General features: G+C 42.5%; 1 protein-coding gene and 1 pseudogene across 2 annotated transcripts; both read right to left on the bottom strand.

Annotated features, from left to right (window-relative positions):
* Positions 1 to 22,408: 22,408 nt before the first annotated feature.
* Positions 22,409 to 119,248, bottom strand: FUT8 (fucosyltransferase 8). 2 transcript variants are annotated; one of them, XM_066630697.1, is made up of 10 exons: positions 119,006 to 119,248; positions 84,590 to 85,001; positions 72,340 to 72,455; positions 72,064 to 72,226; positions 66,762 to 66,876; positions 60,251 to 60,488; positions 31,589 to 31,835; positions 30,126 to 30,302; positions 28,749 to 28,899; positions 22,409 to 23,618 (listed from the first exon to the last, which is right to left on the bottom strand). In XM_066630697.1, the coding sequence occupies exons 2-10, from the start codon at positions 84,790 to 84,792 to the stop codon at positions 23,301 to 23,303; spliced, it is 1,728 nt and encodes a 575-aa protein (XP_066486794.1). In that variant the 5' UTR covers positions 84,793 to 85,001; positions 119,006 to 119,248; the 3' UTR covers positions 22,409 to 23,300. The 2 variants fall into 2 exon arrangements, with proteins under 2 accessions (XP_066486794.1, XP_066486786.1); XM_066630689.1 differs by having other exon boundaries at positions 72,064 to 72,229.
* On the bottom strand, positions 113,621 to 113,740 carry LOC136637559 (5S ribosomal RNA; annotated as a pseudogene).
* Positions 119,249 to 144,179: the final 24,931 nt, after the last annotated feature.

Raw genomic sequence — 144,179 nt, forward strand, 5'->3', positions numbered from 1 at the left:
AGGCAAACTGTCCTAAACTTTGGATGATAGTTTAGGATAGAAAAATTAAAGTCCAATAAAAAACATTCAGCTGAATAGATCCCATTGTGGCTGTCCTGTTGCTTGTAGCTCTCCAATCAACCATTTTCCTGTTATTTTATAGGCTAGGGATCCTCCACTGTTGGCAGATGGCCTGTCTGGACAGGGTGCAATTTTTCTTCTCCTCCTGCCTCCCTGTCATCTCCACCTGGGGTAATGGCTCAGCAGTACTAATTAATTGAAAACATTGCATCAATACACATGAATTAGAACCTGATCCAATCCTTCCCCCTCTTCCCCCCCCCCCCCGCCTGTGCTGCTGTGTGAAAAATGAGTCAGGGAAGCAGATCAGGAAGTTTTGGAGGAGAAAGGAGAATTATTTCACCTTATCCCTCTTATAAGCCTCCTGCTCCACTCTATAGCTGGTGCAAGTCTGAGAAGACAAAAGGGAAGGTAGGCTTGTAAAAGGATCTGGAGCATGCCATTACACCACCACCTTTCTTCTCCTTGCCTGCCCAGATTCACCCCCTTCCCTACCCCGTCCCTGACCTCCCCAGTCTGCCACTGCCTTACCTGGTCCATCAGGTGCAACAGGAATTAGCAACAGACATAGAGTGCTGCCACTTCTTGCGGTGGCAGCCCCAAAATGGCCAACAGGGTTATGTAGACAATAGGAAGACACCTGAGCACTGACCAGTGGCTATTTTGAGGAACAATTCAAGCCTCACTTCACCGTCTCTCTTAAGCAACAAACACAGAACTTTCCACATTACTCATGAAAAACCAGTTCAGGAGTAGTGCCAGCTCTTCTTATGGCACCTATGTAATGTGATGCATCTTCAGAGAAAGCTTCAAGGCCGTATATGTCTAAATCCAACTGATTAAAAGCAACAAAAAATGTATGTTCCTCAGACACACTCAGCAAGCAGTTCAGAGTGTGAATAATTTATATCTTCAGAAGAATCAAACTGTACAGTCTTACTGGGCATGGACCACATCTCTCTCTCTCTCTCTCTCTCTCACACACACACACACACACACACACACACACACACACACCTAGCATCTCTGGGACAAGATTAAACTCACAGTGATTGTAAAATATCCATAGTTAGGGGGTTTTGACATATGGTACAATCAGTCATCTGAATTCTCCAGTAGTACAGACCCAAAAGAACTGTACCCCATGATCCCTTCACATCACCTCTAGGCTTAGGTTTATTCTATTGGTCACTGAATCAGAATAAACTTTTTATTGAAGCAGCATAATACAAGACTGCAACAACATAAGAATGCAGCTATTTTGTTTGTTAATCCAAAGTAGAACATTGTATTTTATTAGGGCCTTTCACACATGACCATCATAACAAGAACAGTAACATCTAGGATATACAGTATCCATAACTTCATGTGATTAGAATTGCCAGTGACCAAATTGGGGGGGGGGGGTGAAATGTGAGGGATCAAGTTCAGGTTTCAAGTTCAAGTTTCAAGATTGCTAAAACTAATAATGAATCTCCGTTACAGTAATTTCTTGTTCGTCAAACTAAACAATGAGGACAGCTAATTCAAAAAATGCCAGGTGGAAGAGCATTTTGAGTTACATTGTGAGTATTGGTTGACCAGGTTAAGCAGTGAATGGAGGTTACTCTTGCAAGCAACATCAGGTAGCTGCTAGGCACTGACAGCATCTAAAGGACATGTAGCCTAATGTTACTTACTAGGAGTGTGCTGCTACTTACCTTCATTCCATGCTCAACCTGCATATTGATAAATAAAGTCGATATTACAAACACACCATGAGTTTCCTGGGACGTTTCCTCCAAAGGAAGCCTGAACCTGAGTAACTATGTACCCCCTGAAACGTTTCACCACCCAAAGAAGTAGGATATGCACATGCACATTATAACACAGAAAGACGGTGCACCAGGTGACACTAGGCTAGTACACCCCAACACTTTGCTTTATGATATACATACTGCAGAACATACATTGTGAGACAACAGCTGGTACATGCTAAATCAGTGGTTCTCAAACTGCAACACTTCACCTGAGTGCTGGGCAAACTCTGGTTCTCCCAGGTGCCACCATCTTGGACTGCATTGAGAATCATGTGATATCTCACACGATCCAAGATGGCTGTGCCCAGGAGACCTGGGAAAAAGAGGCTACCACAAAAGAAGGGCACCGTGATCGTGGTATATTTGGGAACCATTGTGCTATAAACCTTAACATGCACCTATTTCTACTACAATGGGTGAGGTATGGGGTGGGCAGAAACTAATCTATTTCAGTAGTTAGAGACTGTCAGTGCAAGATGTTGTGTACATGTTTCTGTGACAAACAGACAACATACATTTCTGTTGTACCTCAAGCGATCACTTGACATTACCACAGGCCTTTGCATACATAAGAAGGAAAACATTGCAGGCCAATTTTGCATTATTCCAAGAGGAAGACAAGGTTTCCTTTAAAAGAAACTTGTACCCTAAGTCTGCAAAACACCATTGCATTCTATCTCCTCACCCCTTTAGGTTTAAAAGCCTATCCTTTCCTTCTCTAAAGCAAAGAGAACAGCTAACAGGAGTTGAGATAACTGTGATGAATGTATTGGGTTTGCTCTTTTCTAGTGTGAACTGGGCAAAGCCAATTAAAGATTTATTCCTCTAGAAGTCGCAGGAAGAAACAAGAGCCAATAATTATCTGGAAAAGGGATACTGTAGGGCAGGGACTTGTGTGGTAATTCTCTTCAGAGTCTCTGCTGGATGGCTTTTGTGATGGATTTTCTTTGACAATCGGAGTATTCATGATAGCCATATTTGGTACTTAGAATCAGTGGCATCACTAGGAGGTATGGACCACACCAGGTGACACCAGTACTGGTCAACTTTTTTAAAATCTTGGTATTTTTGAATAATACCATCATGTTATATATCAATTGATGTGTAATTTCATGCAGAATGCAGTGAAACAAACCACACTGAAATATCTGTATTCTATCAAAAGTTATAGCCAAAAACCCAGCAGAGAGTAGGGCAATAGTACATCACCATGCCCTCTGCCTGGGGCATTGCCCTGCCCACTGCATGGGAGGAGGTCCATCATAGGGGTGACATGCTCGTCTCCCACATCAGGTGTCACAAACCCTAGTGATACCTCTGCTTGGAATGAACTGTACCCCTTTTGGCTAGATTGGTTGAATGCGATTTGCTAAAGGAGGTCTCAAGTTCTTTCTGAGGTGCATAAAAGGAAAGGTTAACATAATGTGCTATGTTACCATCAGGCATCTCAAATATGAGAAAACCATTTAGGAGATTTTTCTGTTCTATTAGGTCAAATGTTGAGGGTATATGAAACAGGATGTGGGTAGGCTATTACTCCCACGGCAGGATGCATAAACATAGTGGTAACTCAATTAGTCATTTTCTGAAAGAAGTGCTCTGCCCCCACCCACACCTCCACCCTCCCATCCACTTTGCACAGCACTGTTGTGTGAGAACATGTGGCCTGCTCATTTGCCTAGCCCTAAAGAAAGTCCATTTATGCACTAGGGAAATTATGGGTGCACATCTGTATACCATGTTAACCCACTGCTCCCTAGACCATGATAGTCATGCTCGATCCTTTTAGAGACTTCCTGTAGATTGCATGTGATGTAGACTACAAGTCGTACTTGCAACCAAACAAAAGGGGGGGGCAAGCTTTAAAGCCCACATTTTTACATCTTGTGCACATGTCTGTGATCACAATTTTTCACAATATGTGACTCACCCCTCCAAATTGCCAATGAAACATGTGGAGAAAATGTTTGGATTTTCTTTTTTGCATTCAGTTGTACAGGTTGAGCAGTTCTTAGGCTAGTATAACAGGAGCCACAAGCAGAATCCTCCCACTAAAATATTTTAGAATGGCGCCATTAGAAGTGTTGGTACATCTAACACACGTTACAATGAAAAATAATTTGTATTGTTTCTGAAGCTGTCCCAAAATTCAGACCCTGTTGTGTTCCCAGTGACATGATACAGGACCCACTATATATTTCATCTCTGGGTCAGTCTGCCCCTTGCGTTTTCCACTTTTAGGGGTTGTCCTAGCCTGCCTTCACACATGCCTAGTAGAAGCAACCTTCATAATCTGATCTCAGAAAGGAAAACATGCCTCCAAAATAACAATATTGTCTAATTATTAAACAGTTTTTCTCAAACTGTGGGTCAGGACCAACTAGGTGGGTCGCGAACCAATTTCAGGTGGGTTCCAATTCATTTCAATGTGTGTTTTATTTTTAATATATTAATGTACCATGGTGTGGGGCTGCATGTGGGGAAAAGTTACAGATTTGTACTTTCAACAGACTACGATGTATATGCTTTCAACAATAATAGTCAATGAGGCATACTCCCAGGTAAGTGTGGATAGGATTGCAGCCTTTGGGATGTTTGGAGAACGTTTCTCAAATAGATCAACAACTGCTTGGGAGGGTTTTGGAGAATTCTTCATTTTAAATAAATTTTTAAACTTATTGTAAACTTTTAATTTACTTAATTGATTTGATTTCATTTTTTTCATATGGGGATGTTAAAAATTTTCCTCCTTGATGGTGTCACTTCCAGCCATGACATCACTTCTAGGTTAATGACATCACTTCCAGTGGATCCTGACAGACTGTCATTCTAAAAGTGGGTCCTGGTGCTAAAAGGTTGAGAAACCACTGCTCTAAAGTTCATGTCATCTTTGTTCATACACTGAACTTAGTCATGTAAGTGCACTTGGGATAACCCAGGGGTGTCAAACATAAGGTGCGGGGGCCGGATGCGGCCCGTGGAAGCTTTTTATCTGGCCCTCAGGCTGTTAGCTACTGAGCAGTGCTGAGGTGTTACTGCTGCAAGAGCAGCCCACATGAAAATTGGACTCTATTATATCTTGAAATATGATCAAGATTTGTGTATTTTCTCTTCTGTGATTTGCAGCTAATGAGTTCCTAAGTGAGAAAAAGTGCTTATTTTTGGTTATGAACTGTTTAATGACATCACTTCCTGCCTAATGGCATCACTTCTGGCCCTTCACAGGCATCATAAATACTGTTTGGCCCTCGATATGAAACAAGTTTGACGCCCCTGGGATAACCAATAAACCTTGTGTGAATGAAACACAGTGTACACTAGACTTCTTTATGCCATCTGTTATGCTGCAATCCCTTAGTCTCTTGTCATGACTCAGCTCAACAAAACCTCTCCTGAACAACTCTTACTATTAATTATTAATTATTATTAACAGTATTTATATACCACTTTTCAACTAAAAGTTCACAAAGCGGTTTACAGAGAGAAATCAAATAACTAAATGGCTCCCTGTCCCAAAGGGGCTCACAATCTAAAAAGATGCAAAAAGAATACCAGCAGACAGCCACTAAAACAGACACTGCTGGGGTGAGATGGGCCAGTTACTCTCCCCCTGCTAAAAAAAGGAGCACCCACTTGAAAAAGTGCCTCTTACCCAATTAGCAGGGGTTAATCCATAAACTCTTTGCTCATACAACCTTGTTTGCTGAAAGCAAATCTGCTTCTGCTTTGTACTTTCCCCAAGCTACTGTCAATGCTAAACTTGTTATCTATTTTGGAGAAGGAAGAAGAATTCATTTTTTTTTCCCCCATTCAGCTTTGTATATAAAGCTAAGCAAATGTGTGGTGGTTCAGTGAGGTTTGTGGCAATCAAGATCTCGTTGATCTTGAGAACATGTTCTTGGTTCAAGAACTGGGTATGTTCTACTCTCAAACACCCTTGCCTCATGCACAGACTAGCCATGCCGAGTGTACCAATTACAGCTGAAATATGTGAAGGCACTTGCTAACGTAGCCAACATTTTCCATGAAAGAAAACTGACCAGAACTGTAAATGTGGGCCTGACTGCATAGGAAGCCGACAACAGGGAGCAGAAACCAACAGTACAGTATGCTTTAGGTGAAGGCTGTACCTCTGAGCAGCTGGGTTGTTACATTCTGAATGTTGCATTGCCCTGAGATCATCAACACTATTCCCAAACTGATATAATTGCTATAGCTTCTGACAGGTTGTACATAAAAGAAAGTAAGGAAGGGGCAGACATCTGAATGCTACATTTCTAGTGATGAATTCAGATGGTTGCTTGGAGTATGTTCACATGGAAAGAACGTGGAGGGATCGTGGGGTGTTGTGAGCAGAGCTACATTTCGGGATGCTGTAGCTCTATCCGTGCCTGAGGCTTGAAACTTGTATCTATGGAAGCTGAGGCTGTATCCGTGGACGTCCTAATTGCTCACCCCAACAACGCAATTCTTACGAACTCCCTTTGATTCCTGGGGACAGCGGCGTCTCTAGGGATTGCGTCACCCAGTGTGGGAGGCCAGCATGTCACCTCGTCCCATGCAGTGGGCAGAGAAACGCCCCAGGCCATGGGTTGGTGATACCCCATTGCTCCAGCCCCTCTGGTTTTTTGGCTATAACTCTTAATAGAATAGAGATGTTTCAGTGCAGTTTGTTTCATTGCATTCCACATGAAATTTTGCATCTGATGATATATAACATGATTGTATTATTTAAAAAAAAAAACAAGATTCTAAAAATTTTGGCTAGTAGTGGTATCACCCCCCTCTCCCCGTGCACATCACCTAGTGACGCCACTGCCTGGGGAGGACACTTTTCGGAACTGCATCCAACATGTATTTCAGATAACAAAAAAGAACGACCCTATATGTAATTTACCACAACTGCCTTTCACATGGGGAAATGCTGGAATCTTCAAGCAACTGGAAAAACAGGCTTGTGCCAGCCTGCTGTTGCCAACAGCTGAACTAGATACTAATAAGAGAGTGAAGTGAAGTGTGGGGCTCTCACCCACCCACCCCCTTTTTGCCTCTGCACTCAGCTGAAAGAAATTCATTCGCCAAACCGCAGTGCAAGACAACAAGTGGAAAGAACAAGGGACTGGACAGAGAGGAGGTGGCTCTTCAATGAATATGTTCCGGTCAAAATCAGAAGATGAAGTAAAGGAAAAGGAGGGAGAGGACAGAGCAATCACCGAGAGGCCTCTTTGCCGCTCAAAACACGCACACGGTACAATATTTTGTCAGCTCTAATCACTGGCATGTTCAAAAGTATGGAGGGAGATTAAAAAACATTCAAGTGTAAAAGGGAAAAGAACAAAATAGACGAGGAGAAGTTATGCGCACAAGACAGAGGTTTCCGGTGCATTAGGCAGGGTCAAAGACAATCTGACATAAGCACTTTCCAAGGTGCATCCATTAGAACAGGTATTTTCAAATGCACCCTAATGGAAATGACATGAAGCCTTTCACTATTTCACCGACCTCAACTCTAGCAATTTCCCATTGGCTTTGGGATAAACCCAGCAGTTGAGGCTCTCAGAGAAGAGTAGCTCTGCGTCAGGTGCTGGCAGTGTTTGTGTTTATGGCTCTCTCTCTCCACACTCCACTGAGCATTTGTGTTTTGGAAGGACAGAGGTTTGATATGCCCGGGGGAGAGATCTCCGGGAAGCCATCATTTTGTACTCAAGAGCCATTAAAGCTACTTTTTCGAACTATAGTATGCAGCAAATCTTACTCCGCTGCAGGAAATTAGCATGCCCTGCCAAATGAAAATTTCATTATATTTGCAATACGGAGCTCAAGCAGATTATCTTTGAAAAGATAATCAAACAAATAATGCACACTGTTAGAGATGAACCCCCTCCTCCATCCTGGGAATTTTAGCAAGTGATCCAGGCTCAAGGCTGAACTGAAAATTTGGCACCAACTTCCTATTTGAAAGGACTTTTGGGTTTCCACAGGTCCTCTCTTGCATCAAGGATCCTACCATAGAATCACAAATACCTCTCAACTGTTCAGAGGGCTGGTACTCCTGCTCTGGACAACCAATGTTTTTGATCATATCAGCATTCAAAGCTTTTCTACGCTAAGGGGATCTGTGGTGTAGCACTCCCTTAGGCCACTATCAGATGGCCTATCAGAAAGATCTTTAGTTAAGAACTAAGCTAATTCCAGAGCCCAAGAGTATTGGAGAGCATACACCAACAACATTCATTCAAGAGCTGAGTTATTCCACCTGCTCTTTGGTGTGAGGCTAATTGTCAGCCAGCGTGGGAAGCAACTGGGGGCCAGAAGTGATACCAGATCATGAAAGATCCATCTGAAATGTTGTGCAGTTCTTGAAAGATAGAACCTTTCTGTTATTGTAAAAATCCCCTTGGGGGTTTAGAGTCAGCCTGCCTATGTGAACCACCTTGAATAAAATCAGAGGAGTAATCCGATGACCAGAAAAGCGGTATATAAATACAAGTACTATTATTAATTATTAATTATTATTATTATTATATAATATTATTATTATTGGCCGGATCCCAAAGGATCTCCTCTATGGAGAACTCGTGCAAGGAAAGCGCCCTACAGGTAGACCACACCTGCGATACAAGGACATCTGCAAGAGGGATCTGAAGGCCTTAGGGATGGACCTCAACAAGTGGGAAACCCTGGCCTCTGAGCGGCCCGCTTGGAGGCAGGCTGTGCAGCATGGCCTTTCCCAGTTTGAAGAGACACTTTGCCAACAGTCTGAGGCTAAGAGGCAAAGAAGGAAGGCCCATAGCCAGGGAGACAGACCAGGGACAGACTGCACTTGCTCCCGGTGTGGAAGGGATTGTCACTCCCGGATTGGCCTTTTCAGCCACACTAGACGCTGTGCCAGAACCACCTTTCAGAGCGCGATACCATAGTCTTTCGAGACTGAAGGTTGCCAATACTATATTATTATTATTATTATTATTATTATTATTATTATTATTATTATTATTAATCAACAGAAAAGCAATATGTATTTGCTAGTGACAAGGAATCAAAAGAATAAGATGAAATAGGATGGAGAAAATGGGTGGAATAATATTGGGGGGGCAAAAGAACACAAGATACCTTCATGAATCTCCTCCCTAAACAGTTGCAAATGTAACCTTTTGCTGGTTAGTGAGCATGAAGTTTGGAAAAAAAAAAATCTTCTGAGTTTCTCCAGATCTTTGGGTGTGCTATTGTTTATAAAAGTATCTGAAATTATTCATTTGTGTGCAGCAGATAATTGAGTCATTAGCTGTTGAAATGGATTAAGATCTCATCTCTTCAAATGCAAGTTGCCAACTGCTAACCCCTGCTGAATGCAATCTACTGCTTCTGTTCTTTGCAGGTTTCAAGTTTACACTTCAGATTGCTCTTTTGGGCATTGCTTTTGTAATAGCTGCTTATGGGTGTATTTATTGTATAAATGGTTCGACCATTATCAGCAAGTACCTCATCTTGATAAGTGGATATGGACAGATATTCTGGTTTAGGGATGACTTGGGAAACACAAATCAGCAGAGCAGCTCTTCTTATGGCCAATTCACAGAAGATACTCAGCAGCTTTGCTTAAGTTATGGCCAGAGCTGTCTGGTGTATTCCCCCAACACCATATTTTTCATTTGTTTGCAAACTTAATAATGTTTTACAATTATCCTTGAAATATAGAGGGGATTGGGCATGTTAGTTGTGTTTAGATGCAAAAATGTAAGGACAGAATGTTTCTGGTGGGCTTCTCTAAAGAAGGACCACTATTGATCAATCTCTGTTCTTCCCAGGGCTTTTGAAGTAGACAATGGGCTGAACTAGACAATGTGCAGTTTGCTTGACTGGGCCCCACTGACTTGTTTGACTCCTCAAACTTTCAACAGCATGCATGAAAGAGAGGGGAGAGAGTGATCTGGATTGGTACAATGGCAGGCGGACTTTTACCTTTCATCCTTGCCATAATCCTGATCTACTATTTGGCCTGGGAGAAAAGGACCAATTGGCACCAATGATATCATTCCCCCTGAAGACAAATTGCCACTGCAGGGGGATCTGATTGGATCTTGACTATGATGGAGGGGAGTTATATTTAATATTTGATTGTGATTGTAATTGCATGTTAGTGAACATTTTATTCATTTGAAAAATTTATATCCTGCCCTTCCCATGCCGAAGCAAATGCCCAAAGCAGCTTACAAAGTTTCATACTAACCACCTTGGTATTCCAAATGCCAAATACCTAAAATCCCAAAAACCAAACCAGATATCAAACCAAATACTCAATGTCAATGCCCAGAGAGCAATGTTTTAAGTCAGTATGTGAGGAAATTTTTTCAGCTTTTCCCTTTTACATGTAACATCGCTAAAGAGATGCTTTTGTAGGAGGTTGCAAAACACATCCCTTCGTATTGGTGATATAATATTAGAAACACTGCTAATTCTACAGACCATATCTGATAAAGAATTCTCCATAAATCAGATTTGTCTGTGGAAGTTCAGGTTAGGTTATCCTTCACATCACTTCTCCTGGTTATGGTTGTTCTGACCACAGTAAACGGCAAAGGTAATGTTTGATATAGATGCTGCAGAATACAGTAGTAGTAGTAGTTGGCAACCTTCAGCCTCGAAAGACTATGGTATTGCGCTCTGAAAGGTGGTTCTGGAACAGCGTCTAGTGTGGCTGAAAAGGCCAATTCGGGAGTGAAAATCCCTTCCACACTGGGAGCAAGTGCAGTCTGTCCCTGGTCTGTCTCCCTGGCTATGGGCCTTCCTTCTTTGCCTCTTAGCCTCAGACTGTTGGCCAAGTCTGCAGAATACAGATGGGGCTAGAAAGCAGGAAAGGAAAGCTAAGTGATGAATTTGGGGACCTAGAACCATCTTAATTCTTTTCCTGTGGAAAACACTTTGACGGGGTTTTTTTTGAGGGTTTTTTTAATGTTCTTTTTTTAAGAACATAAGAACATAAGAACAGCCTCACTGGATCAGGCCATAGGCCCATCTAGTCCAGCTTTCTGTATCTCACAGCAGCCCACTAAATGCCCCAGGGAGCACACCAGACACAACCTTCCTACTGGTGCCCTCCCCTGCATCTGGCATTCTGACATAGCCCATTTCTAAAATCAGGAGGTTGCACATACACATCATGGCTTGTAACCCTTAATGGATCTTTCCTCCAGAAACTTGTCCAGTCCCCTTTTAAAGGCAATAGTATGAATCCTGACCCACTGGGGTGGAAGCTAGATCTACCCCTAACCCCGATGACTCAGAAATTTTGCCAGTCATCAGCCTGTCTTTGTCCTTTAGTGCCGTTTCAATTGAACCTTCTTGTAGCTACCTAAATGCACTCTTTCACATATGGTGCCTACCTATCTTCAGGCAATCCAGTCCTGTCCCTGGTGGCTCCACTGGGTGCAGCAGTGCCAAAATGGCTACCACTGCACTGCTGTACATTATTCCCCTTTCCCTGGGAGACCCCCAGGCCCCACAATGGGGCTTCTCAAGTCGGTGCAGCCTATTTTGCTGGCACAGACTTGAGAGCCTCCGTGTTGGGCTTTGCAGACCGACATGGAGGACAGAGTATGGCACAGCAGAGCTCCACTGGTCCCACTCCCTCCTGCCTCAGTTCCTCCCCTGCCCTGCCCTCCCCACACTCCTTTCTGCCCACTCTCTGCCTTCCTTGGTCCCAAACATTCTCACCACCAGCCAGCACTGCAATAGCACTAGCCAGCCCTCGTGGCAATGAGCACTGACTGGCACTAGGCCAGCGCCACTGGCTCCTCTTCTCCCAGTGTCACAGATGTGCCTTACAGCACCTTTGTGACACTCAGTGCCAGTGCTAGAGCTCAGCACTAGCACTGAGAACCTATAGGATTGGGCTCTGAGTCACAGAAGGATATGGTGAAGAGGTTTGGATCCATTGGTGCCCCAGCATGAGTAGAAGGCACATGCACCCATGCAAAAGAAAATTCTCGATTTCTACCCATTTCCCCCCACTAAATGCAAACTCTAAGTTGTGTTGAAAATATTGTGTGGCACTGAGAGATATAAGAGACTATAACAAGGAAGATGTGCCCATGCAAGGAATTCTGCTTACCCTATAAGATCTGTGGATCTAATCCAGAATGTTGGGGACAGGTTATTGTATCTAAAGAATCCTTGGACCATCCGCTTGGCTCCTTTAATTTAATTCCTGAGGAGTTGATCTAAACAACTGATTGATCTCCTAGTGCTAACAGCCAGGATTTGACATTCACCCATCACTGGGAAACATTCTTAGGGCACAATCCTAACCAGGTCTACTCAGAAGTAAGTCCTATTTTGTTCAGTGGGGCTTACTCTCAGGAAAGTGTGGTTAGGATTGCAGCCTTCATAGCAGTAATAATATGCTCTCATAACATCAGGCATTCCCTGCCCATTTTTTGTGCTGCCAATTGTAAAAAATGGAAAAAAATTCAATTAGTTGTGAATCATTTGCTCTGAGCAAAACAATATGCTGAGCACTTTTACTGCCATGAGGGGAGAACAGAACAAAGAACGTTCTCTGTTGGATCTTATCGTTAAAGACCTGTTGATGATACAAAAGACTTCACAGGTCCTCTTCCCCAAATAGACATAGTGATATCTGAATGCTTGGCTCGAGTCTAGATGTTTTTATTCATATTCTTTCCTGCTGGTACTGAACTTCTAGAGATATGTTCAATGATGCTCCATTGATTATGCATATGATTTGTAAGATTCCATCCTTGGTACCAACTGTGGTGTCTGCAAATTGAATGTGAGAGGACTCCAGAGGGTGCATGGTAACAAATGGATGGTAAAGTCAAAATCTCTACCATACATGCAATATACTGTGAGGCAGTGCACCTAATTCTGGTGATGTCAATGGTCACAAATCTTAATCCTCCTTGTGCATTTCAGTTCCTTCAAACCCAGTCCATGTACCTAAGCTAAATAAATATTCTGCTGTATAGTTTTATACAAATAGCACTAAAGGTTCATTCTGAGCAATGCATCTTTTTTCTGACATTGTGCCTTTGCCAGATTCTCATTGATAGCTAATTCCATAATTCCTTTACATTGGAAGCCTGCTAAAGCCTGAATATCTTCCAAAAATAAGACTTTTTACTGGATTTTTAAGTTCAACCTTAAGCTAATGGAAGGCTGGGGTTTTTTTTTTGTATTTTGTTAGTTTATATTTTAACATGAAATAACTAATAGAATTCTTAACTGCATTGTTAGCTACCCATAGTAAGAACATAAAAAGAGCCCTGCTGGATCAGGCTAAAGGCTCAGCCAGTTCAGCTTCCTGTATCTCACAGTGGCCCACCAAATGCTTCAGAGAGCACACAACAAAACACCTGTGTCCTGGTGCGCTTCCCTGCATCTGCCACTCTGAGGTAGCCTACTTCTAAAACCAGGAGATTGTGCATACCTATTATAACTTGTAACTCATGATGGACATTTTCTCCAGAAATTTGTCCAATTCCCTCTTGCTTCATCTAGGCAAGATGCCATCACTACTTCCTGTGGCAAGGAGTTTCACAGACTAATTACATGCTGGGTAAAGAAATATTTTCTTTTGTCTGTCCTAACTCTCCCAACACTTAATTTTAGTGAATGTCCACTGGTTCTGGTGTTACATGAGAGGGAAAAGAGCATCTCTCTATCTACTCTCTCCATCCCCTGTGCAATTTTGTATGTCTCAAACATGTCCACCTTCAGGTACCTCTTTTCTAGACTGAAGAGCCCTAAGCGCTGTAGCCTTCAGTCTTTAACCAGAAGACAGAATGGTTATACAGCAGCAGGTCTCTATTTTATGGGGTTGATCTTTCATACAATATATGTTTTAGCTTGCATCTACCATTGTTGGCAAGCCAGACCACGGATAAATAAATTCCCTAAGCCATCCATTTGTTGCTTTCCTTTTTTAGCTTATGCTATCAGTGACAGGCTTAATGAATTCGGTCTTCAGCAATACTTGCCCTCAGGGATATTTGGACAGCCACAAGAGATGGCAAAGAGGGGTGGTAGATCTTGATGATAGCAGGATAAAATAGATATAAAAGGAGGTATTGTGAACTGGCGACTCCAAAGATGAACTTAGGAAGTCTTCAGATGTGAGCCAATAAGCAATAGATAAAATGGCAAAGCACATAAATGCACACTATAGAGCATGTCATAAATCCCTTATTTAAAACAAAACGTAACATTAGAAGCAGGCTGGAAAAGCCCATATGTCTTCAATCCAGCTACACAGCTGCTCATGTTCCGTTGAAATCGACAGGGCTGTTGGTCACGACAAATTTGTCCAATCAGTTTCAATGAGACCTCAACACAATTGTTCAGATGTCCATCTGTAACTGGGCTATGATCACATTTTTTTGCATGTTTTCTTTTAGCTTCATACTTTGATGGTTGGCAACCTTCAGTCTCAAAAGACTATGGTAGAAGCCTACAGCACCCGGTATTCCCCGGCGGTCTCCCATCCAAGTACTAACCAGGCCTGACCCTGCTTAGCTTCTGAAATCAGACGAGATCGGGCATGTGCAGGGTAACAGTTGCATTATTAATAGAGGTGTTTGAAAACTGTATTATTTATATACTCAGAAGTAAACCCACTGTATTCAGTTAGGCTGCAATCCTATCTTACTCACTGGAAACAAACACGTTCAAGTATTAATAATCACTACCTATTCCTAAAAAAAAAAAAAATGAATAGGATTGGGCAGAAATTACTGACAATGGTCCTCTGTTTTGCTAATTAGATTCGTAATTCTTTCAGCAGATTTCAAAATATTAATTTGCTTTTGGACACCCTTTTTCCTTTGTTATCTCTGGAAAGCACAACAAATGATTAGTTGGGAAAGCAAAATAATTGAGGTCAGGTAGTGATGACTGTAGTGTCCCCTCTTTAGCCACTCGTTCCTCCGATTGATAGCTTGTATGCTATCTTCCCCACACTAGAGGCTGGAAAACATGGCACCACTCTCCCACACTGGGGAAGATAGAAAGAACTTTGACTATTTCCATCTGGTCGGCAGTTCCTTTGGAACCATTTGACAGTCTGTGCCATGGCCAAGTTACAGCCAGATTGGACATTGGTAGACTTGGAGAGATTTGACACAAACATGCTGGAAGAGCTCAATTTCACAGCACGTATAAGCACCAATTAAAATTCCATTGATAACGGTTGGCATTTACAAATTGGGGAAGTAATGAAGTGAATGCTTATAGCTTTGATAAACTAAGACGGATGATAAGACCCATTTCAGCTAGCTGAAAGGTTCAGAAAGCCTGCTTATATACACAACACACAACACACAACACACACACAAGAGAGTTTTTGCCAAAATATGCTCCCCTCTGGATTAAAAACAAACAAACAAGCATTTTCCATATATCAAATTGAACATGAAAGATTAATGAGAGGAGCTATTCTGAATTGAAACCAGATCCATGCATCCCAGATATGCCAACTTACTCCAGTTTTAGTTTCTTATGACAACTATGACTTTAACTGCCCAATCCTATCCCCTGCCACATTATATTATGCAGCCATGCCAATGGAGGCTGCACTATAGAGGGTGGCAGTGGGAAGGAGTAATCAGACAGCTTGCCTGAGTCAAGTAAAAATAGGCTGCCCAATCACCTATGGGTCTCCTTGGACCCATAATAGCCATTTTGCTTGCAAGGAGAGAAAGGGACAGGGGGTTTCAAAAAGGGAGGATAGGATCCTGGTGCAAGTGGCCACCACCAGGACCCACCCAATCCTGCCCCCTCTCCACCCCAAACCCCCCCCATCTTCCCTTTCCCTGCCCATGTCATACCTCCACTGTCAACTTACTGGCACTGACAGAGGCCGCTGGAGCCGCTGAGCAAGGTCTGCTACTGCCCATTTGCAACAGAAGCCCACCAGAAAACACCCTGCCCTGCAGGGGTGCAAGTTCCAGTAGCACAGAGCAGCCATAGGCCTGGGGCTTTAGTTTCATAAAAACAGTAAAACAAAATTCAACAAGTCTTTCCATCAGTCACTGATTGGCTGTGCAAGCCTATACATACATTTTTACTCATAAGTCTCGTTTTGATTGGTGAGGCCAAGACAGCGTACATTGGAGTGCAGCCCAAGTGTAACTTTGCCATGAGTCATACTGAGTTTTAATATTTGGGAAGAAATTTTAGATGAGTATAGTAGATGTGCGTGCCAAAGAAAATGGCTGAACAGTTTGGAGCTGAATGTGCCATGAAGACAATCGGTTTGAAATTCTCCCGCTGCAAGTAAATTGGACATCTAGGGACAAAGATTGCTCTTTGGGCTTCAGAAAAGTCTTGAATGTACCATGAACACTCAATTGTACCATGAACAAGCCATCTGCCCAGAGATGAAGAAAAGGAGGACAATAAGACAAGTTGTGCAGGAGGAAGGACAAAAGACCACGCAGAGGAAGAGAACACTGAATTAGCAGGTTGATGATGGTTAAAAGCAGGGTGTGGTGCAAGGAGCAGCAAAGCAGAGCCAGCAGGAAGGGGTTAAAAAGAAACCACCACCACCAACCCCCATCTTCAGCAAATAGGGCAGATCCCTGACCATGGAACAGAGAAAGCTGTTGCACACACAACAGAAACCCCCCCCCCCCGCCTCAAGGACTGAGCGACAACAGGCCTTGCCGCTCTCTAGCTGTAATCCTATGTGTACAGTCAGACAAACAGAATTAGCAAAACATAGGGATAAATTAGCAAATTAATGTAATTAATCTCATGTTTCCAGTAACCAAATAAGGCTTTTATAAGGACAGCAATGACACATGTCTTGACTCATTCTCAAGCACTGTATGAGACCCACTTCAACAAGAACCCTGGACTGGGCTAGAGCTTGATCACTTTTGGGTCAGTCACAGCAGAGCCTACTGTACCAGATTTCCTGGTAGCATTATTGCTAAAAGAGTTTATTTTTACAACTTCCCAAAACTTTAGACACAATCCCTGCATGAATATTAGATTTATTATTTATAGAGAATATCTGTGGGTTGTTGCTTTTGCTGCTGGTGATCAGTTCTTCACCTTTTCTGGTGGACCATGGAAGTATCCAAGGCAATCTTTTCTTTCCTGAGACCTTGCGGACCACTTCTCAGGGTCTCACGAATCGCCCGTGATGCATGGACCATGGTTTGGGAACCAGTGCCTTAACAGAATGTGGAGGCACTAAGCAGCCATAGCTCAAAGTTCTCCCCATAAATATATGCAAGCAGTTTGCTAAAATCCCCTCCGGCTTCAAAAGATGGCTTCAACTGCAAGTCAAGTGAACAACTGCGTTCAGGCATGATATCTAGAAATTCCACTGTTTCCAAACACTCACTTCTCTGGATTTGGGACCATTATCATCAGCTAGGAAAAATATGCCTGACAAAGTGAGGCATATTTTGTTAAGTGAGGAATGGAACTGTCTGAAGAGCTGCAGAGGGAAGGAGAGAGAAGAAGAATATCCTCACATTTTCCTGCATTTCAATTTTTTTGGGCAGTTGCAAGGACCGGTTCCTGGGCTTGCCTCTTGCCCCTGGCAGAGGGATGCTCATGGAACCCTTATAGCAGGCAGTGTGGATCCGGGCCTGTTGGAAGTTCATCATGACCGACAGTTTGAAATTCTACATTGCTTCTCATGCACAGTTTTCCAGCTTTCTAGCATTGCAATGCACAAAATACTTCCAGCACAGCCACCATCAACTTGCTCTTGACTATCTACAGTGACAGCAGCCTAACTGATAAAAGTAGAGAACAAGAAAACTGCAAATTATATATTTTCATTTTGAAATTAAATACCAGGAGGGAAACTGAGCCCGGTTATATTTGTTCATTGGCAAACTATATGAAGAAACACTAAGCTGCTATGCACTTTTGCAGCCAACTAACCAAGAGACAGTTGCCATGTTCAGCAGTTACGGCAATGCTTGGAGGGATAGGGGTCGTCCACCATCATCTTTGATGGGAAGAGGGTATGTAAATAATTTCTCATGCCAATGGTTTACTTGCATGATAGAATGTCATGAAATCATACATCACAGCTCATCTTCTGTGGGGGAAAAAAAAACACTTTACTCCTTAGTGGTTCAAGTTCACAAAGATTTAATTTTCCCAGGCTTCTTAACTGTTCCCAACTACAGTCTTGGTGCCAGACAGTGACAAAGATAGACAATCCCTCCCATATGGGGGAAAAAATCCCCTCCCTCCAGCCATTGCCATAACACAGCGATTCTCAAGCTCCTTACCTTCGCAACCCATCTCATGGTCCATGGAGGGTCCTGGGCCCATCGCAACCATGAAGCTGCAGGGCAATATGACGTGTGACCTGGTAGTCACTTCAGGGGTGCACTGGTGCACTACCCGCATCATTGGTCGCACCACACACCGCAGTTCTCAAATTGTGTATTTCATCCCATTGATGGGCCACAACCTGCTTTTTGGATCAGGAAGGTGCAAGGTGATCCAGCACACAACATGGCTCAGCCAATGAAGTAGATCACACATCGGTGCAACCCAGGAGTGCCTTCAGGGTTGTGTGCCATAATGCCCTGCAGCTTCCCAGTCATGGCAGGCCCATGACCCATCAAAAATGTGGTCGCGATCCACAGTTTGAAACATGCTGCTTAGCAGGCACTATGGAAGATGAAGAGAAACCTCCCTTCCAAGCCATTGCCACCAAGCAGAAACAGTAGCCAGCAGGTATGGCAGTTTGAGGGATCATAGTAATTGAGAATTATTGCCAGCCCCCATCTGAACCTAGCATGCACAAGCCCATCACTATTTTAATATTGCAGAAGAAGTTAAGAAGCAGTGATTGAGATTTATTATTATACAGGTATTTATATACCGCCTTTCTTTGGTCATCAGATTTCTCCTCAGACTTTAATCCAAGGCGGTTTACATAGGCAGGCTGTTCTAAACCCCCGTAGGGATTTTTACAATTGAATAGTTCTAGTCTTTCATAGAACTCCTCCTTCCAGCTGGATTCCTTCCCGGTCTGGTCTCTCTCTGGCCCTTCGCCTCCCACGCTCCACTTGACAGCAACTCCTCTCTGCCACCGAGGGTCATCTCATCAGTGTATCAGCGTGTCGTCAGTTCTCGGGTACTTCCGGTTGTTTCGAACTGGCAGCCTCAGACCTTCAGGCATACAAGGCGACAGCTCTACCAGCTGAGCCAGACCTCCTGCCCAGATGAGATCTGGTGACCTCTCAGGTCATGCTACTTGCTACTAGGTGACACCCCACAGCTGTGGAAGAGTTTGGCATCAGATGTACTACTAACATCTCAAATATTCATTGAACTCAAAAGAAAGGGACCTCTTTTTTGCTTTTGTAAGATTATGAAACTGAGGCTGCAATCCTAACCACACTTTCCTGAGAGTAAGTACCATTGAACAAAATAGGACTTACTTCTGAGTAGACCAGGTTAAGACTGTGCCCTGAATGTATTATGACAGTATTTTAATGTAATCTAGTCCAGTGGTCTTCAACCTTTTTCATGTCACAATCCCAATCAATCAATAAAAATATGGGATTTACTGCTGATCCCGCCACTGGGACTCGATCCGCCCACCCCATCTGCTCTGTTTCCCCCACCTCTTGAGTGTTCACAACAACCCTGTGAGATAGCAGCCTGGGCTGCTATAGAGAATTCGGTTTTGATAAGGTAGTGCTATTACTGGATTTGATCCAAGTCCTCTCTTCCATAGCCGTTGAAAGGTTGTCATGACTTCCCCAAATGAGGCTTCATAACTCCGATTGCGTTGTGATTCACAGGCTGAAGGACACTGAAATAGTCCCAAATAAGAGTCATTTTCACAAGATTGTGAGCTAAAAAGTTTGATTAGGTCATACTTAATTTCCATAGAATTCCATTGTATAAAGAGCTTTACCATTTTCATGTCATATTCTCACTACAGTGGATTTGGTTGAAAATAGCCCAAGGTCATTCAGTGAGTTGAATGGGTGGGCAAACTTCTTCCCCCATGAAACCCAACAGTATTACAAGCAGAAATAACATGGAATGCTGTAACTGTGGCCTTGCATATCCTATAGTAGAACTGAGAATTTCCATAGCAGCTTAGGGCCAGATTACTAGGTTCACTACAAGTCTGGATGGCATTTAGCAGGGTGATCTGTGTGCAAGCTGCTACATGATATTACTTTAAAAGTCTGCTATATGCACATTTGTTACCATTTTTTTCATTTTTGAGAGTCTTTATAAAAGCAAAACCAGATGGATAAAATTTATATGTAATGCATAAGATTTTTGAGTAATTCAGCAGTAGAAACTAAATGCCAAACCTCATGCCACCCTTACAGATATATTTTCATTAAAGTTTCAGTTGTAAATCTAATTTCATTTGTAAACCTTTTAGCACAAATGTTCAAGGTTTAAATGAAAGGACAATGAAATAGATCATAAGGGGCAAAAGTAATACTGTTCTCTGCATTCCTTACCAGCTGATCATTACTGGAACAGAATCCATTTTCTGTTCGCTCTGCAGAGACGTGCTGTTTTTCAGTGGAGTGGAGCTAAATAATTCATATATTTTTTCAAAAAAATGTTGCCACTTTATCTGAGTAGGAGAGTGGCTATGAGCTCCCAGGCATGTATTAAAGTGAGCCAAAAAGAGATTTCTCACAACTGTTGGATACTTAAGAAAAAGCAGACAAAACTGCCATTTTTATTTTTCTTCCTGTTAGTCTGGTGAAGAAATTTTATATTTTCTTTTTTAAAGCAAGGAAATAGACTCCATTTGTCTGTCTGCTCCAGGACATGTGAATGCAGTGAGCTGTGCTGTGAAAGAAAATGGAGCCATGGAGCAAAGTCAGCTCAGTATAGCCCGAGTAGATTCAAAACTGAAACTTTTTGAGTTAGGAGACTGGAACAATTGCAGTCAAAAAGTGACTGGAAATGGTTCTACCTGAAATGGTTCTACAGTTCCTAGTGAATGCATCTTTCTGCTGAAAAAGGAGTGGAGTTTGAGACCGCTTCACATATTACATAAGTTGCAGGTACACCATCGTGCACTCTGTAAAATCCGAGAATGTCTTTCCCCCCTCACTGATCTCATGCTGTGGGGATACAGCTTCCAGCAATGCATTTCCACCTTTCATTTTAACAGGTATCACAGGAACATATAACATACGTAACATGACTGCAGCATGCACAAACAACCCTAAGAACATACAGCACAAGTTCTAGAATAAACACTGTGCCTTTAAGTCATCAACCTTTCCATTTCAGTTATGATTGGATTAACTCAGGGAAAGCTTCATTACAGCATTTCACACCACAAGTCCATCAGGGATGCTTGAACTGATGATTGTGTAGGAGTTCCTTGGTCTCTGGCAGTTAAATTGGTGTAATGATAGGTAAAATCTATTTTATATCCCATAAAAGTATGACTTGAAAGAAAAACATATAGCTAAAGGGGGGAAGCCAAAGAATCAACATTTAAAATATAATTATTCACCCAACATCATCCAAAGAGAGGAACCTTTACAAAAACAGACCAATGCTTTTACACTTTGTTTTTTTACTCAACGTCTACACTAAAAGGCATCTTGTAGTTACCCAGACTGACTGATACAAATGCTGTAGTATCTATTACAGTAGTACTGTCTACTACTAGGATACTACTGTAGTAGACAAGGCAAAATCCTGTGTATGCACTGGCACAGACACACATACACACTCTTATGGGAACAGCTGATGTTGCAAACTGCTCATGTCTTCATGTCAATGTGAGAACAGACTGTTTCCTTTCTCCCTACTTCTGCTATTTGCACAGTAAATTCAAGCATGATCCATGCTTACACCATCTGGGATAGCTGTCTTGGGAATCAGCCAGCCTTGTCATGTCGCCACTTTAATATGAATCCTCATTCAGAGTTTAGTTGAGCAGCTGTGGGAAAGTCAATTGCAACAGTCATGACCAGGAACGGGCAATTTGTGTGGCTCAGCCACATCTTGGGCAAATAAACCTGAGGATATATGAGGATGTACATACAGCATTGCTGAACTGGCATCAGAATTGACAAACACCTAACACCAGTCCTACATTAGCTATGCCTCTTTTTCCAATTATGCACCCACCATGTAATTCTAGGTGCTATAAACTCCATCATTTCCCCAAATGTGTTTATCAAGCAGTTCAGTATGTCAAATTCACTCATGAGAAACAATTTTTATCATGCACTCTAAACCCTTCTTAAGTGAAGAGAAATCAGAACGATCTCACTTTAACGCCATAAACTCTACCATGATGTTCCTATGGCATCATTTTATTCTCAAATGGAACATGAAAAACCTAACACAATGGCACTTAAGTTTCAGCTTTATTCAACTGTAAAAACAAATTCCCGAATGGGCAGCCTAATCCTAATAAAGCAGCCCATAAAGTGTGCTCCAGCATTGCTCGCTGCTGGAGTGCTCAAGGAAAGGCTGAGCCTTCCTGGGTGCCTCACTGGACATCGCCCTAGCCTGTTTTTTGGATTAGTAAGGAATCAGAAAAATGGTCAGTAAATTTCCCTGTGACACAAAGATGCTAAAATGCCTGCGGTTTGTCAAATTTACTCTCAGAGAACATCGGCAAGTGAATAAATAAATGCTGTAGAAAGATAAACAATTGATACTTCCTGATTTTAAAAAATCAAAATTACTTGGTAGAAATGCAGCAATTTTTTTTAATTTATTTTTTTGTTATCAAAGACAATGTCCAGAAACAGTACTAAAGAATCAGTTCATGGCATTGTTTTACAAAAGTTCCTACCAGACAACTATTTTATTGTTGGATGTACTCTTTATTAATGGTGAGATGAACTAATCAATGGAATTGCTAACAAAACTCTTGTAAAGAAAGGTCCTGATTTTTGAATCTATTGTTTGGAGCAAGATTGGTGGACACGACAACATCAGTTAAAGTCAAGAACGACTCTTACCCATCAATGGAATTAGGCATGGCTCTTCTAAAAGGTCACTAGATCTTCCAAAGAGAGGCACCATATTTTAAACTCTGCACATACAAAATATGCTCATGTCACTCGAATTACACAATGCAGCAGTGTTAAAAGTCTTATTATAGTCTATTAATGGCAAAAAACTGAGCCCAAAGCTCATATATGACTCATGGGGGGACACACAGTCTCAGAGAGTCAGACAGTTAAAAAAACCCATTCTCTGTTGCCTGTGTATTAGTGTGCATGGGTGTGACCGCATGTAACAAAAAAGTCCAAACAGTGGCCCATCCAACTGTTCCAAGCTGTGTCTCCAGGCTCCGTGAAAAAGGCTTCTATTTTAACTGTGTGTTAAAATACAATTTCACATCCCACAAGAACCAACTGTTGGTATGGTTTGTTGAAAGAACCTCAAAGTGACAGTTGCCGAGAGTCATCCTGCTTGCCTTTATTTGTCGGCCTCGGGATATGTGGGATACTTGACTGTCTCAATCTTCTCCTTTACTTTGTAGGAGGGGTATAAGCCTGTTTTTCCTAATTTTCTGTTGATGCCTTTTGAGTAACCATCCCAGTGGTTTCCAGCAACACCAATGACATCTCCAGGTTCCATTGGGATTTCATCAGCAGTTCGAGGATGGTGAGCATAAATGGCAATCTGGTTGTGGGCATTTTGTCCCCCAAAATAATAGATATCATCTAAAGAGTGAAAGAAGGCTGATGCATCTGGATGCAACGTCTGCATGATTTCATAGGCAACTCGACAAACCTAGGAAGAGTACAAAAAAGCAGTAATTAGTACACAGGAATGTTTAGATGGTGATTTACTACTATTACATCGCTAGATAGGTAGCTAAATAAATGGTCCCCTGTCCAAAAGGGCTCTCAGTGTAAAAAAAGATGCAGAACAAATACCAGCAAACAGTCACTGGAAAAGACACTGTGCTGAGGGTGAACAGAGACAGTTGCTCCTTCCTTGCTAAATATAAGAGGAGCACCACTTTAAAAAGTACCCCTTTGCCCAGTTAGCAAAGGATCTAAACCAACACATTTCTCCTATCTCAGAAATACTTTAGTGGACTTTACCTCTCACAATTCTTAAAGCAAACAAACAATGTTGACCCCTTTATTACATTCTGAACAGCAGTAAGGACCCAATCCTATCCAACTTTCCAGTGTCAATGCAGCTGCAATGTAGCCCTGAGGCAAGGGAATGCAGAGGTAAGGCTTCCATGACTCCCCCCCCCCCCACACACACACACACATGCCTCAGGAGGCAGCACATGCCCCACTGGCACAGCTGCTGCAGCAATTGTTGGCTAGGATTGGGCTCTAAATCTTTACACATTTCAGTTAAGGGGAAAAACCGAGAATTCTACTTAAGGGCATTTATCATGTTGGAGAAAGAGGTTATAAAAGATTTTTGCTCATTGTAAGCAATTTGTAAAAAAAAATAAAAATAAAGCACTGCTATTCACAAGATCTATGATTTCTTTGGAGATTATACTTTTCATATGTCTCCTGCAGACTGGAGTTCTACCTTCTAGTCATTATGAATACTTGCAAATACCTGATCTTCTCCTGAAGTTATGCAAGCAAAGACTCATAACCACTTTATCCCTGACAGGTAATACAATAATAAATCCAGATCTGCCAACTTGCCTTCAATAATCTCCCAGTCACCACCATGATTTGCTGGTGGTAAAGGATTCAGGGCTCAGACAGCCCTCAGGGCAAGATACAAAAAGTTGCTATTTCCCCAATTCCCCTCCTCACATTCTGCAAAAGCCCCTTTTGTGGCATAGTTGCACTGAACAACAGCTTAACAGAAAGATATGTTAACCAGTATTGGTTAACTTGCACCAAGACTGGGAGCCAAGTACCAGTTCATATACAGCAGGGGTCTCCAAACCCCAGCCCAGGGGCCAGATGCGGCCCGCGGCAAGCCTCTAACCAGCCCACAGCCAGCCTCTTGTCCCCTGAAAGCCTCTGGCCCACTCAAATGAACACGACCAGAACTGTGCTCTGATTGTGTCTGGAGGGTGTTCTGAGGGCCAGAAAGGTTGAATTAATGAGCCCATTCATTCATTTATTCACTCAACTAAGTCCTATCACTAATTTATTTAAATTTTATATTAAGTTTTTTTTCTGGTCTTCAACACCATGCCAGATATTTGATGCAGCCCTCTGGCCAAAAAGTTTGGAGACCCCTGATATATAGTATGACTTGCATCTCACCAACAGGTGGCAAAACAAAACTTTGTTCTTTCCTTAAACATAAGCTGTTTCCAAGACTTTTTTATTAGTTTCTACAGTAAATCATAACCACTGCTAACTGAAATGGGGAGGCAGTGGCATAGCTAAGGGGGTGCAAGGGGTGGCAGTCGCACTGAGCCACAAGCTTTAGGGGGGGCAACAAGCTGAGCTTGACACTAGTGGCCAAAATGGTGAAAATCTTGGTATGTACGATTAGTACCATCATGTTATATATCATTGGAAAGGTAATTTAATGCAGAATGTAATGAAACAAACAAATGAAATATCTGTTTTCTATCAAATGTTATGGTCAATTAATCAGAAAATGAAAACACAACTTCCTTAAGGAACAAAAAGTGGATTTCTTTAACTCAAAACTGACCTATGAGACTGATTGTTCTGAGAGCCAATGAGATGTTATGATACAGCATAGAACCAATAAGGTGTTAGTATGAGTCAGCTCTCATTTCCATGTACCACAATATAGTTACTCCTGCTAACTTGTAAAGAGGCACTTTTTCAAATGGTGCTCCTCTTATATTTAGCAGGGGGAGGATAACCATCCCTCTTCACCCCAGCACAGTGTCTCAAACCAATATGTTTTATTTCTTTACTTAAGAAAGTACACGTTTTATTTCTTTACTTAATTAAATTTGATTTTGTCATGAAGGAGCGGCTACAGAATCTCCTTTGATCCCAGGCAGATAGCTGCCTTAGCTATGCCACTGGCTGGTGGGAGATGGCAGATCAATTGGGTGGTGAACTGCCGGGGGTAGGAGGCAGGTTTTCCCCCCAATCTGCACTTTTAAAAAAGCCCAGGCATGATGTTACTTCCAGATGTGACATCACTTCTGAGGCAACATTTTGAGCTCTGCACTGGGTTACATGTTCATTAGCTATGCCACTGTGGGGAGGGTTGGCATGTCTCTCCTGTCTCGTCTGCTGCATACAAAGCCTTATTCAATCTTAACTATACTAGTCACTCAGCTTCTGAATGGCCTGGGATCCAACTCTCTGTGACATAAGGAGGCTTTGTTGCAAGTGTGTGCCTACACTTGCAAGTCCACAGATTTAAGTGCAATTTCAACATTTATTATGAAGGTCTCAGGAACTGCTGTGGGCCCAGAAGCACAGTTTCATATGAAGCAGCCTTCCACCTGAATGGGATATTTTTATTTAATTGTTAAAATATGCGTACCCTGTCATTTGGACCCCAAGGTGGCTTACAACTTATCAGTCAAATATACACCAACCAATAAAGGGCCTAATAAATGGGGAAAAATGAAGAGTGCAACCACAGAATATAAAAACCAAGAAAAATCACATCCATGCAAAAACCTGACATCACGAAAAAGCGTTGGATAAACATAAAAGACCACTAAAGATATCCTGTCACTGACAACTTAGTCATAGCAGTTTAAAGCCTCAAGTCTGAATTACTGCATCCTTAACAAACTTTTAAAAAGCTTCAATTACATCAAACATAGCAGCATCCTCCATTAAGAATATTAGAAAAACTGAAGCTGAAGGGTCCTCCACTTCACTGGATCAAATTCCTATTCATTATGAAGACCTGAAGTGACCCAAGGCACCTAGAAAGCCTCTGTGTCCTCCGAATATGGTCCTGCTTAACAGCTATGTTCCTCAGGAATTAATACAACACCTCCCCCCCCCCTTTAGAATTGTCGAGAGTGATATCTTCACATCAGACCCTAGGCCTGATCATTGGAAAAGATTACATAGAATGACTAATAAACTCATGACCTTCAGAGCAATGTATGAAATTCTTCATTTTCAGAGTTGCCACCAGAATCGATTACATTGAATATGAATTAAAAGATAAAGACAGGACAGAGTAGCAGCAGGGGAAAAAAAAGGGTGGGTTGGTGCTGAAAAATGAATAGTACACAACTCCCAGGGAACACTGAAACAACAATGAGGCCAATTGCCATTTTTTAGTTCATCCTTATACTTTGGAAGGAGGTAAAGAACGATGGTGATAAATGCTTTAATTTTAAGAAGCAGAACAATACTATATAAACAAAATAAATTTAAATCTAAAGTGATTCAAACGTGTATTCCTTTACTAGCCGACAAGTACAGAGTCATTTATCAGCAGCCCAGATTTACACATTCCCTATTAGTTCATTTTTCTCTAATGGAATGGTAACAATATTTGTTATGTATATTACAATTTTCTAATGCATACATGGGTTACTAAGGAAAAAGGCCCTTTTTTGCTGCTACCAAAAATGAGGTGATTTTTTTGCCCCTTAAAAATTGGTGAAAACCTATCTAGCCTTCATGATAAATAAGGGAGAAACCTAGTAGATTGATTGCTCCAGATATTCTTTTATGCTATTGTGTCTCATTTCTGCAAAATGAGTAGATAAATCCCATGTAGATTCTTTAAGCCTACATAATAGAGTCAAAATCCCTGAAAACTGAAGATTGAGTTTTGAGGGAATATGGTTATTTTTAGAAAAAAATATTTAATAGAAGCTCTTTCTCTCAGTCACAAAGTGTGGTCACAATTCACTAGAAATCTGTCTGCAAGAGACCCATAAAAACAAGCATAAATGGCAAAAGCTTATCAACATGTACAACTCACTAATTTACAGATGTGACAAATACCAAGCAGCATAAACACTGTGTTCAGGGTTTTTGTTGTTTTGTGTTTTTAAAATCAGTGTAAGATGGAAAATGATCATATGATCAAGCTGAGATAGACAGGAATAATTGAAGCTATAGTCGGTTTGCAGAGTTATGTATGTAGACACATGTAGTGTCTTTGAAATTAAAATCAGTTGCTTCAGCAGGTAGTAGATTCTACTAACAAATTGCTCTTAAAAAGTTAGAAGCTTTCCAAACTATAATCTACCATATTTCCCATTATATTTTCCTGCAATATTAATCCAAAACATTCTGTCTTATTGCCTATACAAATACATAATTGGTAGATGCCCATCACTGTGATGTGTGGAGTATATGTAGAAGTAAGTCTCATATACTACAGAGACCTGGAAAGGCAGGTTTGTAAAGCAACTATGCATTCTGTGGACAAAGTCACACTGTTTTTCAAATAAGCCTGGTCAATGGAATCATTAGTTATTTGATTTTTCTCTGTAAACCGCTTTTTGAACTGTTTGTTGAAAAGCAGTATATAAATACGGTTTTTATTTATTAATTATTATTATTATTATTAAGATTTTTGGTTTGGGGGAACAAGGTTGTGGAGAACAGGGTTGCAGAGGTTTTACTTCTAAGAGCATCACTTTCTTTCCCTGTAAGATATAATAGCAACCATTAATTTCTATAGGATACATGGAAAAAGGTATAATACAGGAGTGGTTTTACATAGCCAGGGAACTTCTTTACATAACTGTGTAGGTTAAAAGTACAATGTTTTGTTTTGTTTTTAAGGCAGTCTAATAGAGACTAAGGACATTCAGTGCCTTCCAGGAACCAAAGAATATTAAGAAATTGGAAAAAGAAATAGCAAAACCTGTGGGAATTTAGGAGTCCCTGTGGTTTTTGCTCTGCTGCTGGTATTCCATGCTACAGCAAAAATATAGCCCTTCCAGGTTTTTGTGCTCCTGAATTACTGACACACAGAAACTTACTGAAACACATACAAACTTACCTGTGAAGAAAATGTACAGACCAGAAAGTCTGTCTGAGACAAGAAGTGTATATCCAGAATAACACCCCGCAAAGAATTTTCAGTGTAGCGATTATGGAGGCCTGCTGACCATGATATGGAGTTGTCACTAATGAATTCATAGTTTGGATACCTGGAAAAAATGCATCACAACATCAAACATCCTAATTTTAAATCAGACTGTGATGTCTTTGTGACCTACAGCCTTTATTCAAAATAAAAATTTGAGGCTTCTTCTCTTATTATTCTAAACAGAAATGAATCACAATAGTTCTATCATGCCAACTATCTGTGAAATATTAGTAATCAAGCACTTTCAGGTGTATTTCAAAAGGGTTACTATAAGACCAGAGCGGTTATACCAGAGCTGTTACACCATAGTTTCAGAAGTACATGATGTAAGGTACACGTTACTTCTCTTATCAGTGTAACATTCTCACACTTTTGAAAACATAAAAGATCAAAATAACACAAATTTTAGTTTATAAATACTCACCTTGGAATCATTTCACCTGTAACATAATCAAGAACAACAGCCCCGAAAAAGACGAAATGCATTAGCCCTCAACTAGCAGCTCCAGTATGCACACAGAATTTATGCAAGCAGAAACAGCAATTCTGGGGAAATCTCTGCACATGATGGGTATTTTTGCAATACTCTGTTGTTCATCTTGAAGTGAATGCAGTAGACTCTGAAGCTCTCTGTGCACACTGGAAGTCTGCGCAGGTTGGATCATGATAATGGTACAGATTGTGATTGAATATTTTCATCCTTTAACTTTCTAGACCAGCAGTTCCTAAAGTTCTACTTGAACTTTGGGACCGCAATACATTTTTGCATGTATTTTGCATGGGTGGGTGGATGGCAGCAACATGATCCCCAGAATCATGCCACTGCCAGGGAAAAAAGGGGGGTTCTGTACTCACCAAAGTGAGTGCCGGCCTCTGGGGAGTATGAGGAACCCCGCAGAAACTTCCACAGGGCTCCCCAAGCCTCTGATTAACTAAAAATAGCGATCAAAAACCACTTCCAGTTTCACATGAAGCCCTGCTCCACAGTATCCTTATCCTCTGCAAAGCCCGACACTGAGGCTCTCAAGTCTGCGCTGGCAAAACAGCCAGCATAGACCTGAGAAACTCCACTGCAGGACCTGGGGCTTTCCCCAGGGGAATGAGGGTCCCTCCTCTAAGGGGATATCTGGTGGCCTTGGTGGTGCCACTAAAGTGGTAGCCATTTTGGTGCCACTGCACCTGGCGCCGCTACTGGGGATAGGATTGTGCTACCTGGCTGTAATCCTATCTTACTCACTGGAAATAAACACCTCTGTTTATACCTACTACATACAAAGATGGGCTTACTTGGCTTTTGCCTCTTGCAATAACGAAGGATCATCTGTAGCCAAATAGACCCGTTTTTTGTCAATATGCATTCTGCGGGAGAGGAGCTGAAAACGTTCTTCAACATGTACCATGTATTCTTCAATAGGATGAAATGCTGCTTCAGTTCCAACTTTATCTGTCCTCCGGACATGAATACTAGCAAATAAAAATAAAAAAAACTTGTTGGCTCTGTTTCTGTTCTGGTGCTTCACTGGAATGAATTTAAACATAAATAAGAATAGGGAGACAACTTCATTCTGAGAACAATCTGCCTGCGGCCACAGGGCATAAGGTGGTTACATGTCTCCCTGGGAAATGAATACTCGCCTGCCCTTGAAAAACCAAATATAATCGTTACACATTTTGGAGGCCAAGCATCAATAGGAATGTCACAGTGGAATTATAGCATTATAATTTTGCAAATACCTTCAAGCCACTATTGCTGAACAGGCTCAGTCTGACCTTCTTTTATATACAGGTTTGAATTGAGTTGCCAGGTTGCAGAATTTAAATGCGTTAAAGAGACGATGCATATATCCTAAGTGTATATTTGCAAAGATAAAATATGTCTTGATTCAATTTAAGACAGACTTCTCTCTTTCCCCCAGGTTTAACCATCTTAAAACATGGTAGCTGCACTTGCATAAGTAGTAATTTTTAAGTCACATATTTAACTGGGAAGTACTTCTGTAAAATTTCAGGGTTGAATTTAGCTACCAGGGTTGAACAAGCTACCAAGTTAAATTTTGATGCTGGGGTTTTCTCCCCCCTCCCCTCTTCACTAGGACAGAATAAAAAAGTAGAAGTGTCTTGTCTTTAGCAAGCTATGATATGATCAGGATAGAATTATATGCTGTTTTGTAACCCGTAATGTAATTGTTTAAGTGCTAGAAACATATTGTGTGGATGAAATGAAACTGAAGCATGAAAATAAGTAACTTAATAAAATAAGCTAATTTGTAAAAAATGGAACAGAAGTTATGTACTACTTCATAAACAATGCATAAACTTGTGGAACTAATCATTGCTGCAAGATACAGTAACAGCCACTCGATCAGAGAATTTTTTAAAAGACTAAACAAACTCATGCATGATGGGACTATCAGTGGTTCTCAGTCAGGATAGCTAAATGGAACTTTCACATCCAAAAGCAGTATACCTGTGTTGGATGGCAAAGTACAAGTGGCGAGGGCACCTTCACATCCCACCTGCGCACTTACACAAAAGATACAGTTGCAAGTAGTCAGCATCCTTTATTCTCAATGCTTTTAAATTTATGAACCTCTCAGGCATATTTGATAGAAGCCAACAGAACGCTGGATTAGATAGATTTTTGGAATGTTAAGTTATCCTAATTTCAATTCTGAATTTCAAACTTCAATTCCAACTTCTGAATAGGTGCAAATAGGACTGCAGCCTTAGCTGCTAATAAAAAGTCTTACCCAATAACTGGATGTTTAAAACCAAGTTTCCTGGTAGCTTCTTCTATTTCCTTCTCTAGCCAAGGCTGTGGACGAATCAAGTATTTGACAAACTGTGAGACCCACCACACTGCAGGATCCCCATGGACACGGATTAGTCTGTCTGCCAGATCTTCCGGAATAGCTAGTGGCAAATATGGAGGCCGCGGGTGTAGACTGTCAACTATAGGTAGTTCTATTACTTGAACATCTTTATCATTTGTCTCACCTGAAAAAGATAAAGAATGAATCGAATGCTTCCGTTTATACAAGGAAAACATACAGGGTCCCACATGTAGGCACAAAGTGCTCTTCTGTTTATAAGAGGTACATCATCCACTCTTAAACACTTCTGATACTGGGTTAATCTTTTCTTTGCCATAAATTTGCACACTTGGACTGAATGTACACTTTGGCTGAAATATTAAAATTAAGTTACATAAATTAATTTCATACTTTCCGTCTAACCCTTTTCTTGTTGGATACTCATTCTGGAGATGAGAGAAATCAAAAGCTCCTTTAAAGTAGCTTTAACTATAGCCTTATTAAAGGTCAACCCAGACATGCATTACAATTTAGGATACAGATAATTATGTAAACAAAGGGATGGGTGGCCAGGAAAAATAAGGTAGCAGAAAAAAGGCATGCAGGTGTCCCCCTGTATCTGTGAGGGTTCCACCCCACACCCTGTGGATATGGAAACCACAGGTGTGGGGAATCCTATATAAATACCCCCCTCATGCCCATTACCTTTGTTTTTCTTTTGAATCAATTGAAGTGCAAGTGTTTGTAAACAAAGGAATGTTCTTTCTTAACTGAAGAATGGAAGAAGCAGACAAGCAGGGATGAGACTAACCAAACATTAATAGGAAGCAGGAACTGTCCTGCTTCCTGTTAACATTTCGTTACTTTTCCTCTAGAGTGCAGGCTGCTTGCCTGCACCTCTCATTTTTTAGTTAAGCAAGCATGTTCCATTCCTAACAAGAAACACCCGTGCTTCAAACGCTTCTAAAGAAAAACGAAGATCCTGTAATGGCTGCCGGGGGGGGGGGGATCTGCAGATGAGTGAAATCACAGATAACTAATCTGTGGATATGAGGGGGAGGAACAACTGTATTTTGCAAAGCACAAAAAGTGATACAAGTTTAGACAGCTCAATTAAGTTTGGATTTACCATGAGAAGACAAAGACCACCCAATAATTCAACACCCAAGGTCTGAACAAGACAGCAAGATATAACCACACAGAGTAACAGTTCATGAATGCTGAATATGAAAATGATAAAGCAGAGTATTTAGAAATCACTTGGTACTATTAAAAATTACTGAATGTCAAAAATTTGATCTTAGTCTTGCCCTTTGATAGGATGCTCACACTTTATGGATGAGGCTGTCCATCCCTTCTATTTCATCTCCATTAATATCCTGCATGTGGCAACTGCTCAGAATCAAGATGCAGCAGCAACGTCTGATGCCTTTGAGCATGCAAGGGGCATGCTATGTCAGTTGAGCTTAGCTGACAAGGTCACCAGTTTTCCTCCGCTTTTTACTAGAGCGCTGCTGTAGAATTGTGGCTAAATGTGTAAGGTTTGAAATTCTGGTTCTCTCCCCTCTCAGTCATAAACTCATTAGCTGTGCCTAGAAAATGTTGCTCTCTCTGCCTCAGATCTTGACTTGCAATATTCAACAAGTATTAATGTAAAAAATACAACCAATTTATTTCAAATCATGTGACTACATCCCCATTTGAGGTCAGCAGAGAAGCTTCCTAATCAAGAAGTGAAACAACAAAATCATGTCATGAGCAAAAACAAAAACTCATTATGACATTTTAAGGCATATACTATAAAGAGCTAAATAATTATCCTGATAATTTCTGTTTCTGGGAGAGACAGTGCTCGCTGTTTTTTACTTGCACAGAGTACAAAGTGTGAACAAATGCAGAATGAATGATTCCTCCAGCCATGACTGCTATGCTTAGCTTAGCTGCTTCCTGCCCTGTGGGAGCCGGAAGAGAGCAAGTCTCAGTCACACTGTGAGGGTTCCACAGCCTGTCCTGCCACAAGCTGGGGAGAAGGGATAGGAAAAAAGTGAGTCAAAGTCCTGCAATTCTTGCCCCTTCCAAGGACTGCTCTGGGAAGGCACCAGAGACGAAAGAACCCAGCCCTTCCACTTCTCTGACTGAGGGGGAAAGCTAGAAATGAAACTGAAACAATTGCTGCTGCCGCCACAAATACTGAAACCTGGCTGGATTCAAACATGGACCCTGTTGCATACCAGCCAGGCAAGGTCAGTCTGGGGAATCACTACCAAGCCTGAGCCATCCTGGAACCACTGGAGAATATGATGTGTTTTTAGAGATGAGACTTCTTTCTCAGACTTGAGAATCACAAAGGCACAATTCGGGAGTTTCAAGCAATTAAAAAACATGTTATTTTCAGCATTGACTGTGCATGGAATAGGCAAGGCAAAAACTTTAGGTCAAGCCTGGAGGAAATTGTGGCTGGCTGTTACATTTGCTGAGGGATCGTCACATAAAGAAGACTTCAAAGGGCTTTAACCTTCATAAGACAGACATAGTTCAAGAAATTGTTTCAAAGTTTAAAACACACTCCCCCTCAAACCTTGAATGAGAAGTTAATCAGGTAGATGCAGAAGACTGGATTGTTTCAGATAGAGGGCTGAAGTGTTGCATACTGTAACTAATGAAGATTTAATTACAGGTGTGCCCCTGAACCTGCAGGAGTTCCATTCTAGAACCTCCTGGGGTTAAGTCAGGGTTTTTCAAACTGGGGCATCATGACACCCCAGCCTGTGAGCCCTGGCCTCTGCCCCCATAAGGGGTGGGGGCAACCTGGAGGCAGGGAGGATGCGGGGGCTGCAGGGGCTTTGGTGCACTTACCCAAGCCTCCTGCAGCCTCCCCACGCTGCGGGGAGCCCAGCGCGACCTGCAGCAGGGCTCCCCACAGCAGTGAAAGTAAATGCGCTCCACTTCCACTTTAGCAGAGGCAGGGCACAATCGCTCTGCATTTATTTTCACTGCTGCAGGGAGCCCTGCTGCCGGTTGCGCTGGGTTACCCGCAGCCTGGGGAGGCTGCAGGAGGCTTGGGTAAGTGCACCCAAGCCCCTGCAGCCCCCCCGGTGGCACGATCCTGGGGATCGCGCCACTGCCTTCCCCCACCCCCACTGCCTCCCCCCCACCCACACAAGTACTTAGTGGCTCTCAAACTCTCCCAGAGAGTTTGAGAACCACTAGGTTAAGTGAAACCATGGATAGGCTAACGCCTTCCCCCACCCACTGGAGCAGAGAGGTGCACCCCTAGCCTCCAGAGGGTCTCCTGAGCCCAGCAGAGGTCATGGACGTCCATCTGTGGCCTCTGCCAGGCTGACTGAGCCCAACAGTGAAAAAGTCACTTTCGATTTATCTGTAATACCAGAAGTGATGTTTCTAATGCCTTATAATGCACTGGAAAGCCTGGGGAAGAGGCATTATAAGTCATTTCATGGAAAAACTGGAAGTGACTTTTTCCCCACAGACAGGCTCAGAGGACCCACCAGAGGGGAGGGCAGCAGATCTCCCCTCACCTCCAGAGGGGAAACAAATGGTAGGGGCTGAACCTGATCCTCAGGTAGGTGAAGCCATTGGTATGGAATCTATGGATATGGGGGTCCCCCTGTAATGCTGTTCTGAATGCAGACTCTTGTCAACAAAAATCTTCAGAATGAATTTTCCAACAAAGAAATTGCTGCAGATAATATTTCTTGGGCTAAAGATGCTATTGTGTTTTGTACACTTTTTAAGTTTCCCAAAAGTCAGCTGTGTAACTCAGCCCAGTAAGTAATACAATTATAGATTTTGCATTCTACTTTTTTCCAGAAATTGCAGGCATATACCAAGCAAGCAGATGTTCACCAGATGTTTAGGAAAGCCAGTAAGCAACTACAGATTCTCCAAGCATATCCAAAAAATCAGCAGTGGAAATGCTGGGGGAAGTAGAACTTAAAGTGCGGAAGAAGGAGAACTGACTGCATCCAAGATGGATGTATCTGTTCAACTAAGTTAAATACTGGCCTCTTTCCGAGACAGGCAAGACAAACCCTTTTCCATATTTTATATGCACTCTTATAACTGACATGCAATGTAAGCCCCCCCCCCCCCCCCGAAAAAAGATTTTTCTGAAAAACTTCATATACTGAACACCAACAAATCCTTATCTCTCTCTTTGAATGGGACCTCTTTCCCTTTGTTTGTATGAATCATGGAACAGGCTCAATTACAGACATGAATCTGGAGTTGTCTTATAACACTAAATATACTTTTGATACAAAATGGAGTAGGAAAGTCATCGCAGTATCAAAATTGGGGATTTTCATTTAAAGGCTTAACCTTTAGAAGACTGTGTGGGAAAATATGAAAAATATCCCTTTCTCAGAGAATACAGGAAGACTTCAAACGCAAACACAGAGGAGATAACAAGAGTATACAGGCATGTAACGCTTAACAGCCGCTCGCTTAAGGACAAACTGCATATATGACGGCTGTCAAAGCACAATAAAGATGCTCTTAATGAGGCAATTGAGTCTCCCATAGCCTGCAGCAGAGTGTCTGTTTACACAACAGAGAGAATCTTAATGCAAAGTAGAGGGAATCTATCTCCAGTAGCCTGTGCAGCCAGCTAGTGTCTGGCAGGGAATGTCTGTTTATACAACAAAGGCAACAGACGGGACTGAATGTTCACTTAATGACCTAATGACATAACAGGGATCAGAGAACGTATCCCCATCGTTAAGTGGCGCACACTTGTATTCTTAAAGGTACTAAATAAACTCAGTAAACAAGGCTTCATGTGTTTAATACAGAGATGATCTTATTCAGAGTCACCTCAAACTCACCTTCTTAGCAAAATTCTCCTGCGAAAAAAGCTCCCTGCTGTGAAATTGACAGGATTTGGCCCCATAGGGATGCCTATAGTAACCTTGCCTGAAGAACCCCTTGTTTGCCTTGGACAATGGCTTTGTTAGAGGTACTCTGTGCCCAACACGTAGCTTGAATTTATTTGTTAGAATGTCTGCTAACTTGCAAAGTTTAAAAAATGGATTTGGCCTCTTCAAAGTTTCCGAAAGCATTTATTAGGCCTGAAGTGTAGAAATGCCCATTACGTCTCCAGTAATGTTGACTGTCTCTTGTGGTTAATCATTGATAATAGAGTTGTTAAACAACAATTAACATCTCTCAGGATTGCTTTGAATGATAAAAGAGAAATAAAGTAGCTCCATTGAAAATACTGCCTGGGTGTCCCCACCCATCCCCCACGTGCAGTCGTCCATGTCAGGGAGGCAAGTTGAGAAACCATAACTACTAATTTTCACAATTTAATAAAATATGCATTTCACATTAACGAGTGTAAACAACCTCAAGAACAGGTTTAGTGTTTCCTTCCAAGTATTTATGGTATTATAATGCTTTAAAACCACCTAACTATCTTTCAGGAAGGAACTCTTAACTCTAGAAAGCAGTTAAACGTTATGAAAGATGGACAATTAAGAGCCCAATCCTGAGCTCCCATGGCACGTGGCTTCGGCAGCAACCAAAATGGCTGCCGCCACATCCTGTTCACCTCGGGTAGCACCTCAGAAGAAGGGGACTTTTCGTTCCCTTCCTCCAGGTAAGCCCCACACAAATGCTCAGGATCCAGTGGAGCAGAGCTCCACTGGTCCCACCTCCCTCCCTCCCTGCTCTCTCCCCCTTGCACGTCCCCCGGCATGCCTCCACTTACCTTACCATGGCTTGGCGGTCCATGCGACTGCCAAGTGGCGGAGCTTGGGCACCTGCCTGGTGCTAGCCCAGCACTGAGAGGCGCTGGGCTACCACTGGTGCTCGCCTGGAGATAAGCCTCACAAACGTGCCTTAGGACATGTTTGCAACACTGTGCGCTGACAGCGAGCTGGCGCACCGAGCCCACGATTGGGCTGTAAGTTGCAATTAAATTTGACCAGAGAAAGGCCAAATATTTATTCTGAATCATGCAAATACAAATACTTAACATTCTGAAAGACCTGGATTCATAGTTTCTCAAGAGGCCTGATAGGGCTTAGTGCCCAGAAGCAGGACTACCCAACTGTGCTGAATGGGGTGCTTTAAGATGTAGCAATTTGTGAGAATTTCAGGGGCATGTGAGTACCTTCGATTTAAACACAAAAGGCACATTAGCAGCAGAGGACGTTTGACAGAAGACGGAACTAAGGATGATATGTCACAAAGTTATGAAGGTCTAAAATGCTCCACTTCTCCTAGCCTTTGTACTCAAAATTTGGACTTCTAAGAAAAGTTCTAGGTACAAAAATAGAAGTCCCAAATAGCTATCGTACATGTGAAACTGTTAACATCAGCATCAAAGGAGTGGCAACTGTCATCCCTAAATTAAAGACATTTAAATTTTACTGCATCCAAGGAAATGCCAACATAAAAGTCATTGGTTGAAGGGGGTGGACTTACTGACTGGCAACCAGCACTTAGTTTTCTTCACTCAGCAGACACACTAAATGATTATTGAGAAATAGCATACTTCCACAATCATTATTCAAGACTGATAATGAAAAATACTGGCCTTTCAGGAAAAAAAATGCATTCATTATATCAAATTATCAGGAAAGGAGAAAAATAAATCAAGCAGGAGATGCTATAAATAATTTATCAAGCTTTCAAAGTGAACGGTTGTAATTTAAATATTCTCTTTTATTAAGCACTATCAGTATAATTGATTGCATATAAACAGAGATGGACTGGTTTAATGAGTTACATTCTGATCTGGATGCTCCCACTGAAACAACTTTGATTCCAGTATTTTTGCACTGTGATTGTTTCTGTTGGGAATAATGAATACAGAAGCCAAAAACTAAGATTAGGTTATTGTCTCCATGAAGAAGAGAAGGCATTTTCCTCTTACTATTACAAAGCTTTAGCTAGAGTCTCCCTTGGATAAAGGCAGATTGCTCACTTGTAACCAACATTCAGGGGTCATCACTGCGGGCAAACAAGATTTCAGTCTACAAAGCAGCATAAAAACCCGGTGCCATACCAATGGCCTTAAGCAGGAAGAATCTTTATCCCCCTCAGTTCACCATAATGCTCCAGGCCAAGTTTAAAATTCTAGCAGGCTTACCTTACAAGAGTTTGTGAATGCACAGATGCCAACTCATTTGTAGATTGGTAGCCTGTATTTCTTTTGTAGGCTCTGCACAGTCAAATGTAGACTAGAAATCTTACCTTTGTTAAGGCAGATCAGGTAATGGCATACAGGACAGCTACTGGTTTACAAGACAGCTAATTTTTCCAGTCAATATTGGATCCAAGAATAACAGAAAACATAATATAGGGATTCCCTCTCCTAGGGTCTTAAATTACCACATCCCAATTGTGATAACATTTTGACAAAGAGGATCATCAGGGATTTTTCCCCAAAAGGAGCATCTGATAGTGAATGAGAAGTCATTTCCCAATCCTGATATGGATGTGCATGAAGCACACTCCTAAATACCCAGTGATATGGGCTTTCTATGAGCCCCTATACTCTGCTCTCTGATCCAAGAAGGATCATTCCACTAAAATCGAGCGATACAGTAGCAAGGAGAATTTCTTCTGCAGAAATCAAAAGAGGTGTTTTCATGATTTCTCCTTCAAAACAAATAAATTAGCACAACTGAAGCAAGACTTGACTTTGGTAAAGACATGCATGAAAGTCTCAGTGAAGACCAACAACGGTCCAGAACCATTCACAGTCATCACTATTGTGCCCAATACTAAGCTTGACACAAACATCAGAATTAAAGGAAAAGCAGCAACCACAGCAGCAAGGTTTATGAGCGTGACCAAGGGCTTCATTACCAACAAGAGATCAGCAACAACTTCAAAGTATTTTCAAGAATTCAATAAGAGAGTTCACTCCTACATTGCAGATGATGCCGCATTCTCCTACCTGATACATACTAGCAGTGTACTTTATATCTGTTTACTTTATGCACTTTGTTGCCAATTAAAATCCTTTGTTGCCAGTTGGATGCCAAGGTACAACTGCATATTTGCCTTCTCACATATGTGATGATGTAACATCCACTAAAAACCCTTTTTAGACCAAGTTGTACTATAAAATCTAGCATATGCAACTAACATATGTGTTATGTTATGTGTAAATCTAGCATATGTGGTATGATTCAAGCATGTGAATCATACCACAATTAACATAGTTCACACAATACTAATGGAAAAAGCCTGATACAATTCATTTTCCCAAGTCTTCTGTGATCTTAAGAAAAATCTTACAAAATCTTCTTCCAACATTTGGTCTACTCCAATAAGTTTTCAGAACTGCCTATAATTTTAAAGATGGGTCTACCTGCCCTTTCCATTACTGTGCAACATGTACAGTGTCCACTTGGAACAGGTTTTCTTTTGCCAAATTTCATTTTTTTAAAAAACATTTTTTCCTCCATAACCATTAAACAAAATTGCATCTCTAGCCAGGACTAAGCCACAAAACCTACCCTGATCATCTGAACAAGTAACCCACACAGACACACAATTCTGTATAGTTCTGTGGAGTATACATTTTTTTTTTTTTAAACCAAGAGAGGGATGGGAAACACACAGATAAGGGAAAACAGCAGCAAGATCACAAGAGGCAATTACAACACAGCACACAGCTCAAGTAGAGAAGACGACTGTAGTGGGAAACTAGCAGTGTAGGTTCAATCCCCACCTGCTGGGAAACAGAAATATGCCTTCACCAGAAGCAGCTTACTTCAAGTCCCTGCTGGTAACAGTTTTAGATGAAAAAGAAAAGGCAATGGGACTAGAAACCAGGCTTTCCACTTGAGAAATCAACCTCAACAGCACAGCCATGAGATCACCAAGATTAAGCCTGTGTCTTTCTCTAGAACTACTCTCAGAACATCAGCATTAGGATTGATCTACTCTGCAGCAGAATACTGTGCTCCAGTATGGCTTAACAGCTGTCATACTAGCAAGATTGATGCCAAATTAAATGAAACCATGAGGATCATAAGCAGCTGTATAAGACCCACTCCTATCAGTTGGCTCCCCGTCTTGAGCCACATAGCACCACCCAGTGGCATCGCTGGGTGACAAGAGACAAGAGGCTTTAGTGAAAGAATACAGAAAAATTACCAACAACCCACTTTTACCAGTACATGCCAATCTTCCTCATCTATCAATCGGTAGGCTTAAATCCAGGAAAGACTTCTCTGGCACTTGTACAACAACTGCACAACAATTTTAACATCAGTGCTCAATGGAAAGCTCAATGGGCAGTCAAATGCCCAGAAACAGGTAGATATACAGATGATCCTAAACTTAAGGTGCCAGGTTTCAACTTACCTTGCCAGGACTGGAAAACTTTGAACAGGATCCATACCCTACATGGTGTTAGTCAGGACTCAATGTTTAAAGTATCTACCCCACAGTGTGATTGCGGGTTCTCCCACCAAACCATATACCACATTGTGTCTGGCTGCAAACTGAGGCCGTATACTGACACATGGTCTGACTTTTTCAATGAAGGTAACTCTGTCCTTGAATGGCTGGACGAACTGGACATTGACATTTGATCTAGTCTAATTGATATATAAGTCCATGTATTATATGCCATATGCTAAATAAATAAATCTCTAGAAGCCTAGCTTGTGACACGAAATCTATCTTTCCCTCAGCCCCATAGCCAGGGCTTCCAGCTGCAGTCTGAAGGGGAACAATTTCAACTCACAGCTCTGTGAATAAGTGCACATGCAGTGGTTTCAGGGGTTGTCCAGGTTGAGCACACTGGCCAAAGGACAACACCACAGGTTTCCAAACTGTATATCCTGATGCCCTGGGATGTCGCAAGGCACTCACTGGGGCATTGTGGGATGCCCAGCACCCAGCAGGGCAACTGTGATGCAACCCTGCAAACGGCAGCAGGAAGCTCAGTGCAGCAAGCAAAGCTCCCACATGCAGTTTTCATGCACTTAGAAAAGTCCTCCCACCCACTTAGAATATCTTACCCTCAGTTCGTATGGTAGCTGCAGGCCACTGAATCCAGAGGTAAGTAGCGGTGATTTCATCACATGATGCAAAACGCATCATCGCCATTTACTTCCAGGTTGTGAGTGCTGGGAAAGGGAATCACAGGCTGGGTAAGTTTGAAAAGTGCTGGTCTACACCTGTCAGAAGACTCACCCAATAGATTGAGCCCTGAACCCATAGTTGTAACAGCAGCAAGAACAGGACAACAGGCTGGAAAGAATCATGGACATTATGTTTTAAAATGGTGATGAAGGGAGATCTAACAAATGTGAGGCCACAATTTAAAAGGATACTGTCCCCAGTAACTACCCAATGAAAGTCAGTTGGTGGGCCAGAGAGCAGGTCCTCAGTGATGAATCTCAAAAAAGACCAGGCAGGTTGATACAGGAACAGACGATCTTTTAAGTAAGCTCACCCCAGACCATAAAGGGTTTTAAAGGCCAAAATTAGCATTTTTAATGGAGCCAGAAGCAGACTGATAATCAACCCCAGAGAAGCAAAATAGGTACTAAATTTATTAACACACTGGTATTCCACCTTTCCCCTCCTAATAAGAGGTGCCAAGACGGTTGCCATTCTATTAAAACAATGTAATGCAATAAAATAGGCAACAAAAAATAAAAATGCAGCAACCAACCATACTACCGTAAATATCAAAACCATCTAACACACAATAACTAGCCCAAACAAAATGGAATCAAGAAGTTATCAGCAATATTCAAACCCACCCAGCAAGACTAAATTCTAAAGGCCAAAAGAAACAGCTAAGTTTTCAGCTGCCACTGGCAATGACAAGGCCAATTCACCCTCTTGGAATAGGGAGTTCCACATACTTTGGCCAACAATGAAAGCCTCCCTCAAATGATGCTACCAAGTAAGTTTCATTAATTGAGTCTAACTGCAACCAGGAAATGGGAAACTGTGGCCCGATCCAAACTCCCTAGAATATGGATCTCTGTAACCTGTAGCACTCACCTTCAATATGCATTAGAGGGCCAGTCCTGCTCGGGAGCCATAATGAGCTCCGGTGAGACCAGTGGTTCACAGTGGCACATAAGGGAGAGTAGCATATTGCTGACGTGTTCTCTGGAGGTGACCACTGCCAGTATTCTAATGGCAATGGAGAGAGTGGGACGAGCGAGCGCCTGCCCACCTGCTTGCTTGTTCATGCTGCCCAAGCGCTGCCGCTGCTCCAGGAAGGTCAGGGCACTGCTTCTGAAAGCCAGAGAAATGGGGGGGAGGAGTGAGTGAGAGTGGCACCAAGCACTCCAGGAAGGTACGAGTGGGATAGATGCGACTCCAGGAAGCACAGAAATATTGAGAGGCCAAAAGTGAGCTGGGCATCCATGTCACCCAAGCGCCACTGCCCCCAGCAAGGTAGGGAAAGAAGCCACAGATAGCTGGAGGGGTACAATGCCTCAAGTGCTTGGGCTAGGACTGTTCCAGAGAGACAAGGAGGAAGGCAAGCCAACAGGAGCTTGGAGTTGGCACTGCTTCTGTTAACATAAATAGCTGTTTCCTTTGGTTAACCTGTGTTATGTATCCTTATGCAACATCAGCACAGGTTGGTGGATGGGAGAGATTGTACCAGTATACTGAGAATGACCAGGGAAGAATGTGTATGAGCAATGTAAAACTAGCTCAATGGTTCTGGAGGATCATGCTGCCTGTATTCTTAAAATTTCAGGAGGCGCACTGTTTGTAAGTCACAAATGAGAACAAGAGTACTGGGGAACTGTAATATGTGCTAGTTTGATTTTTTTTTTTTTGTTTAAAAAAACATACAGCCTCTAGTAATTTATATGCCAGTGTACACCTATAGAGAGTTGCTTAACAAGGTGAGAGTAAAGCTGTCACCAGTATATTGCTTTTGTAATAATCCCATTTATTCTCTTATAAAGAAGATTAACTGTTCATTATCGTTTTAAGACTACTTTCAAGACCACCTACTATTACTTTCCACCGAGCTCAGAATCTCTCATTCTTAGTTTAATTTCAGATTTGATTAGCTCTATCTGGAGTACACATTTCTGTAACAGAGTTTTGAAAGAAATGCACATAAAGCTAGGTTTAAACACTTCATTCCTAAAACATAGCCAGCCATATATTAAAACTTTCTGTCTGTGTATACTGGAACACTGTTTCTATTCTAGAAAAAATATGCTGCTGATCTCTTCCCAATTCCTTTTTGCTGTCTCCTACTTCTAGCATGCAGCTGCTTCCTGCATGTTGTGTTCCTTGGTTAAGCAAGAAACGGTTCCATTTTTAAGGAAGAAACATGTGTGTTTCCACTGGTACTAAAGAAAAAACAAAGGCAATGGCAGGGGGGTGTGGGGGTTCTCAGTGAACTGCAGATAGGTGAAACCATGAATACCAGATCCTCAGATATTGGGGGGGGGGGGTAGAATGCCTGTGCTGGTATACAAAAGTGAGAAAGTGTTTGCTCAACCAAGACTTGTATAATATACTATTTCTACTGGAGTAGAATATACAATTGCCTTTGAAATGCACTCAATTCCTTGCTTCATTACCCCTGCCTGGAAGACTATTCTGACTTTCTTCAGCCAAGTCATTTGCTCCAAGTATTCCTCCATAAGGTTCATTTTACTACCAACGTCGATCCTTTCACAATAAGGTTTTTGACTTTTATATTGTAGATTAAAAATAGATATGCAGCATGACCCCAGTCACCATCAATTCAGAGCACCCATGGTACAGAACAGAAATACCTAAACTTTATTTTCCTATGACTTGGACTGAAGTAAAACAATAGCTTTTTTCAGAGTGTCAAGTAGTGGAATGAGAGAAGCATCACTGCCTATTGAACGCGCTTTCATCTCTGGTAAAACACACTTTACAGACCTTTTGAGGTACTTCAGAGTGCTGTAAAAACTGTGTGAAGAGTGGGCAGTGGCACAACAGAAAAGGATTATTTATTCATATCCCAACCTTTCCCCAATAATGCACCACCCACAGAGGCTTACAACAAAGCCAATTTTACTGTTGGCCAATTAGCATACATGAACAAGAGTTACATTCCTACAGTTTATTTCTATTCACAAGAACATCACCAAACTTCTAGGTGGGTTTTTCTTTTATGAAAACCAAATAAAAATGCATAGCACCATTTTCTGCACTTCTCATTGTTGTAAATAAACCACAATCTGCAAAAAATAAACCCATTCTCTTTCTGCATATTCTCTAACACCACTACATGCATGTGGTTACACTGACACTATACTACCTATGTCACCTACCTAGTACACTTTTAAAGCAATTCTAATTTATATTTTTAATTTATAAAAATGCACCCTTGGAATAACAACACAACACAATTTTCTGCACTTCTAATTGTGGAAAAATGACCATATTCCGAGCGATTCTGCCCATGAGCTGAGCAAACAGACTACTGAACATGTTTTATTGAGATACTCTTTTTATAAAGACATCCGCGCTGAGCTTATCTCCCCATTATTGAACAGGTTACCAGACCGTACAAGTCAATATTATATATCTTTGTTTCTGTCAGATGCCAATCCAGCCACTACATACATGGTTGCAAAATTCTTCGCGGCCGCAATAAAAATCAGTAGGAAAATGGTTAAGGATGATGCCTCTCTTATTTAGCCCAGGAGTTATTGGCACATAAGGCTCCTTTTTCTACCTGATTTGATAAATTGAATAAATGTCTTTATTATGTTTATTAATTTAGTATGGTGAGTTTTGCGGATTTATTGGCCGACAGTGAATCTTGGTTTAATTTTAAAGAATTACTCTATTGAATTATATAATCAATTTTTTTCTTTTTAAGTTGCCCTTGAGATTGGTTATGACTGTTGTGATACGATGCATTTGTGGAGTTGTACAGTTGATTTTATGCTGGTCTGAGACCATTAAATAAACTACTACTACTACTAATTTTGGAAAACACCAAAACCTGTGAAATTTTCACCCACCTCTACTTCTAAATAAAGACCCAAAACACTGTCTAATATTAAACATTGAAATAAATGTGAGCTTTACAGGCCAGAGAAAACACATGCAGACATGGGAAGAACGTGCAGATTCCACACATACAGTGGCCATGGCCAGGAATCAATTTTTTTTCTCATGAACTTTATAATAACATGACTTGAAACAAAACAACTTTAAGTGTATCATCACTTTTGAAAAGGCAGCTTATCTCACAATTGAAACAGTTGTTCAGCAGTCCAATTTGTGCTGCAATTTGTGCTATCATGCTTTAAGTATCTATCATAAAATTAGATCAGTGTTTCTCAGCCAGTGGTACGGGAACCACCAGTGGTACTTGAAGTGTTATCTGGGGATACTTGTGGAATCCCTGGATAGGATACCTACCACCCAGCAACAAGACCAGGAACACGACACCACAAAGCTGTAGGAGGCTCCAAAGTATGGAAAAAGCATAGAGGCTCCAAAGCATTTTTCTTGCTTGGAAAAGCCCTCCCATCCACCCTGAGTGTCTTACTGATGTTTATCACATTGTGTCTGACCTCCCAGTCTGGACATTGCTGGAGATTACATCATCGTCAGTTACTTCCAGTGGTACTTAGAAGATGTGGACTATATGAAGTGGTACGACAGAGGACAAATTTTGAGAAACACTGAATTAGATGAAAGCAAATCTTCAAGTCATCAATACCAGCTACATGTGAACACCCTCCTCCACTTACAAGGAGAAATACCTCAATGAGTGAAACCAAAAGTTGGCCTCAACCTATAAAGGAGGAAGTATAGGGGCTACAAAACAAAGCCTGCAAGTCCCTTATTTCTCCTTTCTACTATAATAAAATAATTCATAGTGTACACATACACAACCTAAAGTACTTTGAGCAGTGGGGATTTATAATGCTTTTTTCCCTAATCATCATCAATGTGTGCAATACCCGATATCTAGCACCAGAGAGAATATTGCTCAAAATATTCAGCTGGATCCTTTGGTAAACAGACCAGAAAAAAAACAACAGTAACTCCAGTCTCTTTCTGGAATAGAAGCTGGGAGGGAAAAAAATGGACCCATAAAGATAGTGTTATGTTCACAGAGTTTCTTCAGATACCAGATCAATAAATGTGCCTCATAAGAACCAGTATTTCTGTGAAAAGGTCTTGGAAGGTCAACAGCCTGGAATTAACAAGTTAGTGGAGTACAAATTGATTTTTCAGATCCTTGACACATAAGATCTCAGGGTATCTTACAAATCACTAGGTTCCATTAACTGACTCTTCTGTGTAGAAGAATGTAAAATTTTGAGCCTTTTACTTGAAAAGAGGATGCTCAGAATGTTCTAATCTGTCTTTAAAATGCCCTTCATTACAAACTGTTCCAGATACAGGCATGCCCCGATATCCACAGGAGATTCCATAGAATCCACAGTTACCCTGCCCTCCAGAGCTCCCCTCACCTCTGAAAAGTGTGGGGGAGGAGCCAACGAACATATGAGGTTAAGTGAAACAGCAGATACAGGATTCACAGATATGGGGCCTCCTGTATTTTTCCCCTTTTTTTTTACATAAGGTTGTTCCTGAGTAGTGCCATAAACAATAGACAAGGTGAGAACGTATTGTTGACTTATACAGCAGCATTATTATGCTTTTGTTTTCTGCCCTAATCCTAGTAATCCCAAAAATTAGTCTTTAGACTTGCTATTTGCAGCCGCACTCCAAGTAAGATGGTCCAAGGAATTGACCACAATCGGCACGTACCACTCATGTACCTTTAGCTCCAAAAAAATCAGATTCCCATCTTCTGAGTTGAAACTGGTGGGCCACCATCACGCTTAGCTTGGCCCAGACTGTCATCAGAATACCACAAGAGTAGTCACCATGTTTTTTTCCTGGTGTCTGGCCCTCCCAACATTTGCAAATAGAACAAACAACAGTCAATGAAGTTACTATTTGTGCAGCTCTGTACCATAAATGCTGCAGATGCAGTAAACTGGCCAACTCTCTCCAGAGTTTGTGGGAATGGGACCAATGATCTTATTTATCAGACTTAGAAGGGATTCCAAGCTGAAATCAGGAGAGGCAGAGGGCCTACCCCAAGTATGCAAAAGGTTCCAAATCAGAAAGAAAATTGGATCGGGCAGAGCTTCAGAATAAAACTTTAGAAAAATAAACCAACCACTTAAAATGCTAACAGTTCTTTGCACAATCATGTAGCTTACTATAGGATTGCATAACAGCTTGCAGAAAAGCCTTTGATAAGCTATTCTCAGTTACAGCCTGAACCTATGCATGCTTGCTCAGAGGTACCATTGATTTCATTAGCATTCCCTGCCAATTGAGAAGTGGCATAGCTAGCAAGGGACAGGGGGGCGGTCCACCCTAGGTACCAGTCTTGGGGGGAGGTGACACCACAAGGGACTAAAATAGCTAAAATTGCGATGGTTAGGAATAATGCCATCATGCTATATACCACTGGATGTGGAATTTACACAGAATACAATAAAAAAAACCAGAGTTATCAAAAGTTATGGCCGAAAAACCAGAAAACAAAAAATTCTTTGAGCCCTTGCCTTAGTCTGACAGAAAGAGCAGGCTGAGAGGAATCAAACACCAGAATGGTTCTGATCCGATGATCGCAGCCCCCCCCCCCCGCAATACCTGAGAAGGAAGTCGCTCCTTCAAGCTGACAAATGTATGGAGCCCTCTGGAAAGTGAAACAGCATTTACTTGTGAGTAATCAGACGTGTCTTGGCCTGTGGTCAGATCAGGCAAAGGGGAATGTGAGGCCAGCAGAATGGTCCTGATCTGATGAAAGTAGAGTTCAACAAATGCTCCACAAGGCAGTGCCCCCCCCCCCAATAAAAAGAATGAAACAGAGGCTTGAGCTGGAAAGGAGAACTTTTTCTATTTTAGACTTGTAAAGTTAGGTGGGTCTTGATAGTGATAAGCTTGAACTATGAAAACTTACACTGAACTGGGCACTGGGTAGGGCTGAAAATCTCACTGATTTTTTTGTGGGGGAGGGGTGTCATTGCAGGCAGGCTACAGAGAAAATTCTCTTTGCGGAACAAGGCTGGTTTCCCTTTATTTAATTTTTCTTAAATAATTTTCTTAATTATTTATAATTATTTTAATTTGCTTGATGATGTCACTTCCAGACATGACATCACTTGAAAAATTAATTATGTTGTATGGTGTGACAAAAATTTATGGGCCCCAGGTGTCAAATGACCTAGCCACGCCACTGTAATTGAGTGCACACAAGTTTAGGAGAATCTTAGGAAAATATTTATTTAAAGGATTTATATTCCATCTTTCTCCTGGTAAGGATAAACAAGGCAGGTTACAACATTAAATACACACACACTGTTCCAGGTAAAAATTTTGGGGCCATCCTGAAAGCCCTAATGAATTGGGTTTTTTTTTTTTTAAAAAAAAAAAAAAGATTTTATAATGAATCTTCAATTAAAAAAATAAAGCCTTGACTATACTAAAGCGGTGACATCCAGATTAGATTACTGTAACGCACTCTATGTGGGGCTGCCCTTGAAGACGGTTTGGAAACTGCAACTAGTGCAGAATGCGGCGGCCCGTGTGGTTACTGGAGGTAGGCGGTTCGACCCTGTCAGTCCGCTTCTCCAGCGGCTGCACTGGCTGCCCATTCGTTTCCGGGCCCAATTCAAGATGCTGGTATTGACCTTTAAAGCCCTATACTGCTCTGGACCAGGGTATCTTAGAGATCGCCTGCTCCCGTACAATCCGGCTCGCCCTCTCAGGTCATCAGAGAAGGCCTTTTTACAAGTGCCGCCGCCTAGGGAGGTACGTGGGGCGGCTGCAAGAAATAGGGCCTTCTCAGTAGTGGCACCAACACTATGGAACTCCCTTCCCCTTGACTTAAGAATGGCTCCCTCTCTTGAGACCTTTCGGCAAGGCCTGAAGACCCTTCTGTTTAAACAGGCCTTCTGAGTTCTTGGCCTTTTAACATTTTTTAACATCTTTTAATATTTTTTTTTACAGGCCTGATTCTTTTATGACTTGCTGCTGCTCTATGCTCTTTTTACCTATTTTTACTCTGACTGCTGTTTTTAGTATGTGTTAATATGTTTTTATTTGTTTTTAAATTGTTTTTAATATGTTGTAAGCCGCCTTGAGTCCCTTCGGGGAGAAAGGCGGGGTAGAAATAAAGTTATTATTATTATTATTACTTTTTTTCAAACTTGTAAACAGAAAGTGTCAGGTCACACCACAAAAAACCTCTATCCTGTTAAGTCTTTAAGGGTGCAATCCTAACCCACTTGCCAGCACCAACAAAAGGGCAATGCATCTCCAAGGTAAAGGAAGAAACATTTCCGTACTTTGAGGAGGCCTCCGTGAGTGTCACCCAACTGCAGGATGCAGTATACGCTCCATTGGCACAGCTATGCCAGTGCTGGAAAGTTGGTTAGGATTTGGTCCCAAGTGTGACACAGGACTCCTGCTTTTTGAAATATATGACCACTTTTCACTTCAGTAACAAAATTCTTGGATAGTGAATTAAATAAAATCAGCACCAAAATCCATACTTTTTGCACGTCCTGGACTCTGCACCAGAAAACACAGTATGTAATATCTGAGCTCCTAATATGATGCAAGTATATTTGTAGGGGAGAAAAAAAAATCAGTCTTACAATTTAGAAAGAAAAATACAGTCACATGCCTCGAAATCATAGAAAAGAAGTAAAAACTAGTTTTATGTGTTCAGTATACCAGATAAAGTCTGAGTAACTACATACAGGTGGAGCCTATTTATCCGCGTTAGTTCCGTTCCGTGACTACGTGTGATTAACAAAAAACGAGTTGTGCTAAATCCCATAGAGTTACACAAATAGGTTGCAGGCTGACACTTCCAGATGGAAGGAAACCAAGGCACCTGTTATCAATCTCCTCCGCTCCGTACTCAGCCCTCCTGCTTCTGTCCCGCTTCTTTCACAGGTGGGATGCTGACCTTTTAAGAGTCCAGTCCTATGCCTGCCTACTCAGAAGTAAGCCCCACTGTAGTCAATGGGGTTTACTCCCAGGAAAGTGTGGATCATTTTGTTTGTGTTGGCTGGAGCTGGAGAGCCTGCACCATGGGGGGGGGGGGGAATTAGGCAAACACTCCCTGGGATTTTTAAATCAATCTCTTCTCCCTCCTGCCTCCCCCTCTGTTCTCAGCCCTCCCCATTGCCAGCTGGCCCTGCTTCTTTCACAGGTGGGATGCTGACTGGACTGAGTACAGTCCTATGCCTGCCTACTCAGAAGTAAGCCCCACTGTAGTCAATGGGGCTTACTCCCAGGAAAGTGTGGAGAGGATTGTAGCCTTGCTGAGCTGTTTTGTTTCCATAGGCTGGAGCACCATAGGCAGGCTCCATAGGCTTCCGTACTATGGGGGGGGGGTACACTAAACACTCCCTGGGTTTTTTAAAGCAATCCCCTCTGTTGCTACCGAAGCTGCCCCGTGTGTGTGTGTGTGTGTGTGTGTGTGTGTGTGTGTGTGTGTGTGTGTGTCCACAAGTGAGTGAGAGCTCTACCTTGCTGCATGTGCTCTGGCTGCAGAGGTTTTCTGCCCCCCCTTCCCCTCTTCAGCCTCTTTGCTGGCTCAGGTGCTCCAGGAGTCTTACTGTTCCTTAGCAAGGGGAGCCTCTTCCATGGCTCCAGGGCTATTTCCCTGCCTGAGCCTTTTTGCAGTGTTTTGGGCTGCCTGGAAAAGGATGGAGATGCCAGCGAAGGGCAAAGGGGGCAAAGGTGTGTGAGACTTTCAGTTCCCCCACCCCATTCACATTGAGATAAAACTTCAGATAAAAAATCTGTGGATAAATAGGCTGCGCCTGTACTTTCATTCAGTTTGATGAAACTGCTGTCTTTTAAAAACTCAATATTGCTGCAGCACCAGTAAGACTGGATTTCATACCTGTAGCCCTGCACAGCTGTATGCAGGAGTATGCTTGGAGCAGTTGCATTTTGGGGACTGTATAGTGCATTTATTTGTACTTCGCCTTTCTCCTCCAATAGGAGGTGTTCAAGATTACTCACAAAAAACATAAAAAGCATAAAAACAAAAAACCATATACAGGATTGACAAGTACTTAGAAGAGTCCCATAACACAAACACACAAATCTAGCAGCATAAAAACATAAATCAAACACTAGAATTAAAGTGAGGCCCCAAATGCTGACGCAAATATGTTTTCAGCTGCCTGAGGAATGTTGGCAGAGATGGAAGCAGCATGAGCTCTGCCAGAATTTCACATAAGGGGCACCATCATGGAGAGAGCTCTCTCTCATGACACCATCAGACTTCCAACTGCAGCAGGGCTCACCTGCAGCAGCTGGCCCCACGCAAGGCTCCCCTCCCTGCTAACCTCAAGGAGTCACTTCATAAGGGGAGGAGGAAGAGTTCCTTCAGGTATCTTGATCCTAAACTGTTTAGGGCAGTGTTCCTCAACATTTGTCCCCTGCTGTACCTCCTGCTGTACCATTTGTCCTCTGCTTGGTCCACTGGAAATACCACCAGAAGTAACTGGCAATGATGTCATCACCAGTTACTTCTGAATTGGGAGGCCAGACATGACATAACAAACCCAGGTAAAAGGTTCAGGGTGGATGGGAGAGCTTTTTAGGGTGTACAAGAAATGCACGCTGGAGTTCTGCCTACCAAACAGGCAGTGAAATCCTATTTTGCACTGGAACAGACAGGCCAGGAGGCCTGCACTGTATCCAGCGTAAGACTGGGAGCATAAGTGGCTCAGCCGGAGGCAAGGGGAAACTCTTACCCTTACCCTGGGTAAGCCACCATGGCCCCAATGGGTCTCCTCAGACTTGCGCCACCTCAGGAGCTGTCGGAGGAGGACTGACTTCAAACCACTCTACGCTGCTTGGGGAACGGTGTTGGGATCTGGCATAACAGCTCAGTCCCAGCCCTGCCTCCCACTCCCCACCCACCTGCTGCCTGCCCTCCCCCTGCAAACCTCCCTCCCCCTGCAAACCTCCCTCCCGCCTCTTCTGCACCCTCCCCTGATCCCAATACAACCCTCCTTCCCTAAGTAGGCACAGAGGTTGGATGCAGCCTCAGTGGACTGGCACGCTTCCCTGTACAGGCCCAGCAGACTCCTAAGGGGGCACAAACGGGCTTTATGGCACGTTTGTGGCCCTCCTGGGCCAGTGCAAGAGACTTGTGCTGGCCTTGGGCGCAGTTAGGATTGCGCCCCACATCTCTTACTGCTGCTTGTAAGAGACAAGAGTTCATGGCATTCTTGGTCTCACTGCCAGGCGGTGAGGGTCTGAGGGCCCCGTGTGTACCATTCAGCATTCTGAACAGGAACTCAGACACAGAAAACCACTGGACAAGGCACTTGGACAGGGAGAAGGTGTCATGACAGACTATCATAACACCATCTCCACACCAACTGCAGCAACAGCTGCTGCAATATTCTTGGTCATAAATGCATAAAATAGTGTGGCTGAAATTCAAAAACCTAGTAAATCCATACTTACAATAAATTATTAGACAATAGTTTTGAAGAGATTTTAAAATTTACACTAAAAGTATACTGAAAGGAAGTTGCAATCATCAATCGGTCTAAATATTCACACATTGTTCATTCCCCGTTTGAGAAATACTGGTAGACTCTCATGAGAACACATTTGTCTCACTGGTGGTTATAGCATTTCAAAAGTGATCAAAGGTGATGTCAACATTATCCTTTTAGGACAAACCTCACCCAGGAGCTTGAGCTACACACATCTCACGTGATGTTCATATGAACCATCTTAAGATTCTTTGCCAGAAGAGTACAATGAAAAAAAAAATGCTGGTTTATTAAATACTGGAGGATTACTGTCAAATACCTCATTAGAATTCATGCTATTTCCCTTAATACGAGAAGTGATTTAATTAGTCTCTGAAATACACAAAAGGCTAGCATACATAAATAGAAAAGACAGCAACAATAACGCTTAAAAATAAAAATCCTCTTAATTCACAGATAAACCTCTTAATTATTTTCACACTAGGTAGCTATAGAAATTGTTTCAGCCCTCAGACTTTGAAATGTTCAAATAATTACCAATCAAAATTAATTAAAGTTTTCCAGTAGGGACAGTTCAGTTCATTAGTATAAAGATTACAAAGTTGTACATTTAACTACACACCACTTGACAGGAATACAAACAAACACTGTCTGCAGTTGATTACAATGAAAAGAGCAACGCATGAGGAATATAAATACTAAGAACATGTACGTTTACAAAGTTATGGAAATCATTGCTTTAAATACATATCTCATCTACACAATAACTGTAAAAAGAAAACTAATGTCATGTGTGTTGACTCAGACAGTTATGTCTGTTCCCGTGCTGTACAAGAAAAATTGGAAAACTTTATTACTTTAGGGAAACAGGAAGGAGAAAGTTAATAAGCTTGAATATAAACATTACAGTTTTGGAAAGTAGTAACATCCAATCCAACTTTTTTTTCCACCCACAAAAGTTAGCAGTTTTCCCTATAGTAAAAATTTAGAGCTTATATTCCTTATTTCTAAAAGTATTGCAGCAAAATATCTTTATTAGGTTTATCAAATCTTATTGAGCTGTATGTTATGCACCATAAACAAAACAAAACAAAAAAAGCTGGGAGATACAGTGGAACAAGGGATTTTTGCTGGCTATGATGAAGCAGTCTCACTGTAAAGCTTATAACAATCTTAAAATACAATGGAAAAGAACAAATTTGGTGAGGCCTTGTTTGGTGATTCTCTTAAAAATGCAAACTGCAGAGTCTGAGAAGCCCGCAGAACCAAACTATTGCAGATTTATATTTTCAAGGGGAGAGCAGCCATACTTCTCTGACCCTGTAGCCTTTGGTGCAGTAAGATATTTTTTATACCAAAACACGAGCAAACCTAAGTCTGTCTAACACTTCCCCATTCCATCATAGGCCCAGTTTGAGGTTGGTAATGGGCTTTTCTCTATCATGCCTAACAATGTAGTCTTTTCTCTATCCCCAAACCATTTTTCTTTTGCTTAACATCCAGCTTGATGAAGATTTCTGATAAATTTGAAAGCATGCTGTCTTTCCTATTAGTTTAGATTTGGTTCTAACAAAAGCATTATTCGACTATTTCCTAATGAATCAATACAGCAATATTGTTGTCATTTTTTTCTTTGTTAAGGTAGCTTCATAGTAGAATAAGGATATATCAGTGGCCAAAACCATCTCTGCATACAAGCACTGTGAAGAACTGGGTGCTTAATGCACACACTTGGAATAAAAAATAATCTTACGGACATTCATTCATTATATTACACAGGATCTTTTCTAACACAAGCATTAATCTCCATGTTGAAAAAAGTATAACAGGAAACATCCCTCAGAATATGGCGTTTCTGTGGCTGACCTTAGCACTGCTTGCTGTTGTAGACTAACCTTGTAAGAAACAAGTGCTCAGACAAAATGTCAGTGTCTTGGTTTTTAGGTTTTGGACTTGAACTGAATCTGCAATGGATACTTAATTACTACAGTAATTGGGTGAAAATGATGCTGATCGATTGTCCACATCCTACTATATGACTACAGTGCAATTCTAATAGTAATATTTGCAGTAGCCTCTCCATCAGAAATGACATGAAGTTTTCATGGCTGAATGAACTACATCTCTACAACTTTACAGTTAAAGCAGGTAGCAGCAGATTAAAAAATTGGATAATGGTAAAACAAACAAGTTTGCCCTCCTGTCGTTTTTACTGAGTGATGAGTGTTGCATAAGATTAACACTGGTCCTTTCAGAAAAGGAAGAATATATATCTGCACAACCTTCAATATTACATTGACCATAAACAAGGAAGAGAGTTGAGATTAATTAGCAGAAATGGATCTTGAATAGAAAATCCAGTAGCATTCAGTATTGAGTATATCTGTGGTCAATAAATGTGCTTCCTTTTCATTTTGCAGTCTCCAGGATCTCTCGCCTTCCTTCACCATAACAGTGATAAATTACCCTGATTTGAGGCTTGCCATCACCTCCAAAGCCCGAGGCCTTTAATACAACAGGAAAAGGTTTTAAGAGGGTGCACTTTCCCTCCTGCACTTCTGAGGCATGTAAACTGCTCCTGCTGGATAGAGCCTGAAACAGGTGCAGTCCTGATAGGAGTATACAAAATTTTGTTGCAGGTTCTCACTTGTTTCTGCTAATAGCAAACTTGGGGAATCCCATGTTAACCTGTAGGACAATGAAGTGGAGCCATCCACAGACAGGGGTTTCTGAACTCAGAAGACTTCCCAGGGATGTAGAAAAATTATTTTGATGCTTCTAGAAAAAGCAAGAAAACCTTCCCAATGCAGACCGTCCATGCAGAGAGCTCTCTTCTATCGCTACAGAATTTTTAAAATAGTTAAAAGGCCTGACAGTGATGAGAAAAAGACTATTGAAAAACCATTTTGCCTTAAGAAGGGGAGCAAAGAGAGAAGGCTGATGGGTTCTGAGCTGTCTGTGACAGATCAGGAGAGAGATCTTGGGGTGGTGGTGGACAGGTCGATGAAAGTGTCGACCCAATGTGCAGCGGCAGTGAAGAAGGCCAATTCTATGCTTGGGATCATTAGGAAGGGTATTGAGAACAAAACAGCTAGTATTATAATGCCGTTGTACAAATCGATGGTAAGGCCACTCCTGGAGTATTGTGTCCAGTTCTGGTCGCCGCATCTCAAAAAAGACATAGTGGAAATGGAAAAGGTGCAAAAGAGAGCGACTAAGATGATTACGGGGCTGGGGCACCTTCCTTATGAGGAAAGGCTACGGCGTTTGGGCCTCTTCAGCCTAGAAAAGAGACGCTTGAGGGGGGACATGATTGAGACATACAAAATTATGCAGGGAATGGACAGAGTGGATAGGGAGATGCTCTTTACACTCTCACATAACACCAGAACCAGGGGACATCCACTAAAATTGAGTGTTGGGCGGGTTAGGACAGACAAAAGAAAATATTTCTTTACTCAGCGTGTGGTCGGTCTGTGGAACTCCTTGCCACAGGATGTGGTGCTGGCATCTAGCCTAGACGCCTTTAAAAGGGGATTGGACAAGTTTCTGGAGGAAAAATCCATTATGGTGTACAAGCCATGATGTGTATGCGCAACCTCCTGATTTTAGGAATGGGTTAAGTCAGAATGCTAGATGTAGGGGAGGGCACCAGGATGAGGTCTCTTGTTATCTGGTGTGCTCCCTGGGGCATTTGGTGGGCCGCTGTGAGATACAGGAAGCTGGACTAGATGGGCCTATGGCCTGATCCAGTGGGGCTGTTCTTATGTTCTTATGTAAGGCAATGAATCTGGTGAGCTAGCCAATCCTTGGCAATTTGAGCTGAGGCAGCCCCTTCTTTCCCAGGCTACTTTAGAAAAACAGTCTAGCCAAGCTGCCACAACAGGACTTCATAAGAACCTTTTCCCCTAAGAATACAACAAAAGACAGAAAAGCCTGCCAGATAATCATTGAAGGAAGCAGCCAGCACTGACACTGTAAGAACAAGCGTATACTTAAAATTACCTGTGACAAGGAATGAAGGCAGCCACTGCAAAATGAAATGTTTGAATCCTTGTGTTTTTATTGTACATACTCTGGGCATTTGCAGTGTAAAGGTGGTCAATAAATATAGTAATCAATCATGTGTGGGCAGGCGGATATAGATACAGAGAACTGGTGGCAGAAAAGCCAGTTTCTTCATTTCTTCCCCTTCTACAAGGAGAAAGGAAATTCTCCCAGACACTGTGGGGAGGAGGAGTTGCTCTGTTCAGGTTGAGACATGGTAGAGTAACTTGCTGCACAGAGAGATGCAAAGCCACCATCCCTATAGCACTATAGACTTTGAAAGGTGGCAATACAGCATACAACTTTCCTTTGTTGTATGACACACGTTCGTAGCTGCACTGTCTCCCCAATTGCTTAGAGACGGAAGATGATTGGGGCCTTCCCTGTTCATTTATAAAAAAGCAAGAAGCAAATTAGATGCAGTAGTGAAAAATCTCAGGTTATCTACAGACTTTAGTAAAATAATTTTTCCAGCCAGAATAATGTGATAGAATAAGCACAGACAGAAAAAAAAGTATGCTAATTGCTGTAATAGCTTCAATTTGGGTATAATGGATTTTTAAAAAATATTAACTACCACCTGGGCAGTTCCTTATGGGCAGAAGGGTACGACATAAATATTCTAAACAAATGAATTGAAAACATTACAAACACAGCTTACAGCAAATCACTAATACGAGGAAACATGTATTTTCAGTGTATGAATTCAGTAAAGTTGTTTTTTGTACATTCACCCACTCAAATCATCTTTAAAGTTATATCTCTATATTATCTACTACCTTTACATGTGATGCCCCTTTCAAACTGGAAGATCTTGCAGTCTAATTCAGGGAGATGAAACAAACCTGAAAACCAGTTCAGAGAATGTTGTTTCAGAGAACCACAACTAAACCAGAATCTAACATTTCAGTTGCCTTGAGCAAACTGAAACTGTTGAAAAGAAAAGAAAAAGTAACTGGCTTAAAGTACTGTATATGGTTCAAAATCAGTTACTAATAATGACATGGAAAAGTCTTTCTACTTCAAGGTATCAATGGCTACTAATCAAGATGGCTATATGCTACCTCCAGTTCAATGGCAGCATGCCTCCAAATATCCATTTCAGGGGAGCAATGATATGAGAAAAGTATGCCTCTCTATGGGCTACCCAAAGGCGATGGATGGGTCACTGGAGAAAATGGGATACTGGATGAGAAGTGCTCTTAGCCCAACTCAACAGGGCTTTTCTTCTGCTCTAGCCCTGAAAGAGGAGAAGACTATGGTTTCCTTGGAAGGTTCTGGAAGAAGGAATGGAGGAACAAGAAAGGATTACAGAAATTGTTATTCTCCGCTTCCCTTCATTGAGAAGAAAAAAGTTAATACATATCTGGCTGAGGTGATTTTAGAACTCTCAAATCTTACACACATATATTGCTCAAGGCAAATGATAGTCGAATGCATGGCTAGTTCAGAGTATAGCCTTGAGCTACTTTTCAAAGAGTGAAAACTCTGAGAATTCCAAGAGGAGAAACTTGGCCACAGTTTGAGTCTATAAGTATAGTGCTCCAGTTCAAGATCAACTAACAAATCACAGAAATAAATACTATTTTTTCAATAGCAGGAGCAAGAAAAAAAAAGCAATGAACAAAAGTCAGATACTGTAACTAAAACATGTGCGCCTGGTATATTTGTCATGCTTGGAGATAGCCACTGGTGTCGATAGTTCTACTGCCAATCCTGAAATTTTTGGTATCTAAACAGCTCAATACAGTTTGCAGTGTTTCTTCAGACAGTAAACCTTGTTTTGATACAACATGTGCATGAAAGGCTCTCCTCATAGCCTTCTGGATCCTAGCCAAGATATCTACTCAACTGAACCAAGAATGAAAGTTGAAGACTATAGACCAGATATTATTGAAAAAATAAGCTTGGTTGAATTTGGCAATGGCAATTGAATTGAATTTGGCAATGGTCATGGAAAAACCTGCATGGATGGTACATACCCGAATTTCATATGGTATGAATAGTAGAGGAGAACCCTCTCCATTATGCTGGTTTGAGATCTTCCTAAACTCACTCTGGGCCAAGTATCAGAGCACTAGACTATCTGAATGTTCAGTATTATCCTGTAAGGTAGTTCCTCATAGCCTTAAATTCTTCCTTCTATCCATTTTCTTATATATATAATAAACTACATAACTGATACTGGCGGGACAGCCTTAGTGTTACTTTTCTTAGAATTTGACTAAATTATCCAAAACGAAGAATGACTGCATGCAAAGAACTTTAGAAAATAAGTTGTCATTCGGATACAACCTACAATGGGTTATCTGCTTCTGCTTAATCTTTTTAGTATCCTCTTTGGGTATTTCAAAGATTGCCTCCTCCCCACATTCTGATTTGATGAGGAATCTTTTAATGGAAGCTAAGATCATAATTGCCACCATGTAGCATAATCCTAAATAAGTAATTGATAACTGACTGTGAAAAACTTGGCATGTAGCATTATTGACAAAATTAACTGCTTTTATTCATCTTTGCAGTGGTAAAACAGAAACTGGTACATTTTATCTGTCTCTCATACATGTTCCTCTCCACACCCTTATATGGTATATAACTCTTCTGTTGCCAAGTCAGTTTTATAAAATAACACTATTCATATAGGATTCTATGGGGCTCCCTGCTGTAAGTTAATTGTCTGGGGATAAATGCTTTGTCTTTGTTAATGCTGATATATTGTATTGCATAAAGTCCTTGGGTTTGTATGCAATTTTGTATTTTCTTACTATTAAAAAAACTAAATGGAAAAATTCAGGGAACTCCTTGTATTCCTGAAAATACTCATGTTTCTCTTTTATCCCCTATTTTATAACAATGCAAATACTTGCTACCTTTCCTCTTCATATGGAAAGGCATACTGCGTGGCTCAAGTGCTCTTTGTATCTGAAACTTTAGTATTGTATAGTAGGCATACTAAAAGGCATCTGTCAACTGAAGAAAAATAACTATTTTGTTCATTGAGACTTACCTGACCAGTGCCCAGTAGTACTTCCTGATCTGTCAGTGCATGTCTCACTCACTGGTCTAAAAACAGTCTCCCAACCTCCAGTAGCATAGCGCCAATTCTGAGACTCCAAAATTAATGTCCTTTGAGTTCCATATGCAATCATGAAGCAGTAGACTACGTGATGAAGTTGACAGCCATAACCACAGCCTTTGTTGATATTACAAACAAGTTTCTTAGCTTTGCTGCAGTCCTTGGGGTTCTATGAATAAAGTAGACATGAAAACAATATAGGTGCAAAAAAAGTATTTCTTTGAACAACTGAGATCTGCAGTTCTACAAAATTTTGTTAATTCAATGCAGATGAGAGAGCAGGCTTCAGTTCCATGAAAATTTTATATAGTTCAAAGCATATGGAAAAAGATATTGCACATTCTTCGCTAAACCTAGTATAAAAACATACTTCTAAGATTTTAAATTACTATTTTAATTCTGAATCTGTCAGAATGACAACATTTGGTCTCAGAGCTCACACACCACAAACATTGCTCTGAACATGTTGGAATGTTCTTCATTTCAATTGGCTGGGTTCCAAATACGTTAGCTTGTTTCAGTGAACATGTATAACTTTCTCCCTGTCTCATAACGCGGAATGCTACCCATTTGCAAACTCAAGCAAATTCTAAATTTTACATAGACAAATTTACACACACACACACACACACACACACACACACACACACACACACATATATATATATGCGCGCGCGCATATTTAACTTGAAAATAAGTTCCACTGTGCTCAATGGGGTTTACTGCCAGGAAAACAAGTATGGGATTGCAGCCTAAGAGGAACTTGAAGATAAAAGCAAGTTGGCTTTATTAATCTGCTTTTTAACTGATATTGCTGGAGAATGCGGATACCTTTCTTCAAAATCCCTATTCAACCATAAAGCTTGCTGCTTGATCTTGGGGTAACCACAATTTCTCAACCTCATATATTCCCAAGGGTACTAACCATATGTATGCCACCATGGACACTTTGGAGGAAGGGTGGGATACAGATATGGTATATGCAATATATTAATCAAATATATCTGGTACTTAAAAAAAGAAAATCCTTAGGTATCAATTATTCTAGACAGAGTTTTTCCTACATAAACCTGTCATTCTAACATCAAGCTGCTCCTTCTGTATCTCCCCACCCCTAGCCCACCCCTTACCACCACTTTTAGCTTTTGTCTTAAGCAGCAGAGCTAGAAAAGACCCCTTCCTAAGACTTGAAAGCTTTCTGATCAGCATCACCCACACCGTTAGATGGAACAATGGCCTGATGCAGTATACAACAGCTTCATATTGGTTTTCAGAAAAGATAATGTCACAATCCTAGCTCAAATTATTGAACCTTGGAATGTATGCTTCCATCCATCCATCCATCCTTTGCCTTTCTTAAATTTCTTTCTCAGATTTAAGGTGATTTACATCTGCAGGCTGACATAAACCCCATTTTTCAAATGGGGTTTTTACAATTGTTCTGTTTTCATAGAACCTTTTATTCTCCATCTTCCGCAGGCAACTACAAATCAAGAAGACCTTCAGCCAATAGAAAAAGACACACACTTCCCTCTTGAGATTTTTGCAGTGCTACCCAGATATCTCCTTGACAGAAGGGTGGTATAAATATGTGAAAAATAAATACACACACAGTACTGTTATGGGATCCATCTATTCCTGGAACTATAATTGTAGAGCTGGCAAGATAAAGATTTCATGGTATAAGCAACTGGACTAGTTCAGGACAGCAAGGTTGATTACAGCTGACATATACAGTTCAGGAGTCATTTTTCCCAGTGTGAACTACTATGAGCCCTTTAGGGACAGGCACTCAACTACTGTAAAAAATGTTTACTCTAAGCAAACAGAACAGAGTGAGAGGGGGAAAAATATCTGTTCACAGCTGAATATCCTTTGATCATCACATTATGGGAAAAAAATTGAGTGTTCTCAGTAGGTTATTGCATCTAATTTGGAAATAACTGTCAGATAAGGCACTAGTAATCCTTTCTATAATTTAAATCTGCAGTATATTTTACTTTATAATATACTTTCAAACCACTAACCAAAGTTAGATTTATTTAGGGTGCAGTAGCACACACACTTTAGAAGAAAGCCCCATTGAACTCAGTGGGGCTTACTTCTTTGAAGATGTACAGAGAACTGCACAATTAAAAGAACTGCTAATTATGCACACTTTTAGGTCTTTGCCAACCACCAGGAAGCATATTTTGAAACTACTGCTAACAATTGTTATGCCAAATTTGAATACAGTCAGAGGACCGCATAAAATATCCAGCATGGGTTCGAGAGCCAGAAAAATGAAAATTTTAAATATAGAATTTAAATATAAGAATTATTTTTAAATTAATTCTTAATTTTAAATATTAAATTTATAAATATTAAATTTAAATATTTAAATTAAATATTAAATTAAATTTTTAAATTAATTCTTAATTTTAAATATTAAACAGCCCCACTGGATCAGGCCATAGGCCCATCTAGTCCAGCTTCCTGTATCTCACAGCGGCCCACCAAATTTCCCAGGGACCACACCAGATAACAAGAGACGTGCATCCTGGTGCCCTCCCTGGCATCTGGCATTCTGACACAGTCCATTTCTAAAATCAGGAGGTTGCACATACACATCATGGCTTATAACCCATAATGGATTTTTCCTCCAGAAACTTGTCCAATCCCCTTTTAAAGGCATCCAGGACAGATGCCATCACCACATCCTGCAGCAAGGAGTTCAACAGACCAACCACACGCTGAGGTAAGAAATATCTTCTTTTGTCTGTCCTAATCCTCCCAACACTCAATTTTAGTGGATGTCCCCTGGTTCTGGTGTTATGTGAGAGTGTAAAGAGCATCTCTCTATCCACTCTGTCCAACCCCTGCATAATTTTGTATGTCTCAGTCATGTCCCCCTTCAGACATCTCTTTTCTAGGCTGAAGAGGTCCAAACGCCATAGCCTTTCTTCATAAGGAAGGTGCCCCAGCCCAGTAATCATCTTAGTCACTCTCTTTTGCACCTTTTCCATTTCCACTATGTCCTTTTTGAGATGTGGCAAGCAGAACTGGATACAATACTCCAGGTGACTAAATACATTAGAGACAGAACTTAGATAATGAGTCCATTCATTCATTTATTCAAGGTTCCAGGGTTTCTCCAAGAAGCAACACACACAGAAATAAAGCACACACTCAGATGGACTCCCATTCCCCCATCTCCCAAGCAGCCAACTTAAATATACAGGAGTACTTAAGTATACAGGAGTAAATAACGCAGAACCAGTGTTTCACAGGAAACACTTGGAGCATGTTCTGAGGGCTGTGAAGACCTTCCCGACCCTCAGAAAGCCTAGGGCCTTTACAGGGCCCAAAAACATTACTTCCAATTTTTCAGGCAGCCTTCCTGGCCCTCAGAACACCCTCTGAATGTGACCAGAGCACAGCTCCGGTCACATTCAGTTGAACAGGCCAGAGTTTTCCAAGGGATCAGAGGTTTGCCGCGGACTGTATCTGGCCCCCGGGCCAAGGTTTGGAGGCCTAGTCTTAGAAAAAGAGGGTTGAGTTTTTATGATTGATTTTTACCCTGTTTCTTCCCCCAAAGTGACCTTCAAGGACTCTTGCAACAAAATGCACTAACACAGTAATTAAAAATAAAAAATTAAGAATTAAATTTTTAATTTTTAGCGATACAGAAGTTAGTTTCCTTAATAAAGAAAAGCAAAGTCACATTGCTTACACCTATATGCTGATCAGATCAGCTGTCAACCATTGAAACCCTGAGAACAGGGGTTCCATTTTTAAAAAAAACATTTATATGAGCAACAGCCACAAATCAAAAACATATTTAACTTCCAGCGAGCAGATTCAATAAAAATACTAGGTATTCCCAAATGTATGATAAAAAGTTAGCTTTTTCAATTGTTTACTCTGAAGTTTAAAATAAGGTGCCAAATGTATTGCATGTTAATGGTGTAAAAGAGCCAGAAGTAAATTAAGGATACATATACTAAAGATCTATAGACAGATATTTTATTGATTTTGAAACAAGGACAGATAGACTTCCTTGTTCAATGGGTCCTCAGCTCCCAGCTCCAGCCTGCTATATTGTCCCCATGTCCCCACAGTTTCTTGGTCCTCAGTTGTTCTCCTTCATGTTCAAATGTATGTTCCTTAGTTATATTCTGCAATGATTGATTAAATATACATGGCCTTGAACACAGGTACATTTTGCCTTTTACACACATAAGCGGCAGCCTCATTTAACTATTACAAGGTATCAACATTTTGGAAGTCTTTCATGAGACCACTGTCCCTAATATTTCAATTCTGAAACTTTTCTCAAGACTTACTTCTTCCAAAGTATTCTGTGGTTTTTTCCCAAGAAACGAATCAAGCACGTCAACAGAAAAGGCAATGCATAAAACTGATTTGTCAAAATCTTGCTTACTTTATTTACTCTGGTTAAAGCAGTGGTTCCCAAACTCTCTGGGAGTTTGGGAACTGCTGTAAGTCTTTGCAGGGGACAGGCAAAGGCAGTGATGTGATCCTGACAATCGCATCACTGCCTTTGTCATCAACCCACCCTTTAAGGGGGAAGAGACAGGGCTTTCCTTACTGGAGCATCACAACATCCCAATTTGGGAACCTCTGGGTTAAAGAATTGATTTTTTGTTGTAATATTTCACTGATTTTAACACTGGGTTGGATTCAGAGGAGCACAGTGCAAGCAGAACAGCACTTCCACACATGCAAGGAGAGGGTCATTTCCCTCTACTCCCCTTCTGTTAGCAGACCCCCACCCCCTTGGCCATCTCTTACACTAATTCCCATGGATCCCTCAGGATCCCCTATTTGGGTAAGGGCACTGGAAGTGGCAGCAGGAAGGAGGCTGAAGGAAAGCACCCTTTTGCAAACAACCAACTGCATGTCTCTGGATTCAACCACCATTTGGATTCAACCACCATCTGGAATAATTTAAAATTTATGTAACATTGATTTTGCTTGTTTTCAAGGGATTTGTGTGCCACTCTACATAGCTTTATTGAGGTGGGACACAAAGGAATGATAAAGTGCTTTCTGGAACAGACTAGGAGAAATGTAAGGTTTTAGCTATATAATACTCCTTTCCTCAGAGGCAATTTTGAAACTAATTTTTTACTTAGATAGAGAAACCAGAGGCAGCTGAAAGTTTGAAAGGCAGGGAAAGTCTCTAGGGACTGCTTACTGCAATTTTTTAAATGAACTTCCATATCAGAAAGGGTTATACAGCATAACAACTGAAACACTATGTAAGTATTTCGTTTCGCTTTAGCAAAGTCATTGGATTTCTGGAAGACAAACTCAAGACAGATGCACAAGCACACACAGACCTGCACTACCCTTCCTACAGCAGCACAGTCATACTATTTCCAACACCAAAAGTAATCTCTGCCAGAATAAGTAATAACTGAAGAGTCCCTAAGGTCACGTCTAAATAGGCACTACTACATCTTTGACACTTTGCCACTAAAGTTCAAGATGCCCCCAGAAAATATTTGGCAGAGGACAGGGTGTTTAGCCTGCATCCGTTCTGGTAGGATTCCTTTTAACCATGGAGATATGTGAGGGATTGGTCAGACCAATGAATGGGTAACCAAAGAAAAAGAATGTCCTTCATAAAGCTAGCAGTTCTTACAAAATGAAACCAACATCAGTAAGAAGAAAGGTGCTGCCAGATTAAATGCAATCATGAACTGATTTTTTTAATAGCTAAAATGACTGGAAATGCATGTTCAGTAGGAAGTCATCACAAGATTGTTGACTGATTTGAATAGATTTAGTAAGCTTACTAAATGCTAGCTCACTTCACGCCCAGTCATACAGCATATGGAATATATTATTTTGTTCGTTGAAGTTGGTTTGCTCACATTTATTTCTAAAGCAAAAACCATAAAACAGTCAGTCAGTCAGTGAGTGGAGTTCTGTCTGCCCTGGCTATACTGCACTGGCTGCCCATTCGCTTCCGGGCCCAATTCAAGGTGCTGGTATTGATCTTTAAAGCCCTTCATGGTATGGATCCAGGTTATCTGAGGGAACACTTTCTCCCATATATTCTAGTCTGCCCTCTTAGGTCATCTGAGGGTAACCTGCAAGAGCCTCCTTTCCCCCAAGTTACAGTGATGGCAGTGCCAAGGAGAGCCTTCTCAGTATTGGTGCCACAATTACGGAACTCCCTACCAGTGGAATTCAGTTCTACCCCCTCCCTCAAGGCACTTCTGCAAAAAGGTTCAAAACCTTTTTTCAGCATGGGGTTAAAAACCAAACTGGTGGAATGAAACCTTTTTGTTCCATCTGGCATTTGGGCAATATAGCCATCCAGAGGACAGCTTGAGTTTGTTATGTTGTCCCATATCAGCAAGACAAAATAATCCTTCAGTAAATTCAATGTTAATTCAATGTTAATTTTTCTCTTACAAAGTTATCTTACCTGAAGATACATTATTCTCCTCTGCACCAGCTCTGTCAAATCTTTGGCTTCTTTTTCTCGCCAATCACCTGCTCCATCTGTTTGACTGAGGTAGTACAGATCTGTCATTACTGATCTGTTTGAAAAGGCAACATAAACACTTGTGACTAAGTTAGCCAATAAGGATAAGTTAGAAAAGGAAAAGGAAGCATTTTGTTGCCAAAAATAATGGCAGAAAGGTAAAACATACCTTAAAATAGCTACATATCGTATATATATGTTTTTCAATGTTTTAAAGTAAGTTTTTACACTTCTCTACAAGAGCCTGCAAGAGAGCATACCCCTCTGTATCAACACCACATTCAGTAGCCCCAGACCAATAAGTAGTCAAGTGAGTCTACAGATAAGCCATGGTAAAACCAAATCTACTGCATAAATTTGCTACTGTTGGTGGCAAATTTTAACACAGTGGTGAAAAGACTGGCATTTTAAACAGAGTGGCAATGGAGAGGAAAGAACTCCCCAGTTTTCCCTGTACCCATAACCTTTTCAGAGAACGCAATTAATCTGTCAAGAATTTTAAAGCAATAGATCAGTACTGATATTCGTTTCAGAACCTGGAAGTCTAAACGGTTGAATAGAAAGTCAGTCATGGTGGTCTCCCCCATAATAGGGTAGTAAAAATGGGAATATCTGAGATAATCAGATAATACATTTTGTTGGATTTGAGTTCCTCCATGAGTATATCACTAAATAAAATAAATTCATGGAAGACATTCCAAGCACTTAATATGCACTAACTACCTTAAAGTTGCTGGAATACATTGTGCGTATGATGAATTCAGTCGCAACCAATACCAGATTGAACTCTAAAAGCATTGCTCTAAAATTGCTAGAATTGTCATTACCAAAATTTAAATTGAGCCATCCCTGAAAGGGGGGAAAAACATAGGTGATCGACTAAGGGCAAGTACAACAGTCTGTCCCTATTAAAGGGTCAGATGGAGCATATATATGACTTTAAAAGTCACTTCCTAGGAAATACATTTTGCTCTCTCAGCTTTGTATGTTTAACATCTGTATGGGGAAAGAATCATTGACACGGACAAAAGCTAGCTCACTATTCCATGACAGCCACTTGATCTTATTAAACCAGGTATGTTTTTTGGCTGCATTCCCCCCCCCCCTTTTAACTAGAAACATGGCCACCTGCACTTTTAGACTTCCACTGCATATGCCAGTGGTTCCCAGACTGGTGGGTTTTGACCCACCAGGGAACTGGAAGTAGGGCATTCCCCCTCAAGGGAGGCGGCCATGCTCCGATGGCAGCAACAGTGCTGCAGAGATTGCAGTGCTGCCAAGAGGCTTTTATACTCGCCTGGGGGGGTAGCACTAGCCTCCTGCAGGTCCTGGAAGTTCACAGCCCCCTCTGATACCCTCTGCAGCTGCTGTAAAAAGCCCTTGGCTTAAATCTAGTTTTTGGGGAAAACAGGAAACAGCTTTAGATCGGAGATAAGAGCTTTTTGAACAAGCTGCAGAGGAGATCAGAGGGGCTGTGGATCTCCAGGAGGCCAGTGCTGCCCCCCAGGTGAGTAAAACAGCCCTTTGGCAGTGGCAGCACTGTGATCTCTGCAGCAGTGTTGCTGCCACCCTCCCCGCCCACACAAACACTTGCCTGGTTCCCAATTACCCTGTAGGACAACCATTTTCAACCACTGCGCCGTGGTACACTGGTGTGATACAAATGGTCTGCAGGGGTGCCATGGGAGTTGGTGGGAGGGTCGTTTATTATTAGGGCCATTGGGGGAGGTGAGCTCCCCACCAACAGCATGGTGTACCTTGCCAATTGTCAAAAAACGGATGGTGTGCCTTGGCAATTTTAGTACCTTGTCAGTGTATTATTAGAAGAAAAAGGTTGAAAATCACTGCTGTAGGAGCTTGGGAACCACTGGCACAAGCCAATAGCACATTCACTGTCTATGTTGTAGAAAAGACATCAGCCACTTTAGCCCTTGCTTCTAGAAAGCTCTGGGCACATGAAACCTCAATGTATGCATGTTTTGTTACTCAGAGGTAAATCTTACTATGTTATTCATTGTTCACATACATTCATAATACTACACCATCAGTGTGCAATGGGACTTACTCTCAACTAATAATGGTTAAGAGCTTTGCAGTCTAAGCAGCCTTGCTTACTTACTGACTTGTGAATTTGCTTAGCATTTTGCATTCAAAAAAGAGAAAGAATCAATTAGAAATCCTTAATTACATATTGTTCCCTTAAGAGACAATTTAAATAGAAAACAAAGAAACACTGAGAGACTTGGGGGGAAAAGGAAGGACGTGGTATGTGAGGTTTTAACAGAAAGAATGAGAAAGGGAAGGTAATCAGATCTTTGCTTCAGTAGTATTGGGCTGGCATGGCAGTCACCATGGCATCCTTCATCTCAGGCAGCAAAATATTTTGGGCAGGACCTAAGCATACCACAGGTGTTGCCAGCAAGTTTGGCGGCCATAGCTTTTTACTCCTATTTCTGTGCAGGAGTGCTACAAATCTCTACTGCCTGTGGAACTTGTTGCTTCTGTGCCGTAAAGCTGGCTACTTATGCTGCAACACCTTTTGGTCATATGCCAAATGTAAAAAACAGTATCTGCTTCCATTCAAATGTCACAAAACTACACACCTCTACGTTTTACCCCAAAACAGCGGTTAATCTTGGAGGGAGGGGAGTATGAAACAACCCTTATGGGGAGAGGAGAGAACAGAGCTGCCAGTTAAAATACACAGCAGGACTTTCACTTAGTGATGATACAATGTCTCCAATTCAGGTTTGGATTTATTTTTACTGTTTTTGTACAATAATTAAGATGAACCATTCTCTCCCCCAACTCAGGAAACAGTTATTGTTGGGTCTAATTTACCAGTATTTCCACAGCTTTATGCTATCCTGCACAGAAACGTGAATAATTACGTTTAATTAGTTATTTGGACAAAGTTGTTTGGACAAAGTTGTTTGGATATTAGTTGTTTGGACAAAGTTCCAAACAACACAGTCCTGGAACAAGCTGGAATCCCTAGCATGTATGCACTGCTGAAACAGAGACGCCTGCGTTGGCTTGGTCATGTTGTGAGAATGGATGATGGCCGGATCCCAAAGGATCTCCTCTATGGAGAACTTGTGCAAGGAAAGCACCCTACAGATAGACCACAGCTGCGATACAAGGACATCTGCAAGAGGGATCTGAAGGCCTTAGGAGTGGACCTCAACAGGTGGGAAACCCTGGCCTCTGAGCGGCCCGCTTGGAGGCAGGCTGTGCAGCATGGCCTTTCCCAGTTTGAAGAGACACTTGGCCAACAGTCTGAGGCAAAGAGGCAAAGAAGCCCATAGCCAGGGAGACAGACCAGGGACAGACTGCACTTGCTCCCGGTGTGGAAGGGATTGTCACTCCCGAATCGGCCTTTTCAGCCACACTAGATGCTGTTCCAGAACCACCATTCAGAGCGGAATACCATAGTCTTTCGAGACTGAAGGTTGCCAACAGTAATTAGTTATATAATGCATTATGTAATCAAAGTGAAGACTGTCCCAATCCTTTTGGAGTCAGAGGAGTGCAGAACATTGATGAATTGATGTTTGAATTGGATCAGGTGCATCCTACTCCCACTGCTGTCAAAAGGCACTAAGTACACTCACTGTAAGCCATACTCAATTTCCATAGTTAGAAAGGTATTACCACCCCAAAAAATTTTTTTTTTGGGGGGGGGGGGGGAGAATGCATGCAAAAGTATTCTTCTAGAGCAGGGGTGTCCAAAGTTTTTGGCAGGAGGGCCACATCATCTCTCTGACACTGTGTTGGGGGTCAGGGGAAAAAAAGAATTAATTTACGTTTAAAATTTGAATAAATTTACATAAGTTTACATAATTGAATATATTATAGATGAACTTATGTGAATGAATGAAGGTCTTGCAATAGCTCAAGGCCTATAAAAGGCCTTGCACAAAGCAAGGCTGGCTTTTCCTTTGCTGCCACTACTGCATCACAGACATGAAACAGCAAGCAGTGGAGGAAGCCCTCATCCCACAGCTCACGTGAGAGGTCAAACAGTCACCCTCACACTGAGAGCAGTTGCGTCGGGCCAGTGTGGGCTCCAACAAATCTCCAGAGGGCCAGAGGCTCATTGGAGACTGGGGGCTCCCTGAGGGCCGCATTGAGAGGCCTCGAGGGCCGCAAGTGGCCCCAGGGCCGGGGTTTGGGCACCCTTGTTCTAGAGCAGAGAGAATGGTGAATTATTAACATTTCGCAGGTTCACAGAATCACAAGTGTAGAAGTAAGCCTCTTGGTTCCCATAGAACCTTATTATATTGCTGAATGTAGTGGGAAAGAATCCCCTGAGGGCTGGGGATAAGAATAGGCCCTCAGTTTGGCTGTACTTGTCATAAGAGGCGACTAAACAGCCACTGGGTAGATGGGACTCGTCAGCCTGGGAAGGCAGCTCATCTGAGAGAAGGAAAACTCTGATCCCAAACCTCCACTGCCTTGTGGCTACATCCAGTTATGGAAAAGGCTTCAGGAGTCAACCTCGAGGCAAAATCTGGAGCCGGAGTCCCTGAGGCAGTTCATGGCTGAACACAGTCACGTTCTGGCAACTCCTGCGACGCCGCTGGAACCAACCGTATTGGCTTCTGCCTTTCCATTGGACCATTTCAGCGACGTGGAGAGGGGGGATTTGCTGCATGGGTAACAGTCTATCCTCCATATCTACTTTACCCAGGCTTCGCGCACTGGAGAGGACACTGTTCCAGAACACTATTCAGAGCGCGATACCCTAGTCTTCTGAGACTGAAGGGTGCCAACAGTGGGAAAGACAAAATAGGCTCTTGTCTATGGAGCAGCATGCCACAATAAATTTGCTGCTGTCAATTGCCTTTACCCCAAGAAAAACAAAACAAAACACAAGTTCTTGTAGTAGGAGTATTTTCAGAATTCGTGAGTCACGATAAAAATAAAACTTTCACCATAAATGAATTAATGTTAGTACACAGCTAACATATTAGCAAAGAAACCACTACTGCTACAGGATTCAGTGGAGCAGATGTGAATGCAGACCACTCAAAACACCAGGCATCCAGCAGCAATATTGAGGGAATGTGCTCACCATTCAGCAATCAGAGCATTTATGTTTGAGTTGAAACATATCAAGACTTGTATTATAATTTATTGCTCAAATGAGAATACCTAAAAAACAAAACATCATCATTCCTCTCTTATCTCACTTGCAATATTCAGTATAGCAATAATCAGCAGCAATAATCATCAATACCTTTCATGATTGCCCAAGTCAGATAAAAGTTCATCAATATGCCTTTGGATGTCACTTCCTTCCAAATATTTTAGTTTCTTCAATTCACTCTGGAGAAAAAACCAAAGCTCCTTGGCTCCATTTTCAATTCTTCTCCTCAATATTTCATGGTCTTTTCCTAACTCTACTAACAAAACAGAGGGGAAAGAATTATCAACATTAATTTATATCTCTGTGCAGAAAATGTAGTCTTGGAATAATTTATCCATTCAAATGTAAAAATATTCTCAGACCAACCATCTCCAGTTTGTCGTTTATAGTTTTCTATCTGATCTTTGGCCTTTATTAGCTGTTCTTCTAAAGCATGTACTCTTCCTGCAGCAGGGCCCTGATCAACAGGACCTTCTGGTATCCTATAGCAAGAGTGAAAAAATTAAATTCATTAAGTTGCATATACCATATTACTTGCTTCAAGAAGAATGTTACTAATAATCCTTATTGCCAACACAACATCCAGAATTCAGAAAACCCCAGATCAAATGCCCAAATAAATTTAAATATAGTAAGTTACAATACGCAGGCATGAAATGCAATTGTGTTGCATCATATATACTCACATCTCTGAAAACAGCAGTTGCTAGAGATTTGAACCTTAACCCAAAGGGCCAATACTGGAAAACAAAATAATTACTCAAGTAGTTCTAAATCTGGATGTGCAAGTACAAGACACCAGTAGTAAAACAGCTCCCACTTTTGATTCATATATAAATGAGGAAACACAGTGGACGGGCTTAAACCTGTTTGCGAAAGGAAAAAAGCTTTCCTTTAAGTGGCAAATGGATATAAAAAGCAACAAGGGATACTTGGACTCAAGCCTTAGAAAGAAAAAAGCAAAGATAGTCCCTTCCCCATCCCCATATCCACTGACTGGATTGCCAGGATTTCAGGTATTCCTAGTTCACAAATTCCACTCATCATGCTCATTCCCCCATTATTTGTTTTGTTTCCCCACTTGCAGTCCCCCAAACTGCTTCAGAAGATGCGAAGAGGGAGCAGTTTGGAGGGCCTGCATGGTGCATCCTCTTCCTTCTTGCTTGTAAGCACTTGCCCACAAAGCGTGGAGAGGAAGAACTTTGGCGGCCTTACATGGAGCAACAGTAAGCATAGGTTCACTGATATCATGGTTTCGGGTATGCATGGATGTAGCAGCAGGATGTACAGGGGGATGACTGTATTCCAAGAGCTGCCACTCCTCATTCTGTAATTGCCATGCAATTTCCCCTTTCCTGAAACATCTCACTACAAAGACCAGTGATCTGCAGTTAACAGCAATTCCTCTCACTTGAGGTGAAGTTATATATCCAAAATGTTGCTGGCATCCAAATGCGTAACAGCTTTTCCAGGCTAACTCATCATCTCATAATGTCATTCACATGCTCTTAGTTCACTTTAATGTATGCTCTCCATCTGAACCAAAGTTATGGAATAAATTGAGAACTCTAAACCAAGAAGTTAGATAAGATCTTCAAGTGTATAACTTTTTCAAAAAATGTATGCATATTGAAGGAGGGAGGGGTGGAGAGAAAAAACAATCTGACAGAGACAGAAGGTCTATAATTTGCTGATGCTCACCACTCAGTTATTGCCAGAGCTACTGTAAAAGTGCCAACCATGACAATCTTTTAGATGCTGTTTTCCAGGGAGGATCAAAATGTTAGATTTCCAATCTTGTAAAATGATTAGACAGGGCTCCCAAAGATAATGGCAACATGACCTTTTACATGTATCAGGAGAGAAATTTCCTGTTGCAGAATTGGTCTGTTTGACCAGCTAAGCAAAGTCCTTAAGAGTCTGGGAACAGCCTCAAGTTATCTTATACTATGATGTCATTCCTGACGTATCAACAGCAGTCTCATTATGCAGACTAAAATGTCTTTACTTTCCAAGTTTCTAACTTGAAACTCTATAAAAATTCAAGTCAGTTATGCAGGATTTGCCAGACTGGTATCTTTGCTTGGGCACATCTAATCAGCTAAAAGGGAAGCATCAGGATTGGCTGGCTTGAATACACACATTGAATTCATCATTGAAACATGTTGATGTTCAAAAAGAGTTCAACGTGAGTTCAAAAAGATGAGTTGAAAAAGATGATGATGATGATGATGATGATGAGTTCAAAAAGAGCAGTTGCCAACCTACAAGGTTATTTTTTCATCCTAATGAGTAAGAACTGGCAGGGTGAAAAGACAGCGTATTATGAAACTTACAGCCCATGCAAAATTAGACATTCCTAAACATATTGAGATCGTGGACTTTGGCACACACAGTTATTCACAGACTCTTAGCACAGCATCAGAAACAAACAGAAAAGAGAAGTGTCTTGCAGCCTGCACATTGGGTTTGGTGGGGGTAGGGGAATGAGAAGAGATTGGTTGTGTAGAGATGGAACAGAAACTTCATGGTATGCTTTACTACACATATTGAGTTGGGTTATGTTGCTTCTGACAGACCTCTAGTGAAGGTGGCTTTTTGCAGTGTGTATGACTGGGGTGAAGAATATAAAAATATTTTATATTATTTTAGCTCTTTAGAAAAACCTATGATTGCAGGGAAGTCTTCAAATTCGAAAGGAAAACATTCATTATACATCACATACAATGTGGCATAGAATGACAAAAGAAAAAACTGTCATGTGTTCATTAACTTAAACCTGAGTTAATGCACAAATCCAATGATGAAAATGACATATTTTGATAAATGAATACACAGCATTCCACAACTATTGCCCACCATAGGTTGCCAAAGCACAGTTGTCATCACCTACCCCACCAGCAAGCATAACAGAGCCCTCTCCAACACATACACATTCCATGCCTGCTCTACAAGAGGCAAGGAAATCAGAGGACATGCCTCTCTGTCAGTACTCAGTATAAGCACCTATAGACAACCTCCATATGCTTTTCTTTCCTGTTCTGGAAAGCATGGGCCTTGGCTGTCCAGCCAGACTGAGCAGGGGTCAAGGAAGCTGCCCTCCACTTTCTCTTGTTTCAAAGCAGGAAAGGAAAGGATAAGGCTTGTTGGTTTGGCCCTGGGCAGCCAAGCTGCTTTGTGCACCATGGCAATGCAGTAGCCAAACCATCCCCAGGCTTCCTCACAGCTTTGGCGCTCAGGAGGGGGCAGGAAGTGTAACTGCTCCATAGTGGCTTGAGTACTGGGCTTTGGCCAAGGGGATAAAAGTTCAAATCCCCAATCAGCCACTACACTCACTGGCTACAGTAATAAAGGCTAGCCCAGCCACATTTCTTTCAGCCTAATATACTAGGAACTGTGAGGATAATAGGGATGGGACCTGGGGGGGGGGGGAGAGAAAATATACATTGTTGCTTGAAAGAAGGGCAGAGGGTCTTTTTTGAAGGCATGCAATTCAAGAGAAACATAAGAAAAAATTAAAACTAAAAACAGTATGCTCTGTACAACTTAATTACAAAAATATCTAGATGTTGCATACAGCGGCTACAATTGAGAGGGATACAAAAGAAGAATGAATACTGCTTTTGAAGTTTCATGCAGGCATGCAAGCCCTACAAGAGTGTTACAAGCTGAAATGAAACAGTATTCTGAATGCAGAATATTCTCTTTAAGCAGCTCATACGTCTCATGCTAGATCAGGGGTGTTCACACTTTTTTGGCTCGAGAGCTACTTTGAAACCCAGCAAGGCCCGGAGATCTACCAGAGTTTTTTTTTTACAATGTTCACGCCATCATAACATATAACATTTATTTGTACAATGTATGTTGGTGTACCTTGAGCCCCACTGAGTATAACAGGACTTACTCCTGAGTAGACATGCCTAGGATTAGGCTGTGAGGCTGCAATCCTAGCCACACTTACCTGGGAGTAAGCCCCATTGAGTACAATGGGCCTTACTCCTGGCGTTTCCTCCCAGAGGCACCTGAAGGGGGGGGGTTGGCACACCGCGATCTACTCATTTTGCCTCGCGATCTACCGGTAGATCACGATCCACCTATTGAGCACCCCTGTGCTAGATTCTTGTGCTAGTTACAAGTACATACCCACTCTTAATGTAAAGGATGTTTCTTCATGTGGAAGAGAATCTTTGACTTGTGGCCACTCATTTTGTTAAAATAAACACCCTTTCCTCAGGCATTTTCAAAAGTGAAGCTTTATGCCACTCCATCTCATATTAGGGTATGCAATTCCATGATACTGTTCTTCCAACCTGGCACTATCTTACAAGGGAGGGCTGCTGAAGTGACTTCTGACTGAGTAGAGGACTGTCCCTCTCTGCTACACCTTGAGGAGAACAGTTGCTTGTGGGGCAGGGAAAGGTTTGGTGAGGATCCCACTAGTCCTCTGCTCAACTTGGTCATTTACAACTGGCTTCCATTAAACAGTCTGCTCCACTGGAAACATGCAGTCACTGGCATCGCTAGGGGGGTGCGGGCCGCAGCAGGTGATGCGCTGAGGGGGTGACGTGCCCTGGGGGAGCATGCGCTAACATCTCCGGGTTAGGAGCTACTGTGTCATGCCATACACCGTTGGATGTGGAATGGCTAGTGGAGTGCAATGCAAAAAACAGAATTGAAATAGCTCCTTTCCTTCAAAAGTTATGGCCAAAAGACCAGAAGAAAAAAATGCATAGAGCCCTATGGAAAATGAAAGTGAGTTGTATTGCGCATTTATGCACGAGTAGGTGTACTTGCCATAGTCTGTCAGAAAGGGCAGACTGAGAGGAATCCAATGACACCATAATGGTCCCAATCCAATGAATGCATCCCCAAAAAAACACCTGAGAAGCTCCCGCCTTCCAGCTGCGAGTCTGAGCCGGAAACGAAGCAACGTGGCTGTGTTTACTCACGAGTAGGCAGGCTTGCCTTAGTCGAGGCAAGCTGAGAGGCTCCAAGGACATCAGAATGGTCCTCATCCAATGAGTGTAGCCCCCAAAAACAAGAGGGGCGAGAAAAGGAGAAGGCAGGCCCTGCCAAGGTGCTGGGAGAGGCCAATTATTATGCAGGCCATTCTTTCAACAGCACTTCTGCTGACTGCTAAGAAGAGCGCCTCTCAGTTGCAGAGCTGTGAATTGATGGCAGAAGCAGTGCTGCTGAAAAGGTGGCCTGGGTGAAAATATAATCAAGATTTACATATTTTCTCTTCTGTAATTTGCAACTGATGAGTTCCTAGGTGAGAGAAGAGTGCTTATGTCTTGTCATCGCTTGTCAATGATGTCACTTCTTGCGTAATTATATCCAGCCTCACCAGGCATCATGAATGCTATTTGGCCCACAGTATGAAGCGAATGACATCCCTGATCTACTATATCCTACCATATAAATTGATTTATACATCAACTGTATACATCAAACCCCTCCAAAACGGACAGTTTCTCTAATTTCTTTTACTATGTAAACTGCTTTGAGACATTTGTTAAAAAGAACTATATAACTATTCTAAATCAATAATAAACAAATGATATGATGGGAAATTGCATCAGAATACCAGAAGAAAACAGGAGAATGGGTGCCTTGGCAATCCACAGTCCCCATTGCTGTCCTTGGCATTCAGCTGATCCCAACAGCCTGATCTCTCACCACTGGGTAGGAATGAAAACAAACACGCACTTTAACACCATGCATCACACCCTCAGCACCCTTTCATCAGAACATCTTCAAAGGTCTAAGTCAGCCATTTTCAACCTTTTTCAGCTCACTGCACACTGTCAAGGCACTAAAATTGTCAAGGCACACTTCCAGTTTTTTTACTTACGTTAAATTACTAAATTACTTACGTTAAATTACAATTAATTTTAATTAATATAATTAATACAATTAAATCATTACATGACAAAGGGCACAATCCTAACCAGGTCTACTCAGAAGTAAGTCCTATTTTGTTTAATGGGGCTTACTTTCAGGAAAGTGTGGTTAGGATTGCAGCCAAAGACTGGGGGGGGGGATTGGGGGGGAATGTGCCTGTGGCACTTACTTCTGAGTAGACATGCCTAGGATTGGGCTTTTGGTTGCACTCTTTTTTCTCAAATACATGAGCAGGCAATTGGCACTTCCCTTTCCTCCTCTCCCCCACCCCACCCCCTCCCACAGGGAAATTCCCCCATCTCATAATTGCAGTTAGCACCTCTCCTACTGTCCCTCCCCTCACTTGTCTGCATCTTCCAGAGGTCCAGAATCACTTGCCTCACATTCTTCCCCCCCAATTGCCTGCTCCTGTTTCAGAAAAAAGTGTGACCAAAAGCCCAATCCTAGGTATGTCTACTCAGATGTAAGTCCCATTATAGTTAATGGGGCTTACTCCCAGGAAAGTGGGGCTAGGAGAGGAACATGAGAGCTAAGCTCAGGCATGTCTACTCAGAAGTAAGTCCCATTGTAGTCAATGGGGCTTACTCCCAGGAAAGTGTGGATAGGATTGTGACCTCCTCTGAAAGGCAAAAGCAAGGCAGGGAGGGTCACTTTGGGGGGTTTCAGGCAACTGTGGCAAGGAGAAGGGACTTTTGTGGACCCTCAGCCAGCCCATTCTTAGGCTGGTGGCCTCAGCAGACTCGGCTTCCTAACTGCTTGCCTGCCCCTGGCTCCCTCCTTCTCACTCAGTCCGCCCAGACCTCCTCCAGGCTTCTCTTGGTGCCCAATCAGCACGCAGGCCAGACAACAAAGGACTTGATACCCAATCCTAGGCGGGTCAACTCAGAAGTAAGCCCCATAATAGTTAACAGGGCTTACTTCCAGGTAAATGAGGATTGGGTTTTAAGAACAGCCCCACTGGATCAGGCCATAGGCCCATCTAGTCCAGCTTCCTGTATCTCACAGTGGCCCACCAAATGCCCCAGGGAGCACAACAGATAACAAGAGACCTGCATCCTGGTGCCCTCCTTTGCATCTGGCATTCTGACATAGCCCATTTCTAAAATCAGGAGGTGGCACATACACATCATGGCTTGTAACCCGTAATGGATTTTTCCTCCAGAAACTTGTCCAATCCCCTTTTAAAGGCATCCAGGACAGATGCCATCACCACATCCTGCGACAAGAAGTTCCACAGACTGACCACACGCTGAGTAAAGAAATATTTTCTTTTGTCTGTCCTAACCCTCCCAACACTCAATTTTAGTTAACACTCAATTAACACTCAAATAACACCCTGGTTCTGGTGTTATGTGAGAGTGTAAAGAGCATCTCTCTATCCACTCTGTACATCCCCTGCATAATTTTGTATGTCTCAATCATGTCCCCCCTCAGGCGCCTCTTTTCTAGGCTGAAAAGGCCCAAACGCCGTAGCCTTTTTCTCATAAGGAAAGTACCCCAGCCCAGTAATCATCTTAGTCACTCTCTTTTGCACCTTTTCCATTTCCACTCTGTCTTTTTTGAGATGCGGCGACCAGAACTGGACACAATACTCTAGGTGTGGCCTTACCATTGATTTGTGCAACGGCATTACAATATTAGCCATTTTGTTCTCAATACCTTTTCTAATGATCCCAAGCATAGAATTGGCCTTCTTTACTGCCGCCGCACATTGGGTCGACACTTTCATTGACCTGTCCACCACCACCCCAAGATCTCTCTCCTGATCTGTCACACGCAGCTTAGAACTCCTTAGCCTATATGTGAAGTTTTTATTTTTTGCCCCAATGTGCATGACCTTACACTTACCGACACTGAAGCACATCTGCCATTTTGCTGCCCATTCTGCCAGTCTGGAGAGATCCTTCTGGAGCTCCTCACAATCACTTTTGGTCTTTACCAATCCCCTTTTAAAGGCATCCAGGCCAGTTGCCGTCACCACATCCTGTGGCAAGGAGTTCCACAGACCAACCACACGCTAAGTAAAGAAATATTTTCTTTTGTCTGTCCTAACTCTCCCAACACTCAATTTTAGTGGATGTCCCCTGGTTCTGGTGTTATGTGAGAGTGTAAAGAGCATCTCCCTATCCACTCTGTCCATCCCCTGCATAATTTTGTATGTCTCAATCACGTCCCCCCTCAGGCATCTCCTTTCTAGACTGAAGAGGCCCAAACGCCATAGCCTTTCCTCATAAGGAAGGTGCCCCAGCCCAGCAAGAGGCTCAGTAGCAGGAGATGCAAAGTAGCTCCTGCTGCTCTTTTATCACCTACCATGAGGGTCAAAGCAGCCACTTCTCCCCCACGCACAGCTGCCGCCTGTCGCCTGTCTCCTCTGGCCCTGCTGCACACCTGAGGCTGCCTCACAGCGGTTAAAAACCGCTGGTCTAAGTAGTCTGTATCCACCTATCAAGGTTCCAGTTCCATAGTAGTTCATTTTGAATACGCTGTATCAGTTTGAGATGACACTTCTCATAAACTGGCATACAGCCCTTCTAGCATTTTGGTAGTTGGTCCATGGATTTTGCCACTATAAGCAAATTGTGACCAAATATGGAGAAAATATTTGATGCTGAAGAAATGCTGCAATGCTGTGATTATAGCCATCGACTTTGCATACACTTTCAGTGCAACAGAGATACTGACAGGATGCACACATTATTGATAGCTTTGACTCCAAAAGCAAACCAGATGTACCTTCAATACATGAATGTATTGCAGTGTGGAAATAAGTGTTAAGTCTGCCTGGTTGCAAAACAGGCAGACACCTTTGAGGAGAAGTGTTAGGACATTGGATACAGAGATTATATGAAACATTTTTAATCATCATTAAGGTGTTGACATCTTGTAGATCTAATATCAGAAGCAGAACACTGACTAGTACTGTGGAGTTCCCAAAGTATTCCAACGGTATTGACTGGGAATGCTGGCTTGAATGCAGCTTTCCGGAGAAGAGCATCTATCTCAAAGTACATGCTGTGATGACTGGGTGATGCAGACTACATGCAATACACACAAACTCTGAGGCACAATCAACCCTCACTACAATAATCATGCATAAGTTGATGTGATAGAATTGCAAGTGTCTGCAAAAGTCTTTAGAAGTTCCTCAAATTTAAGAGAAATGATCTAAGTGTTTGTGGCAGTCGAGGAAAACATTAAGGATAACAATGTCAATGACAGCTGTTTGTGGAGTAGAGTCAAAGACTTTGCTTGCCAAAGCTAGGAATCATTTCAGTGGATGAAATCGGCTTAGATTTTGAGAAGCAGTGAACTCTTCTTTTCTGAAATGTGAAGAAGTACCTGTGATATCCATAATCTGAGTAAGATTCTTAAGGTGCAATCCAAAAAAGGGAATGGTGGTGCAAGCCTCCCATCTGTGTCTCAGAAGACACTGGAAGAGGATAGAGGCTGCTGCACGAATGTGGGGCAGCCTCCATAGGAAAATGCAAGCCCAGTACAGCAGGCATAAAAGGTAAGCCTGGGTTGGCTGAGCTAGGCTGGCATGGGGGTCAGAGAGGGGCGTGGGGAGGTGTTTTGGGGTGGGAGAGGGCAGGCAGAGGGCAGTCCCATGGGCAGGTGGCGGGTAAGTGGGGGTGAGGTCAGGATTCAGCACTTATGCCAGATTCTATTCCCATTCCCAGGTAGCCCTGGGCTGCTCAAATCTGAGCCACCTCGAGATGGCGCAGTTCCGAGTAGCCCCACTAGGGCCACTGCAGCATTATCCAGGGTAGGGGGAGGCAACTCCCCTTGCCATGGGCGGAGCTGCAACTGGCCCTAACCCTGTCTTGGATGGGCGGCAGGCCTGTCTGCTCCAGGGCAGGTTAGGATAGTGCTGTTAATGTCCAAATTGCAGCTGATGACTTGATTTCGATCTTGCAGTGGAAAAAGCAGTAAACCAAAAACCACGGCTGTGACATGTCATCTTTACACAGTTCCAAAGATTCAGTTACAGAACTGAAGAGCTCCTCTTCATCAAAAGGTAAGTATTTGATGCATGCTTTTAGTATCTAACAAAGAAACAGCATGCAGCCACACAAGCCTTCTCAAAGTAATAGAACTGTCCATGGTTTTTAAAGAACCTTCAGCTAAATGTTTCAAGTTTTGCTTGGCCAATATGGATGCTCCAGCCTGAAAGGTCACCCTTATAATCATCTTTTTGATAATCTCCTCCAAAACTAAAAGGATTTCTCTCAGATAGCATACTGATACCTTGCCAACTTTTCTCTAGGATACAGCAAATTTAATGCTCATGGCAGCAGTGGCATAAAAATGTTCTTACCATGGCATCCAACTTCCTAGCCTCAGAAACAACAGGAACTGAGAATGTATCTTTTTATTTGCAGATACATACTCCACAATGAGGGAGTTCAGGTTTGTGTGCTTGAAGAGAAAGGAAGAAGCCCTTTCCTGGACCTTGTACCTGCTACAGTTTCTTTTAGGTGAAGGGCACAGAATATTATTTCTTCCAGGCTTCATTCTCTGCTTTAACAAGAACTGAAAGCCACAAAGATAAGTATCAGTGTGTACAAATTAGTTAGTCTGTATGGTCCACAGATCATTGGCATGTGATGCCACCGTGTCAAGGAGATTCTAACAATGTAAATTCTCTCTATTGGAGATGCCAACTTGCTACCTTCCAGCTGGTGGTCAGATGCAAGTTCTGAAAGTACAATAGAGGTGAACATTTCTGCCTCAGACTCTGTTTCTACTCCTGTAGCAGCAGTGATCCCTACTCCTGAAACAGACAGGGCTGGTCGAAGGAGAGCGACTCCATGGAAATACTCAGAGTGAGTAGATGTAATACAAACACCTTGACAAGGAATCCCAGTCAAAGCAATACCAGGAAGCTCTCAAGACTGCAACACAACAAAAGACATGGTGATATGCAACCATGGTGCAAAGCTAGCTTCAGGCTCCAAAAATTGATTACACACATCTCTCAAAGTCAACAAAATCCGCCTGTCAGCTCTTGGGTAGGGTGGCTGACAGATCTCCATACTCTTCCCAACCGAGATGAACCATCATTATGTTCAATCCAACTGAAGGCCTCACAGGTGGTGCTCTATATAACCTCATCAGTGACTAAGACCGTTTCACAGCAGGTTCATAAACAGATACCATACTAGGGACCAAGGACTATGTCAGCATCAAAATCTGAGTCTCAGTGTTGTACATCATCAGTGCAGGGGCCCCAGAAGGCTTTTCCACAAACTCACCAAGTCCAAATTGTTAAAATTTGACTTATTTTTAGGGGAGCCATTGATACCAATAGTCCACCCAGAACAGGGTGTTTGCTGTGCACTTTATACACCGCAATAACAGCAGCATTTTGATGAGGATTGAGACTGTTTCAGTGAAGCCACCGCCTACAATGGTGAGGCAAGCTAAGTCACAGGTGGACAGCACATCATGATGGGGGTGTTAGAGCATACTCCCACAGGGCTAATTTCAGATCAAGTATTCTTCCTCATCTACTTTAAGAACATTTTGAAGCAGAAACAAGTGCCCATGACACAGTTCTTTCCCAGGCAGAGAAGGCTATAGAGGCAAACTTAGCCATACAATCAAGACAATTATTCAAACTGACCTTGCCATACAACTGCACAGGAAACTGACCAGAGTTTTATACATATTTTATTTTGTATGAAGGAACAACCAATGCTAGAAACAAAAATAAAGTGCTAAACCAAGGTTAAAGTTGTTTTCTGAAATGACAAAGAAAACGCATTCCTACCAAATGCTGCTAAAGTGGTGGTAAATAAGAATTGGAGGGATTGGGCATTATTCCCACCCTCAAGGCACAAAGTAGTGCATAGTTTCCCCACTTGGGCTGTGACAGAATGCTCAATGAGGCTACAGAAGTTTCCTAAGCCAATCCTGCACATGCAACATACTGAACAGAGATAACCAAGGAGAACTTATTTATTCCTTTTCATTTCATTCCAGGCATAAGGTCACAAGAGGACATGTTTTCTTATTCCATGTCAATATTACTTATGGTGCTTTCTATTTTTTTTTTTTAAGGTAATCATCACTTGTAGGAAACTGGAATTGGCTTAAAAAAACTGAGGTGCTTTCCTCAGTGTTTTTCAGACCAATTCATACATCAAGATGAAACAAAACTGACCCAAGGCATGAGTCTCTGTATCAAAATGATCAGAACAGAAGCTAATACGAACTGGAAAAATTACTATAGCTTGTCATTTTTTCCAAACTTCCCTTTCATTGGGGGGAGGGGGGGAGGGAATGCATGTAGATTGGAAAAACAGACTAAGCATCTTAAATTGTTTCCTAGTGGCAAATTAAACCTGTACAACTACCACACATGTGTATGGTGATATTTGAGTGATGAAGGTGAAACTTAAGGGTCAAGTTTTTGTTTTCAGTCTATTATTGGATTTTAAAGGTTACATTCACAAGTTCCAAGTCTTCAACATGAATGGTCACAAATACAGCACAGGAAACACAATCACTACCAGGCAGTCATTATGTTTCCACCCCTTGAAGGAATACCCCCTTACCAATAAAGTCTATTCCAGAACAGATGGTAGGTCACATTTTGTGCACCTCCCAACTCTGTTCTTGTGGAAGCTGCTAGGAAATTATTATACATCCCATTTTGCCCTGTGAGCTTATACAGAGAAGATAACATTTTAGTGATTTCAAAACCTACCTGAGAGATTCTGCCATTCGCCTTAAGTCTTCGTTTTGCTGTTTTAACCGCTCAAGTTTTGCAAGTATCTTTGATAGTTCGCGACTAGAGTGATCGGGGTGTTCATTGTCTCTTACTAAGTGTCCACCTATGTAAAACAGCAAGGTCCCCCAAGCAAAAAGGATAAGCATAATCCAACGCCAGGAGCCAGTCCATGGCCGCATTTTCAGATGTTCTGCCCACTACCAAGTAGTTTTTGTTCACAAAACAAGCATTGCAACTTCTCAGTCAGTTCGAGGATTTCAAGGTTTCAGCCTTTGATTCACCACATTTTGCTTTTCACAGCATTTGTCCTACCGAAGATCTTGAAAAGAATTGTCTTTGTGATCGAGTAATCCAACTTCTAATGTCACTGGTGTTTCCGTTTTAGAGCCTGTGGGAGAAAACCAAAATATGACTTTTTAAATGTCATAGAATGTATTGAAGTACAACATAAATGACTTGCAAATTGGCAATGTAAAAGTATGTATGTTTGTGACAACCAAAAAGTCTCAAATAAAAATATAAAACATTTATTCATGTGTTTGTGCAGCACTGTTTTCTATTTTACTCAACAGAAAACAGAAAAATCCATCCCATAAATCTGGATTTATGCTTACTCACAGGGCAATTCAATTACAAATGAAATGAATGTCCTTAGCTGTAGCTTGCCTATTTTCTTTCCGCTGCTCAAACCTACCAGCAATTCCAAATATGTTCTCTTAATACTAACCTTGACAGACTCAGGCTTGAAGCCAAACATGCCTTTCTGCACACTGAAGCACAATTAAAGATTGTGGTAAAACACTGAGACAGAAAATTGAAACAAAAATCCAGAGTTCTTTTTGCACAGTTACAGCATTTAAGCTGCTGTGATTACCCTCCCACCCTTTCAGTTAAGAGTATGCACAAAATGGACCTCCTTAAGTTAGCATGCTGCAATGTACGCCCAAACAAAACTGACACCTCAATCATATGCATGGTTACTCGGAGGAGTCCCTCACTGTGTCCAGGCAGACTCAATTCCAAGTAAATGTGCCAAGCACTGCAGTGTAACAGCAACTGTCCCCATCCATGGGTGGCAGAATTAGGAACAACAAAACAAAACTGCTGTGTTTCAATAGTTTATTGAACAAAAAACCTTTCACTTATTTAGAACAAAAGCAACAGTCAGTTTTTAATCTTAAAATTCATTTGTGAACATTAAAACAGCTTTTTAATTTAAAAAATTTCAAAATTTCAATAGAAGCCCCGATTATGTCTATCTGGTGGAGAAACTCCTACCTCCTAGCAGTCACTCTCTTTAACAGGAATGTAAAATGCCTGCTAAATCCCACATGCAAGAAAATCCACTGAAGGGTATATGAAAAGAGTGTGACTGTTAAGATCATGTGTGAAGTTTGCTGAGGATACAGATGTTTGCTGACATCAGATGTCTCTGGTTGCATGAAAACAGCTAAACTAAGCATCTCTCTCACTCACTCACACACACACACACACACACACACACACACACACACACACACAAGTTTAGCGGTGGAACACTTGGGCTTGCATTTAGAAAGTCCTAAACTCAGTTCCCAAAAAGGTGATCTTTGGCAGCTGATCTAGAAGAGGCAAACCACTGATCTGACTCAGTAAGAAAAAAAAAAAGTTTCATATGTCAAAATGATACTTGCCGCTAAACTGAACTCTGTGCCAGTTACCTGGAGTGGTTTTCTTGAGCTTTATTATTATTTTTATTACTTTTAGTACAACATATACAAGAGAATATGTAATCATTTATGCGCTCTGATGCAAGGTTGCACAATTCAGGCCAAACTACTTGCTTATGCCAACTCCACATTGCATTCTGGACTAGTCAAGTAAATAGACACTGTTCATTTTGAAACATGAGGCCTGATGTTCAAAGCCCCTGACACCAGTTATTACGTAAGTGAGAAGAAATGTGTGGGTATAAGATCATCCTGCTCAGAGTTTGCCATTCTGGCTCTTATCCATTTTGGGGAAATGAAAAGTGAAACATCTTTTACATAGACAACTGCATTCCCAAATGACTGGCCAGCCATTCTCAGTGCTAGGGAAAAAAACACAACTACCACCGACAGTCGAGTATAAGTTGGTCTCACAGACAAGTTGAAGGCAGGTTTTAATTAAAAAAAATCATGGCGTTTTCGATGTCCCTCAGATAAGTCGGAGGGGGGTTCTCTGTCTATAGTTTTGTCTAATTTACCCTGAAAAATAACCTACCAGTAATTGTTACCTAAGAACTTTACAGTCTCCATTTTGTTAAAAATATAGTAAAAGATCATGAGATACATTTTTATTCATTAATTTTTTTAAATTCTGGTCTTCTCAACCTTTTTGTAAACACTATCAGAGTAAGTGCACTGTAAACAACATACCAATAGAACCATTTATCAAATCCTTCTTTAAGTCATTTCTGTCCAACACTGCCTACACAACAGGGAGCAAATGTGTACACCTGTGGGCCAGGCAGAAATGGATTAAGGTGCCTGGTGTGTTAAGCCAGAGGCTCCAAATATAACATACAACTTATAACACATAACAGGGAGTGTGCAATTCAATTCATAGCGGAAAGACAAGTAATGAGGAATGAGTGTGAGCATGTGCAGCTGCACACAGATTTACTCAGAAGAAGACCCATTGCTTTCTTTAAGTGTTATCTTAGGTAATGGTGCACTGAATTACAGCCTGGGACTTTGTTTCAAATGAAAATGAGGATTATATCCTGATGTTATAAAAACCTCTGCCAAACATTTACAAAATGGAATGAGGGCGCAGAAGGATTGGTGCAGATAAGGCAAGGACTATGCTTGATTTATTGGCAGAAATTTCTGACCATACAGGCGAGTATCTACAGTAGTTAGAATCTTCCAGCTTGCTATTCCTCGACAGCATTCATTGCTTAATTTGACAGTAATATACCCCCCTTTTCCCTGATAATTACCCCTTTTCCTTTCTTATCAGTGCACCTAATACAAGTACTCACATGCTCATACCACAATATTTCTTGCTGTTTTGTTCTTGTGCCATTGTTCAGTTGCAATGTCTATAACTTTACAATAAAACTTTTATCTGTTTGATTTGAAGCTCTCAGTCCCTCCTAGTCTATTCTTTAAAGGGAACTGGTCTCTCCCTGTACTGCACTGGCTTATGATTCAATCAAGTTCATTCAGTAAGGAACATGATCTATTTTACTCCTCTTCCCAGGAAGCAATTGATTAAAGTTTACGGGCAAACACCTACCTCTAAAGGGAAGCAGGTTCTGCTGCCTCCTTCAAAAGGCAGGAATAAACGGAAGCACAGCAAAGGAGAAACAAAACAAATCTGATTTGTTCTGTTAAATCAGATTTGAACTGTTTCCATTTCAATATTAGCTGGAAAATGGTGTGGACAAATCCCTGCCTATTTTATGTATTTTGACTACTGGGAGCTGTTGCTCCTCAAGAGAGTCATATGAGCGATTCCACATGGTATTCAGCAGAGATACCACCTTACTCTGCTCCCAAATCTGACTACCGTATGTGGAGTCATCACTACATGTGGGGATGTGGAAGAGTGATTTTAGATCAGGAAGGATAATCAGTTTATGAATACAAAGTATTGACTAGATATTTAAAGAGGAGTCTACTTGCTTCATATGAAGGCATGCACCTGTTTCCTTCATTTTGTATTTATGTTATACTGTATATATTAAACTGTAATATACAGTTTATTATGTAAACAAAATAAACAGTTTATTAACAAGAAATAAAATATACAGTTTAATATGACTGCCTGAAGGAAGAAGAAAAATGTTCTCACAAGTTTCAAATATAGGCAGAAAGGTCTGCCTAAAAGTTGAAACCAGAAGTAGCCACCAGAAAACAGTAACAAACTTTGTGGGGAAGTGGCAAGCTAAATTCTTTACTTTGGAGAAATAAAACTTAAAACTGCACAAATAATTGGATAAAATCACAAAGGAAGAAAGGAAGGAAGGCATTTTCCTACATTAATGGTCTGAGCAGAAATCAGATAGTGAAATTTGAATAAGAGCCCAAGAAAAATTACAGCTTAGAGAGAAGAAGAATTATAATCAAAGTATGGTAAAGAATTGTACCTAGTTTCTCTTGCAAAGAAAAATCAACAGTGGGAATTTTCACATAAATTATGTTGAGGAAATCTTTCAGGAAACACATTTGTCATGAGTCTCTGCACTCCTGCAACTCAACTTGAAAACACGTCAAAACGGCAGCACTTTCCAAAACGCACTTTCGAGACCCGAAAAGACTCAAGTCGTTCCCTTTAAAAAATCAGCTGTGGAAAATTGCGGCTGCTGCTGGGGGATCTGTGTGTGTCAGAGTTCACTTTAATGCTCCCCAGCTGCCCCATCTCATCTGTAAACAAGGTGGGAGGGGGTGGGAGGGATTGATTGAGAGCAGGGACAGAAGCGGCAACAGGAGGAGGGTCATGCACAGCAGCTGTGAGGCTTACCAGGACATCCCAATCCTTTGCAGCTCTACTCAGAAGTAGTCCCATTTGCGCGAGTCGTTCATTAAGGTTCCCTCCTCCCAAGTAACAGAGCCATGAGGAGGAAAGTGTGATTGTTATAAAATGCATCTCTCCCCCCCCCCCCCGAGCTTCTCCAGCCAATCTTAAGGAAAGAACTCCCTTGGACTCTTCCTTCCTGCCCTACCTCTGCCAAAGAAACACATCAAACCTCCCAACCTTTGGTTCAATGATCAAAAGAAAAGAGATCCTACTCCCACTTCCCCCCCCCCACTTGCTCGGATGCAAAAGCAAAACATTAACCCTTCCTTGCCTCCTGAGTGGAACTTCCCTGCTGCTCTCCCAGTCTGAATGATGGCCCCTCAAGGTCTTTCATGCTGTGAAACCAGTAAATAAGCACACCCAGACACAGGCAGACTTGAGACTGCATGTGTGGGGATGAGCTCCAATTCAAGGGGATGACAGGGTCTCCAGAGTTTTCCAACATTATATCAAGTTGGAAGGATAATCTCCAGAATAGCTTTAGTCAGAGATCAACATTATTTCTGGAACACAAATTTCCACCATTCACTTTAAACCACAGTTAAAAATGTTTAGTGTGCAACACTGCTCAAGTCTTACCCATGCTAACTGGGTGAAGAGTCACCATTTAAAGTGGTCTCATAATTAACAGGGGGAGAGCAACTGACCCTCTTCACCCAAGCATGGCATACTCTCCTGTGGCTGTTGCTAGTGTCTGCCTGTAATTTTTAGACTGTGAGCCCTTTAGGGACAGGCGTCTGTCCCCTGTTATGAGCTGCTGGAACTGCCTGAAGAGCTAAGCAGGAGAATCTGTAGTTGTGTTTCTGGATGGGAGACAGAATGCCAGGCTGAGACATGCTTCTGCACCCATTATGGTAGAACAGTCATTAATAAGCCAATTACCGCAGTGAGAATGCAGGGGAATGTGCGAAAGCCAGCTGGCTTTCTTGTTGCAAGAAATGCAACAATGAGGACGTGCCCAGGCTTATGATGTACACCTCCTGTTGAAGCTCTGGCTTGCTGCCATAAGAGATAATCCACACCATAAAGGCAACATCCGATTACTGAGGGTTCTACGAGTCTTCTACAGACTGTAGAAAACCCCACTGAAAAATGGTGGTTTAGACTAGCCTGCCCATGTTAACCACCTTGAATGTTATCTAAAAAATAGAGAAAGGTGATATATAAATCCATCCATACATAACTATGTAAACCAATTTGTGAACTACTCTTGTTGAAAAGGGATATACAAATATTCTTTAAAAACCATCATCATCAGGGCGGCTATTTAAAGAAACAGAGCCAACACCTTCTTCCCATAATTTCAATGAATAAAATTTTGAAGTGAACCATCATTGGTCCAAAATGAGGGCACCAGAGTTTAATTTATTATCACTGCACATTTCTCCAAATCATGGAACATTCCTCCAATGGCAATGCCCAGGAATGATAATCTTTTGAATTCAATGTTCTTCAGTGTAATCTCTTAGATGAGCTGCCTTCCTAGGCTGACGAGTCCCATCTAAGCAGCAGTTTACCGGTTATAAGTCTTTGCTCGATTGGCGTAGAGCATGACGCCAGGGGCTGCTTCCGACGGTGGGAGAGATCATTGCATCTCATTGGGCAGCTACCGCCCGCCTTAAGCTGGGCAGTCCCCAGCCAGTAAGGTGTTGCCTCGCCACGGTCCGTTAACCTCATGGGGTGCGTGGGGTTTAGGGTGAAAACCGACAAGCGGATCGACAACTCTGCACCATGCAACAGAAAACTACTGCCCTAAAGCTGGGCACCTGGAATGTTAGGACAATGAGAAGGAAGGCCCATAGCCAGGGAGACAGACCAGGGACAGACTGCACTTGCTCCCGGTGTGGAAGGGATTGTCACTCCCGGATTGGCCTTTTCAGCCACACTAGACACTGTGCCAGAACCACCTTTCAGAGCGCGATACCATAGTCTTTCGAGACTGAAGGTTGCCAATACAGTGTAATCTCATTTTTTTTTTTTACAAGGCCAGGTTGTGCTATCTTCTGCTTTATTATCAAGAATAGCATGGAACAGATATTGTGTTGTACTTTGTTTTTCCAGAAACATCTCTGCACACAATTTTAACTAGTAGTTGCAAGGTTTCAAAAAAAAAAAAAATCACTAGATCAAATCCATATGGCAAGCCACTTCAGATCATGATACATTTGTATAACTTGAGTCCCCTGCCCACACCCACACACTTCAAGCTCCTCACTGAAGTGTACTGTTCGGCTTATTATAAATCAGTAGCTCATAATAAAACAGAATTATAGTTTGTATAAATCAATGTTTTCTTCAGAAAATATCTATGCCATTCAAAAATGATCTCTGTATGGGGAATATATTCTGCTGCAAGATTAGCTATCATGTTAAAACTGAAAAAGGCTTAACTTTAAATTACTTCCATTTGGAATTCAAAACAGAGAAAGTAACTAACAGGTATAAAGATGTATTAATTTTGGATTAAGTTGCAAGATCTATTCTTAAATTATTTATATGATGCTAGTGCTTGTTTTAAAACCTTAAAATAATGGGTGAAAATCCCCGGGGGACTAAAAAATGCTGGATAGGGGTGACATATTGCAAAAAACAATAACTATTTCCAAGCAGCAAAGTCATGAACCATCATACATAAAGTCAGGTTCACACTGTAGTTCTCCTGCTTGGTCACTTGGGGCCACTGTGATACTACACATTGAACCTCCCCACTACTATCTAGTGTTCCAGAACAAGATACTACAGCCTAAACAAAATACCATGCTATTCAGAAAGTAAGACCACAGAGACAGGAAATGCACAGAACCAGATATTCCTGTCCCCAGGATTGTCTAAAAAAAAGCAATAGGACAGCTGCACTATGATTAGGCTATATATGGGAGAAACTGCATAACAAATCTGTTTAGAGAATAGGAAGATTTTCTGTGTCAATAACGTAATGATTTAGCACTGGGACAGTAAAAGTTGACAACAACTTGATGATCACAACATCACACAAACCCCTGTAGAGTCAGAGGAAAGTACAACAAACCCACACTAAAGATACCATTCAGAAGTATCCCAGTTCAAACCCCTACTCAGATATATTGTTCATCTGAGAGCCTTCAACAAATCATTTTCTCATCCTAACCTACCATACAGGGTTTTTCTTTTAGGCCAACATGTTACACTCAGACCTTCCTGAAGGAAAGCAACTAGAAATGCAAAATGTTTGCTATTAGGCAATATACTCATACAGCAGAACCAACCAATGCAGTTTCTCTTAGGAAAACTCACATATTTGAAACAAACAAACAAACCTGTGAAACAAAAAAACAAAAAAAAACTTGATATGTACTAACATCCTAGTAAGAAGGCCAGCTTAGAATCTATAATCATGCTAGTTTTCTCTGGGAAGGTCTGAAACTTGCCAATTTACTACATGCAAGGCTTTTTTTATTTTACAGTCAGTAATTTGAAAATACGACTCCTTACCTGCAGTCTTAAAGTGAAATATTTAAGAATTTGACCACTTCATTCTGGGTAATGTGTAGATTGGGTTTCCATTATCAACCCGTTTAAAATACTGCATGCTTTTGAACTTGTATCTTCACTTACAGTTATTCAGAGCAAACCCAACAGATGTTATATGTACTGGTCACTGATTCATCTGGCTGGGTTTGTCACTTTTAGAAATGAGAGCAGGAGTTTCATATTTTCAGGCAACTGATACTTTTTTAAAAATCTGTACACATGTTTGATAGTGAATGAGCATGGTGCTACTGTGGTAATGTTTTATATAAAACCTTTCCCTGTTTTCCATAAGCCCAGAAAAAACTTCATCACACAGCAGAGCCCTCAAATCTTGAAGCACATCACTATCTTACATCAAAATTATGGACCACTTTCAAAGAGGCATGAATCCCTCAACTCCTGAATGGTTTGCTCACATGAAGTATGGCTACCCCTCATGAAATGGTTCTGTAGAAGGAATGCTTCTTCTGGAACTAGAACTCTGAGTTACAACAATGCCACCCAACACTTCTAAGAGGAAAAAAAGGCGAATAGGTAGAGTGTGGGAATAACGACAGAAGTACAGTAGTACCAACTATGTCAAATAACTTCATTCTTGCCTATCTGAAAGCCAAAATTTAGTATATGCATAGTCCAATTACCTTTATACTAGAAATAAATCTAGCAAGCCTAGAACATTTTAACTTCTCACTTGAAGAGTCAGGATGTTATATTCACAATATAACATTCACAATAGACAACGCATCACACCAGAGCAATTAAAGTCATAGATGGGACCAAAAGCTGCCCTGTGTGTTTTACAAACACTTAAATAAGGCTTGAAGTAGGAGAAAGATAAACTTATCTCAACCAGAATTCGATACATATGTAATCCAAGTCACCCTGAAAATGGGACATTTATAATTCTCTTTGAACCTCATGATCTGCCTTATAACAGTGGCCAGTACTCCAGAACAAGACAAGAACACATGAAATTGCACACTGGACTGCAGGAACTTTCCCCTTCCTTCCACTCTAAGGGAAGTGAAAGTGGTCGGCAGACAGTTATCATAAAAAGCATAATTGCGTGCCCCCCAACCACAACAGATCTCTGGGGCAAAATGGTGGTAGAGGAAAAGGAGAAAAGAAACAGAAAGGGTACAGAGCAAAATATAAAAATAAGCGCTATACATGATTTTTAAGTAATCAGAGCAGCAACATTCTGTTCTTCCTGCATATGGGATGCCCACTTCGTTATCAGTTTTAATACAACTGTCATACAGGCAATAATCACAATGTCGTAATTCTGCTGAAATTAAACCTAAAGTCAATGTACTTGAAGAATGTCCTGCTTGCTTCCTGAAAATAGGAAATTGAAGTTCAGTGCAAAGGCTTGGGGAGATAAACTGCTTCTCTTTTTATCTAGCTGTGAATTTAACTGCTTCGAAATGTGACTTTTTGATTAGATTTTCCTGTGTGGAGAAACACATCCCTTCCCTAAGCACAGATCATAGATAAATATGCAGAAACTTGGTGATCAGATATTTCATGAGTTAAGGGACACATTTAACCGCTTCCCAGAAATCTTTATTTAAGCATTATTTTTATAACTTCATCATGATGAAATGATATGGCTCTACAAATTACAAAATGACTATCTAGAAGCAGTGAAGCTATCAACCTCAATAATTTGGAAGGCAGTATCAGATATTAGTTGCCACCCTTACAAAAGGATTTTCACTTTCATTGAAATCAATATTACATGTCTGAGAAGCTAGGTTATGTCAGTTCCAGCACAGCAACTATGGAAAAGCAGGCATGTTCCTACCCTATCACTACACATATGGAGAGTGAGTGTTTCTTATAAAGGCTTCTACCCTCAGTAACCCAATTTCTGCAATCCTCAGTGGTTCTCACACATTTAGCACCTGGACCCACTTTTCAGAATGAGAATCTGACAGGACCCTCCAGAAGTGAAGTCTTGACCGGAAGTGACATCATCAAGCAGGAAAAATTTTAACAATTCTAAGCTGCAATCCTACCCACACTTACCCAGGAGTAAGGCCCATTGACTATCATTGTTAAAAGAATATACATAGAAATTTGTTAAAAGTACAGGTCTGTAACATTTCCCTAAATGCAGTCACATACCATGGTAGCATCAAGTCTAATATATTAAAAATAAAACATTGAAATGAATGGGGACCCACCTAAAATTGGCTTGCAACACACCTAGTGGGTCCCGACCCAAGTTTGAGAAACACTGCTCTACACTTTAAATGTGATAGTTCTCATTTAAAAAGAAGAAGAAAGAGGTTCTGCTTGCTCAGTCAAGTGCATAATGAAAGGTATGGGTGCATCTACTTTCCCATCCCAGGTGCAGAGTTAGCTGGGCAGCCAAATCCAAAGCACCACTTCAGCTGGTAAAGGCCCCCCGCACCAGCTCATGAGTGTCACTAACGTGACATAAGGCACGTTTGTGCTGACTTGAGAGTCGACAGAGCCAGCGCAGAGGCCCACACTGGTTCACCCAGGCCAAATCCCAAACCTGTATGAGCCAGAGCAGTTAGGTTTGTGCTGGGGTGGGAGAGGGTGGCAGGAGGGTCTTCCAAGGGTGGATGAGGGGCATTTCTGGGCAGTGGAGAGCAATAGGGGGAGCAGCGCATGTCATATCCTAACCCCCAACTCCTGGGCCTCCTGAGCCCTACACAGGCTGCTCGGATTTGAACCAGCTAAATAGTTGGCACAGATGAGTAGCCCCATAGGGCAGGCTGGGGTGTTACATGGGGTCTGGGGAAAAAATATCCCCTTACCCCGTTGACCTCCACCTGCAGGTCCCTGCATCCTGGCTGTACTGGTGCAGGTTAAGATCGCAACCTCAGTGTCTGAACTAAGCCTGTTATTAGGCATTTGGTATTTTTAAACCTCAACACTGCTGAATAACAGCAAAATACTTTCTACTTTTCAACAAAAAAAGCAACAACCACTAGAAAGATGCTATGTTGGAATGAAAGGGGGCACTTGCTCTCTCCAAAAATAAGATGACCTCCACTTAATATGTGTCTCTTTACTCATTTAATACTTCAAAGTTTAGTATTTTATTGTGCGGAAATCAGTGTGAAGTTATGATTGTAGGTGATTAGTTACTAGAACATTTTCTAAAAATAGAAAATTTGCAAATAGAATACAACCCATTATATTATCATATGAATTTTACATATGTTTACCAAACTGGTAAAATTAGGGTTGGGGTTGAAGGTAGCAATGGTGACAAAGGATATGCTATCCGACCAAGTTTATGCTCTGCTTCACTTTCAAGTAATTCTTATCAAATAGCATGAAAAGTCACCTCCCTAAAGAGGTTCCAGCAGTGGTACAAATCAGGCTCTTAGCATTTCTATTGAAAGATACTGTTTCTTTAACTTATCTGAAAGCAAACTACTAAGATTAGCTCAATTTGGTAGCAAGAAAATAGCACTAATTTGTACATGCTATCCCAATCTGATGATGCACATTGTGCATGAATCTATGTTGAATCAACATACTGTATTTTGAATTAGTTGCCAATGAGACAAAGTAGCAAAAAAATCCATGTTATAACTAGATTACTGTAGCTGCACTGAGGACCGAAAGCATTTCATCGTTTTAGGACTAAGTAGGCTATATTCATACTTCACGTGAAACCTGTTCAAAATCTTAGTACAATTTAAATTATTATATCATAAAATGGCTAATTTGTACATATGGAATACCTGCACTTATTCAGAATTCTTTATCAAATTCTGATCAAATCAAGTAAAGCAGTGTTTCAAATCATAAGAATAAACAAGAGATTCTTCTTATTCTATTAAGTTAATGAAAAAATATGGGTAGGCCAGGAGGGTTGATGCAGAAATGGAGGAGATAGGGGTTGGAGGTTTGAAGTTTTCAGAGCTGATGGACATGAATCTAAAGTTTGTGGATTTCAGTCATATAGAAATTTGTATTGAATAGCTTCCAGATCATTTGGCCAACTCTGTTATTTATAAATAAAAATGTTTCTGTTTTCCACAGTTTAGGATGGCAACTTCCTAACAGTCTCTTTACTTATACACAAACTGTAAGCACTGCATAAACCGATAGTCCTTTCACACTTAGCAGTATATTCAAATCTATTCAAACTAATCCACCAACACTCACATGCAACCGGAAGAGAAGATGGTGTGTGAAATATATTTAAAAATTCAGTTTAAAGAACAAGGAACTGAAACCTCAGCAGACAGGGGAACAAATAAGCAGAATGAAAAGAGTCAAGCAATTTAGCTATCACTCTCCTGCCCCCCCCCCCGTCAATCTTTCACCCTGAAATACAACAAAAGGACATTCAGCTCAACCCTAGCCTCTACATTTTTTGGTCTGCTGTTTTTCAAGTAACAAGACAATATTTTTGTGGATGCCTTTTATGAAAAAAAAACAAAAACAAAATTCAAATTGCTGCTTTTTGACACTATATTGTCTGTGTCCCCTTCCTCAGAATTGAATTCTAGTACTGTTCTTCCATGTGTTTGGTCAAAATCAGGGATTCTGGGTTCCATCCACAATATCATGCATTCAGTGTATAATCTCTTCACTGCTAGTTGCTTCACATGTTATGCCAAGCCATGGTTTGGTGTTATGTAACTTAACCTTGGGCTTGCATGCTCGCTTCTCCCTCTTCCTCTGCTTTCTTAATTATTTCTTGGTTTATAGCAGACTGTTGCCTGACACTGCATCCAAACCTCAAACCATACTCTGTGCTTGCCCTGCAAATCAGAATTTGCTAACAATTGTGTGAGTACAGCATTCATTTATGTACGCCATACAACAATTTGGAAATGATTTGGACTCGTAAGCAGACTACGAGTCTGATGTGCTACTTATTTTTTCTTTTGCTATTTTTGAATCCAAATGCTGTCATTCTGCAAGAAGCATTTTGGTGTCAGGAGAGGATATTCAAGTATAAAACATGTATGTTGTAATACGAAGACAGCACGTGTTTATGCATTACCACTTCCCTGAAAGTTAGCAACAAGCGTCAAGTGTAAAAAGGATTTGTGCCATGCAGATCCAACACGGTACGTCCATATCGCGTGCATGCCACCTTGAGCTTTTACCAGGGTATAAATCTTTTTTTAAAAAATATATTTTGTAGTACAGTATTGGCACTGGACACCAATATCCAAGTCTGCCTATAAGCAGCTATGCGCAGACTTTGCCATCTACACACAGGGCTGGTTTAAGATTTTATGCCCTAAGCAGGCTGGAGCAAAGCAAAGGCACTCCAGCTTGAACCAAAACACACATCACAGGGTCTCTTACATCATAGCAGAAACTTCCATGTTTACACTTTTAAAGCCAGAACAAATATTTGATTATTGAGAATTTATTTCCTGTGGGTGGACAACTCAATTTTTTTTAAACAATGGATTACATTTCCAAGTGGAATGGAACAAATCTCAGAGGGATAAAGTTCACTCCCCTGTCTATGTCAGCCATTACATGAAGATCTTCAGGTCAGCCTGAAGGCTGATACCTAACACATTGTCACCTGAACTCCCTATCGAATGATACTTGAATCAAGGCAGCTGGCTACCAGCATTTGGGAGGCCTTCAGGTACAAGCCCTGTACATGGCACACTGACAAGCTCCTCCAACCTTATCTGCTCAGAAACCGGATCCCAAATGAAAAGAGTTTACCACAGACTGCAGCAGCAGCACAAAGGAAAACTCTCCTCCCATCTCCTACCCAGGAAGAAAACAAAGGAGAGTTCTCCTTTGAGCCACTGTTCCCATTGCCCAGTAAGGCACCAGAACACTTACTGAGTGGCAGAAGGGGAAAACAGCAGATACTAGCAGCAGCAAGAACAAGAACTCTACTCTTTTTGTTGCCCAGCTACTGGAAAAAGGAAACAGAAAAGAAGAAGAATGGTAACTGCTCAGCCACCACTACTTCTTCCATTCCTGTCTTTGCTCTGCCCAGGAGCAGTACTGGCTTGCTGGGGTGAAGAAGAGAAAGAGTACATGTACAGCAGTGACAGTAGAATGGTAGGGGCAGTTGCAAAAATCAGGTGGGGATGAAGAAGCGTGGTGTGCCGCAAACCACCAACAAATGCAGAAGGTACCACAATATGAGACCCAGGCATTGGAAAGGGTTGGATCAGGCCAGACCCAAGGGGGGGAGAGTACCAGGTATGGCAGAGGTTTCATGCCTCAACAGAAAACTGAGAATGGCAGAAGGCAGCAAGCAAGCAAGCAAGCAAGCAAGAAATGTTTCTGCTAGTGAGTGGCTGTACAAAGTTCAGTCTGTGAAGAAAGCCCTCCCTGACTGATGGTGGATAAGTTGCTAGGGGGCAAAGTGTGAATCAGCACCTTTAAGGCCATTTGTGCTAATCAGGGCCTCCCCTCCCTTGGGAAGTAGTAATTGCAAGGGCTTGTAACTGCCTGCAAAGTTGTGGGGCTTGTCACAGGTACCTATCAATTCAGCATTCCCCAGACTAGATACCTGCAAAGAAAAACATAGTTGTTTACTTCATTGTTTTTTTCAAGTATTCTGCTCTGCACTCATGGATACAGAGTCTTTGGATGAGAAAGCCACACAGAGGCATCTTCTAGAAAGCCGAGTTTTGATGGTGGTGACACAACTTCTTTCCTTGTCTAGATTCAGGCCTTTAACACAAGTCTAAATGGTAGATTCAGCACCTTCCCCCTAAAGATCATTCAGTTCCGAGGGAGGTGACACATATAAACTGCTCAAAACAATAAAGGGAACACTTAAACAACACATCCGAGATCTGAATAAACGAAATATTCCTATTAAATACTTTGTTCCTGACATAGTTGAATGTGCTGACAACAAAATCACACAACAATCATCAATGGAAATCACATTTCTCAACCCATGGAGGTCTGGGTTTGGTGTCATACTCCAAACTGAAGTGGAAAAACACACTACAGGCTGATCCAACTTCGATGCAATGTCCATAAAGCAAGTCAAAATGAGGCTCAGTAGTGTGTGTGGCCTCCACGTGCCTGTATGACCTCCCTACAACGCCTGGGCATGCTCCTGATGAGGTGGCGGATAGTCTCCTGAGGGATCGCCTCCCAGACCTGGACTAAAGCATCCGCCAACTCCTGGACAGTCTGTGGTGCAACGTGGCGCTGGTGGATGGAGCGAGACATGATGTCCCAGATGTGCTCAATTGGATTCAGGTCTGGGGAACGGGCGGGCCACTCCATAGCATCAATGCCTTCATCTTGCAGGAACTGCTGACACACTCCAGCCACATGAGGTCTAGCAGTGTCCTGCATTAGGAGGAACCCAGGGCCAACCGCGCCAGCATATGGTCTCACAAGGGGTCTGAGGATCTCATCTCGGTACCTAATGGCAGTCAGGCTACCTCTGGCGAGCACATGGAGGGCTGTGCGGCCCCCCAAAGAAATGCCACCCCACACCATTACTGACCCACTGCCAAACCTGTCATGCTGGAGGATGTTGCAGGCAGCAGAACGTTCTCCCTGCCGTCTCCAGACTCTGTCACGTCTGTCACATGTGCTCAGTGTGAACCTGCTTTCATCTGTGAAGAGCACAGGGCGCCAGTGGCGAGGTTGCCAATCTTGGTGTTCTCTGGCAAATGCCAAACGTCCTGCACGGTGTCGGGCTGTCAGCACAATCCCCACCTGTGGACGTCGGGCCCTCATACCACCCTCATGGAGTCTGTTTCTGACTGTTTGAGCGGACACATGCACATTTGTGGCCTGCTGGAGGTCATTTTGCAGGGCTCTGGCAGTGTTCCTCCTGGCACGAAGGCAGAGGTAGCGGTCCTGATGCTGGGTTGTTGCCCTCCTACAGCCTCCTCCACGTCTCCTGGTGTACTGGCCTGTCTCCTGGTAGCGCCTCCATGCTCTGGACACTACACTGACAGACACAGCAAACCTTCTTGCCACAGCTCGCATTGATGTGCCATCCTGGATGAGCTGCATTACCTGAGCCACTTGTGTGGGTTGCAGACTCCGCCTCATGCTGCCACTAGAGTGACAGCACCGCCAGCATTCAAAGGTCACCCAGACATCAGCCAGAAAGCATAGGGATTGCAAAGTGGTCTGTGGTCACCACCTGCAGAACCACTCCTTTATTGGGGGTGTCTTGTTACTTGCCTATGATTTCCACCTGTTGTCTACTCCATTTGTGCAACAGCATGTGAACTTGATTGTCAATCGGTGTGGCTTCCTAGGTGGACAGTTTGATTTCACAGAAGTGTGATTGACTTGGAGTGACATTGTGTTGTTTAAGTGTTCCCTTTATTGTTTTGAGCAGTGTATTTATATTCAATAGCTGGGCAAAATGTACAACTGCACAGAAAACCACTCAAACAAAATTTTCATTACTTTTGCTATGGCCCCAATTCTGTCCCATACATGATAAATTAGTGATCTCTTACTTAGGAGTAAATGCTCAATGAAACTGGCTCTGCACCACAGCCAAGCTTCTTTCTATGCATCCTTACTTGATTAAAAGATTCTGCCTGCTAACACATCACCATTTGATTAAGTTAGTGGTACTCAAACTTTTGAGAGTCAGGTCCCACTTTTTAGAATGATAATCTGTCAGGAACCACTGAAAGTGATGCCATTAACCTAGGAAGTTATGTCATGGCTGAAAGTGACACCATCAATTTACACTTCACACCTAAACCACAATCAACCAAAGGTCCCATTACACAGTGCACTCATGTTGTTATGCTGTTATTTGCATAGCTTGGAATTCAAATATTCCAACTCAGAAGTCAAAAGCAGAACACAGACTTGGACCCTTCCCCAAGCACACAGTCCTCCCCCCCCCCTTTCCAGCATCCCATCTTTCCACCTATTCAGGGCAAAGCACCATGCCCCAATACCACTGGGAACCCGCACTGCCCAGCAGTTCTGTACTCTGTATTTTCAATGATAGCCAAGCTAGATGCTACGTGACCCAAATGAAATTGGCTTGTGACCCACCTAGTGGGTCCCAACTCACAATTTGAGAAATGCTGGATTAAGTACTTCAGTTTCTTCCCATTGCTGCCTAAAGATGAACTATGCCAAGTTAGCTTTTCTAATTTATCAGGAAGATTTCAAGAATTTAGGAACATTAGAGCAATGTTTTGTGAGACCAATAGACCAACTAGTCTAGGATTCTGTATCTAATATTGGTCAACCAGATGCTTCTAAGTATCCCACAAGCAGGGCATGAAGTTCTCTGCTGCTCTTTGTGCCACTCCCCAATTGTACTGAATGTCCTAATATTTCTCAAATGTGCCTTTGCTTTATGACAACTGGTAACCACAGCAGCAGCAGAGGAGCTCCCATTATAACAAGTATAAGAAGCTTCAAATTTAGAAGGATAACGTAGGTGCTTCTAAGGTGCAAGGATAAAATGGCTGCCTAGACTTAATAAAAGCGTAGTTCAAAGCACAGGATACCAGAAGATAAGCATGAGGCTGAGATTAGGACAAGAACTTAAATATCCTTAGAAAATTCAGAGAAAAAGAGATCTGCCGAAGTCAAATTGGATGTGCTAGCCAGCAAAAGTGAAAATTGATAGGTAGTACACGCCATGCACAAAGACCTGAAAAATCAAGACTCTTCTGTTATTGGTAAGCAAAAATTCTCCTTCCATTTGCAAGGCTAAATTAAAGCAGCAACACATCTGAATGGATTTATAAAAAGAAGTGAAGAATCCCACATTTTTCCACCCACAGTGGGGAATGGTAGACAATGAAGTAAAAATTAGTCTTGGAAATATATCTTCATGAAAAGCATAGAGTTAAACTCAAGAATCTCCAATTTATCCAAAAGAATTGAATACTGTCCTGTAAATAAAACTTTCACTACCAATCAGGCCATCACGTTGGAAGTGTCAAAGCTTCATTCAGAAACTGCACTATGCCCTGCCCCATAGCTACAAGGTTATCTTGTTTTTTAAGTGAAAAGCTTGATTTTTAAATGACATTATATGGGGATTCATTTTCAATTTGCTGCAGCAAGTGAAGACGCACATGGGATAATTAAACAGTATAAAAGGAAAAAAAATAACAGTAGTACTGTGTTACAGCAAGAATACACGACAATATCAAGAGAGTGTCAACTGGCTCAAAGGTGAAAACACTGAGCAATTGTATAGTACATGAATAGCTGAGAAGGAAAAACTAACAGCCCAATCCTATACCCCACCACTCCACAGCACACAGCTGTGCCAAAAGAGCACATGTTGGATGTTATGACCTGAAGGCCAATGAGAGGCAAATAAAAACTTTTTTACATACCTCTCAGTATGCTTCCCAGTCAACAATGGGTCTCCTTGGCATGCAACAAGGGGGCATGCTGGGCAGTGAAAGAAGGGATAGCATCCCACACAAGTTGCTGCTGCCAGGATTTACCACCCCTAAACTGCCCATGCCACTGACCTATCTGTTCCATTGAAGTATGATCCAACTGAAGTATGATCCATGTGGATCCAATTCTGATCCACATGGGAGTCCATCACACATGATGGCAGCACGACATTTGCACTGTCACTTGTCCTTTTACAAGGGCCACAGGATTGGGCAGTAAGAGGAGGAAAAAAGGCAGCAAGGCAAGAACAACCATCACCACCTGCTGGGCTTTTAAAAATGGAACTGTTTTTGAACTGAGTGCAAGTCACCTTGGGTCTCTCTGATCAAGCTGAAAGGCAGCATAGAAATGCTCTGACAAGCGAATAACAAGCAACTGCAGATGTTCCAAAACTTTTTGGCACCATGACCCATTTTTTTAAAATGATACTCTTATCAGGACTCAACTAACTTTACAAGACCAAAAAAAAAATTCACTTCACCAGCTCAAGCCTCTGCTTTTGTCTTTTTTTTTTTTTTTATAATGGTGGGAGGATCGCCTTCTGGAGCAATTGTTGAGCCCTACATTTATCAGACTGGGACCATTCTGGTGGCCTTGCATTCCTTTTGCCTGGTCACTGATAAGAGCCAAGGCATGCTTGTACTCACTATGGCTCAGTTTCATTTTCCATAGGGCAAAATACATTTGCCAGTTTTGAGAAGGAAGTCCCTCCAGTGTTTTGGGGGCCTGCGTTCATTGAATCGGGACCATTCTGGTGGTGCTGTGTTCCTCTCAACTTGGGTCGCAAGCCAATTTCAGGTGGGTCCCCATTCATTATGCTATTTTTAATATATTAGACTTGATCCTACCATGGCATGTGATTTCATGGGGAAATATTACAGATCTGTACTTTTAACAGGCTACTCCATATATGCTTTTAACAATGATAGTGAATAGAACTTACTCCTGGGAAAGTGTGCGTAGGACTGCAGCCTAGGATTGTTAAAAATTTTCCTGCTTGATGATGTCACTTCCAGTCCTGACAGATTCTCATTCTAAAAAGTGGGTCCCAGTGCTAAAAGTGTGAGAACCACTGACCTACACACAAGTAAATGCACAGTGTGGTTCAGTTTTACTTTCCATAGGACTCAATACAGATGCAGCCTATTTATCCACAGATTTTTTTATCTGAGGATTTGTCTCACTGAAAGTCACACACACCTTTGCCTCCTTTGCCCTGCACTGGCTGGCATCTCGCTTTCCCAAAACACTGCAAAAAGACTCCGCCTCGCCCAGGCAGGGAATAGCCCTGGAGCCCTGGAAGAGGTTCCCCTTTCAAACAGTCACATTCCTGGAGCCCCTGAGCCAGCTGAGGCTGAAGAGGGGGGTGGAAAACCCTGAGTAACCAGAACACATGCATCGAGGTAGAGCTCTTTCTCTCTCACTCACACAAACACAGGGGCAGGTGTGGTAGCAATAGAGGGGATTGCTTTAAAAAACCCAGGGAGTGTTTGCCAAATTTCCCCTCCCCCCAAGATGGTGCAGGCAATCACGACACAAGCAAGCTTTCCCATCAAGCAAAGCATAAGATTTAGCCTACAATCCTCTCCACACTTTCCTGGGAGTAAGCCCCGTTGACTGGAATGGGGCTTACTTCTGAGTAGAAATGCATAGGGCTGGACTCTTAAAAGCTCAGCATTCCAACTGTGAAAGAAGCTGGGCAGCTGGCAACAGGGAGGGCTCAGGAGGGGGGAGGCAGGAGGGGGAGGAGAGGGAATTGCTTTAAAAAACCCAGGGCATGTTCGCCCAATTCCCCCCCCCCCCCGATGATGCAGGCTCTCCTGCTCCAGCAAGCCTTCCCAAGCAAGCCTTGGGAAGCCTTGGAGAGACAGGTGAGGGTGGACAGAGAGCCAGACTACAAGTCCCAGAATGCTCCGGGGCAGAGGAGCATCCATGATGGTGGCCAAGGAGGGCTGCAGGAGCGGCAGCAGTGAAGAGGAGGAGGAGAACCTGCAGCGCTATTGGGAGGCTGCCTGGGACACAGAAGAGGAGGCTTCCCAAGCAAGCTCAGCATCCCAGCTGTGAAAGAAGCAGGACAGCTGGCAACAGGAGGGCTGAGTACTGAGCGGAGGGGATTGAGAACAGCTGCCTTAGTTTCCTTCCATCTGGAAGTGTCAGGTTGCAGCAAATTTGCGTAACTCTATGGAATTAAGCACAACTCGTTTTTTGTTAATCATGCCAAGTCACGGAACGGAACTAAGGTGGACAAATAGGCTCCACCTGTACATTTTCCTTGTAGGTTATCAGCTTGTCAGTTTCATCCCAACAATGGTGGGTCCAGACCCACAATTTAGAAAACACTGAACTTGTCTTCTATTCTGCAAGATTCCAGTGTGTTTCCTTGAGTTGTGGCTTACCACCACTGAAATTAAAAGGAAACCTTGTTACCCCTCACTTCAAGTTAAAGTAATTTCTTGATAATGACAGGGAAATTCTGCTAAGAAACAACTGTAAAAAAAGTCATAATATAATCTGCAGAAGAGCTACTTTTATCTTTGGATAAAGGTGGTAGATGTAACATTGTTCCCAGAGCTGATATGCCACTGTCACCTCCCTCTGGTTTTGCAAGAGTAACTTCAGTGAAGCTGCTTTGTCAGATAGTAGGATCTCAGAGACCCAACTGCTTTGCCTATTGAGCAGTTAATGTATCTCATCCTTCAGGACTTGTCTACATTGCTCTCTTACTGAGCAGTAAGTCAGTACAGTATGATAATATTTGCCTAAGTGTCCTGAATTCATTAGCTAAGCAAGTCTTAGAACTGCATCATGTTTTATGTCTTATTGATAGAACATTACCTTGTTTGAGAACTCACAAAAAACTGGCAAGATGGTAAAAAAAAAATCTAACAAAAAAATAGAAGGGATTACCAATTCATTTGCTTGATTTCTGAAATCGGAGAAGGTTTGAGAGCAATAATTTGTAAGCACCTACAAAATTATGGCTTTAAACTTCAGGAGAGTGATTAGGAGCAATCAACATAGCTTTAACAAAATCATGCTGAACTAATCTTGCATACTTTGATAAATGCAGTTAACAGACCTATACTTCAGCAAAAACTTTGACCTAGTCTCCCATCAGATCCTTATTAGAACACACAAACTAGAAGATGAGAATGTAAGAATAATCACCAGACTTGAGTTTACTTTTAGACTTTGTTTTCGGTATGAGGGGAGGTCAGCCAATTTTTGCTTCTTTTGTCTAAACTGCCCTGCATTCACGGGTCTCACACGTTTCAGAGATTGAGGATCCAATCCTAGTCAACTTCCCTACACTGATGCAGCGATGCCAATGGAGCATGCATTGCAGCCTGTGTTGGGGAGGGGGGGAATCCCTTACCTCAGGGCTGCATCAGTGCTGGAAAGTTGGGTAGTATTGGGCCCTGCTTTATGTTTGCAACTCAATCTTCAGATATATTTTGGAGTCTTCCAACAGGCTTTCTTTTCCACTTCTCCATTTTGCCTAATGACTGCACTGTAAAGAAAAGCATCTGGAGAAATGAAGGTTTCCATGAGATTTCCGATGGAATGTTTGCAAAAATCTCATTGAGAAAATGGATTTATATTCAGCTTGCCTATGTAAACTGCCTTGAGACTACTGAGAAAAGCAGTATATAAATATAGTAGTAAAACTAATAAAGAATTGTGTATAATTTGAACATTTGCTATTTATTTTGTTATTTTTGGCTGGTCCTAGAAACCAACTGCCTGACTTTGGATTATGGATTTTTCACCAGAAAAAAAAAGGAAAGCAGTAATGGATCAACATCAGATTGAAAAAGAGGTATCCAAGATATGTACTGAAGTCATTGATATCATTCCTGAATTTATTTACTTAAGGTTTACTGGACAGGACAGCAAACATTAAAGAGAAAAAAATTAAAAAGTCTCTCACTAAAAGTGAGGTACCTGGATATGAATCAACGCACAGTCATTTTGAGTCAGAGTCATTTCAGATTGTAAATCTACCAAAGCACTGCTTAATGCAAAACTCCTCCACTGAGCATTATTTAGCCCTAATTTGAGCAGACTAGGATAAGAGCAGATATTACTGAATGTATGGTTTATAAGGTTTTTACCATACAATTCCTTGCACACAATTCATAAAATAGCTGTATATATGTTTTTAAAATGACCAATTTAACTTTTTCAGAGGAGATTAATAATGAAAGTCTAGAAGATTAGGAAAAGTTGAAGATAGGTAAGTTAGATAAGTACAAAAATGAACTCTTAGCACAGGGGGAGAAGGCAAAACACAGTACACACACAGAAGGATGGTGGTGGTAGAGAGAAAAGGGCGTGTTAGCAGACAAGTGTGGAGTGATATGCCATTAACAATACCACTATACCAGCTGCCATTCTCGCATGGCAAACAAACTTGAACCCTCTAGCAAGGGTGGTGAGGAAGTGCTGGCTGCACTTGGCAAAGGCATCCTGGATACCTCTGGGGATTGTAGTCAAGTCCCATATTTTCTTTTCTTGCTCTAAAAAGGGGGGGGGGACTGTGGAGAAGAGACCATTGGCTAAAGCACTCTGGGCAACTCAGCTGAGCACACATGAACAGCCAAACTTTGCACTTCCCTGCTCCAGAGCAGTTTATACAGTACTCGGGGCACTCAGGGTGCTGGTTATTATTTATTATTATTAACAGTATTTATATACCACTTTTCAACAGAATGTTCACCTCCCCACTGTAGTAGGAAAAGGAAGTGCAAGGCTGCTTTGTGGGGGATATTGCAAATGTGGTTTTGTGCCCAAAATCTGACAACAATTATAACCACCACCACCCTATGGATTCCACAATATAACCAAATCAATTCACAAATCTAAAATGTAAGCCACTAGGATCTCCCCATTTTAAAGTAGCTTACTGGAACAAAATATTCTCTGAGCCCATTCTAATTCTACAATGCCCTCCAGAATATATGGAATATGACTCAGCTGCAACACTTCATTATATTCAACTGGGAACTAGTGAGAAGAAATCTGCAGACTGCACTTAAACCTATATTAGACTAACGAGAAAGAAAGATAGTTCAAACCAAAATCATGCTATTATCCTCCATTGATAGCATCAGTCCAATTACCCATATGAAGTTCTGTTTTAAAACACTACAACAACAGAACAGGGCTTGAAAACTATTTCATCAGTAGCAGACAATTCATTTAAAACTATTGTGTCTACAAAGCACAGAATCAACTAACTTAGCAATGCTATGAGATTTGTTACTGTGCTAGTTTTGTACACTCTAAGCTTGTTAGGAGACTAGGTTTATTGCATCTGACTCTGCTGTTTTCAATTTTTTTCAGTGTATGCTCATACACACCCCCAACTACTGAGGATTACACTGTATGCTTGTGATCTAGTTGACTATTGTCCATGAAAGCTTATGTTACAATAAGCCAGTCTTGATGGTGCCATTAAACTCCATTGTTAAATGTAATTTACAAAATACCACCATCTGAATATAAGGAGGAGGCCTAGACCAGTATTCCTAAAGAGAGAGTTCAATATTTTTTGTACAACTAATTTTTATTAGTAGTTCTGGAATTCTGTCAATTATTTTCCCTCAGTTTGGTGCACAACAGTACAAACTCTGAGATATACAGAAGGCTGCTACCCTAAGCACACTTTCTAGGAAATAAATCCTATTGCACAAAATGCAGCTTAATTCTGAGTAAACATACTTAGAATTGAGACCCGGCAGCAAAATCCTAGGTCAGTAATATTGCTCACTTTTTCCTTCGTGCAAGGACAGGCATTCTGGTATGATAATGAGTACTACAGCACTATATTAATGACTGTGTGGAACCACCCTTAGCCATTTGAAAGAGCACCATGGATGAGTGATGCTTAAAGAGCCCTACCATGGAAAGGACATTTGTAAGTTAAAGACAGACAGCTGGAAAGCATGGTGTCAACATATGCTCTAGGACTGTACTGCTAGGCAATCTTTCATCAGAGAGAGTACTTTAAAATAGGCAAAGCTGAAAATCAAACGTCAGCCAAAGAACATCTTGACTGTGCCCTCAGTGTGACAAGTGAAACCAAGAGCCCTCAGAAAGGCAGTTTCAGGGGCTACAACCCTAATTTATCTATCATCATATATACCAATAATAAACTCAGGTGCTCATAGGCCTATGAGTTTGGAAGCAAAATGTGGTCACCCAAAAATAAAGCAGTTGTTTCTGCATGCAGTTGTGCTGAAATACAAAGTGCACAAAAGAGGGCATTTCAGAGGAATGGGAAAAGACACACTTTTTCCCTTTCGACCTTCCAGAATCACCTTCACCCACTCCACTAGCACTAAAATGCTCATGATTGGGACTAACAGTCAACCCCAGACCTCATCCTCTAGCAAAGGGGTGCCCAAACCCTGACCCAGGGGCCATTTGCAACCTTCAGGGAGCCCCCAGTTTCCAATGAGCCTCTGGCTGCCAGAAGACTTGCTGGAGCCCACACTGGCCCAACACAACTGTTCTCAGTGCAAAGTTTGAAAGTTTGATCTCTTGTGGGAGCTGTGGGCTGAGTTTTCCCTTTGCTGCTTGCTGCTTCATGTATGCAGCAGCAGCGGCAGCAAAGGAAAGGCTGGTCTTGCTTTGCGCAAGGCTTTTATAGGCCTTGAGCTATCGCGAGACCTTCATTCATGAAAGTTCCATCTCTAACATATTAATTTATGAAAGTTTATTGAAATTTTAAATGTAAATAAATTCTTTTTTTCCCAGCCCCCAACACAGCATCTGAGAGATGATGTGGCCCTACTGCCAAAAAGTTTGGACACCCCTGCTCTAGCACTAGATAGCAAAACAGAGGAAAGGCCTCAAAGTAATGTGAAAAAATAGACCCCTTTTTGATGAGGTCTGCTCAGCACTACCCACAACTCTGAACAGGGACATTCTGCTGGAGAGTGTCCCACTCATTCATTTTTAATTTTTTTTAATTTAAAATGTTTATATCCTGCCCTCCCACACCCAAAAAAAGGGACTGATCGCCATTTGCTCACTGTGCTAGGCTGGGGATTTCTGAGATGGGGCAAATAAAACTATAAAACAGTTTATGTTTTATAACAGTCTAAATATGACTGCACCATTTCAAGTCATTATAATACTGACAATTTTCAATCCTTTTTCTATTAAATTGATAGCATGAAATTTTTTTTTCCTGAGTTGACATTTTCCCTGAACGATCTATTGCAATTTCAAAATCTCTTCCCTGGTTAGTCACTGCCAGTTCAGGCCTCTGAACTGTATATGTGAAATTGGGATTTTTGCCTCACAGTAAACCATCTCTCTACTCCCCTCTCTATTCTCCAACCATCCTTTCCTTTTGCAACAGCGAAGAGCAGGGAGTGCCTGCTCCCTTTCAGTAATGCCAGGGGCTCCAACCATTGTTACTGTTGGCAAAACACTCATCCTTTTTTTTTGTTCTCCAGGTCTGCATCATTCCCCCACAGAGAGGAAAAGAATATCCCAAGCCACTATGTTTGCAGCCTCTACAGGGCATCAGCGTGTACACATTCTAGTGGCATCACACTCCCTTACTAAGTATGCATCTTGAGCCAGATAACAGGTGTGATTGATGCTGTTCTCAAGTCCCCATTACTCTGTTTCACTTTGACTCCCACAGGCAAAGACATGGTGCAGACCCAAAGAAAGCCTATGCCCTACTTGAAGTAACCAGTGTGAGCCCCGCTGCTGCTTATTGAGGTTGCTGACTTAGTCAGGCCAATCAGGACCCTGTGGTTTTACAAACTTCATGGCAATGAACCATCTGGTGCAGCCAGGCCTCACAGGGACCTGTTACTGGACCGTCTGTTGGATAACTTGCAATGCCGCAACAGACCACCTGGGAGGAATGGCTGACAACCTCACTTATATATATATATATCTTTTTCAGATGCTGCTCTGTCACCAATACAATTCAATAATATCTTTGACTGGATCACACTAGGCGTTCCATTGTTAGCAGACAGAGATCCCTTCATCCTACCCTAGCTGTTCCTTAACTCAGCTGGCCTCAGGGTGGGACACAGGGGAGAAGGGCCTCTCTGTTCTCTGGGCATCTTCGCAACATCCTTATTCCATGACTTCTTGAACTCCAAGAGGGGCCACTCCTCAGTAATCATAAGCCCCCTATTCTGCTACCATGGTATTTAGTGGGCAGTGCCAAGGACAGAGGAGGGCAGCATACTGACAGCCAAGCTAGCAGATGCCAGCAATGCAGTGAAAGACACGGGTGTATGAAAGGCTCACAAAGACTACCAGTGTGGTTAGCTGGGCGGGCCTCTGCCATAGGCATCCTGTGTCATATTGCCCAATGTTTGACCCATGCAGTCCTCCCTCAGATAGGTCCATGTGCTACAGCTACCAGCCAGGTGTGCCTGGTTGTGGTGATTTGTCATATGGGTTGTGGTGAAGTGCCATATGGGATGCTCTTTGCCTCTCTCCTGTAGCAGCTGGGTGGTTAGAAAGCAACTTTTGGATTTGCCAATGTGGGTTCCAGATCTACTTCCCTCTCTTTTATTCTTGCCAAGGATGCTTCTGGCCAGTCATGCAAAAGCTGAGTGCCTTGTTGATGAGGGCAAATCTCCAGGCTGGGGTTGAATCCATCTCAACTGGCTACCAGTCTGTGCCTTTGTTCAGCAAGCTACTAGTAGCCTGCTTTTCCTGAGTGCTATTAAGGCTCCCTCTGTGACTTGCCCCAGTTTTCCTCCTAGCAAAATGGTTCCTTACAATTGGCAAATGACCCCACAGGGAGTCAAACCTACATGGAACTTGTATATTTGTGTGTAGCTTTTCCAAGAGCTATATTGCTACCAGTGCACAGTTCTGCTCAAAAGGTAGTCTTTGGATATATATGGGTGGGAAAGGAGAGCTAGAACCCTGAGCCTAAGGGTTCCTTGCAGTTCTTGGTTTTTGACCCTTTGTTGCCAATGCTACTGTGTCTCCTGTAGGAAGCAGGAGCGCTGACGTATTCTTGCATTGCATCTATGGGACATCACTCCATGGCTGAGGTCTTTCATTTCCTGTGTTATTCATTCCTAGGGGCTAACAGGAAAATCTCATGCCACTGCCCCCCCCCCCACAGCATAGGCCACACCTTGGTGCAGGATCTGCCCCCCTGCTCATTTCATCCTGGCAGCACTTCTGACTCCCTGCACTGGGGTTGACTAACTGCAGTTCTTGACTCTTTGAAGTTACAGCAATGATGCACTGCTATCAGCATGATGCTCCATGAATAACAGACTACGTCCGTGTTTCCATAGATGCTGGAGCTGTTACTGTGAAGGGCTGCACCAATGTTCATTTCCCAGGACAGGCTTGGCATTTGACCCTCATTGCACCACCTTTGGTGTGCTGTCAGTATGGTGTTGCCAGGGCAGACTTACACTGGCATATAAATGGCCTCTGAACAGGACTGGGTCATAAGAAGCCTGGGTAAGCTGATATGGGCAGGAAACACTGTCTTTCTACTATACACAGTTAGAAGTACGATCTCCTAGTCAATGTACTACGTGTGTTCTGAAATGAAATACATTTTCTCAGATAGTGACGCATTCCAAAAATTTGAGCAGCCAATTTTGTGGTAATATAGACAATCCCACCATGTAGTTAGCTTTCTGTCACCTGATTCCTTGGTTATCTCCATTACTACATTCCTGGTATCATGTTCTCAAACATGGTGGACTCTTTATCAAATGGTAAGAGTGCCCCATAAATTTCACATGGTTGGATTCCTTAACATACTATTAATCTGCGGCCATCAGTGCCAAAGGGCTAAGGCAGTGGTTCTCACACATTTAGCACTACACAACTGCAGTACTGTAGACAAAGCAGTTTCCTTGACCTTGCTAGATTAATTAAGCAGTGAGGTAGCAATAGTGATTTCCTACTAGTGAATTAAAGTATGAAACAGCCCTGGAACGTTAGACATGCAGTGGTGAGAAGCTACATACATGAACTCTGTATGATAAGAGGTGGTACGGTTGCTATATAATTCACATAATCCACCCCATAGCCCTTTCACCCCCCCTTTTTTTGCTTTCTCTATACCTGTTAGTGTCTCTAAAAAAACTTATGCTAAAACAAATAAGTTCTTATGGTCCTATAAGACTGAAGAAATAGCAGATTTGTGTTCTCACTGCTCCAGAAGTTAACTTGTACTGGTAATGGTGTTTGTGTTGTGTTTTATTTTTTATTTAACCAATAGGATCTGGAGCAAAATGCATTTCCCAACTCCAGTGTGTATCTCTTGGTTAGGAACTCAAGCTGGTGACTACTTCTGTTTCACATCTTCATCGCCAGTTTTGTACTCTTTCAACATTCTGTGGCTATCAGAGGCCACTGAGCAGGCTCAGTTCTCATCAGACTGTGTGTGTGTGTGTGTGTGTGTGTGTGTGTGTGTGTGTGTGTGTCTGTTTACTGGGAAGTAAGCTCAATGTGTTTAGTAAGATGTAGTTTGTAACCCTATCTTACTCACTGGAAGCAAATACCTCTAGTCATTGAAATGGTTGGCAACCTTCAGTCTCGAAAGACTATGGTATAAGCCTACAGCACCTGGTATTCCCAGGCAGTCTCCCATCCAAGTACTAACCAGGCCTGACCCTACTTAGCTTCTGAGCTCAGACGAGATCAGGCATGTGCAGGGTAACAGTCATTACAGATACACAAAAAACACTTGGAAATATGAAATCTGAAGATCATTAAGAAGTAGCAGTGACAATAAGCCATTCCTTTAAAAGGGAAAATAAAAAAACCAACAGCAATTTAGTCATCAAGCTATAGTTTGAAGGAATACCTTAGCCCAGTGTTTCTCAAATTGTGGGTTGGGACCTACTAGGTGAGTTGTGAGCCAATTTCAGGTGGGTCCCCATTCATTTCAATATTTTATTTTTAATATATTAGACTTGATGCTACCCTGGTATGTGATTGCATTTGGGGAAATGTTACAGACCTGTATTTTTAGCAAGCTACTGTGTATATTCTTTTAACAATGATAGTCAATGGGACTTACTCCTGGGTAAGTGTGGGTAGGATTGCAGCCTAGGATTGTTAAAAATGTTCCTGCCTGATGATGTCACTTCCGGTCATGACTTCCAGTGGGTCCTGACAGATTCTGATTCTAAAAAGTGGGTCCCGGTGCTAAATGTGTGAGAACCACTGGTATACAGTATAGGACTTCAGCCTAAGTAGCACATTTCTAAATGTGAGCTTCAAAGATCACATAGTAGTGAGGTAGTTCAATTTTCAAAGCCTAGAGATACAGTTGCACCTGTTCCTATTCTCTAAAAATGAAGATACTGTATCTGAAAATGCTGACCAGCTGTGGGGCTACTATAGCGAGTTAATTTTCAGGCACTACAGTTCCTAAATATGGCTTCAAACAAACCATTTTTCATGTATATACTAACATAAAAGTAAAATCTTCCTCTTCACTTTCTGTTGAACAAGGAGGTCCAGAGTACCTAGGAGAAAAGTCTACTGAAAAATCAGTCTGATCTGCCCTGTGATAATCACCTGATATGCATCCTTTTCATCTACCTCCTCCAGAACTACCTCCTCTTTTACTGCAAACCATGTCTCAGCATTTACTTTTACATCCCCTTAAAACAATATCCTGGTACATAGTTTACTGAGTCGTCCTGTAAAGGTACATACTAGCTACAGTGCAGAATGCAATCAAATGAAGCCTCTGCTAGTAAACTAATCAAGAAAATGACAAGTTTAATGAAATGTCATTATTCTAAATGAGGGATATGCAACACCATCACTCAGTTTCTGAAGGCTCTCTCCTTGGAACTATGATGCACAGCAGGATGGCTAAATCCTAACACAGGCCATATGCTGTCTATCCTTGTTCTAAGGTTTTTGCAGAAGGGTGAACTGCTATCTTAAACATCAGAACTTTGAGGCACAGCTGTTATCTGAGCACTGTATTCTAGGTAGAAAAAGTCATAGTTGGTGCTAAGCTGAACCAAACTTTCACAATTGTTCAATGTCTTTGAAAAATACATTTTCAAAAGGATAGAAGTATTCATCAAAAAACTAGTGTTAAGAAGCCTACTTTCATTCAACAGTATTTTGGTTCTGCTTTTTGTGAATGATTTATCTGAATTCAATAGGCATGCACATGTAAAACGATTCTGATCATCAAAGTTTATGTGAAACTAAAATCACCACCAATGCAGTCAGTGCTGAAGAAGAGCCTGCTGCCAGCTTCATTTTCAACAAAGACTTCCATAAGTAATATTACAATAATACACAATGCATAGAATACTGTAGCAATCAGAAATGAAACAATGTTGTGTGATGATATACAAAATGCTGAGAACAAAGTGCTGCAACAAAGTCACACAGGATGGCACAGCAAGTCACTGACACTAATGAACATGTAATTATGGGATCCCTGAGCCTCAGCAAAGCTCTGCAAGAGTCAAGACATGAACAGAAAGGAATGACTCCCACCCTCCTTGCACAAAAAGTGAAAGACAAGCTGATTTAAGGAAGAAAAGAAGCAAACATTTTCTGACGATTAAAATTCATTCTCAAAGACAGGTTCCTGATCTTTTTCTTCCAACAGGCTTTGGTAAACAAGTGGCCATGCTCTAAATTCAGTCTACCAGTACTTGGATTTAAACAACTTTGTCCCACTGAGTTCAATGATACTCAACTTATACCCAAATACTCTAACAGTTAAGCTACGGATCAGGCTGCAAAACCAATGTGACCCAAGTAGTCTAAGCTTAGAACATTTATGCTCAAAATCACAGTTATAAAGTAGATTGCAACACTAAAAATGAGTAGAAAATTTGAATTAACATACTGTATGTCCACAGATAAGTGCTCAGAACACTATGTATTATCTGTAAGGTACACCAATATGTGAACTTTTCATGAGCAAATTTGGCTTAGTATGTATTACAGTACAAATACAGAAATAGATTTTCCCCAACAAACTTTTTTAATACACCCATGACACAAAATGAATACACAGTCCTGTAGGCTTTGCAAGATTCTAAGCATAAATTAAATGTTGTTTTGCTTTGGCACTAGCTCCCCCTCCAGACCAACTTAACACTTAATTGCTTTTTCATTACAAATACCCAGCTACACATAATGTAAGTCACTTTTAAATATTCTTTCAAACACATCTACATGACATGCTTCCAGAGTCTCTAAAAGAACAAACAACTTCCTTTAAAAAAAAAAAAGTGTCTGTACTGTATCTGCTGAACACTGAAATGTATTCTACTGAAAACAGTTCGGACCTCACTACAGGATGGCTTTAACAGTAAACACTCTGCTTTCAGGCTAAAGAAATGCCTACTCATAACTACTTTGTTTGTAGCTTTAAAATAATCATATTAAAATGAGATAAAAGAGACAAGGAATACTCCATTGTATACCATTTCTCAGCTGTTATTAAGTAGTCTATTTGGCTGTTGAGCAAATTGAACACTGACATGTAATGCAAACATCCTATATTTTCCTTCCACTTAGTGAAGCCACAACCTAACTGAACAGATGCTGTAAGAAGAGTTTGATGAAACACTAACCCTCCTGCTTTTATCAACTATTCAGAGCCATCATCCCTATTCTACATTGCTGAAATACAATACAGTGAATGGTCCAACCGAGCCCTTTATTTTAGGAATTTTTCATCAGACACACACTGGTATGTCCAATTAAATATCAGCTAAAGTAGAATTTCCTTTTACTTTAATAATCACATAATAGTATTATAATATAGTATTATAACACTGCTGCAGGATGCAAGATAGCACCAAGCTAGTGCATTTTAAGTACTGTATACATAATCAAAAAGATCACCATTCAAAATTAAAGAACATCAATTAATAATCCACTAACACATTGACAACACAATCCTAACCATGTCTACTCAGAAGTAAGTCCCATTGGTTCAATGGAACTAACTCGCATGTAAGTGTGTATAGAATTGCAGCCTCAATCACGTTTTCTTGTGTAAAAAAATTTCTGGAACATCTCTCACCATGATAATGACCTAAAAGTATCTAATACTTGGCAGACTTGAAACTTTAAAAACTCTCTTAGTTTTAACTTCTAACTACACAAGAAGCTTGGAAAATTATGGAGGAATATTCTCTAAATATGTATTTGCAGTTTTAGATGGTTTTAAAATACTACTTCCACATCCAAGTACAAATTAATAACATTTTCTTTCTTTCTAGAAAAGTATTTAAATGCTTGCATCATCTACAGGTCTTGTTGGGCAACATTTTCAATTAACCACGACGTTTTAAACACAGCTTCATAGAAGCTAACAAATTTTGAACGATACCAGCACTTTTATGAGGCTCCTCAAACACATACCTTCAGTTTTATAACTGCCAACAACCCCACAGAAAGGATCACTCCCAGCAGTTAAACTGTCAATCCTCAAGTTTAGAACACAGGTAAATATTTGCAGACTTAAGGCCTGGAGCTCATAACAGAAGCTACATAATAATAAAGAACGTTGTGTCCACAGACCACCAGGTTAAAGGAAATTGTGTGATGATTTGCATATTAGTCTTCATAATCTGGCCATCTGTACTTCCCCGTACTGTATTCTGGGGTTTGGTTTGGTTTGTTGTTGTCCAATGATTTGAAAAGCATACAAACACACAGGAGATGATATTGAAATATTCAATGTACCAAATGTCGGGTTCCCCACCTGACCAGCAAAGCATGGGTTAAAACACTCAACCAATGTAGCCAAGTAACTGAAGGTATCCAAGGACCAAAAGCATCTTTATTTTATTTTAGTTAGCATGTCAACAAAAACACACAGCCCATTCCTATGCATGTCGACTGGGAAGGAAGCCCCACTGAATTCAGTGGGGCTTACTCCCAGGAAAGGGTGCATGGGATTGCAGCCACACTCATCGATGGTAAAGTCCAGCCCCAAGTGAGAGTTACCTGGTGACTGATCAGAATGGGATGAGTGACCATGTTTCTTAGAGGAGCCCATTTCAGATCAGGACCTTGTCTGAGCTGCCATCAATACATACCGCTCTGGAAAAGCATGTACAGCCAGCACCTTGGCCAACCACAAGATGAAATTTCGGACTCCGAAGTTGAAAGCCACCACTTCGGAAACCCGGCGGTGGAAGGGGGGGAGAGAGAAGAATTCAGGGAGCAGACTCTCACCGCAGGCTCTTCCAAACCAGTGGCGGGGGGGGGGGGCAAAGCGCTCAGTTTTGCAAGGAGCCTCACCGCGGCATGCAAGCGATCCCCCCTCCCCTTCTCCTCCGTTTTGCTCCCCCCACCCGGAATGGCTCTTAAGGGGAGAGGAGGGGCCGCCTGCACGCCGCGGGGAGGCCCCTTGCAAAACCGAGCGCTTTGCACCCCCTTCTAGCTACGCCACTGTTCCCAACGCACCTTCCCCGTCGATCCCGCCGCCCCCTCTTCCCCATCGCACCCGGGCCGCTTCTGCTCACTCGCGGCTGCCTGACTGCTGCATCTGCACTGCTCTCCCTGGTTCCCTCGCCGGGGAGCCTCCGCGCACTGTGCATGCAGGTTGCTGGCTGTGGCTCAGCTTCCTCCACCGGTGCTGCCTCCGCTGCACCCACACAGCAACCGTGGTGGTGGTGCTGCCCCAGCTAGCGTGCTTGCTGCCTGCCTGTCCGCCCCTCGGCCTGAGGCACGCTCGTTCCCTTCCCGGGAAACCCAGGCCCTCGCCGGGATGACATCCTCGCCAGCCAAGGAGGTGGGGCAGGCGCTGCCGAGGAACCCCAGGGCTGGCTGGAGGAAGGTCCCCTCTCCGCGGCTGGGAGCTGAGAGCAGCCACCCCACCAGCTCCCCGAGCCGGTGCCCACGCTGTGGCGGTGCCAGGCCCGCAAGGGAAGGACGGGCAGCGGAGGCAACGCAGCAGCAGCAGCAGCATCCTCGCAAGCCCCCTCGCCTTACCCTACTCCGCAGCAGCAGCGTCGCCCCCCGCCAGCGGGCTGGGCTGGGCTGGGCTGGCAGCCGCTGTCCCCAGCGCCGGGTCTGGATGCGCAAAGGGGAGAGGAGGCGATGCAGAGACGGAAGCAGGAACCACCGCCGTTTAACGGAGCCTGCGAGGGACTGAAGGAGCGCGAGAGGCACAGCAGAGCCGAAGGAAGGAAGGAAGGAGACGGCGCGCGCGCGCCCTCGCGCACGCCCAGAGCCCAGGCGCGCGCAGTAATCCGAGCCGCGGGGCTGCGGGCAGGCTGACAAGCGCGCGCCGACTGGGGGGGAGGCAGGCGCGCGAGCCACCGGCCTTGGGAGGCTCCGAGGAGGACTGGGGGAGCCGCGGGGGGGGTGGCGCCAGCGCGCGTGCGGGGGAAGGGAGGCGGCCAATGAGCAAGGGCGCCGGTGGAATCTCCATGCGGATGGAGCGCGGCGCCGGCAGGACGCATGCGTTGGGCACGGGCGCCGGGGCCGCTCCTGGCCCTCCTCTGCCTGGCTTGGTGCTCCTTGGGCAGCCCGGCGGCGCAGGGCGGAGGAGGTGGCGGCCGGGGCGCCCCACCAGCTGGGATGGAGAGCCTGGCCTGGGAAGGGGGCAGCAGCAGCAGCTGTTCTGGGTCAGGGCGCCTCTGTGCTGGCCCCCCACAGGGGAGCAGCCTGGCGGGACTGCCACCTTTCTGTGCAGGTGTCACTGGGGGGAGCCTGAAGGCCCTGCGCCGGGAGGGAGCGAGCAGGTAAGGTAAGAGCCCAGTCCTAGGCACGTCTTCTCAGAGGTAAGCCCCGTTATAGTCAGTGGGGCTTACTGCCAGGTAAGTGCGGATAGGGTTGCAGCCTGAGGGCTGAGTCCTAGCCACACTTTCCTGGAAGTAAGCCCCATTGACTCATGAGTAAACATGCATAGGATTGGGCTGTTTGTCACTTCCAGGTGGGCTCTCTCTCTCAAGGAGGAGGAGAAGATGCTGGTGGCTTCGTGCCCCCTCCAAGTGCCCCCCATTCATCTGTAGAGGCTCCCCAGAGCAGAATGCTCCAGAAGAGAAGGAATGGGGGGGCGGGTGCAAAGCTGCCAGCACCTCCTCCTCCAAGGAGAGCCCAGAAGTGTTATCACAATCCTGGTGAATCCCAGGTGTAACTGGCATGGAGCCTGAGGGGCACCTGCCCCGGGCGCTACACCTGGCGGGGCAAAATGTAAGGTGGTCACTTCCAGGTTCTCCCTGGAGAAGGAGGTGCTGGTGGCTTCACACCCCCTTGTTCCTTCTCCTGTGAAGGTTACCCTTTGAGAGAACCCTTTGAGGAAGTGACTGCCTTACACGTTGCCCCCTGGCGTAGCATCTGGTGCACATGTCCCTCAGGCTACCCCCCCCAGTTATGCCTCCTCATAGAAGGATGACAGTTCCCTCCAGTTGCTGCCTGAAGAGCCAGCGCAATTCCACTGGGGGAGCCTCCCGAAAGGGGTGCCTCCCGCCAAAGGGCAGCCTCCACCAAAGAAGGAACACAGAGCACAAAGGCCAGCACCTCCTCCTGCAGGGAAAACCCAAAAGTGACGACATGGTGTCATGTGACATCATGACATCACTGTGCCAGGGCTGCTAGTTACGCCTCTGCTTCTATGTTGCGTTGTTGTGATGAGAAATATGCACAGCCCACCAGATGTTGGTGCTGGGTTTGGCCCATGATATTCATTGTGGGTCCTTCCCAAGGACCATTCTAAGACATTTACTGATATTTTGTAATACTTGTGCTGTCCCAAGTAGGGCTGCTTTCTGCAGTCAGTGTGCAGTCTTTTCATTCACACTCAGGGTATCCAGGTGTTTTTCAAAAATCTTTTGAACAATTGGAACAAATTCTAACCTTTTTCTGCCATAGGAGTTTGACCTCAATTTGCAAATCTTTATACTCCATGATTTTTTTTTCCTGTTCTTTCTTTCTATCATCATCATCATCATCTAGTTAATCACAGTTGTTGTTAATGTAGCAGCCCCAAACCACAATACAACTGCACATGACGTTAATTGATTGGGGGGAACTGCACAAGTGACACAAAGATAATTGATGGGGATGATATCCCAACAGTATTATTAATAAATGAAGCAACCGGAACATTTTTTCAGTGGCAAGAATTTCCAAAGGGATAGCCATTTAAGCCATTTCATGAAGGAGCAGTATGGAGAGGTCAATTGTGTGATTTCTACCCATACCACTCTTGTTTCCGCTTTGTATGGGCAATGTTTGCATAGGAAGGAACCTTGTAGTTGACCCTGCCACACAGTTTCTCCATGTAGGCATCACTGTAGTAGTGATGTGATTCACAGATTGCTATAATAACTATGATAATTGGGCTTCAGGATGGATTACTGTTTGTGATAACTAAAGATTACTTCCAAGTTCAGGAGCAGTGTACCTTTGCATACCACTTGTTCTGGAGCAGAATTAGCATCAGAGATCTACCAGATGAGGCACTGGAGAGGGCCGTCCTGACCATGCCAAACCAGAGGCACTTGCCCACTTGGCCACGCCAAACCCTGCACCTTCAGGTCTTATGGCAGAAGGAGTGTCCAATGTCCCTTTTGGGGTGACACAATAGGGAACCCAGTGCAGGACTTTATCCCAGGTGCCCAAGCAGCCTGGCACCCAGCACTGCTGGGGAGAAATTGCAAGAGAGAGTGAATTGCTTTCAGATCTACTTGTGAGTTGCCAGAGGCATGTGATTGGCTATTATGGGAAGCAGGATGCTAGATTTGATTAATGTTTGGTGTCTATCCTGTTCTGATGAACACCTGCCATGTGATCAGAAGATCCTTCTAAGAAACAGACCCCCTCAGTCAGTGGTAGAGCATATGCTTTGTGAACTGACCTTACCAGTATGCTGCATGAAGCAGTCACTTTTGGCCCCAGATTCCATCCCTGACATCTCCAGGTAGGGCAGAGAAATGTATGAAATTCCAGCAAGCTGAATGGATTGTGGGCTCCATATAAATGAATGAATGGACTCCGTATAAAACAGCTTTAAATGTTCACATAAAAGGCATAATTTTTCTACCTCTATCTCTGTATTGTTAAAATTATTCTTCAGAATAAAGTCTGGGTCATTTGGCTTTTTGTTCAGATAAATATTTCTACAGGTGCAGGCCATCAGATAATTCTAGTCTTAGTGGCATAGGATATAGCATATCCCCTTGGAGGCCCTGCCATCATTGCCCCAGTTCTGCCAAGAGATGTGCCACAAAAACATCATCAGCGGAAACCTTCAGATAGGGTGGTGACATCTCTGAGATTGACCTGATCACTTCTATGGTCATCTTATTGGTAGATAAGAGTCCTTTCTTCCTGTCCTAGGTGTTTCTCACTAAAGTTCGCTTCAGGGTGGGTCTCTGCAGGGGAGAAAGGAGGGGCCTCCTTGGGTTCAGGGTTTGTAGCATCTCACTGTCTGACTTGTTGGACTCCAGTAGTGGGGGGCATGCTCCCTATTGGTCATGGGCCCCATTGTTCTCTGCTGCCTTTGTGTATAAGGCAGGCAGTTGCAGGGGGAAGGGGAGGACAGCATAATAGAAGCTAAAGGGCATGGGACTCAAACCCTGTCCATAAAGAGACTTAGGGCACAATCCTAACCAACTTTCTAGCACTGACACAGCTGTGCCAATGTGGTGTACACTGCATCCTGCAGTGGGGAGGCAGTCAAGGGGGCCTCCTCAAAGGCATGTTTGTTACCTTACCTTGGGGCTGCATTGCGGCTAGGTCGGTGCTGGAAAGTTGGTTAGGTGTGTTTATTTCAGATGACTCCCTTCTTACAAAGAGAGCTATCTTCCATTCTTTGTTCTGCTGCTCTATTTCTTGGATGTGAATGTTTATGTGAGTGGCATCAGAGGAGTTGTATCCTGGGTGCTGGTTTTCCTAACAGTTCTCTGCTTCTGCATCTTTACTGTTTTCACAGAAGTAGCTCCTGTAGGGGGTGGGAGAGAGTTGTGGCATCTTTCTGTTGTGTGCACATGTGATATGTCATTGAGCCATCTTCCTGTGTTGATAGTGATGACTGTTGGCTGTTGTATTCATTCCTAGGGGATGCTGGGGGGGATCATCCAATGGTTGCTGCTCATTGGGTCTGCACCTGCCCTACGCTGCCCTGCAACCTGGCAGCATTTCTCTGGCTATGAGCATTGGGGCTGGGTTGATGTTATAATTGGCTCTTTGTATGTCAGGTGACATTGCACTGACATCTGGCCTCCATGAATGATGGTTTAAGGTTTTCCATGGTGACATTACTGGAGGGTTGCACCAGTGTGGAGTTGCCTGGGCTCTTGTTTCCCCCTCCTTCTTTCTGCTGGATGGGCTTAGGATATGATGGATACCAGAGTGACACCGGCACAACTTCAGTACTGTATAGGATTTCACGATAAGGCCAGCGCTGAAACACTACATTTAGACCCAATTAAGTCTCTGCTCAGGACTTCCTCAGAACCCTTCCTTTATGCAGCACTTTATGGACATTAATCCAAGTCTGCACAGGTTGGATACACATAGACATTTTGTTGCTGGCTCACAACTTCCTCTGGAGCAGAAGTCAGAGTATGTCCTGGGAGCACTATAGCTTCTCATTTGGCATATATTTAATTATTGTTAATGAATGTTCTTGGTTATGAAGAACATAACCTAACTGCTAACTGCTACCCCATCTCCAGCCTCCCCTGTTCCCTTGTCACTCTGGCTTTCAACCTGGGCATGCATCTGTGACTGCATTTGTGGTGTTGGTCAATGATCTTTGCTTAGAGATTAATAGGGGCAATTACACTCTATTGATTCTGTTAGAATTGTCTGCAGCCTTTGATATGATTAATCTTATGCACTGTTGCTTCAGATCATTAAGAAGAACCTTGCTGGATTGGACCAAAACACCAACTAATTCAGCATTTTGTTTTCCATACTAGTCTACCAAATGCATTTGGGAAACCTAAAGGCAGACTTTGAAGCATACTTTTCCCCCCACTGTTGCTTCCCTGCTACTGATTGAGTGGAAGCTCCATTTTGTTCTGTCATCCATCCTTCTTGCTGAACTGTTCCTCACTCCCTAGTCTGCAGTAACATCTGTCTGCCCCTTCTGCAACTTGCTTGGAGGAAAGGCCCTCCCTGATCAAGAACACAACTGAACTTAACTGACCTCATCTGCTTGAAGCAACTTCTGGTGTGAGATGTCTTTCACTTGGAAAGAAATGCCAACAGAATCAGCTTTGGGTGCTATCCACAGCACTTTCCTCTGGGTATAAAATCATATATGTCTTAGAGCCCAATCCTGGGCTCGATGTGCCGGCTTACCGCTGGCATGCACTGTCGCACACATGCTGTAAGGCACATTTGTGAGGCTTACCGCCTGGCGAGCAGTGCTGGGCTAGCACTGGATGGGCACCTGGCCTCCACTGCTCTGCGGTCCACTCGGCTCCAGGGACTGCTGAGCCATGGTGTAGTAAGGTAAGAGGGGGTGGAGGGAGGTGGGAAGGGGAGGGGTGGGGCGAGGGTGGGGAGGAGGCATGCCAGGGGGAGGGTGGCAGGTCCAGAGAGTTTGTGCGGGGCTCGGTGCCCTACATGAACGCTCTTCCCTCACCGCCAACCTTTCGGTCAGCAGTGAATCGAGTATTCCCATTGAGGGTCTACTTCCCTTACCCTGTTGAAGGGGACAAAAGTCCCCTTCTCCCTAGGTGCCGCCTGCAACTGCCATGGGCATGCTGGATGCGACGGTAGCCATTTTTGGTGCAGCCGCATGCCACGGGAGTGCAGGATTGGCCTCCCCTAGCAGAGCACCCTGCTGAAAGTATGCATCTGATGGACTGTAGCCCACAAAAGCTTATGCTACAATAAATTCATTAGTGTTTAAGGTGCCATAGATTCTTTGGTGGATTTTGCTAAAAGCAATCACTTGAAATATGAAGTAAAGCAACACAAATATGCAGGGCCAGGGCCAGGCTATTTTGTGCCCTAGCAAAGCTAACTACTTGCATTCCCCCCATATTTTTCTGTAAGATTTTATAATTAATTATACTCCATAGCACAGTTGTGGTATTTAAATTAAAATAAAAAATAGAAATTGCCAGTTGCATTTTTTATACGTTTTTAGAAATTAATCTGTATAAATCTTTACCCCTCAAAGTTCAGTACTGCATCCCTCCAAGGTCTTCTCTCTAGGTGCCTCCCTAGTTGGCTTAATGAAGACACGAGCCCCGCATAATATGACATCAACAGGGAGTGGAGAGGTTTGGTGTGCATAAAAAACAAAGGCTTCTAACTGGATCTGCTGGGTTCCTTAGGCAGGAGGAAGGCACACAAAGCCTTGGCCAATTTCTAACAGTTCCTGTTGCAGCACCCTTTGCCATTTCCCACAGGGTTCCAGGGGATCCACTGATGCTTGAGAGTAGCTTTTCAGAGACACAAGAACTGCCACAGAAGGGAGGAGGCATGAGTCAAGTCCCACCCCCTGTGTTACTTCCCATTCTAATATATGAAAATGAATGGGTGAGGTGGCAGCATTTGTCCTGCCACCTCATGTGTCAGGAGGTCTTAGGCCAACCCTGGATTTAGCTATCATGACTAATAATCACTACTGATAAACCTCTCCTCTGTAAATATTGTCTAAACCTTTTTTTAAAAAGCCATCTAAGCTAGTAACCAACATACCTTTGGGCAGTGAATTCCATCAGCTGTTTGTCCATGGTGGAAAGAGATAACATTTACAGCATTGCATCATGAGCTCCTTGATTTGTCATCTCCCTGTCTCAGCAAATACAGGCAGCCCAGGGGGAGCTGTTCAGAACAAGAGCATTTTGTGCATTGCAGCAAAAGTTGGGTTGACAGTTGCAACTTTTTTGAAGGACAATTTATTTGGGAGGGATGATTTAGGGATTTGGTTTAGGGTAGTGTCTTGGGCTCAGCCTGTGTTACTGGGCAAAAGTCATTTCGCTCTCAGCCTCTCTAGTTTACTCTCTATAAAATGGATCTTGCAGTAACAATGTGGAGTCAATTGAGTTTTGGTCAATTGGTATTTGCATGTGGACTCCTGCCTTGGCCTTCTATTCAGTTTGTGGCCTTGGACTAATCCATCTAGTTCAGTGCTCTGTTGCCAACTGTGACTAGTATGAAGCATTCCAGGATTATTTGTCCTCAGTCCCTGGTTCTCAGAGCTATAATATTTCTGAACATGGAGGTTCTTTTTAGCTGTCATGGCTGATAGATTCCTTGCATGGAATAGGTAAGAGGAACTTAGAAAGAGCCTAGGCAACTCTTATAGCAATCCCACTTTTGGGGAGGCTCCAGCTGGTCCTGGTTAAGTGACAGCCCAATCCTATGCATATCTACTCAGAAGTAAGCTCCATTATAGTGAATGGGGCTTACTCCCAGTTAAATGTGAATAGGATTGTAGCCTAAGCTTGTAGTCAAAGGCAAATTCAATCACACTCTTATGCGCAGTAGCTAGCTTTAGCTTTGGATAAAAGCATTTAAAGGACAGTTCCTAAAGATGAAGTAACCTTTCCAGAACTCACATGAAATCCTGTCTATTGAAGTTAATGGAATACACTCCCATTGAGTTTGGTTGAGTCAGGTTTTCCTCCTTCCTGGCTGCTTTTATTACCCCCTATGGTTCTTCTGAATGAGCTAAGAACAGCATTGTGAAGTTCTTTAATGTCACAGCAAAAAAAGAGAGAGAGAGAAACACGTCAGGCCACTGGTTACATGGGAAGGCAACTCAATAGCTTCTACACAGATGAGGAGACTCAGCCCACAGAAATGTGTGGGCTGAAATAAACAGAGGATGCTGGTAGTGTGTCCAATTGCTTGCGATTGTGAAATTAAAAGTATTGCAAAATGTTGCTTCTTGTCATAAAGGCTCTGCTGTACTATAAGCTTAATCCCTGGGGGCTGGGGATAAGAATAGGCCCTCAGTTTGGCTGTACTTGTCGTAAGAGGAAACTGAACGCTTTCCACATGCGCTGCCTCCGACGCAATTTCGGCATCACCTGGCAGGACAAAGTTCCAAACAACACAGTCCTGGAACATGCTGGAATCCCTAGCATGTATGCACTGCTGAAACAGAGACGCCTGCATTGGCTCGGTCATGTCGTGAGAATGGATGATGGCCGGATTCCAAAGAATCTCCTCTATGGAGAACTTGTGCAGGGAAAGCGCCCTACCGGTAGACCACAGCTGTGAAACAAGGACATCTGCAAGAGGGATCTGAAGGCCTTAGGAGTGGACCTCAACAAGTGGGAAACGCTGGCCTCTGAGCGGCCCGCTTGGAGGCAGGCTGTGCAGCATGGCCTTTCTCAGTTTGAAGAGACACTTGACCAACAGTCTGAGGCTAAGAGACAAAGAAGGAAGGCCCATAGCCAGGGAGACAGACCAGGGACAGACTGCACTTGCTCCCAGAGTGGAAGGGATTTTCACTCCCAAATTAGCCTTTTCAGCCACAGTAGACACTGTTCCAGAACCACCATTCAGAGCGCATTACCATAGTCTTTCGAGACTGAAGGTTGCCAACTGTCACTATAAGCTTATTGTCTTCAACCATAGAAAGCTGTGGTGCCTGGGTAGCTGGTACTGTTCACATTTAATTTTTTTGACATTGTACTTCACAAGCCCTGTGCCAGTATTTGGGCATTTAATATTTATGGAGCTCAACAGGGAAAGGGGAAAAAAGGAGGCAAACTCCAAAAAGGTGCAAAAAACAAAGGAACAATACAAAGATACAGTGCCTATAGGGCACACATTTCAGCAAGTTGCCTCCTTCTGGGGCACAAAGATTGTCCCCAGTCTGGGACAATCCAGATCAGTATGCTGCTTTAGGCAAATTTTCTTTGCACTCCAGAAGAAGGCACATTGCTGAAATGTTGTGTTGGACCTATTCGGATGTTTTCATACTAAACTCTCTGGTGTCTGCACACACATGCGCATGTATGTGAGCCTTTTTGAAATTCACCTCCATTTTTTCTGTCACTGCTGGTCTGGGCGAACACCCATCTTTATCCTTCATTTCGACCTCAACTGGGACCTCAAATAATTGGGAGGGGACACAATGAATTGAGCCTAGATTTGCTACCCCAGTGCACCTTCCTGTTCCTCTGCATGTGCTGAGAATGGAGGTGGGGGAGATGTGGCTATTACTCACTGAGGGAGGTCTAGGCAAATGGCATTCTAAAGAAATCACTCCATTAGGTGACTGGGAAGGATGGGCTGCCTCCAGTCTCCTCTTGTGCTGCCTCCAAGCTTTACAGCTACCCATCACAACTTGACATCTGAGATTGATCCCTTTCTACGTAGGTCCTCTGTGAAGTGTGAAAAAGGGGCCAGATCTTTGTGCTGGGAGCCCCAGATGGATGATAGTATGATACAATGGATGCAGGCAGCAGGGCACAACTGCCTTTGTGTGGCTGGCTTTCTGTCAATTACCAGACTTCTTTACATTCTTGATGCATCAAGGACATTTATTATATCAGACTGAAATGCAGCACTCATTTTCTCCTATTTCAGTTTGAAAGATTCTCTGGTTTAGTATGACATTTTCCCAAATAACACTGTGGTTCAAGTCTAAGGCTGCATGTGAAGATTTCAAACCAAAGACTGAAAACTGGACAAATTTGTAGGAGCTGAAAGTAACTTATAATCTCAGCTCCAGGCATCACTAACTCCCTGTAATTATAGTAAAAGCTCAGTAGAGAAATTTTGTGGCCTGAAAGGAAGCACTTCTGTCCTTCATTACTGTTTATTTTCCCAGTGCGACATCAAGCTACTCAAGCCCATAATAAGGAAACTGGAATTGTCTTATGATGAGAAATAAAGTTGCTTGGAAGTATCATTTGAAAGGACATATTTTCATCCCTCATAGCCCAGGTAGAATGTACTGTATATCATAAAGTTCCCAACTGTCCCTAGGTGAAACAGCCATACTAAAACAGAAAGTTTTTTGGTAACTATATTAAACCATGCTAAAAGTGATAAGAACATAAAAGCCCCACTGCATCAGGCCAAAGACCCATCTAGTCTAGCTTCCTGCATCTCACAGTGGCCCACCAAATGCCCCAGGGAGCACACAAGACAACAGACAACCTGCGTCCTGGTGCCCTCCCCTGCCTCTGGCAATCAGGCAGCCTGCCAGGGCCTATGAGAGGAATTTTATCAGGGGGTGCAAAGTTTCTTCTGGGCCCCTTCCCAAAGGAGGAGGGAGCAATAGGGGCAGGCAGAATGAGGGGGGGCAAAATAGAGCAGGGAGAGGGTGCTGACAGCCAGGATAGTTTTTGGAGCCCAGGTCTGCTAGGCTTCTTGATGCAGAGCCCAGGTCTACTAGGCTATGCAGCACTGGCAACTAGATAATGTGGAAAACCAAACATACTCCTAAGTCTCTCTAAAATCTTTTACATATAGAAAATCCATTGCAGCAAATTAACATCATCACATCTAGGCTCACACTAGAATGGACCAAAATGAACTTCTGCAGCAGCTGTAGGCCGCAGCTGGGTCCCTGAGCATCTATACACTCCTTCATGGTTATAGGATCCACAAGGCAGAGAGCTACTGTAGCAGGCCTGTTTCCTCCCAGATCTGACACTGTCTTAAGGAGGGTCATGGATACAATGCTGGGCCTGGTGTGCATGGCTTGCAGCAGCAGTTAACACTACATGTGGTTGTGTGTGAGCATCACGTGCAGGCAATGAGTTGAGGTGAGATAGGAAAATGTCAGATCCCAGGAACTTTCTGGGCCCCCTCCTTTGGTTCCTGGGTCCCCTTTCTGACCCTAGGCCTGGGCACAAATTACCCCCCTTACCCCCCCCCTCCTAGGCCGTGCAGCCTGCCTGTAAAACCAAGGGCTTGCACATACCTACTGTCACTTGTAACCTGTAATGAACTTCTCCAGAAATTTGTCCAGTCCCCTCTTAAAGGCATCCAGGCAAGATGCCATAACTAGTTCTTGTGGCAAAGAGTTCCACAAACTAATAACATGCTGGGTAAAGAAATATTTTCTTCTGTCTGTCCTAACTCTCCCAACACTCAACTTTTGTGGATGTCCCCTGGTTCTGGTGTTATGGTGGTATCATATCTAATGACACATTTGTGTGTGTGCTAAAACTTTCCCATCCTCATGAATGACTTAGAGCCAACTGCAAACATAAGCACAATTCAATGAGATCTCAGTTCTTGCCACTGCATTTTGCATTCAAGTTTGCAAACGTTGGTAAGTTTTGCGAAATCCACACTCTGCGATGTTGACATCAGTTTCCATAAATGCTAAATGATTTGGCAAATGAATTTGAACATGTTATCCATGAAAGTAATTGTATTTAGAAACCTACACTAGTTTGCTTTGGAAGTTTACAGTATAGCTTTGGGCCATCTCCCAGTCTAATCTAGCTGTGCCATTGTGGTGAGGATAAAAGGATGTGATCTGAGTTTTGTTTTATACAGAGTAACATACCAATTATAAAAGCAGATTTTAAGGTCTGAACACTGGTCTACATATCACATTTTATCATTCTATGTATGGTCAGTTTTCTTTACATGTGAATTTACAATCTACAGATTCGCTTATTTGCGAGGGGCAAAAATGCCACCTACCTCTTGTTATCCATGACTGTGTTCTTGTTATCCATGAGTACTATGCTGGTGCCACATCAACTGGGCATTGGTATTGGCCCATGGAGAATTGTTGGGAACATTTGTGTCCACTTCCAGATTTGCCCCACCATCTTGGGGACTTCAGCTGAAGCTTCACAACCCTGATCAGAGGCCGATAATGAGAGGACTCTGGAAGTCTACAGGAGGGCTACTCTGGGGCTGGGCATGCCCAGGGAAGTAGCCAAGTGACAGGTGGAGGAGGAGGGCAGGTGAAGTAGCCCACTCCCCACTGGTGATCTCTGAGGCCTCATTGTTGGACCAGCAACCTTCAACAAATCAAGGGATAGCCAGCACAGAGGAGGAAGCATCAGATGTTGGAGTTCTAAATGAACCCTTGCTATCATCCATACCCATAGGCTTCAAGTTAAAATTCAGGTTCATAAAGTTCATAGAGTGTATGGTGAAAAGAGTCCCCTGGAAGTTAACCCCATTTTCCCCACAGGCTGAATGATTCAGTATCTGCTAATTTGGTATCCACTAGGTTTTCCTAGTATCCACTAGGATATCCACTAGGTTTTCCAGGGTCAAATAGCAAATAACAACTGACTAATAATGACTAATGTAGCAAATAACAACTGACTGTATGTCTAATCAGAAGTAAACCCCACTGAGTTCAATGGGGTTTATTACCAAGTAACTGCATATAGGATTGCGGACTTGGTTTTGAAAATTCAGGTCTCCAAAGTTCACATTGATATGTCTGACTTCAAAACTGCTCAGGCAGGCTCAAGCCAATTTCTAATGTTAAATTCATTTCAGCCCTCCCTACAGATCAAATAAATTTTACAATATATTGTGCCAGAGGCACTACCATGAAGTTCTTTTCACATTTCATGAGAATGACTCATGCTGGTCAATGAACCAACAGGGAGCAGCTTTGACAAACAGCAGATTTGGACTGGACATTCAATTGTCTCATTAATTTGAGTAGCTCCAGGAAATTGGTGTAAAGCTAATCCTTACAAAAACTTCATAAACACAAGGGGGTTACAGGTAGTATATGTGTACACATGATGCGCCAATGTGTCTTGTGTCCTGCCCCCCCTCTCTCTGCAGGTGTTACACACACACACACATACACACACAGAGAGAGAGAGAGAGAGAGAGAGAGAGAGAGAGAGAGACTCTGAGAGTCCTCACCTTCTTCACCAGTATAAATGCCACATTAACACTGAGGTCTATAGGTACTTCGCCAGTGGAATCCCAATAGTTTATTTTGCTATAAATGATATCAGTGTAATATAATATTAATTTAAATATCACTGGATTTCATAAGATAAGCACTGCAACATTTGTAGCTTAATTAATTAAAAGCCTGTTTAAATATTTTCTCTTCCTCACCCATATATTTATTCAGCTCATAATATCGCCTCTAAAATAAGTATTTACTTTTCTGGTACATTTCCCCAGTTTTCAAACACTGTTTTTTGTGTTTTTTAAAAAATTCTCTAAATCTGCACTCGTAGCCTGCACAGGTTATTGCTAGTGTTTCAACACTGGATAATGCAGGGCATTTGTTAGCACTTGCGGAGCACTGCCTTTGGGAAATAAGGATATAGAAAGAGGTGACAGGAATGGAAACAGACAAACATCTCACTCCCATTTATTAAAATTTGGGAATTGGTCTCTAGTTCAACTTAGGAGAAACAGAAGCAAAGGAGGTTGTTAATTCCAATCAGAAGCACTTGAAAGTCAGCCCAAACCTGTTTTTTGTGTAAATTTTTCCTACACATAGTTCTAGGAGTTGTACATTTTGATCCCTCTGACTTGAACACAGTTCTCAAACTGGTCTTTAGCCAAACTGGTCTCTAGTCCAGTGAGGCCATAGAACATGCATGGTAACCACGAGTATAACCACAGCATGGTTGTATCTCATATACAAGCCTCATTACAACACCCAGGTGGTGTTGTAAAACATGAGAAAAACTGGGACAGGACTCTGATTAAGAAGCACTTTGACACATACGTTCGGGGTGAACTTGTGTGGAGTGACCCCCAGCCTGTGCCTACCCACCACCTCCACCAACCTGCCCAAGCGCTTCACCCTGTCACCATCCTGAACTTCCTCTCACTCTCCTTCCCATAAGGAAATGTGAGAAAGCAAGATGAGGATTAGGGTGGCCATGGCCTACTGACTTCTCCCCCAGTGTTGATGCCATAAAGGAAGTGCTTTGAATACCTGTTAAGGAGATAAAGCGGGGCATGAATTTGTTAATTAATTAATTAATTAATTAATTAATTAATTAAGAGTAAGAAATTGTGGCAGCGAGGCAGGAGGAGGAGATGGGGCACTGCAATCATGATCAGGAAAGGGTGTGACTTTTTACAAATAAATACATACATTGTTGAGCTGCTTTTGTTTTTGAAAACAAGTCACTGACTATAAAAGAGACTGCATTTGACAAAGTAAATGGATCAACTGTGCCATGTCTCTTAACACCTGCTTGATGAGAACAGATTGAAAGACCCCGTCTAGCACATCAACATGTGCGGAAGTGGCTGAGAATATTCTGTCCCGTCTGTCCAACAACCAAGTATTTTAGCAAGTCCAGCTTAATGAATTTAGATATCCTAAAGCTATTTCCAGAGTGGGGGTTTCGTATTCTTTGGAGCTGAATGAGCCTGCAGATATTTCATGAATCTTTTTTTTCCTCATTACCTGAGTGTGCAAGGAAAGTACACAACTTGCACCCACACATCCACACACACACCAGCAGAAAAAGATCTTATGAAATATATTATTGTCAGTATTCCATGCATCAGATCCCCACAAAGATTACAGTCTTTCACTAACTGCCCAATCCTGTGCCCCCACCGCTGGCATTGACACAACCTTGCCGATGGAGTGCGCACTGCATCTAGTGGTGGAGAGGCAATCAGACAGCCAGCAGGAGGTAATTTCTTTTTTACTTACCCCCAGTAGGGTGCCAAATCGGTCTCCTCAAAGCTATGCCAGCCATTTTGCTGGCACAGGTCCAATGAGAGAAAGGGTTAAGGCAGCCTGGGAAAGAGGGGATATGATACTGGAGCACACTGGTGGAACCAAGATCCACTGCCTCCTTCCCACTTCCTGCCCTCCCCCTCTACACACATGTCACGCCTCCACTGACAACTTTCGAGAAATGGCAGAGTATAGGAGCCACTGCTCAATGCACCATACCACTGCCCATATGCAGCAGCAGTCCAGAAGTGGGCAATAACAGCTTGGCTTTCACACCTCCTTAAAGGGCCTTACACTGCTGGAAAACTAGTTCCAGCAGCAATAGGCTTGGGCCCTAATTACATGCCCAATTCCCACTAAAATCAATTAACATGAGAAAAGCCTTATTGGATCAGGCCAAAGGCCCATCCAGTCCGGATCCTTGTCTCCCACAGTGACCAACCAGCTGCCTCTGGGAGGCCCACAAGTAGCAGTGAAGAGCATCCCCTTCTCCCACCCAGTGGCGTAGCTAGAGAGGGTGCAAAGACTAAGTTTTGCAGGGAACCTCACCACTTGCATGCTGCAGTGAGGCTCCTGCAAAACTTAGTGTTTTGCTCTCCCTCTAGCTATGGCACTGCTCCCACCATCCCTCACCTGCAACTGGTATTCAGAGAAGTTGAACTTCTCTGTGCATGACTATGGGCAGAATTCCACCCAAGCGCTGCAATCCTATGCTCACTTCCTGGGGAGAAAGCCTCACTAAGAGCCCAATCCTATGCATGTCTACTCAGAAGTAAGTCCCTTTATAGTCAACGAGGTTTACTCCCAGGAAAATGTGGATAGGATTGCAGCCTAAATGAGCATGCATAGGATTGCATCACAAGTGTATAAATGGCTCTCAGCATTATAAACTGAGAACAGCATAACTTGCAAAATAGAAAATATGACCGTCAACTAACCTTGGGCACGTCACATGCATAAAATGATCTCATGATCTTGGGAACATAAATAGCAGAGGGAATTGAATCTCACCCTCCAGATGATTTGGGGCATAAGAAATCAGGCCTCAGTTGCAGCACTTACCTGTTTATTTATTTTTGATCACTTTATACATAAAACTCGTGTTTAGCCTTCTGTTTGGACAAACTTACACAATAGCAGTCCTATCTCCTGCATGCCTGAACTTCAGGTACCAGACAAGAAAGAACCTGTTCCTGTTAACACCTATTACAGATTGTTCTGCAAGACCCACTTTGAATGTTATGCATACAGAACGAAACAGTCAAGAGATAATATCTGGGACACATGCCAAGGGAAATCATTGCTATCAACGATATCTAAGACGTGTTTATAACCTCTCTTAAGGCCTGCACGTTCTTGACAGAGCTACCCTTTGTCACCGCCCCTCTCCTGTAAAGGTTGTCCCTAGCGTTCCTCCTCATTCTTTGTTTTCTGAAGTCAGTCTAGCTGCATCTGGGGTTAAATTCCAACAGTGGTGGCCCACCTTTTCAGCAAGCGTGCCACAAACCAAGTCTAAAGTATGAGATGATGCCAGACTTACCTGCATAGCTCCAAACCTTTAGTCCCTCCCCTTTAGTTGGTTTTCGCCTTTACTCTGAGTCTATAAGAAGACTGCAGCACAAGGCTGCAGAGCAGGCAGGACCGGAAGCCTGACTCTATGCCACAGGCCCTCCTGCTCCTGCCAGGCATACTATTATTATTATTATTATTATTATTATTATTATTATTATTATTATTATTATTATTATTATTATTATTATTATTATTACCAGGCATACCAAATGATAGTACAGTACATCCAGGAACAATCCATCCCGGCATTACGCTTCGGACAGTGTATATGCTCTGTGGATTGATATGCTCTGCAAACCAATCCACAATTGATAATGCAACATTCTACTGCAGTGGTTCCCAAACTTTTTAGCACCAGGACCCACTTTCTTAAAATTACATGATCAGGATGTACCTAGCTATAGGAGACTAAAAAACAAACAAACAATTTTCACTTTACCAGCTGCTCAAGCCTCTGTTTTTATCAGTTTTACTATGGTGGGGGCATTCTGGAGCATTTGTTGAGCTCCACATTCATCAAGTGGCACCATTCTAGTGGCCTTGCATTCTCCTTTGCCTGGCCTTCAATAAGAACCAAGGCACCTTTACCTATTCGTACCTCAATGCGCCCATGTAACTCAGTTTCACTTTCCTTAGGGCTCAATACATTTTCCTTGTCAGCTTGGAGGAGGGGGCGTCCTTCTCGAGAGTTTGTTGGGGCCGGCGTTAATCAGATCTGGACAATTTTGGTGGTGTTGTGCTCCCCTCAACCCATTCTTCCAAGTGGACCAAGACACATTTGTGTACTGGCCAGTAAGCACACATGTGCTGCTTCTTTCAGTTTTCATAGGACTCAGTACATTTTTCTTTCCATCTACACTATGAATTTGTCAGTTTCCCAACCCACCAAAAATACAGTCGCAACCCACTGATCTACTGGTATTTTTTTCTGCTTCTTCCACAATTCAGGGAAGTGTATGTGTGTGCATGGGCATGTGTGTAGCCATGGTGGCTTTGGAGATTTTGTGTCATAGACGTCTACATATTACTGCAGCAACTATGAGAGCCAGAAGCATTGTACATTTGAATCAGGATGCTGAATTGCTTCACTTGTTAAATCTGCGCTTGTACAGTGCATTCCTTTAGCCACAAGGTGACTGTGGATGTCAACATCCCTTGAAATAGAATGTGAGTTGCATAGAGCAGTAGTTCCCAAGCTGTGGGTTGTGAACAGCTGGTGGGTCACAACTTGATTTTTGGAGGTAATTTTTAGCTGCTAATTACTCTGCAAAGAGCTCAGGTCTTGCAGTTTGCAAGCATGTGTAAATATAGGGAAATAAACGTTTCAGGGTCTTTTTTCTGGTTATTATTGCTGATTTTATTTATTTATATTATTTCTTTCTAGATCTCCTTTTTCAAAGTCTGGTAAACTTAGGTGGGTCCACTGAGTGTGGGTCAGAAAAGTGGGTCCAGATGCTACAAAGTTTGGAAACCGCTCTTATATCACTATATCACACTGGTTTCACAGGTTTATTAGCCCCAGTATATCTTCACAGATACTGAACTAATGACACAATCCTAACCAGACTTCCAGGTTGTTAAGAGCAATGCAGCTTCAAGGTAAGGGAACAAACACTCCTGTTCCAGGATGCAGCACATACCTCACTGGCACAGCTATGTCAGTGCTAAAAAGTTGGTTAGGATTGTGCCCTAAATGTATTTTACTGCCCTTAGCACTGAAGTGATCCTTTTTCAGTATAAAGAGTTGGAGTAGATTATCTTCAGCTCAATTCCAGCTCATAATTTTTAACTTTCTTCATCCTTTTGATTTTGTCTGTATTGTTTAATAATTCCAATTTTCTTCAAAAGTAGACATGAATTTAAAAGTAGACATGAGTAGTAGACAAGGCAGAATTTTTCAGTAAATGATCAGAACAAAGCCAGTTGAAGATGAGATCATTTAGCTGGGTAATTTTCCTTCAATTCTGCAACACAGGAAAAAGAAAAACAATTTACTGGCCTGTTTTTATCTCATTAAAATGTTTCCACTTTTGGCTAATGGCCACAGTAAATTAACCTTCAAACAAGAACCTTTTATCTTAGATACACTTTAGGCTTCTACCAAAAGAACAAGTTGTGTTTTAAGATACTCTTGTAGATTGTGGGCCTAAAAAGATGGGAGAAATCAAATGCTAAAATTAAAACAGAGTAAAATCAATTTATGTCAGATATAAACAAGTTGCAAATGCAAATAGCATTCCACTACCATTTCGCAAAAGACACAATTTCAGATTTCAACAGATTTCAAAACAACAAGACAAATAATGAACCGGAAACTCATTTGTGCAATATATGGTGATTCCAGGAACTACTATAGGAAACAGGGAATAGTTTAGTCTCTCAAATTGAAGTATTTTCGACAAGGTGAGTAAGTACAACTTGTACAACCTGTAGTATTTAGCAACTCTCCTCTTGGTCAACTTATCTTAATACAAATGATCATGTTTTCAGTAGAATCTTCATCACACTGAGAAGGATGGTCTCAATTTCACAATTACCTATATGCCCAGAGTCGTGCAATGGTTAGTAGGAACTGTTACTATCTCTGCTCCTAGTCCAAGATTCCCTTATCCATGTTACTGGACCTTTTTGATTCAGCAAGAAAACAAAGAATTATGGCACAACACTATGTGTGTCTACTCAGAAGTAAAGCCTATTCAATAGGGCTTACTTTCAAATGTGTTTAGGATTGCAGCCTGAATTCAGGGCCCAATCCTATCAAACTTTCCAGCACTGGTGCAACTGCAATGCAGATCTAAGGTAAGGGAATGAATGTTCTCTCACCTTGAAGAGGACTCTGTGACTGCCTCCCCACCACAGGATGCAGTGTACGCCCTAATGACACGACTGCACTGGCACTGGAAAATTGGATAGGACTGGGCCCAGGTAGCCCAATCCTGAGCTCCTGTGGCGCGCAGCTTCAGCAGCACCAAAAACAGCCACCATGGCATCCTGCGTGCCACGGGCTACTGCAGGCGGCATCTCGGGAGAAGGGGACTTTCGTTCCCTTCTCCTGGGTAAGAAAAGTAGCCCCACAATAGGGTTACTCAATTTACTGCTGAGTAGGGCACCGAGCCCCACACAAACAGACAGGATCAGGACCCGCCATCCTCCCTCCCCACTCCCTCCCCCCAGCACGCCTCCTGCCCGCCCTCTCCCTGCCTCCTGCCTCCCCATCATGCCTCCTCCCCGCCCTCTCTCTGCTCTCAGCCTGCCTCCCCCTCCCTTGAATGCCTCTTCCCCACCTACCCCCCACCCCTGCTTACCGTGCCACAGCTCAGCAGTCCGTCGACTACCGAGTGGCAGAGGCCAGACGCCTGCCCGGCGCTAGCCCACTGCCAGCCAGCGCTAGGCTAGAACAGGCACTCGCCCAGCAGTAAGGCTCACAAAGGTGCCTTACGGCATGTTTGCGACAGTGCACGCCAGCAGTAAGCCGGTGCACTGAGCCCAGGATTGGGATCTAAGTCATTTCTGCCCAACGTTGCATAAATGCAACAGGGAACAAATGTGTACAACTGTGGGCTGTGCAGAAATGGGTTAACTTCAAACTGGGCAGGTAAAAAACAAGAAATAAACAAGCATATTTTCACCAACATATTTTTTCTGCATTCTAAAACCTTTTTAGATAAAACGTAGCCTCAGACCTGATGCACATTTTTTTTTTAAAAGTATAAGTATTCACTGAAGATCGGAAGTGTGGCTTTAAACATATTGTTATTGATTTAGGAATATAACTTGCTCAGCATTTTATAAAGCATTTCAGTTTCCATATAAGCATCAGCTGTGATTCTTAATCTCACAGAAAGGTCACTAGCTAACAGTGTAAGTCCTAAAAATAAAGTTGTTAACTTGTATTTGCTCTTTTTTATTGATCTTAAAACAGATTAGGTGAGCTCTTGCAAATGGCTTACAAGCTCTTTCACAAAGGCTACTCTGTGCATGGCACACTGCCTTTCCAGATATCATTGATATGAAACAGTGAAAGATACAAATACAATTTTTCCCCCTAAATTACAGTTTTAAGAAAATTATCATATCTTTTTTCCATTTAAATCACAGTGCACCTATGCTGTAATTTAACAAAGCAAACCAGACAACCAGTCAACTACTCAAAGTCACACGCTTCCTTTTGTCAATCACATTGTCTTTTATCAGTACTAACAAGGGCAACGCAAGATGAGCACCGTTTTAAAGGTGAAATAATTTCAGATCCACCCAACAAATCCCAACATTGAGTTGGTTTGCTTGATTATACCACACCCTTGTTTCTTGGAAATGTCACTCCTAGAACCAGGAAACTGATTAGCTTCATATTCATCAGCTATAATCAAGGCTGATGACTCACATAGGGCAATAATAGATACACATGCCACATACACCAAGGAACATGGGAGATATAAATAGAACAGTGTAGCTTGTGTAGTGGATCAACAAGGAAATTTGTAAAACTTTCTCCAGGCACCATAGCAGGATGGGGAATGCCAGTCAGTTGGCAAAAATGCCAGCAGGATGGGGAATGCCAGATGTGATGATCACGCTGTGAAGGATTCCATTTGTAAGAAAAGGGTTCTATGAGCTGCCCATAGAACAATTATTGTAATGAATTCATTTGTACTCAGCTATGGAGCTTTGTAAACCACTTTGGGCATTTGCTTCAGCATGGGAAAGGTGGGATATAAATCTCTCAAATAAATAAATAGGATCCTTTTCATTTGAAAGATCTGTTAAGTCGGGTGGGTCTTAACAGAAAGAAGTTGACAATTGACAATACCGTATATGTGTTTGATCAAGAGACAGTTATTATGTACATATATTGAGAATGGCTCAAAACTTCAAAGTCTTTATTACGTTTGGCTTTTTTTCTGTTCAGTTGTCTGCATCTGTAATATGGAGAAAGGTCTCTCTAGAGTTCTGAGATTATGGGCATTATGGACCTATGGCAGTCTGAAATTAAATCTGTAAAAAGTTGTAGAAAGCACCGGTATAAGGGGCCATATCTAAAATGTGTTATGCATTACTACTGTGGATTTATAGCCTTGTCCTAAGATTTTGCTTCTTAAGCAAAAACAAACCATTTAGGCTGAGGTTTATCCAATGTCTGAGAAAAGTATCAGGACTCTAGGAAGAGGTAACAATGTAGGGGCATGGAGTGGGAACAATGTTGCAGGCAAATGCTGCAGTGTTTACCAAATGAGGGCTGTTTTGTTTAGGGGAACTAGTACACTGCCCTTATTGGAAACTTCAGGATCTCAGACTGGATAACAAAATAGCGTAATGCAGAGAAATTCCCTTTTAACTTAAGGAGGAGACTGGGAGAAAGATAACTTTCAATCAAAGATTATATTTTTATTACAAAAGCACACAGGTATACATAATGCACATGGAAAAATGGTAAATATATGTCTACTTGAATCCTAGTACTTGGATCCAGTTGTCATGGGATGATCCCCAACCTGACTGGTAATTTACTGGCTGCATAGTGGCAGGCCTGAAGCCTTGGCCAGACCAGGACAGCACAGCATCCTGGGAGCCTCATGCTGATGCAATATCGGGTGACATGCATCATGTGACAAAATGTGAGTGTGTGTGCATGTGGCAGCACCTGCACAGTCAGCATGACTGTGCAGTATTTCCTGCACCCTGGTTGGATGTAAGAAGTATAAGTTCCAGCAGGGGCAAGCAAAGAGTGTGGGAGAAGCAGAGCAGTGTGAGCCGGAGGCTACGTTAGTTGGATCAGTGAATCGTGTACCGTTTGTATTATCTGGACTGTAAATATCTGTACATAGTAAAGGAGGAGTGTGGAGAAGACCTTCTGCCTTTGAGTCTTCTTTGTCGCCGGGGGTGAGGGCAGTCCGACCTTGAGGCACAGGAATGACAACAGCCGTGCAGTTTTCTGCGTGCCAAGCCATTGGCGGAGCTCCAGCAGCAGAGCGGAGCCGTCCCGGAGCGGCCTGAGCACAATGCAGCTCGCAACAGTACCTAACCTTCATGGTGGTTGCGTGTGGAGTGTATTTGGTGCATCCGAGGAAATCAAAAAAGGATAGGTTGTAGGGAAGAATTTTAGGGTTCCCTGATCTGCCAACCCAGTTGCTGACTAAAGATGGGGAGAGAAGGGGAGATAAAAGGGGGGGAGAAGGGAAAAGGTTCCAGACGCAGATATAGTTACCTGTCTTGTGGAGCAGTTGGATGGGAGGGGAAGTCCTGGAAGGAGGACCTCTGCCTTGGAGGGGCAGCCAGAGAGAGAGAGAGAGAGAGCACGTGGCCAGAGCTCTCTCTTAAAAGGGTTTTTGCTGACCTGGATGCTGACCTGGATGACCCAGATGTGACCCATAGCTGATCTGGATGCGCTTGCTCACTACACATAGTGGGGCACTTGGAGCATGCAAAGATCAGGAAGTCAGCTATCAACCATGGCTGGCTTCCTGGGGGAGGGGAGAGGGGTAACCGAAACATTCAGTAGGCCAGGACCATTTCAAATCTGCATAAGGTACTTAAGCAGTGATTAAGTTAAACAATACAATGATTTAGACTTTGTTGCTAGAGTCTTCCTCCCCTAAGGTGTTTGCATATACAGTGATTGGATTAAGAGACACTTAAACAATGATTTACTCTTCCAGTGTCCCTAGAGAAATAGGTGAGCTTGTGACTTGACTCCTTTGTGGCCTGTATGAGAAGTTTTGCCTGTATGATATTTTAGTCCATAATAACATAAAAATCACAACTTAAAAGGAAAAAGGGGATTTTCATGTAACATCACGACTCTAGGAAGAGGTAACAATGTAGGAGCATGGAGTGGGAACAATGTTGCAGGCAAATGCTGCAATGTAAATGTATAGTTGGACATGCTAGAAGGAAACATTCCAGCTAGGTTTATGGAGTTCTTTACTTAGGGTCCAATCCTATCCAACTTTCCAGCACCGGTGCGGCAACAATGCAGCTCTGAGGTAAGCGAACAAATTTTCCCATACCTTGAGGAGAGCTCTGACTGCCCCAGCACCACAGCATGAAGCACACACCCCATTAGCATGGCTGCACCAGCACTGAAAAATTGGATAGAATTGAACCCTTAGTTCCTTAATCCATGTAGGAAGGGAGGCCCACAAGCAATTCCTCAGTAAGAAATCTTGACCAACCGCATTAGCTCTATGGAAAGTGAGCAAATCAACTGCAGCTCTATCAATTTATATTCATGACTGCATATTTAATTTTATAAATTAAAAATTACTGTCATCACTCTGCTGCGTAAAACAGCTTTATAGAAGGCTGGTTTTTACTATTTGAACTAAATAGTATTCAGTTAAATAGATTGAACTAAAGAGTGATGGCAGTAAACTCCAAAATGCAGGGATCTGGACATTTGATTTTGGGCGTTGGCCCCTGGGATCATTTTCTGATCCAGATTGGATATGAGATTTGGGCTACAGAACTCCTCTGTCTACCCATCACCTTGTGTTATTTGGCAGGATGGCCTCTGCCTCTAGCTTGACAGCGCCTGCTGGTTCTTAGTGCCCTGAATGTGTCAACTTGTGCAATTGCATCAAACTGAGCATAGTGGGAGCTGTAGTTCCCCATCCAGACAATAATACCGCTTCATATTTGAATGGCACTGTTCGAGTGGGTAAAGCACTTCACGTGTACTGTCTTGCTGTTGTTCTTGCAACAAACCAGTGTAGACATTATTATTGTCACTGTATTACAGCTGGGAAAATGTAGCAGAGGGGGAGCAGCATGCCTAATGGGCGAGGGGGGATTTGACTGCAAAGTTCTGGTTCACAGCTTAGTCTCTTCATTACTGTGCTGCATCAGCTCTCTGAAGGAACATCAGTAAAGCCTGAAATCTTCCGCTGTGAATCAGGTCATCCCCACTATTTCCAATTTTGTGTTACTTGTGGGAATGAGTGGAGGGCAGGGCCCAATTTGCAGAGGTCACTGAGGCCCTGGACGCTTCCTCTTGAGGATTGCCCTTATCGGTATGAATTCGGCCTCCTCCGTATTGTTTTCTTTATCCTTGGCTTCATGACAGAGCCCTTTAGAGCAGTGCTTCCCAAACTTTTTAGCACCCAGACCCACATTTTAAAACTAAAGTCTATCATGACCCACTAGACCCCAAAAGTGTAATGTTCTTATTTCTTTATTATAATAAAAATAACAAATTATTAAATATAATAAGGGTCATGTGCCCCTGAGGCTGCTAGAGACCTTGCATATAGTATGCGTGTGTAGTCATTTGCTAGACTTTTCCTAGAAATGGATTTCAAGGGACTGTTCCCCCAAAACCTTCACAGTCATTCCGGGGTACCCAGAAGCCTGAACTGGAGGGCAAGATGTGCAGTTAGGGACTTCCAGGCCAGACAAAAGGCTGTAACTGGATTAACAAATGATCAGTGGCACACCAATTACTTGAGAAAATGGGGAAAGGTACATTTTAATTTGGGCATCTAAGGATTACCTTATACCACAGGTTAGCATTCCAACTAACAATTTTCTGCTGCAAGGCTGCTTGCAAGGCTTTTTTATTAATGTTTCAAAAACCTTTTGCAACCCACCAAAAACTAGCTCGTGACCCCACTGGTGGTTCCCGCTTGTGTTGAGCAAGCAAGCAGGGCAGATCAATTTGGCTGGTATCCACATGGGCTGGAGGGAGGCAGCAGCAGACTTGGGGTGAAGGGCACCCAAAATCTGCTGCTCTTCCCACCACCCACACGGATACAATCAACATCACGTTGCTTCATGGCTCGGTTGGCCATGCTTGGGGTGGGCTTTAGTTATGTCACACAGGCCCCTTAAGTCAGTGCTTTCCACCACTGGCATAGCAGTGCCAATGGGACGTGTTCTGCATCCTGCAGTTGGGTGTCACTCATGGAGGCCTCCTCAAAGTAAGGAATGTTTGTTCCCTTACCTCAGAGCTGCATTGCCCTTATGTCAGTGCTGGAAACCACTGGCATAAGGGGTTAGGAT

Source organism: Tiliqua scincoides, chromosome 1 (genome assembly GCF_035046505.1).
Source record: "Tiliqua scincoides isolate rTilSci1 chromosome 1, rTilSci1.hap2, whole genome shotgun sequence".
Lineage (NCBI taxonomy): Eukaryota > Metazoa > Chordata > Lepidosauria > Squamata > Scincidae > Tiliqua > Tiliqua scincoides.

Coding starts and splice junctions, on each gene's coding strand:
- FUT8 (XM_066630689.1), bottom strand. CDS start 84,792: ATGCGGCCATGGACTGGCTCCTGGCGTTGGATTATGCTTATCCTTTTT. Junction 72,230..72,339: donor TAAACGACAAACTGGAGATG/GTTGGTCTGAGA, acceptor CTGTTTTGTTAG/TAGAGTTAGGAAAAGACCAT. Junction 66,877..72,063: donor GACTTGGGCAATCATGAAAG/GTATTGATGATT, acceptor CTTTTCAAACAG/ATCAGTAATGACAGATCTGT.